Source organism: Tiliqua scincoides, chromosome 1 (genome assembly GCF_035046505.1).
Source record: "Tiliqua scincoides isolate rTilSci1 chromosome 1, rTilSci1.hap2, whole genome shotgun sequence".
Taxonomy (NCBI): Eukaryota; Metazoa; Chordata; class Lepidosauria; order Squamata; family Scincidae; genus Tiliqua; species Tiliqua scincoides.
This window is the reverse complement of record NC_089821.1, coordinates 140,992,930-141,101,123: the sequence shown is the minus strand read 5'-3', so window position 1 is coordinate 141,101,123 and position 108,194 is coordinate 140,992,930. Positions and strand designations below refer to the sequence as shown.

The 108,194-nt window shown below is 43.4% G+C and overlaps 3 protein-coding genes and 1 pseudogene across 5 annotated transcripts; 1 reads left to right on the top strand and 3 right to left on the bottom strand.

The window, feature by feature from the left end:
* The first annotated feature begins 9,650 nt into the window (after positions 1-9,650).
* On the top strand, positions 9,651-27,428 carry RAB1A (RAB1A, member RAS oncogene family). The gene is made up of 6 exons (XM_066639889.1): positions 9,651-9,925; positions 20,867-20,939; positions 21,787-21,882; positions 24,055-24,150; positions 24,701-24,832; positions 25,381-27,428. Exons 1-6 carry the CDS (start codon positions 9,903-9,905, stop codon positions 25,576-25,578), a joined length of 618 nt encoding a protein of 205 aa, XP_066495986.1. The 5' UTR covers positions 9,651-9,902; the 3' UTR covers positions 25,579-27,428.
* A 1,475-nt stretch (positions 27,429-28,903) lies between these two features.
* On the bottom strand, positions 28,904-48,316 carry CEP68 (centrosomal protein 68). 3 transcript variants are annotated; one of them, XM_066639836.1, is made up of 7 exons: positions 48,235-48,316; positions 39,948-40,386; positions 36,918-38,360; positions 34,630-34,752; positions 33,042-33,138; positions 31,270-31,430; positions 28,904-29,268 (listed from the first exon to the last, which is right to left on the bottom strand). In XM_066639836.1, exons 2-7 carry the CDS (start codon positions 40,335-40,337, stop codon positions 29,221-29,223), a joined length of 2,262 nt encoding a protein of 753 aa, XP_066495933.1. In that variant the 5' UTR covers positions 40,338-40,386; positions 48,235-48,316; the 3' UTR covers positions 28,904-29,220. The 3 variants fall into 3 exon arrangements, with proteins under 3 accessions (XP_066495933.1, XP_066495941.1, XP_066495948.1); XM_066639844.1 differs by lacking the exon at positions 34,630-34,752; XM_066639851.1 differs by lacking the exons at positions 28,904-29,268; positions 31,270-31,430; positions 33,042-33,138 and having other exon boundaries at positions 34,675-34,755.
* Positions 48,317-63,425: 15,109 nt separating this feature from the next.
* On the bottom strand, positions 63,426-95,093 carry SLC1A4 (solute carrier family 1 member 4). The gene is made up of 8 exons (XM_066639791.1): positions 94,444-95,093; positions 84,905-84,947; positions 82,304-82,366; positions 74,644-74,810; positions 71,946-72,179; positions 71,194-71,388; positions 70,536-70,670; positions 63,426-69,488 (listed from the first exon to the last, which is right to left on the bottom strand). The coding sequence occupies exons 1-8, from the start codon at positions 94,977-94,979 to the stop codon at positions 69,248-69,250; spliced, it is 1,614 nt and encodes a 537-aa protein (XP_066495888.1). The 5' UTR covers positions 94,980-95,093; the 3' UTR covers positions 63,426-69,247.
* Positions 75,246-75,361, bottom strand: LOC136638341 (5S ribosomal RNA; annotated as a pseudogene).
* Positions 95,094-108,194: the final 13,101 nt, after the last annotated feature.

Below are 108,194 nucleotides of genomic sequence, written 5' to 3'. Positions count from 1 at the left end.
ACTTTTGAAAACTCACTACAGAATTTTCCTAAGATGGTTCAAAGAGAATTCTAGTCATTGCTGAAGGTCAGAAACAAACACAACTCTGGGCCTCAAATGCGAATCCTACCTCAGAAAATCAGGATGAACTCTGCCATAGGCATGAAGCTTCAAGGGAGGAGGGGATTCATAAGATGATCAGATTCTGGTGTGGTAATTGGTAATTCTCCACAATACTCTTCACTGTGGAAGAAACCAAAGGGAGATACCACACATGTAGTAGCTTTTTTTGCTTGTTTTCCTTGCATGTTGTGCTTAATCTATGGTTCCCTGCCAGGGTTTTCTTTAAGGTGTAATTCTCCTTTCTATCATATATTAATTAAAAATAAGTGTGTGTGTAGACACCACAGTTTCACTTGCAGGAATAAATAAAAGCTAGCTCTAGGAAAACCCATTTTAATGAAACCAAACCACTTTGGGATATGCAGGGCGGACACATGCAGAATTGTATTATTGATGGTACTCCTGCAACTGCTTTACAGCAGTTATATGTTGCTTACTTCACAGAAGTTACACAAACCTGTGCAAATCTGACCTTTGGAATTAGTGCTGGCAGTCCTGCCACTCTGGAAACAGGCAACTGCAATAGTAGGCAAAGCTTCTGGGTAGTTTGTAGCTCAAAGTACAGTGGATTTGTAATCATGGCTTAGCACAGAGACAGTTGTTGGAGAAGCATGTGCATCACAAAGGTAGCCATGACATCATCTCCATCTTTAAATGATGATAATATGCACAAGTTAGATTTGTTAGACAGATTCCAATGATTCTGAGTTCAGGAAATGGGTCTCACTGCCCAGCTCCTTTTTTGCATTGTCAGTGTTCATACATGGAAACCAGGAGCCAGCAGTGAAAGCCACTGACATGTCCATGTAGTTGCAGTGGCCATACATAAACACCATCAACAGGTCAAATGCATTCCTGAGTTCTAAGCTGTGACACAGAAATAGAAAGTCCCTTATGCATCCTTATTGGGAATCCAGCCTCACAAGTGTAAGAAAAATGGTTAAAGAAAGGGATTACAATGTTATAAACTAGTAAAAAGTAGATATCTTTCTCTTGGAAAACTGCAAAGTCAGAAAACCTGTGTAAGGGAGGGTAATTGATCAATACAGACTTAAACTCTCCTCTTCAGCCCCTCCCAGTTGACAATTGTTGATAGTTATGCAAATAAATGGTCAGGGGAGGGTTCCATGTCATGCATGTCAAAAGAGGAAAGAGTGCCAAGCAAATCTGACACAAAAACCCTGGACTTCTGAAGGGCAGACTTCTCTCAAATGAGGAGACTACAGTAGACAGAAAGAAGTTGAAATGGAAGATAAAAAGAGTCCAGTCTCTTTTTGTGCTTGGAGGCTGTTTAAAACAATGGTAATAGAGGCCCAGCAGAAGTGTATACTGCAAAGGAAGAAGGGCTCCACTCAGTCCAGAAGGGTGCCTGCATGGCTAACGAGCTAAGTTAGACAGGCTGTAAAGGGCAACGAAGCTTCCTTCTGTAAAAGGAAGTCTTGTTCTAATGAGGAGAATAAAAGGAACATAAACAGTGGAAAAGAAATGTAAGAAGATGATCCTGGAGGCCAAGAAAGACTTTGAGGAAAGCATGGCCAGCAACATTAAGGGGAATAATAAACGCTTCAAATGTTAAAAGTAGGAAACCTGCCAGAGAAGTGGTTGGCCCTCTGGATGGTGAGGGAGGGAAAGGGGAGATAAAAGGAGACTTGGAAATGGCAGATAAATTAAATGAGTTCTTTGCATCCTCACAACAGCAGACGTCAGGCAGATACCACTGCCCAAATGGCCCCTTCTGCCTAAGGAACTAACAGCCCAATCCTATCCACACTTTCCTGGGAGTAAGCCCCATTGATGAGACTTACTTCTGAGTAGACATGCATAGGATTGGGCTGTAAGTCAGATAGAGAATAAAAGAGAAGATGTTTCAGACCTAATTGACAAAGATCAATAAGTCATTGGGCCAAGATGTGCATTACACTTTCTTACATTGAGCATCTACCATTTTACTATCCATTCTCCCAGTTTGGAGAGATCCTTCTGGAGCTCTTCACAATCTCTGCTGGTCTTCACCAGTCAGAAAAGTTTAGTGTCACCTGCAAACTTGGCCACCTTTGCTACTTATCACTGTCTCTGGGTCATTTAAGAACAGGTTGAAAAGCACTAGTTCTAGGACAGATCCTTGGGGCACACCACTATTCACCTCCATTGTGAAAATTGCCCAGGGACACCCACTCTGTGTTTCCTGGTCCTCAACCAGTTCCTAATCTAGGAGAGGACCTGCCCTCTTACTTCCCAATTGTGGAGTTTTTGCAGCAGCCTTTGATGAAGGACTGTGTCAAATGCCTTCTCAAAATCCAGATATGCAATATCCACAAGTTCTCCTGCATCCAAATACCTGAAATTGGCCAAATACCATCTATTGGGTCCTGACCTAAACACTGCTGTAGAGCTTACTTCCAAGAAAAGCTTTAAACGATTGCTAAGTAACTTTGAAATTCAGAAGGTGAAGGGTAAATGTTATATGTTCTGGGAATGCCCCCAAATCATCATCTCTTGGAAATTAATACTATATAACATTAAAGAAATGGCTGGATACAGGATTCTGTTAGACAACTTGCTTTTTCATTTAGCTATTTGGGAGACTTGATGACAGATTATTTCAAAATGGCTGCTGCACAGGATAGAAAAAGGCCAGAAATTCTTTACTCATACTGTAGGGTATAATCTCTATGATTAAAGTAACTATATGCATGCTAGAGAAAGGAGACAAATGCAAATTATGGTTTTTTTGAAGAAAAAAAAGGCTTTGTGATGTTTTGGACCTATAATTGTTTTTGTTGTTGTTACCAAATAATGGATAATATGGATTTTTTTCATTATTAATATCTCATAAGAAAATAAGAGGAGCCCTGCTGGATCACAGTGGCCCACCAGATGCCTCAGGGAGCACACAAGACAACAAGATACTGTATTCTTTTGCCATGGACAATGTCTTCAGTCTGAGTGGCAGACTTTTCCCATCAAAGGTGCTTTGGGGGCAAACAACAAATCATGATCCTAAACAATTTAGCCAGAAGGCTCAAGCTTTTCAGGGTGAAACAGCTGACAAGTGCCATCCCTCTCATTTTGTATCAAGAGGAGTACTTGCTAGGTTGAAAGTGAAATCTTCAGAATTGTACTAGATCCAGTGGGTAAAAACTGTACAGGTGTGCCTGTACAGGTATTCATGGGGGTTCTGTTCCAGAAACCCTTGCAGTTACATGAAACTGCGGATACCAGGGAATGCCTTTCCTGGAGGCGAGGGGAAGGTTTTCCCAAGCCCAGTAGAGGCCGCGCACATTCACTGGCAGCCTCTAGGGCTTCCCTGGGCTTCTTAATGCCTTATAAACTTATTTAAAACGTCACTTCCAGTTTTTCAGAAAAATACAGAAGTGACGGTTTTTTGACTTGAAGAGTCCGTTTCAGCCCAGCAGACACCACCAGCAGATGTGCGTGGCCTTTGCTGGACTCAGAAGACCCTCCGGAGGTGAGGGGAATAGAACTCTCCTTGCCTTCAGAGGGCGTGTTGGGGGGCACAGAATGGGCCGCAGACCCAATCCGCGGATAAGTGAAACCACTGATATATGGGATCTGTGGATAAGGGGACCCCCTGGAATTCTGGTTGAACATCAGGAAGAAATTCTTGACAATAAGGCAGTTCAGCAGTGGAACAGATTGCCAAAGGAGGTGGTGGATTCTCCCTCACTGGAAATCTAGCAAAAGCTCAACAGACACCTGATGAAAATGCTCTAGGACAATTTCCTGCTATAGGTTGTGGGCTGGACTAGATGACCTTGAAGGTCTTTTCCAATTCTATGATTTTATGAGACTATGATTCTATCAGGTGAAAAGCATTATGCAAGGTGCTGTACCACTTCTAATTTGGCAGGCACCTGTTCCTGCACAAAATAAGTTTTGGCACAGAAGGGGGGGGGAATTTGCTGGACAAAAGCCTAGCATGAAATGAAAAGATACCCCAAAGGATACCCTTAGCAATTATCCTTAGATCTGCTTCCCATATTGTGCTGGGTGCTGACAAAAGCTGGAAAAAGGTAGGTGGGGGCTGCTGATATGGCCCAAGAGCTGCTAGTTGGCTGTTTTCCAGATAGCTCTGTGACCTAGTGCCTGGAGTGGTGTTATATGCAGAAAATTGCCTACAGATAGGGCAAGGATAAGAATACATTGACATTTTAGGTTGTAATCACAGCTTGCCACCTCAGTGGAAATATGGGCTGTTGATAATTATGCACTGTCTTTGTCATTTGGACACTGCTTTTGTTCTTTACAAGCAGCAGACCTTTGGTCAACAACCATTTCTTCCACCAGTAACTGTTTTGGAACATCTCTGGAGGTTTAACATGAGAGTGGAGTGTGAACTGCCTGAACATTATAATTACAGTCACAATAGTATAAATCCTTTTGCACCTCTTCTTACACTGATTTATTTAAGGAACAAGGAGACTGCGTCCAATGCATATTACTGCTTTTGGTGGGTCTGATTATTTTGGTTAGTTGAAAAAGTCCAAGACCAAAAAAGACCTCTTCAATATGCATTTCTGAGTATACTTTACATGACTGTTTGCATTTGACCAATTTCTCCAAGTATGTAAACCTTGTCAGTACCTCTCATCACACAGTCCGCATCATCGGTGGTGCACACAAAAACCCCTTCTCCAAAACAAGGAAGTGTTCTTGAGACTGCTGTGAGTTATTAACTGAACAGTTAACTGTGGTCTCAATTCAGGACCCAATCCGATCCAATGTTCCAGCACTGGTGCTGCTGTGCCAATGGGGTATGCACTGCTTCCTGTGATGGGAAGGCAGTCACAGAGGCCTCCTCAAGGTATAGGAACATTTGTTCCCTTACCTTGGAACCGCAATGAGGCTGCACTGGTGCTGGAAAGTTGGATAGGCTTGGGCCCTCAGCCAATTGGGACAAAGGGTGCAATCTTATGCACATTTACCTGGGAGTAAATCCTCTTGAACTCAGTGGCTTACATGAGTGATCATGTGTTGCAGTGGGATGTATATTCTAAATGAGGCGGTCCAACTTCTTGCAGCGGGGGGGGGCAAATGACCCTGGCATGACCCCCCAACTGTGCTGACCTGGAAGTAATTGGTGGTGATATGATGATGTCACAGCCTATTAATTCCGTGTTCTGAGCCCCCAAAGTCATACAGCAGGCTCAGGCTTCAAGCAATGGAGGTTGGTGCAGTGATGCTTTTCATTCTCCCTGCTGCACTGACCTGGCTTCTCCTTCTCCAAAGGAGAAGCTGAAAAGGCATGACAGAGAGGAATCTTGCTATCTCCCTAGCAAGGTTTAATCTGCTGCCGTCCATGGTCACAGAGGGGAGGTATAGTAAGATCCCCTATGGATTCAATTTGGCAATCGAGGCCAAATTGAAACCATCTAACATATCTTGTTTTACTGTCCCCGTTATGCTACTTCCCGTTCTTTTTGGAATGGTTGATACTTAATAGAGATGGGTTTTCTGATCTAGAGAATTTGAAATTTTTTCTCAGTGATTGTACAATTGATATAATGGAGATAATGTCTAAATTCTTAGTTTCAGTGTCCTCCAAGTACACCTAGTCTATCTGCTAACAGCCCAATGCTATTCCCACTTACCTGGGAGTAAGCCCCCTTGACTCTAATGGGACTTACTTCTGAGTAGACTGGCATAGGATTGGACTGCAAGCCTACTACAGATAATGTTTCATACCCTATTTTATTCTATCAGTTTCTGTTTTTATACTATCCTGTGTCCATCTATGTTTTCTCTTGTAGCTGGCTATTGCCACATGTATTACTTATGTATGCCAATAAAGGTGATTGGATTGGATTGGATTGATTTTTTAAAAAAGCCACTGAGGAGGGAGGAGGCAGTGGGGGCCTGCAGTGGGGCTTTGAGGGGCTTCCAAAAAGGGCCTCACAGGCTGCATGTTGCCAACAGGCTGCGTGTTGGACCACCATGTTCTAATCTAAATTAATAGGACAAGTTAGTCATACTTGCAATGAGCTTGAGTCACATTAGTTTGCAGAGAGACTTCGGTTTCCCTTAACTTTAATGAGAGAAGGGCCACTAACATTTATCAATGCTATTGTTCAATTTGAAAAATAAGAATCTGAAGGAAAACAACTATTATGCTTGTAGTGAATGCAAAGGCTGACGTAATACTGAATTAAAACAGTATAATTATGACAGGTGTGACATAAACCTAAACTACAATCTAGGGCGCAATCCTATTCCCTTATGTCAGTGCTTTCCAGCACTGGCATAGCGGTGCCAATGGGACATGTGCTGCATCCTGCAGTTGGGTGTCACTCATGGAGGCCTCCTCAGAGTAAAGGAATGTTTGTTCTCTTACCTTGGAGCTGCATTGCCTTTATGTCAGTGCTGGAAAGCACTGACATAAGGGAATAGGATTGCGCCCTAAAACTTTAAACTGAATAGCAGTCTTCACAGCCCTTCATAGTCTCTTATCCAATGACAATTTCTCCAAAACTAGGAATGGGCTAGTAGTAGGTTGACAGACCAACTTGAACTCTGCAGGCAAATTTTGGACAAAACAGACACATCTGATCTCCACTCTCAGCTTATTTAAGAATGTTAGTAGGAAGGGGACAAGACGTTTTCTAGTATCTACCTCACTTTTGCCCACCAAGTGGACCTCCAAGTGATGCTGGGTTGCATAATATATAATGACCTCAGGATTTATGGAACTGTATGCTTTGTGCCAGAAGGAAACATTTCACACTAGGGCCCATTTCTGCACTGATGAATTCTTGAACATTTCAGTAGAAAGCATTTGTATTATAAGACAATGGGTGGTAACACACAGAAGGAGAGTTAGTGGCAGCAGTGCTCTGAAATGCTGTCCAACCACCAGTGGAACATCCTGCCTCTAGTTATGGCAGATTCAGATGTTCCAGATGACAACATCACAATTCTAGTTGGGAAAACCTCTTCCTAGCCACAACACCTGAATAAAAATAACTCACTGTTAAAAATATATCTTCTTTGTTGGGGTAACTGCTCCATACATCCTGGGTCCAACCCCTTCCTCTCTCATTACTGCTGGTGTGCATGACTCCAGCCTGACATTAAAAAGGCAACACTCTCCAGCTCAGCTGGGTCTAGATCAGGCATGTCAAATTCATTTCATACAGTGGGCCAAATAACATTCATGATGCCTGTTGACAGCCAGAAGTGATGTCAGTAGGTTGGAAGTGATGTCATTAAATGGCTCATAACCAGAAATAAGCACTTTCTCTTCACTTAGGGCCCAGTCCTATCCAACTCTCCAGCACTGGTGCAGCTGCAATTCAGCCGCAACATAAGGGGAAAAAAAAATCCCCTTACTTTGAGGAGGCCTCTGTGACCATCTTCCCAGCAAAGGATGCAGCACACGCCACATCAGCACGGCTGCACCGGCACAGGAAAATTGGATAGGATTGGGCCCTTAGAGACTCATTAACTACAAATGACAGAAGAGAAAATATGCAAGTCTTGATCATATTTCAAGATATGGAGAGCCCAAATGTCACGTAAGCTGCCCTTTCAGCAGTGACTTTCAGCAGTGCTGCCCTTTCAGCAACTGAGAGCAGAGTGACAAGATTTCATAACCACAAAAGAGGACAAGGCACCCCAAAATGTAGGACATCCAAGAAAAAAGTAGGACATAATAAAAGCTAAAAACATTCATATTGATTTCTTGTGGTTAATTTAAACACTATATTACTTATTATTAAATTTAAAACAATATTACATATAATTTATTAATTACAAGAAGGCTCTGTGGTGCCTGCTAACAGAGAAAAGGAGGACATTTAGACCCAAATCCTAACCAACTTTCCAGCACTGGCATAGCAGAGTCAGTGGGACGTGTGCTGCATCCTGCAGTTGGGTATCACTCATGGAGGCCTCCTCAGGGTAAGGGAATGTTTGTTCCCTTCCCTCAGAGCTGCATTGCCCTTATGTTGGGGCTGGAAAGTGGGTTAGGATTGTGCCCGTAAGTTCTTTTCCAGGACACAAGGCAAAAAGGGAGGACGTGTCCTAGAAAAAGAAGGCATCTGGTCACCCTGACTGAGAGCCCGAGGGCCAGATAAAGAGCTTCCATGGGCTGCATCCAGCCGCCGGGCCTAATGTTTGCTACCTCTGGTCTAGATTATAGCAAGTGTCCCATTTTGGTGTCTTCCACTTCTGGCTAGAAAGAGCAGAACAGGAATCAAGGAGAAGATGCGTGGCGCCCTTTTCTTACCTAAATGACACTCAGCAGATGGTCTCCCTGCTAGAAATTTGGCAGAGGGATGGAAATTCAGCAGGTGCTGCCCAAAGGATTTGCTGCTTGCCTGCCTCCTTTGCCTGGTTCCCTTTTTTGGCCCCGCACTCCTTCTCCCCCCTTAACCCTTTCTTCCTTCCCTCCTGCCCCACTTGATGTGTTGACAACACTCTTGTCCTCCTCAAACCCTCCCAGTGGTTGCCATGAGAACATAAGAAGAGCCCCGCTGGACCAGGCCAAAGGCCCATCTAGTCCAGCTTCCTGTATCTCACAGCGGCCCCACCAAATGCCCCAGGGAGCACACCAGATAACAAGAGACCTCATCCTGGTGCCCTTCCTTGCATCTGACATAGCCCATTTCTAAAATCAGGAGGTTGCACATACACATCATGGCTTGCAACCCGTGATGGATTTTTCCTCCAGAAATTTGTCCAATCCCCTTTTAAAGGCATCCAGGCGAGATGCTGTCACCACATACTGTGGCAAGGAGTTCCACAGACCAACCACACACTGAGTAAAGAAATACTTTCTTTTGTCTGTCCTAACTCTCCCAACACTCAATTTTGGTGGATGTCCCCTGGTTGTGGTGTTGTGTGAGAGGGTAAAGAGCATCTGTCCAGCCACTCTATCCTTCCTGTGCATCCTGTGGCAAGGGGTTCCACAGGTTAACTACATGCTGTGACTGAGCCCCTCCCCCCCACCCACTGCCATAAAGTGTCAGCAGGGAACAGGTGGCTTAGGGGGTGCAAAGAGCACACCCCCTGCCCCTGGAGCCCAAGGAGGGAGTGTGCTGCAATCCTGAGCCCTGGTGGCAGAAAGACCCCCTCCGCAGACCGATGTGATCCAGTCCAGGTTTTCAATACACCGTCTCAAAACGGAGCAGCATCTCTCCCAGTTCCAGTTCCAAGTCCTTCCCAATCGCCCCGCCCACTCGGCGACAGGGCCCGCCCTCCCCACCTCTCGGCCCCGCCCTCTCCTTTCCACCCGTCCGGTGAGGTCAACGGCTCCCTCGAGCTGCCACGTTTCCCTGCTGACGTCACCCGGCCGGCTGAACTCGTCAGCCAATCCGCTCCGCGCGTGTCAAAGTTGAGTCAGCCGGGAAGCAGGAGAGAAAGGGTGGCGAGTGCGCAGGCGTCAAGCGCGTGGCGGGCGTTGCCGGGAAACCGAGTTTTTCTGTGGGCTGAGCGCTCCGCGGCGGGCCGAAGGGTGCCGCGGTAGCGCGGAACTCGCTTTCCCAGCGTCCCTTGCGGGAGCGCCGTCCCCCTCCCCGCCTCCATGTAAGCCCCGGCCCTGGGCTGGAGGCTGGTCTGTTTCCTGGTTCGGGGCTGGCAGCCATTTTGGGTTCGAAGCGCCAGGGTGACGACCGCGGCCTGTGTGGGGAGGAGCGCAGCCGGGAGGGGCGGGAGAGTGGTCGCCGGGGCCTCCTTCCGTCGCTCGCGAAGCCTGAGCCGAAGAGCTGCCGCCGCCGGTGGGCTGATCGCCGCCTGCTCCCCGGAGCAAGCTCGTCCTCCACAGGCCGTGGGGCCCCGCTGACATGTCCAGCATGAATCCCGAGTAGTGAGTAGGGCGGCGTTGGGGGGTCCCGGTGGGGGGCAGCGGGCGAGGAGAGCCGTGGCGTGTGGGGCGGGCGGGAGGCTGAGGCGCTGCTCGCTCCGACTTCCTCGCCTCGGTGCGAGTGGGGTGGCCGGGGCTGCGCAGCCGAGGGAGACAGGGAGGAAGAGCTCTGGTTGCTGCTCGGGAGAGGCTTCTGTGGGGGACCGTGGGGGGCTTGGCGTGGGTCGCTGTGGGGCCTACAGGGGACCCTCAAGGGGCACTGCTGGAGTGCTACGGGTGGCGCCTTGTTGCTTGGCGCTCTATGCAGTGGGCACAGTCCAGCTGTGCCTTCCCTGGAGGGAGGTGCAGCTGCACCTCCCTGTAGCCCAGGCTTTCAGTAGCCGACCAGGCAAGGGGCTGAAGCCCTTTGGGTGATAGGTTTGCCGAACGCTGCTGTTAGTGTTGCCTTGAACTTCCGAAGCACAGTCGTAGTGGGGCTGTGGTGCTCAGTCGTGCTGAGGCTTTTGCTTGTCTTCCTCCTTCTGCTAGACTTGGGTTGCTGTGCAGAGTGCAGGAAAGTATCTCTGCTTCTGACTTTGCACTTCTAACTTCCTTTATCCAAGTTAGTCCGCGGAACTCCTTGCCACAGGATATGATGGCACCTGGCCTGGATGCATTTAAAAGGGGATTGGACCAATTTCTGGAGGATAAGTCCATCGCAGGTTGCAAGCTGTGATGGGTATGTGCAACCTCCTGACTTTAGGAGTAGGCTGTATCTGAGTGCCTGATGGCACCAGAATGCAGGTCTCTTGCTGTCTTGTGTGGTCCCTGAGGCACCCACTGGGCCACTGTGGGATACAGGAAGCTGGACTAGATGGGTCTTTGGCCAGATCCAGTGGGGCTCTTACGTAACTTTGGGTTAAGCCTCCCTCCAAAGAATTGAGGTCATGAGTCCCCTCAACTCTAACAACCTTGTGAGATAGGCTAAAAGATAGACTAACCCAGGTTGTACAGTGAGTGCTGTGTCTGAATGGGAGTTTGAACTCTGGTCTAAGCTGATAATGCTCTAGCCACTGTACTATGCATGCTCTCAGTTGTAACTCAGTATTTTCATTTTAACAATTCTATTGACCATCTTTTTGCATATCCTACAGCTTTGACAATAATCTCTCTCTGTTCAGTTATTGAACTTCCTGAACTACTGTTTCTGTTGACAATTCCTCCTCTTTCTTGCATACTTCCTGGGACAGTTGTCCATCTGTCCATCTCTTTCCACAGCCTGTAGCATGTGCTTTTATTCTCCACTACAAGTCGCATCCCAATGTCTTCTGGTCTTGGTTTCCTGCATATAAACCAATCTGCAATTACACTTCTCATTTATCTTTTCTCTTGCAACTGCTCTGTTAATCTCTCTGCCCATGTGTGCTCCATCTGTTTCTCATTCCCCCTTGTTTTCCAAGTTTCATGGCACTGTTACATATGGGTTTCCCTTTCCCAGCAGTTCACATCAGTAAAGCAGTCAGATGTAGATGGGCTGACTGGCAAAACCAATCCTAATTCAACAATGTCCTTCTGAATCTAGGGAAAGGAGATGCAGTGTAGATGTAGTCACGCAGGCATTTGCGGATGCCCACTCCTAATGAGCTGTTCCCACAAAGAAGTGAGAAAGGACCATCAACAGTAGAACTTCCTTAGAGGGCTCAGTTGATCCTCTCACCTGCCTTACAGCAACCTTGTATGGTAGTTCAGTATTCCCATTTTCCACAGGAGGGTATATATTTGTGGAAGTGTAATAAGTGTTCAAACCAAAACTTAAAGTTGAAACTTCCTGGGTATAAGCTTATGTGCTTAGCCATTACATTATACTCCTGTACTTTCACGGCTTTTGCTGTCTTCAGAAGACACTGAGAACCGGAGCTGGTAAAGACAAATGAAGGGAGAAATGAGGAAACCACTAATACTGTCCCTAGGGAGTCTGATTACAAATGGCAATAGTCGCAGATGGGGAGTGAGCAGATTTCATGACATGTCATGAAAAGTTAATGATACTTTTTTCCTCTGCACTGAGAAGCAATTTGGTATATAGCAGGCTGTCTTTGCAAAGTTTCTTCTGGACTGCTGAGGCAGAACACATGAGCTATTTCCCAGTTAATCCTGCCATTCTGTACCAAAGCTTATGAAGCTTATTTTGTCTCCCAAAATACTAAACTGTAAAGGATAAAGCAAAGTTTAGCCTCATTGTGACTGTTTTAACTCTGACTTTCCAGTCAACTGCTATTGACTGCTTAACAGGGATCACTTAGCTACTGGTCATGTGTTCACCACATGACCCTTACAGAGTGCTTTCTGAGCTTATGTTGATTTTGCAATGTTACTGCATTGCAGTGAATGCTTATAAGACAACGTGTGTTTAACCATTTGGCAAATATTAAGAATGAAGAATGGTGATTTTTGAACCCTGCTAGTTGAGCATAGAGGCACCTTTAAAAAAAAAGGTAGATCTCTTATACAGTATTTAGTAGGGGGAGAGCAACTATCCCTGTTCAATGCAGTATGTCTTCTAGTGGTTGTTTGCTGGTATTTCTACTACTTCTTTTTTAGATTATGAACACTTTCAGGGCAGGGAACCATTTGTTTCTGCTTTGTTGAAGAATAGCACATAAATATTTGTATCAGTAATTATGATTATTATCAGTAATTCTTTTGCTCTCCCTTTTTGAGTTACTCTCCTTAAGAACAGTATTGTCTGCTATGATCTTATTCTGTTGTCCCTTGGCAACAGTGACACTTGGGTGTAATCTAATTATGAGTTTTACTGTGGGGGGTGGGGTAGAATGTGGGAAACAAGATTAAGAGTAAACTTGTATTTGTTCCTGGCAAAGTGAAAATCTTAAGTTGGGTGCTGCATCCATATTTTGTCTTAAATATATTTTTGTTAAAACTGCAGTTTGTGATAAGCAAGATAAGTTACAGAAACTTTCTGAATATATCCAAATAAAATTGAGCAACATTGGTTTGTGGAAACTTTCTTTTAAGTATGCTAATTATAATAGATAATTTGACTGAAATCATGCTTTGGCTTTCTGATGACTAGCAAGAAATTCTTTAGGTACATCCTCTTCATCAACAACCTTTAATGGCATCACACAGAATAAATAAATACTTTAGGTACATCCACTAGAACAATTACCATTTTAGAGAGGAACACTGTAGACACTTTTTGAGGAGTCTAATCTACAGTCTTTAAAAATTACTATGGCCCTCTTGCCTAATCTGCCAAATTCAATCTACCAGGATAGCTATGGTGAGGAAATTGGGGGTAGGTGGTTAAGTAGTGGAGAAAAGCCTTGGAGCAGATTAGTGAATTGAGTAAATGACCCAGGTTGCAGTTGCATTTCTCAGGTAGAGTTAATGGGTGCTGATTAATCTCCTTGAATGTAATGTCATGTCATTTAAAAGTGTTTAACTTTGGCCAGATTTGCTTCCTGTAGTTTGTGGGACCAAGCTGTAACCTGCAGGACAGTTAGGTGGTTTGTGACAGCATGCTAAAGTGATGGTTAACACTGCTCTTTACCACTGTTTTAGAAACTAGAGGCAGGAGCTCAAGTGATTCACTTTTAGCAGTGAATGGGTGAAGTCCTGCATATTCAGACAGCACTGCTAAGGCAAGCAACAAATGCTGGCTCTTACAACCCCTGATATGGTTTATAAACCTTAACTGGCATAGTGCATTAAAATCCTCTTTTTTTAAGTAGCCAGACTAGGAAGTTGGCAGAGAATATATACTAAGTAACTGGTTCAGTTGCTGAAAGTGCCTGTCTTAATCTGATATTTCTTAATATGATTGCTTCATATGCTGGCTCTGTAATAGTCCATGTATGTAATACAGTCAGCTTACATCTTACAGACTTTGCTTGCATGAATTCAAGTACATGTCCTTGGGAAACAGTTTAAATAGTGCAGGTGATTCCACCTGCCATTCTACTTACTAAATATGTGCACCAGAGTGAGCCTGAAACTGAGAATGAAGCTGCTGTTCCCTCAGCTGGTCTCAGTTTGTTCTGCTTTGTGTAGTTTTTTAAAAGCATAGTACATATTTTTCAACTGTAAAAGATTTTCAGGGTGATTTTGAGTAAACACAATTTTGGCTTTAGGAACTGACTTTTGGAACGTAACCTTCTTATAAGATGTAGGCTGACTGTAACTACAGTGTTCCTTAGTAGAATAAGGGCGCAATCCTAACCAACTTTCCAGCACTGGCATAGCTGTGCCAGTGGGGCATGTGCTGCATCCTGCAGTTGGGGAGCAGTCACGGAGGTCTCCTCAAGATAGGGCAATGTTTGTTCCCTTACCTCAAAGTTGCATTGCCCTTATGTCAGTGCTGGAAAGTTGGTTAGGATTGCAACCTAAATGGCTGAAATACATTAAGCTTTTCCTGGCATACCTGAAGATTTGGGAAGATCAGTGACATCTTTTACTTTTCTCTGAATAGCATCCTCTATACCAAATCAACCTTGTTTTAGAACTTGTTCACTGTGTAGCCCATTTAAGCTGCTGTGCAAGATATAAAGCACTCCTAAATATGGAAAACCAATTGCAGAGTTCTTTAAGCACTTGCCATGGGCCTGAATTCAGTGTGACAGAGTAATGTTTGCAAATGGTCAGGCTTCTACCTGTATTAATAGCACTATTACTGTGCATAGCATTTGTTTGATTTAATTGCCTGAAAGTAGGTAACAATTTAAACATTTTACATAGGAGAAGCAGAGGGTGGGGAGGTGTCTGATGTAAATCCACCCGCAACATAAAATATACAAAAGTATTTCCCTAATATGATTCGAATTAAATACTCCTGAAGAGGAAGCTTTATTGTAACTGTCTATTGAACAATAATGTACTGTAATGTGACTTGTTTTCATCTGGGGCTCTGCAAGCCACAGGGGCCCATACAATTAAAAAATAAATATAAATTTAAAGTTCTGTGCATATTTATCTGGGCTTTCCCAAGTGTATTCTTGCTTGGAAAAAATGTAAGTTCATAGCATGGAGAGGTCCTGCTTCATGCTCTTTTATGTTGTCCAAACTTGAGTATCTTAATGTTGGGGTATTTTAAGTTGTCATGCTTTTGAGCTCTGGATTATATTGGAAAAAACATTTTAGGGCTCTTGAACAGATTGTTTTTAGATAATATTAGTGATCATCCTTTCTATTCTCTCTGTAAGGGAGAATTATCTTCTCTGTAAGAGGAGACCATTCTCTCTATAAGGGAGGGCACCAGGATGCAGGTCTCTTGATGTCTTGTGTGCTCCCTGGGACATTTGGTGGGCTGCTGTGAGATACAGGAAACTGGACTGGATGGGCCTTTGGCCTGATCCAGTGGGGCTCTTCTTATGTTCTTATTCCTTGGAGTCTTAATTGACGTACAGTACCAAGTAGTTAGTAGCACCCAAGATACTGAGCATTCAAGATACTGGGGTTGTACCTTTTAGAAACCTAGCAGTTTTTGCTGCAGCCCAGCTTGTTAACTGTTCTAAGAAGATCTGGGCATTATAGTAGGTGTTTGTTTCTAATATTGGTATTAAGACATGCAGATAAACACTTCTAAAAGTATACCTTAATAGCACCTGTTTGAGTCAGTCATAATAGATGCCTGTAGTCCATATTAAAACTGTATCTTTTCTACTGATGAATGCATTCAAATTGAGCAATGGATTATACATCTCCTAGTACAATAAGTAGTTCTAAAATAGCAAAATAACTATATACAGACTGTAAAGCATATTGATGCTGTTTTCAGTGATCTTAATGAGGGTGTGGCACAGAACCATTGGCACAGACCTGTTGACCAACAAGTTATTTTATTTTTTCAGATTTTTACCACCTTATTTTTAAAATGTTAATTCTACTCAAATAGGATTTACTTCTAATTTAGAACTTAATTCAAATAATGGGTTTAGGAGTGGGGTGTTCCATATATAAATATATTACTTAATTGATCAAGATTTACTTTTGTCTGTTCTAGGGGATTTATGGTTGACTGAAGCAAAATGGCTGGCAGTGCACACTGCCTGGCAGGTGTAAAATTCTGAACAGTTTTTCATAGCATTACCATGACTTGTCTGGGTGTTCTAGGCCATTTCAGAGAAGACCTTGGGAGTTGGTGTGTACGTGCAGACCAGCTATAGAAGCTTTATGTATGTGTATGAGGTTGATAGAGTGAGACTCAATTTTTCAGGCACTCCTATCCTTGTGACCTCTGTCCGTGCTCATATGACAGTGTCCTTGTGGAAAAGGGAACCTAATGTTGACTACAGGCTTATTCATGTGCTTGAAAGTAACTGAGGATGCAATCCTAACTTGTCTTGGAACAGGGAGGACGGCTGGCCTGTGCTGTATCCAGCGCAAGGTAGGTGTTTATTGGAGTGCAGCTCTGGGATAGGGGACTTTTTACCCCTTACCCCATGTCGTCCACACCAGCCACCTCCATGGGGCTACTCTGATTTACACCAGCAAATTTGCTAATGCAAACGTGTAAGGCCAGTTGGGTGGGAATGGGGGAAGTGGCTTGAAGTACAGGTGCTGGACCTGGTCTGCCACTTGCCCTCTCCAACACTGCCTCAGCTGATGCAGACAGTTGGGGCATGTCGAGGCTGGTGTGCATCCTCATGCTGGCCTAGCTGACTTCCAAGATGGAATATGTTTGCAACACCCAGAAGGCAGCACAAGCGACTTGAACCAGCTTAAGTGCTGGTTTGAATTTGTGCTGCCTGTGTGATACTGGTAGCACCTTCTTTTCTAGCCTTCAGGAAATGATAGGAGGGAAAGATGGCTTGACTATTTTTCTCCATCACAGATCTTCACAATGTTTTATTTGCAGCATATAACATGCTAGGTTAGTAGTATACATGAAAACACTTGAATCTTCAAATATATCAGTGGTTTCTCACTAGAGATGTGAACCTATTGTTCCTTGAACTCTGAAAGAAATGCCCCTCAAAGCAAAACTTCTGTGGATGGAAAATACAGTATATCAGTTTCTCAACCTGTGGGTCGCAGAACTGCATTGAACCCTGTGGAAAGTGAAACTGAGCCACATCATGCATTTAATTCCGAGTAGATGAACATGCCTTGGTCCATTGTGAAGGGCAGGCTGAAAGAAATCCAATGCCACCAGAATGGTCCCAATCTGATGAATGCAGTCTCTAGGAAACACTTGAGAAGGAAGTCCCTCCCACCAAGTTCAAGAATGTATTGAGCCCTATGGGAAGCAAAACCATGCTACATGGTTGCATTCACACATGAGTAAGCAAACATGCTTGGCTCGTGTGGAAGGTCTGACAAAGGGAAGTGCAAGGCTATCAGAATGGTCCCAATCCAGTGAATGTGGAGCTCAACAACTGCTCCAGAAGGCAGCCCCTCCGTAGTAAGCTAAAAAGTCTTGAGCTGGTAAGACATTTTTCTCTTCTAATCTTGTAAAGCTAGGTGGGTCCTGATGGTGTGTAATTTTAAAAAGTGGATTCCTGTGCTAAGAGGTTTGGGAACCACTGCTTGATTGGAAAAGTTGCCTTTTCCAGTTTCCTCTCCCCCTCTTCCTCCTCCAAGGTAGTGGAGCTTCATTGTGTCTCTGCCTCATTCTAGGGTTTCTTGCTATTCAGAGGGAAGTTTTGAATCTCAATCCAGCCCAAACAAAAAACATGTTGTATTTAAAATTACGAGTTTTGTCCCAAATCACATTGAACTTAAATTGAACTGAGCACTGGGTAGGGCTAAAAACTTTACTTAGTGTGTGTGTGTGGGGAGGGGGGTGTTGAGGTTATTGCAGGCAGGCTTCAGAAAGAATTCACTTGAAACAGGGCTGGCTTCCCCTTCTCATCTCCCCTTATTTGTTCTGCTTTAAATATTTATAATTCATTTTAATTTTATAGCCTACCTGTCAAGGGGAAAAGGCACAATTTCAGTACTTGCATGGGCACCTTCAGTACTTGCTGCATTCTCAGAAAAGCACTTCCTGCTTCCTGATGCCACTGCTGGCCATGACATCACTTCCAATGGGCCCCGGACAGATTGTCATTCTAAAAAGTGGGACCTGGTGCTAAAAGTTTGAGAATGACTGCTGTATATAGTATTTTTATTGTCTTGCTAACCAGATGATCCCAAGTAAGAAAAGCATACTTTGCTGTTCACTTGCAATGGGATGGCTGGAGGGAAGGAGTAGAAGTGTTGCTGGAAGGCAGGCAGTACTCCACAGGAGCTTGAATGTCAGTATTGTTCCTCCCTTAACTAGAAATGAACTGGGTGTGTTAAGTTCAAAGTATATGCACAAAATCATTTGCATCAGAACTCAAGTACAACTAGATTTTATTCTTTGTTGAATACTGTGTGAGCAAAACAAATCTGTTTCATTAGTATCTAATTTATTCTAGGGCACGCATGGGTGGGAACAGAGAACTATGCAGGGAACTCAAGTCTTGTTTCCTGACAGCTGGAAACCCTATTGAGTCCAGGTCTGAGGATTTCATCAGACATTGTCCACATTTTAAAGTATATTTTGCAGCCCTTGGAATGTTGAATTCTGTCATTTATACTTAGTTTACTCTGTGCCTCTTCAAATGGCGGTATACTGTACCTACAGTGCTGGCTAGACAGGCTGCATATAGAATTTGTAAATCCTGCATGTAAAGTTGTGCTCTGTATTTCTACTCCCAGACCCTCAATTAACAGTGCCGCTCCCTTGATTAAAGACATGGGCACCATGTTGCCCAACTCTTCCCTTGCATTTGCATTTCATGGTTGGAAACAGTCTGTTGACATCTTGTATGCTACATTCTGAATAATGGTTGTGTGTGACCTTAAGAAGCCTCTACACTGATTTCAGTCCTTAGGAGTTGATAGCTAATGAGCAAGCTTCTGAAATGCTTTGTTCACTTACCTGAACACTTTATTCAGTATTCAGTGACCTCTCCTCATCTGTACTTCCTTACTCATCTTTCTTTATCTACTTCAAATCTGCAGGCAGATCAAAATTAAGAGGGCCTGAATGAGGACTTTCTATGCAGGAACGTCCCTGCATAGTTCACTATCCTTCACCCATTACCAGAAAAATATTAGCAACTTGCAGAAAATATAGTGGTGTAGTCTGCCACCTTGACAACCATGCAATATCTGCCTAGCTGTCATTGGTAGTCCACCCCACAGCATTAGATGGTGAATCAACATTAGTGACTTGGACATTGTTTACTCTAATTTTTGGCTTTTGGAAGTGTGTCGCCTCAACTTTGTTGGTTACATGTTCATGTTACCAAATTTATCTTCTGTGAGGGCCTGTAGTCAGTCACTATGATGGACCTCTTCCCATGCAGTGGGTGGGACAGCACCCCAGGTGGTAGGCGTGGTGATGCACCGTTGCTCTGCCCCACTGGTTTTTTAGCTATAACTTTTGATAGAATCAAGAATTCAATGTGTTTCATTGCGTTCTGCATGAAATTATGCATTGAATGTTATAACATGATGGTATTATTCAAAAATACCAATATTTTATAAATTTTGACCTGTAGTAGTGTCACCTGGTGCAGCCTTCAATGCCACTGCTGGCAGTTACCTGGATGTGAAATTGGGCTATCTCAACTCTATCTTCAGTAATAGAATGTGTGTAAACCTTGGACTTCTGGACATGAATGACAGAAATGGGGTGGCAAGAGAATATAGATATGTAATGGTAATTCTATACTACTAAAGGTTGGGGGAAAGGTTTATAGGAAATCTTGTCATGCTAAGAGATGAGAACAAGTTATGCTTATGCCTCAAATGTAGTTTCAATATCATGGCTACCATTAAAACCCATGTTCATGAAACCCATGTTTCAGTTGTACAACTTTGAAGACAGCTTTCAAATCCAGAAGAGAGTGTAATAGTAAAACTGTTTTAATTCTGTTGCTGCTGCTGCTTCCTGATTAAACAGTTAAAAATAAGTTGTGGTATTTGCCCAGGGGACCTCCTTGAGAAGCATATTCTAAAGATGCGAAAACCCTCTCTAGCTGTCACCTGCCTATTTTGTCTGCAGGGGCACCTGGAGAAGGGCCACAGATGTTGAGTAGATTCATGTACAGGCAAGCAGTCCTTAAGATTATTTGAAGTGTGCTGAAATGGATGGAAGTCAGTGAAGTTGTGTTGATACTGGCAGGATGAACCAGTCATTTAGCATTCTAGTAGCTATATTCTGAATGAGTTGTATTTTCCAGATCTACAAGGGCAGCACTGTGGTAGTCTAATCTGAATGTTTAGACTCGGCATGACTGTCATTAGAAGACAAGACTGATTCTAACAGCAACATAAAGCTGTACGCAGACTTGATCCTCTTGAGGGAATGCCACTTCCCTGGTACCACTTAACAACAGTATTTCAGCTTACCTAGGTTGAGCTTCAGTTTAATGGCATTCAGAAACTGCTAGAATAGATTATTAGCAAGGTACTGATGGCATGACTTGGCAGGTAAACAATATGGGAAACAAATTAGGATCCTGAACCCTGCAGAACTCTATTGTACAAATGCTATGGATCACACACCAATAGTCCCCACCACTTTCTGGAATACAGCAACTTACTGGAATAGGCCAACCAGGTAGGAATCTGATAACTAGAGTGCAGTACTACCAATTCCACCCTGAATAGCCAGATGGGAAGGATAGTTATGGAAGGACTAGGATCTTCCACAGTTCTCAACACTCATAAAACTATGCTTCTCAGGAAGGCATGGAGACATGCACCTTTAACTTTTACAATTGTGTACTCTTTACTTCAGGTGTAAGTGTTGTTTGTATGGACTCCCACATACATTCTATCTTGCCTTTCTCTGGATAAGGGCAGCCAAGGTGGCTCAAAGGGGTTAACTTATTTCTGTTCTCAGTATCAATAGAGCAAAACTCATAGTATAGCAGAAAATTCTAATTATGGTTTTTCTCTTTGTAGTGACTATTTATTCAAGCTTCTTCTGATTGGAGACTCTGGTGTTGGGAAATCTTGCCTTCTGCTTCGGTTTGCAGTAAGTTCCCATGTGTTTTGAACTGAACTTTCTGTTAATGATTGACCACCTTAAGAATTGATCCTAGTGCAGTAATTGAGGCTTCTGGAACTTTTTGTTGTGTTTTAAGATTTTGCAAAATACCTGTCTACAGTTCTTAAATGTTTTTCTTGCAAGTACACTAAGATGTAGTTATCCATCACAAAACTAAGAATATACTCCTTGACGCATGTTCACCTAGCAAGCATGCTGAAGCTGAATACATTGTCCTGGAACTGGTGGCATGCAGAATACAACTAGCTGTATAATAATGTATCAATTTGCATCATTGGAGTTGGTAGCTGTCAGGTTTTATGGTATTCAGTAGATAATTTTTGCTCCAATAGCTTAGTGCTGAGCTGTGGTAGCTTGAAATGTATTATGTGGTATTGTCAGTGTAAATGTAGGTCATATAAATCACAAGATCAGCTCCTTATGTTCGAGTGTTTTAGACACTTGCAGCCTAATTCCATGCATGTTTATTTGGAAAGTCTTGTGGGGTTTAACAAGCACTACTTCCCCAAGCAGTTAATGATTTTAAGGCTTCCTTGCTTAGTTACAACTCTTATCAGATAGCATTTCAGAAACGTAGTTGACCATGCCTTGAGTTTGTCTACCTTAATATAATTATTGCAGAACAAGGGTGGCACTTCTCTGAACTTGGTTATGGGGTACCTACCAACATAGCTCTGTCCAGTTTAGTAGGAATCCTACCTGTACTGGTGTTACCATTGGAGCAGAGGCTGATGTAGTGCTTTTATTCTTAGACCTAGTTTACCTTTGTTTCTATAAAACCTGTTGACTCTAATGGTAAATGTTTTCTTCCTAGGATGATACGTACACAGAAAGCTATATCAGCACAATCGGTGTGGACTTTAAAATCCGAACTATAGAGTTAGATGGAAAAACAATCAAGCTGCAGATAGTAAGTATCCTTTGCCTTGCTTTGTGCATCTTGTCCATTCCTAATGGGCAGCTTGGCTAAATGTGGCAGTATAAAACATGGTGACTTGGATGTAGGAACTGAATGAATGATCTATTCGTTTCTTGCTGCTATTATATGGCTGGCTTGGTGGGAATGGTGTCCATAGACCCATAGTTAGCACAAGATTCTGGTTGGAGTTTTGTTGCTGAAATAAAAGTACCTTTGGCAAGACACTAACTTCCTTTGTGTTTCAAATGTACTCGTAGTTGAATTGGCTTTCAGATTGATTTGGAAATTGTTTGATAAGTAGTGGTAAACAAAAACCTGCTTTTGTCTAAAGGGCAAGTAGATCTTATGAGAGTTGAATAAAAGAATAGGAAATTTTGCAAAGAGCCCACAGCAAACACTGGCAGACTGTTCCAGGGAAGATTTTCATTTCAGCACACTTGTCTGCCTGCTGTTTTTACTTGATGCAAATTGTGTGTGCTTATTAAGCAAGGCAGTATTTCTAAATTAAACCCTTGGCGAATTACCATTCTGGGAAATGGGGTACATCTTAATACAGTAAATACAAAAAGACTGCTGTAATGAGAGTTCAGTGTTTAGGGCCTGGGGAAAAGCAGTCTAGAAATCTTAACGTATTTCCTATTGGGGCTGACCCTTCTGAGTGCATGGTTCAGTTAACTTCTGGATAGCTGATCTGTTTTGTCTATTACTGCATCCAAACTCCCAGTTGTGCTTCCTGATACCTCATCACAGCAAGATAAGCTTGGAGAGATTTCCCCAGGGGTTTTCTAGAGTTGCTATCAGAGTTGGAAAAATTTCTTTTTCCAATCTGCTAGCATAATTTTTTTAAATACCTCTATTGAAATTTTAGGTGACCAAGCCTGACACTTGTCAACAACCAGTAAATGTGAATAAGCTTTTAGAATAGTATGTAATGAGGTGGGTATCTGTGTCAAAACAGGTATAGATTTCTGCATATAAAATGTTTATATCATTTTACTGTTGTATGATTAAGCTCAGTTGTGCTAGTTTCATGCATGCTAGATAACCCATTGTAGTGTGTTAATCATACAAAAACAGGCATTTGGTTCATCCAGAGTATGTCTTAACTGCAGGAATGAGACATACTGCTTACAGAAGCTATGAATTTCCTGGAGACTCAGAGCTCAATCCTATGCTTGTCTACTCAGAAATCCCATTGTAGTCAGTGGGATTACACAGTGGGAATGTAGTCATTCTATAAGATTGGTTGTAGAATCTTCCATTGAGGTCTTCTAAACAAATCTCTAGGTTTGTAAAAGCAAAAGGACACCAATTGAACTTAATAGGATATTAGAGTCGGTATGCAGTTTTAAACAGGGGGAGGCTGTTTGAAAACTATAGCCAGTAAGGACACTGGCTGGCTTTGAGTTGCTATGCTTCCTTGAGATACCTGTTTGTAGTGCACTGAATTGTTGCAGAACAGTGCAACCCAAACCCATTCGGAATTGGTACTTGAGTTCACATAGCTTCAGTTTCCTTCAGTAGTTCAAAAGCAAAAAGCCCTCAGATCTCATGTTGACATCCTAGTTTATGCTCCCTAACATTATTACTGCCATGTAAAATTCTATACATCTGAGTAGTACTGGAGATGTGAATGCTTTTGAGTGGCAGTAAGTAACCTCTGAACTACAAGAGGTGCTACTTGATAGAGTGTAGTAAAACTTGTACTTGCAGGATATGGTTACCCCCACTGTTAATGCTGGTAAATGGCAAATTCAGTGTTCCACACATTCATTTCCCAAACATGACAGTTTGTTTAAAGAAACTGACAGAAGGGCTAATGCTGTGGTAGTTGCCACTGAGAGTCGAACCCTTCTCTCTGGTAATTGTTTCCTGGAGTGGAATAGTGTGGATGGAAGGTCTTGTTGCAATTCTGGGCCCTGTTTTATCGCTCCTGCCTTAATTATGGTATTACCTTGCCATTTACTTCAGAATATGGATTCTGTTTTGTAACTTACGGCATATCATAGTATACCTGAACTTTTTGTTGTAAGCATTTTGAACTGCTTCATAAAACATCATTTGACTTGCTGGTTCATATAACATTAACTAGCATTGAGTAAATGGAATGAAATGAGCAGTGTATATCAGATACAATTTCTACATTTTCTTTTGTCTCTGTAGTGGGATACAGCAGGACAGGAAAGATTTCGGACAATCACGTCTAGTTACTACAGAGGAGCGCATGGCATCATCGTTGTGTATGATGTCACAGATCAGGTAACTGCCTATATGTTTGACATCTGAGTGTCTGAAAGCTGATGTGAGCAATTTGTGTGGGTAACTGTATACCTTGACCTGTTTGCGTAAAGGAGGCGTTGCCCTCTGCCTCCTACTCAGACTTCTCTCAAGCAGTCTTCCCATACTTCCTTCTAGATGACTGGTGAGCTGTCTCTTGTGGGATGAATAGCTCTTAAAGCAGAGTGATTTTTATACTTCTTGCTGTAATCCCACAAGTTGCTAGTTAATCCACAGAAAGCCACTGAGCTTTGGAAGTGAGGGGTATAAATGTGTTAAAACAAGAAGGAAAGTTCTGAACTAGAAAATCTTTCTAGTCTCTGAAGAAATGTCAGGACAGTGGTGCACAGTATTGCAACTCCTGATGTGCGTGCTTTGCTTTTGATCTAGACAGATTTAATCCCTCTCCACTTAAATGTTGGGCAAGCATTAAGTTGCCTGTGCTTTAAAGATTGGTTTGATCCCTTTCTGATGCAGATTGCCATGCACTGACTACAAAAAAGATTATTTAACATTCTTCTTTCTTTTTCAGGAGTCTTTCAATAATGTAAAACAGTGGCTGCAAGAAATAGATCGTTATGCCAGTGAAAATGTTAACAAGTTGTTGGTAGGGAACAAGTGTGATCTGACCACAAAGAAAGTAGTAGACTATACAACAGCAAAGGTATGTCAATTACAGTAACTTGTCTGACAGTTTAGCTGTAATAGTATTAGACTGGATGATGTACAAACAAGTTATTGTATATAACTCATCCAGAGTGATGGTGGTAGAGGTCCACAAACACTGCCTACTTCAGCTCCAGCTCTCCTTTCCAGATTGGAATTGGGGGGGGGGGAAGGATCAGATCATCCATGTAGTAGTGTTGGGCTTTGGAGATAAATAAGCTCCAGCCTCTTTCCATCTTGGAACTGGGGAGGGGAGAAGGAATGTTCTCCATAGTTGCACTTGTCTCTGTGCTTCCACAGTGCAGCTGCAGGGCTAATCCTTACCTCCATCTCAAAGGCTGGGAGAAACCTGTGCTTTTTCTTGTCACCCCTGCTAGAGGGAGATCCAACACTCAAGGGGAGCAGAAATGTTGGGCCTTTGGAAAGTGATGAGTTTTACTGTCAACTGCAATTGTTGCACACACTTCACCTGCTTTTGTAATGTGGTGAAATAGTTGTGTCACCCAAATGGAAACGGCTCCTAACAGCAATGTATTTTCCCTACAGGAATTTGCAGATTCTCTTGGAATTCCATTTTTGGAAACCAGTGCAAAGAATGCAACAAATGTAGAACAGTCTTTCATGACCATGGCTGCGGAGATTAAAAAACGGATGGGTCCTGGAGCTACAGCAGGTGGTGCAGAAAAGTCCAATGTCAAAATTCAGAGCACTCCAATCAAGCAGTCTAGTGGAGGATGCTGCTAAAACTTGCCTCCCCACTTGTTTCTCAACAATGAATTTGAAATCTGAACCCAACTGAAACAAACGCCTGAATTGTACTGTATGTAGCTGCACTACAACAGATTCTTATCGTCTCCACAAAGGTCAGAGATTGTAAATGGTCAATACTGACTTTTTTATTCCCCTGATTTCAATGAAGCTAACTTCATTTTCAGAAATATGTTAAACCTTTTGTGTGCTGGTTTATAAATGCGTGTAATCCTTGTTGCTTTTTCTTACACCAGACTGTTTTCTGTGTTCGGCTCAACTTGGAATATTTTTTGTTCTGATCATATTGGCATGTTTAGATGTCAGGTTTAGTCTTCTGAAGATGAAGTTTAGCCATTTTTGTATCCAACAGCATAACTGTGTCTGTCACTTTTCCATGCATAAAGTTCAGTAAGATGTTCTATGTAAGATCTGATTTGCTAGTTCCTTGTAGAGTTATAAATGGAAAGATTATACTCTGGCCTGGATTCACTGAACTGCATCAATTAGTTCCATATACCAAATAAGGTTTGAACTTGTGTTTTGAGCAGTACCTATGGCATAGCAAACCTTTTTGAACTAATGGAAGCTTTGTAAGCAGTTTGATTTGAAGGTGGCAAGTTGTCATTAAAGGAACATTGAAAATACCACTGGTCATGCCCAAGATCTTGGGAAATCATAAAGTAGCTCTTTGGATCCTGGCCACTGATTTTTCTTACTCTGCATATAATTTGTGGCTACAGAATATTGTAATTTGTTGCACAATATGTAACAAACCGAAGAAATGTTTAATAAATATTGTACTTATTGGAAGTAATATCAAACTGTATGGTGATAAGTATTTGTCTTAATTCTTATGGCTAGGGGAAAGGCTTGCATTGTGCCCCTAAATGTACCTTTTTATGTGCAGTAATGGCACTTTAGAACCTTTCCTAGACTATACCTGCCCTGCCCAGCGAATAACTAGCAAGTATGGCCTGAATGACTTAAGTCATAGTGTTTCTGGCATGTATGCTATACATGGAACACACAACTTAGCATTACATTGTTTATGGAACCATAATAACTCTAAATGTACCATTCTTCCCCTCCCATCCAAGTGTCTGAATCTTTCTAAATGAAGTCATTTGGAGATAAGTCTCTCTTGCTCTGTTATAGAAGAGGGAAAATACTATTTTCCTAACATATGAATGACTTCAAACTAACAAGGTGATGTTAAACTGATATGTCTTTTTTTTGAAATAATGTTACTTCCATTCTCTCACAATCAAATACTGCTGTCTTTTAATAAACTTAGTGCAATTTATTGGTTGGCTTGGTTGTGCACAAAGGCACTAGGAAGCTCATATGGTGAACTTGGTCATAAGGTAACTGACTAGAAGATTATGTAAAATTGCATGGGGAGGGAGCAACTGGAATACAAAATGTGAGTGTGAGCAGTAATGGTGGATGCAACTGACTGCTACAGTGAACACGTGTAGAACCTTTTGTACAGAAAAACTAATCCATTAGTGCCTGACATCTGGGTTTTAAAAGTTACCAACTTGATTAGATTGCAATCTCTTCTTTTACAGAAGACATTCAAAATTGCCTTTAAGATTTATTTTTTTGCAAGAGCATACCCAGATGTGACTGCAAAAATGCCACTTAGATATATTGAGGCAAGTGTATTAGCAAATCACTAAACCTGAAATCCCTCCCAGTCATGGGACAAACATTAGTGATTTGCATCCATAACTGGAATACATAGTACTTTAAGTCTTCATACTGTTGTCAGAAGATAAAAATTATTGAAACTTTGAACTTGCTCTCCTGAGAACTTCACAATAAAGTGTACTTCATAATGATGTGCTTAGTGGATCAATTTATAACACATTTTTAGGTACAGCAGTAGTTGTTTCTAAGAATTTGTCATTCTGAAACCATCCCATCTGGTTGTGAATCCATTTGAAACAACCATTTGCGCTCTAGGAGTCTTCTGAATTTCAGAAATGAAAGTATGTACTAGTTATCTCCTTATTCCTGTGTACATAGATATTTGCTTTCTGGTTAATGTAACTTTTGGTTAAATCAGATGAATCTCTAAACCACTTGCTGCTTGTCTGTATTGTACTTTCCTTCTTCCTGACTTATGAGGTCAATGCTGGCTCAGATCAGTTCTCATTGTATTCTAGAAAATTGCTGTCATGAAGGTCAAGACCTGAAATCATAAGCTTGCTAAGAATTAATGGTCCCTTCCATGGCAAAGGAAACTTCATGCTCAACCCCAGCAAACATACCTTTGTTTCCTCTTTGCTATAAACTAGTACTACAATTTCTAGGTCTGCCTATCCTTTGACTAATATTAAACTGCTACTTTCTACTAGTCTTGCAAAAGGCTTGCGGTGCTTTAGGAAGTTTTTTGTGTGTTGAGAGAATGTTACTTGGTGCTATGTTTAACAGATCACTGGTAATAAGTTGAAAGGTTTGCATTGTGTGTACTGTAATCTACATATGCCATATCTCTTGCAAGCTTAGAGTTCAGATGCATTGTATAGTCATAATTATTATGGGGAGGAGGTACTTAGCTGAAGTTAACAAAGTTGTGTTTCCTACTTGCTGAAATGCAAGCAAGCAGCTGGGCTAGTTTGCCACAGTTCGGCTCACTAGTTTTGGGCACAAGACTGGTTAAAACTGTTAAATCTTGCGTCCCTAGAGCAAAGCTTTGTTCATGCTCAGCTGTGAGTAATCAAACTGAAGTACTTGATATATTGAGCACTCTGGTAGAACACAATGCATGTTAAGTACAGACAGGTTTTTAATGTACATACTACCTTAAATCCAGCTGTTGCTTCTACTTAAGACTTTAGTCACATCTGACTATCAAAGTATTGTTTAGTAACTGCCTACACTGTCATGAATTAGTGAGGGGGAAGGGAAAAAGGTGATCCAGCTTGGGTAAAGTCCTGGCTGTAGCCTCTATTTACTACTTAAGCCTCCATCCAAACTATTTGCATGAATTTCTAATTGTTTGGCTCTAATGGGATTCTTAAACTCATTATTTCTAGTGGCAAAAATTATTCTTCATAGCTACTTTAAGTACAACATTCACCTGAAAGGAAGATGATTCTGAATGTAAGAAGGCCTTGGAGGAAAAAACCTCACCCTCCTAGGTAAATACAGTACTGCCTTGGGGGTGACTAAGCTATGTGTTGAAATATATTGCCTTCATGACCCTGTTTAATAAGCAGTAGCTTAGATTAACTAAGGCTGTCTAAGCACCATTGGAGGATATTCAGTTTTGCTTTGAGAAGGCATCAGATATTGATACTTATTTCTAGTATTTGTGAATAAGATTAAAATCTCATTTTATTTGAAATACTTTTCTACATGTGCCAAGTTAACAATGAAACCTAAAGATCAATTGGCACAAGGAATTGGCATTACACAACAGTTCAAATGAAACTGTAAAACAGCTAGCTGTCCCCCTTTGAGGCAGCTCATCAGTGAGCTACCTCACTTCAAGATCTGCAGAAGTTGTAGCCTCCATGCTCTTGCATTGGCTGGTGCCTGCTGAGTTTGAGCTTGGTGATACTCTAGCAGGTCATATCCTTGAACAATTTCTCCCAATGGTACAGCTTTCCTGTAGGAGTGGTCCATTCATTCCTCTAAAGACTGACTGACAAGTTCCACAGCTATAGGTGTTACCTGAAATAGAAAGCATGCACCTCAAGATAGTATACAAGGCAGTGATTCCTAAACTGTGTTGCTGCAACCCACTGCATCCTCCATACTGGTTGTGACCTAATGCTTGCTGTTGCACTGTGAACCATTACTGGGAGCCACCAGATACCAATTCTGGCTCCACAACCTCACTCCACTGGCCTCTGCCAGTCCCAGAATGCCTTGTGGAATACACTCCCACAAGCAGCCTCCAGTGTCTCTTAGTAATGGTTCATGATGCAACAGAGCACTAGATTGTGACCCATAGTTTGGGGTCATACTCGTAAAAAGGGCTGGCAGGCAGTCTTCCCCTACAAGTTTTGGCCAGACCTAATTAGCTTTGGCAAGGTGGTGGTGTCATGGGCCTCTTTACTTACAGTGCAGGTAAAGCTAACAGGCAACATACATTGCTTGGTTAAACCCCATACTTGAACACTATTCTAATTGCAATTTACTTACTTTTCTAGGGCCATACAGTTTCTCGCAATAGCACATGTAAAACACACCCTCATTTTCTCCTGTCTATTCCCCAGTAATCTCTTTAAGTCAGACTGGGCTCCTATTCATATAGAATGTGCAGGTGAGAAACAGAGCCCTACACTTCTAGGACATTGGTTTGTCACAGATGTCAGAAAGGTAATAGCAAGGCAGTTTGATTTAAATGGCTCTCTTCATTATAAGCTACATCTGAGTTCCAATTACTGCCTAATTTCATTTAGAATGATTGCAGGCAAGGAAAGTTCCTTCAGCCAAGTGAGGAACTGTTCTTCCTTTACATCACAACCAGTCTAGTTTGAAACTACCCAGCAAGCCATCATATGCAGTGGTAAGGTCTTGTTTTCCTTCACAGCTCTAATTCAAAACACTGTAGGATGAATGCAGCTTAGAAGCATGTAAAGAAATGACTGAGGGCTGCAATGGAGCCAGTTCTTTAAGTACTTCAAGGATGGTCTAAGAACTGCTTTGTATCTAGCATGTGGCCTCACACAGCCTAGCTCATCTCCATTTCTGGGCTATCATGTAGTACATAAAATAGCACTAATTTTTTTACAGTGTTCACCATATCTGTTAAAACCTGTCTAAGATTTGGGTTTCTCTGAGCAGTTCACTGCTGCTTTCATTTTCACATCTTTACCTGAGAGAATTGGTGCCTAATTTGAAATGAGATGGTGCTACCTATTTATTAAAATACAGGTGCAGGAAAGTTTGTATTAAGTTGGTTCTGTATTGGAAAGACAAACAGCAACAATGAAAAGAATACAAGTGACAAAAGGAGCGGCTCTCTGATACAGTCTAATTTGGTTTATCACCTTTGTCATTTGAGCCTGAAATTATCAAGTGTGTCCCCCTACATCTCAACTAACCTTATAGCACTGTGGAGCCTTACCAGTTAAATATCTTTTGCAGTCCTTCACATTAATACCCTAGAAGTTTGTACTGCAGCATACTGGAATGCAAATCATCCTTTCTACTTTGGTCATACAGTACATGACAATTAAGACAGGTTTTTAGATGAATCTTTGTCCATTGAATAAACCTATTGTGGTCTCAAATCCCTTTGTATCCTCCTTCAGAGTAAATGCACACTATGTAATTACAGATTCTTGACTCTACCTCAGTAAGAAGGGGTGTGTTTACCTAATGTTTCCCTTGAATTTTTTAAAACTGATTCTCTGGATAAAGTGAAGATGGCATAGCATTAATGGAGACTTTGCCAAGTGACACTATGAAAAGTTACAAATACAATTAGACTGAACTTGAAAAGTATTTAATGTTCACCTAAAAAACCCTTAGTTGTCTCTTACTTGAAAGCAAACAAAAATGCTGTTATGTTCTCTATGCTGCCCTACTCTTCTGTGTTACTATGACACTGACCACTATCTGAGCATAGGATGAATGGCCTTCAGTGCTATTACCCACTCAATGTCTCTAGCACCACTACAAGTTCTCATTCCTCCGCCAGTACACTCTTCTCATTTTGCTTACCCACTTCGATGACTCCACTTGGGCAGCTGTCTGAGCATCACACTTCTTCAAGCTGGTGCCAAGAGAATCCATAGCTGCTAGAATAGACTCATACAAGCGTTCAGCATGGCTTTCAAGCTCTTCTGACTGTTTTGCGATTAAACCCAGGGTGTTCTGTAAAACTAGCAAGCAACAGTTAATGTGCAAAAGCAGCAGGATACTGTCACGTATCACAGCACTTTTCCAAAGGCCTCAAGTTAAAATTACAGGAACCTTTCTGAAAAGTAGAAGGAAAAAGCTGCAAGTAACTAGCAGTGAGCTTCCCAGCAGCAATAAATACTATGCATGCTAGAAATGGAAATAGTCCTCTGCTTTCTAAGGAGGAATACCTCCATTCCTGAAGTGCTGTGGCCACCAGCAGAGCCCTGAAAGAGAGGTAAGCTTGCTCCTGAGTCTCTTCCACCAATCTAACCAACTCTTTCAACCTTACAGTCAAGGGAGCTCTCCAAGATAGGGGTTTAATGGATCTCTGTGAACACTGGAAATAATGCACTCTGTCCACTTAAATCAAGGGTTCATTATAGTGGTCCCCCTTACAGACATAGTAGGCAAGTTCAAAAGAGGCTGTATAGGAGAACTGAGAGGAAATACAGGTTACAGGCGAACCTTGCTTAGTGGCGTTCTGACCAGCAACAGCTTGCATATACAATGGCCACTGTTGGTTACTGTTCATCCCCCCCCCCCCCACAAGCCTTGTAGAGACATGATGCATCCATGTGCATCCATGTGCTCAGACTGGCCAGTTCAGGCAAAAACACATGACTTCCAGTTTCTTTGGAAACCAACAGTCACATCTTTTGGCCCAAAACAGGCATTCTGAGCCTCAAGAGGAGAGGGCAGCTTGCCATACCTTTCAAAGGGGTCACATAACATCAAGCCTCGCTGGTCCCTATCCCTGTTAAGCAATGCATGACTGTATACTTGCTAAAAGTGGAAACTGTCGTACCAGCAGTAGGAAACAGTCCAAATTGAGAGAAGTCCTACTTCTGTCATTAGTTGTGCATGAGTTTACACAAATCCCTGCTCAATTTTCAGTAAAGACAAATGGAAATAAATCCTAATGATATTGGAGCTAGATACCTTAGTAAGTAGAGGTGGTGGCAGAAGCTGGTCACTGGCTGAGGCCCCATGCTATCCTGCCAGGGTGCATGGGCTTGACATGATGGGGCCTAGTGCAGGACCTTTCACTAGGATCCCCAGCAAGCTGGTATTAGGTTTGACCTTAAGGACTATCTCCCACATATGTGCCATCATGTACACTGTGGACATCAGATCAAATTCTGCCCTGGGTGCTTTTTCCCTCAGGCATAATAGGCAGCCGCTAGGAATAGAGCCTCTTCAGTAGTGGAACACCCTTCATATGTTGGTTTGGTTGGTCAGCACCTTCTACTCCTTCAGGTGATCTCTAAAGACTTTTGGAAGCAAACATGTCTGCAATAGTGCTGAGAATATTTGGACTTTTGTTAATACTCCCTTTAATTCGTGTTTTTGGTTTGATACATTCAGGCCTCAGCATCCAGGGGGGTTCCATTATTGGCACCCCTGTGAATTCCAAAAACTGTGGGGAAACAAATCTGTGGTAGGCACATCCTGTACCCCACAGACACAACAAGAGGTGCCCTCTGGTCATGCCCGGAGGCTGTTCTGTGGTCTGGAGAGGCTGCAGGTGACTCTATGGCCTTTCTAACATCTTATTGTGCTTTGGGTTCCCTTTTACTGTAGTCTTTCCTTACTTGGTGAATTTGATGTCATACACTTAAGGAGCCTTTCGCCATTCTGTAACACACTCCCAGTCAGTGCTTGGTGGTCAGCTAAATTCTTTTTTAACTCCTGTGAAGAAATAAATAAGAACATAAGAACAGCCCCACTGGATCAGGCCATAGGCCCATTTAGTCCAGCTTCCCATATCTCACAGCGGCCCACCAAATGCCCCAGGGAGCACACCAGATAAGAAGAGACCTGCATCCTGGTGCCCTCCCTTGCATTGGCATTCTGACATAGCCCATTTCTAAAATCAGGAGTCTACACATACACATCATGGCTTGTAACCCATAATGGATTTTTCCTCCAGAAACTTGTCCAATCCCCTTTTAAAGGCATCCAGGCCAGATGCCGTCACCACATCCTGCGGCAAGGAGTTCCACAGACCGACCACACTCTTGAGTAAAGAAATATTTTCTTTTGTCTGTCCTAACCCTCCCAACACTCAATTTTAGTGGATGTCCCCTGGTTCTGATGTGAGAGTGTAAAGAGCATCTCTCTATCCACTTTATCCTTCCCATGCATAATTTTGTATGCCTCGATCATGTCCCCCCTCAGGCATCTCTTTTCTAGGCTGAAGAGGCCCAAACGCCGTAGCCTTTCCTCATAAGGAAGGTGCCCCAGCCCAGTAATCATCTTAGTTGCTCTTTTTTGCACCTTTTCCATTTCCACTATGTCCTTTTTGAGATGTGGCGACCAGAACTGGACACAATACTCCAGGTGTGGCCTTAACATCGATTTGTACAAAGGTATTATAATATTAGCCATTTTGTTCTCAATACCTTTTCTAATGATCTCAAGCAAAGAATTGGCCTTCTTTACTGCCATCACACATTGGGTCAACACTTTCATTGACCTGTCCACCACCACCCCAAGATCTCTCTCCTGATCTGTCACAGACAGCTCAGAACCCATTAGCCTATATGTGAAGCTTTGATTTTTTGCTCCAATGTGCATGACTGTACACTTACTTACATTGAAACACACCTGCCATTTTGCTGCCCATTCTGCCAGTTTAGAGAGATCCTTCTGGAGCTCCTCACAATCACGTCAAATTGTGATTAAAAATCATATCAAATGTGCTTTGATTTGGTGAGCTACAACATGCAAACATTTAAAGACTCATTAATGCCACTAGCTTTTTGCCTACAGTGTGTTCCAATGTTGTGATCTAGTTTGCTATACTGGTATAGTGCAGTTGATGGGTTTCTTTAAAAAGAAAATTATTCATTCCAATGAAGGAAAGCACATAAATTTGATTTTTTTTTAAATGTGCAGCTCTAAATGTACTTGTTAGTTTAAAAGCTTACATTCAAATTAAATTCCATTTTAAAATACATTAATACTTATATACCACCTTTCAACAAAATATTCTCAAGAGAAGTAGACAACCCAGGCCATGACCAATGCAATTCCTCCCAAATGCCCACAAAGGTGCTTGGGCCACTAGGTTATCCAATCCCAGTCTCTTGAATCCCCAACTACATCATTTCAAGAGAGCTTTGCATAGTATCTGCCATTCAAATTTATGGTCAAGGAAAAAAAGGAGGTGGTAGTTACCAGGTAGCTTTGTAATGACGCCTTAACGCTTTCAATATCTGGCTTGGGAGGAATCCAGTTATCTGTAACTTCTGCTACTTTATGCAGCCAACAAATGAGCTCTTCTAGCTGACAGCAAAATATCTACTTAGATGAATCACAAACACACATTCCATTAGTTACAGCAACTTCACTATTGTGCCCAACACCAGTTCCAGTACCTAGTTTGGATCTTCCTATTTGCTGGATATTTTTCCAGGTACAAATGGAAGGGCATACAACAAATTGAAAAGTATGTTGGCATGAAAGAATATTTAGATTTTATAAACTTAACTGCAAGATTGTCAGTAATTGTTATTCTAGTTGCAAAATGATAAGAAGGTTTATCAAGCATATCAGAAGGCTTAGGAGATACTTCATTGAATAAAATGCATGTTCTAACCTTCAGTAGACCTGTAGCCACAGAACCATTGAATTTGCTTTAGCTACTACTATATGAACTAACTTGCTGTTACTTTTAATACCATGAACAATAGCACTACTGATTTTTGTAAACTCATTCCAATTTAAGGAGTCAATACACTAAAACAGATGCAGAACATTTTCCGCAGCTATTCAATATATACTGGAGAGGATTTCAATTTGGTATCGACTAGATCAAGGCACCCCTTTGGATGGAATCAAAACATTCAATCCATCCAATCCATGCCGCTAAACCAGCAGTCACCCCCAGAATCACTGACAAAATATTTAACAAGATGCTTCAAAACAGCAGAATCAAGAGCTTAAAAAGCAGTAACATCACTCACTAGCAAGAACAGATCCAAGTTTCCAATACAATGGGACTGCTACAAATCCCTGCACAGAACTATTTTGATACCAGAAAAACAATAAAAGGAAGAAAAACTAAGGCTGATTCTCACTAAACAGAGGTAAAGGCCATAAACTAGAACTGCCTTCAAAATTCAGAAGTCAAGCATTCAGCAAATGTGCCATGGGAGAAGGTGAGAATGAGAATCCCTAGTAGCTGCCCAGAGTGAATTCATGTTTAGGGTTCAAGTAAAACCACAGAGACTACACAGGGGAGGAAAGCAAAAGAAGCTTTCTGCAATTCATATTGATTTCCAGATCATATAGAAAAGGATGCAGAAGACTCATCACGCCCATCTTGCTCTACTCTGCAAGACCCCAGACACAAAGCACAGTGGAATTTAGAATGTCCAGTGACCACTACAGAACCACTTTGCTGTTCCTGGTGCCTCTACTTATTTAAAAGGTTCATATTTAGAACCCTGGGAGTAAGGGTGGATTACAACACTTATAGGGCAAGCCTAGAAATGTCTAAGGAGGAAGTCCTACCAAGTTCAGTAGATTTGCTCCAAGATTAGTGTACAGCAGTGGTTCTCAAACTGGTGGGTCACGACCCACCAGTTCATGTAACGCTTCCCCCATCCCTTTAAGGGGCAGGGGAAGGGGAGGGAGGTGGAGGAGATGAGGGGGGTGCTTTGCACTTATTTCAAACCTGAGGTTTGGAACCTTCGCTAAAAGCGGATGCAAAGCACCTCCGTTTTGCAGGAGGTGCTTTGCGCCTGCTTTTAGCGCAGGTTCCAAACCTCAGGGAGTGTCAGCTGTATTTCTGACATGCTCATTTGATTCTTATCTAGCCCTTCCTCTAAGGAACTCAAGGTGATTTTATCCTTAAAACAGCCCTATGAGGTAAGTTATGCTATGAAACAGAGACTCACCCAAATTGACCCCAACAAGCTTTAAGGTCAAATGGGGATGCAAAATTGGGGACTCCGTAGTCCTAGTCACTAGACAACTACACACCAGCTTTAGAATAAAAACCTTTTTCTTGAAGGAAGATTCTGTTTTTGCAAAGGAGAGGGAGGCCCATTCTTGGCACCAGTTCTTTATCTTCAGCAGGCAAAGAGAGGTCTTTGTTACACAAAAATTGTCCACTTCCATAAAAAAATCATTTGATGATGCTCTTGCATTTCATGCTCTTTGCAAGAAGTGTTGAGAGCACCACTCATAACTGAAATACTTGTTTTGAAAAAATGGATGACGCTTTTTGGCACTACTTTGCAACTGACATTTGAAACAATATTAACAAATTCATTTAACATTTTTATATTTTAAAAGTTATTAAAACAAACGAGAGTCAAGCAAATATGCTGCTAAAGAATGTGAAGAACAGAAAACTCACTGTGGCCTCTTCCCAGAGCACTTTCAACCCAAGTACCCATAAAACTCAACAGGCATTTGAGAGGCTATTCAATATCTGAATTGAATTTGTTTTAGTTTACCTTAATACACTGTGCAAGAGAGTCTCTGTAATGGTCCTTTTCTTGAATGACATGATGGCTCTCATTTTCCAGAAACCCCAGGCATCGGGTTTCTACTGTATCGGTGCTAGCAGTCTCTTTCTGCATGCTTCCATGGTCCCTGAAGCCTTGATTACTCAAAAGATCTTCATTTTCTTGAGAGCTGCGTGCATGAGAAGAATCATAGTGCATGTCCCACTGGCTCTCATTACCACCACAGTCTCCATGAACCTCTGGCAGAAACAGTTCTCCATTCACATTGATGCATGGGCATCTGTCTTGCACACTGTCATGCCCAGGCTTTCTTAAGGTCAGTGACAGATCAGTCAGTTGCTGAGCCAATGTCTCCAACTCTTTGAGTCTGGGTGGCAAGGAGAGATATTCTTCGTCACTGGAACATACTTGTAAAGGCAGCACCTTTGTAGAGCGTATGAAGCTACTTGGGGTGCTGCTCTTTGTAGGAGCATCATGTCCCCTTGTGTTCCAGCCTCCTTCACCTATGTTGGTTGAATCAGAAAGACAAGTCCCAGTGTTCCTCGGAGACAAACTGTGCATCATCTCTCTAGACATGCCAGTGGAGGGGCTGCCATCTACAAAGGATACCTTCCCAACAGGTGAAAGTCTGCAGAGAGAAACTGGACCTGAACATTCTGGCTTTTTCAACAGGGGGGCTGAAAATCTCTGTGTACTCAGTATTCCTACAGCTGAATGCTCTTGTCCCTGCATACTCACAGACTTCAAGGTACTCTCAGGTGAAATGGAAAGGCTGTCAAGGTCAATCCCTGAGTCATGGACAGAAGAATTGTGCACAACACCCTTCAGATTCTTTGCAAGCTTGTATTTTGGCCTTAAAGGGTAAGTGTAATCAAGCAAGTCCTCATACTCTTTGTTAGGGTTCCAGTGTGGGGACTGACGGTCTGGCGATGGTGGCAAGGAATCAGGTATTGCACATGCCCAGTAATCAGCCTGAAAGGAGGACATTTTCCTTCCTTGTCCCACTAGTGAACCATTATCCACAGGTATTAGCTTGTGTGTTCTGAGCAGAGAGTTTTCCTCAGGATCAGATGAACTGGGCAGATACCAAGGGGCAGATGCCCCAGTAGCCAAAAAGCTTTTTGATCTTGTAATTTCCTGCTGTTCTTCTGTATCTTCTGGAGGTTGTAAGGAATTGCTAGTCTTAGGGAAGATGGACACTGAAGTATCAATACGTGTGGTTCTGTTTCCTGACAAGTGGTTTGGAGTGGATGAATAAGGGGTAAATGACATCCAGCTTGTATTACAGTCAGCGTCAAGATTGTGGAGGGATTTGGAGGTGGGGCTATAAAGGTTAGAGTCCATGGTTCTGTTTGGAAGAACCGCTGGGAGCTTGAGCAAACCCTGAAGTGGCTCTGTAGAATTTGAGCATACCGTTTTCAATTGTGAAAACTATTGGGAAGAGAAAGCAGACAAGTTTTTTTTGGTTAAAGAAGAAAAAGTGCATCCCAGTTTCATATTTAGCCGAAAATTCATATTAATGAGCAAATCTCAAACTGAGATCAAGCCTGCTTAGATTGCTTATACTTTGGGCAGCATTCACAGAAACATAAGTGAATAAGATTATACATTCTGTAGAAGTTCTTTAATTGTGCACTGTTCAAAGATGTTTTAAAGAGAATAAGAGGGAATCAATAATGTTGTTTACTTCCCCTCTCCACAAACAAAGAACATATTCTGTTAATGTGTTCCTTGGTCTCACTATTCACAAATATTACTTGTTATCAAACAATTACAAACTCTGGAATACACAGATTTTTTACAGATTCTGCAGAAGTAAAAAGCGTTCTTGCATGGTGCTGTACCACATCTAGATCAGCCATTTTCAACCACTGTGCTGTGGCACACTGGTGTGCCGCGAATGGTCCCAGGTGTGCTGCGGGAATTTGGGAGAGGGTCATTTATCAATAGGACCATTGGGGGATGTGAGCCTCCACTGACAGCACAGTGTGCCTTGTCAATTGTCAAAGAACTGATAGTGTGCCTTGACCATTTTAGTGCCTTGCCAGTGTGCCGTGAGATGAAAAAGGTTGAAAATCACTGATCTAGATACTAGTGAAAGAATGTCAAAACTAATAAACCCAATTTTGTCCAGCTCACAGGTGTACACATTTGATCCCTGGAACACTGGGCAGAAATGGTTTTAACATAAGAATTTCACTTATACGTTTTCACTTTTATGTTGAAAAATATAAACTCCTATTCTTTCGTCTTGTCAAATTGCATTGGTGTGAGAAGTATACCTGATGGACCTTAGGTCTTGTCCATTGTGGAGTAAGTCAGACCACATTACAGTATTTACAGAAGAAAGGAGAATTGTTCTTACAAGTTCTTCAGGGTAACTAAAGATTTACAGATCTGGAGTCCGCAAGAGCTCCATTGTCAATGGATAGCCTGAAGAATGATAACTCAGAAACATTCCCACTCATTTTTATGCAGGGCTGTGACACATGCCTAAATGGCAACCTTTCACATTTGGCTGCCCAAATCAATAAAAGAAAGCATGAATTTTTTTTTAAAAAGTCACAGTGGGCACCATCTAGAGCACTGCTGACTCTAGTGAAAGGCATCTTCCCCACTCTCCAAACTGAGAATCCCAGACTCATCAGAAGCTGCTGCTGAATGTAGGGTGATCTTTAACAGCACTATAATCTGCAGGTAGAGGAGAAGACAAGAGAACTGCTAATCAAAGCATCGCTCCACTTGACATTTCCAAATGTCCACCCTCACCTGCTGAGGGTTGGGGGACTTAACAATGACATGAGGGGGTCTCAGAGAGCTTCTATAAAGAGGAAGGTGATGTTTTGCACTAGCACACATTGTGCTTGCAGCACTCTGGATGCTACCCCATAGCTATGTGCTCTTACACATGCCTGGTATGTTAAATTTATAAATATATTCATTACAAAGCACAATAACACAACTCTTTAGGTATATTTTGGAAATACCACAAAATATGGATACCTAAAGTTTTCTCACCTGTGGTTTTTCAGAATGCAAGCCAGTGCTGCTAAAATGCTGAGGAACATCATGGCCATAAGTGGTCTTGCTAATTAGTGGTTGTCTCTCCACATACTTCGCCTTAGCTTTTATCTTGCAAAACCTGTCGGAAGGTATTAAAGACACTTTATGATATTTTTTAATCTTTTGAGATAGCGCAGGAACTGTGTGACCACTTCCCTCTACAACTACGGAGTCTTCATCCTTAGTTCCTTTGGACAAGGGCTCCTCATCATCTGCATCTGAGAGCTGGTGGACCTTGCTAGCTATGTCAGGATAGTCCAGCTCAGTGTAATTCCACCTACCATTGCACTTGGCCTTCACACTCAGTGGCACTTCAAAAGATGATTTTTCTACCTCTAAGGCCATGAATACAGGCTTCTCTCCCTTCAGTATACAAAACTTTATATCCTGTAATCTGAAATAAAAACAGCAGAAAATTATCATGATTATTCCTCGCATGTCTAACATGAGAATCTTATGCCTGTTCATTTGTAATCAAATCCTACTGGGGATGACTTCATGTCGGAGTTGGCCATATTGCCTCCCAGTTCCTCCCACCAGCAGCAACAGCCTCAACAAAGCCTTGTCCTGCTACCATAGCTCACTGTATCCTCTCAAGACAGGAAAGGCCCTGCTTCCTCTTCCTTTTAAGACAAAAGCTTTCAATAGCAGAGACCTCCAAAAGGAAGGGGAAGAATGCAAGGCAGAGACAATTGGAGAGGATATTTCAGATTAAACAAACATATGCTACACTTGCTGTTTACATGATCTCACAAAAGTGAAAGAATTCTTTAAAAATAAAAACAACATCTTTCAGTTGAACACAACATTTAAGGAGCCTACGAGTTCACTCATGAACCCAACCCATAGAAATTGTAAGATTACTTCCCTCAACTTTTGTACCACAAAAGAAGCACAAAACACTCTATGGTGGTACATATTGTGCTTGCTTACAACCTCTGTGCGCCCACACTTATCTGTCTTTCAGTTCCAATTCCCATCAACTGTTTGCCCTCTTCCACACGCAGAGGACCAACACATGAATGGGGCTTCCATCTCCACTCTTTCGCACTTTCTCCCCACAGATGCACACGATGTAACTAGGGCCAGTTTTTTCAGCCTGTTGCAGCTAAGCCATAGTTAGCCTGAGATGCCCTCAGTGTCTGACTGCTTGGGAGAACCCTGTATACTGTAGCTACCAAATTAAGAGAGAAGACAGATGCAGTACCCAAGAGAGTGAGACTGTACCGAAGGAAGAAAAACTGAGGGTACAAAGAAAAGGGGAGAAATGAGAGATGGGATAACAGAAAGGACTGTAATGGTACTGAACACTGTGAGGTAAGCAGAGCAAAAAGTGGGTATATGATGGGGATGCAGGGAAAAGGAAAAGGAAAAGGAAAAGGAAAAGGAAAAAAGCGCCTAAAGGATGAAGAGGGTGGAAAATTGGGTACAAAAACATGCAAGGTAGGAAACAAGCAGGGGGCAATGATGCTTAGAAATGAAGTGCAGAGAGGCATATGGGAATGGCAGCAGAAACAGATGTGCTACTCTTATGAAGGAACACCTCCCTTCCTCCCCCCCATACCAACAGAGAGAGAGCGCGCGCGCAGTGTTGGCCAAGACAAAGAATTACTAGAGCCAGTGCAACCAAAACTCATGCTTCTTGCTGTCACATAAGCTTATGGCTACTGGTTTCTTGTCATCCAAACACAAATAAGCCCAATGTCTGTAGAACAGAAAGCATTCAGGCTCGCGCATGCACACACTGAAGACAGACTGATGTATATAAAGCTACTTCCCACCATCTGACAGTGAGGCTACCACTCTATTTTTGTTCTTCAGCACTTCAGCTCCAAGAAAGTGACAGTAGCAGCTACATGATCAAAATCCATGTCACGTAACTCTAGACAGTTTGTTGCCATCATCTTAAGCAACCTTGTAAACAAACTAAGATCTCAGGAACAAGATAACATTACATAAAATCTCCATCTAATGATGGGTCAAGAGGAAGGGAGCATTTTTTTTTTTTTTGGTCCTTCAAAAAGTACCACCTCCCCTTTGCAGTGGATTTTTCAAGGACCAAATCACAAATATGTTTATGGGGTATTGCAGGAGTGGATGGACAGATGTGCCCTGTCCTAACATATAACTTCTGGCAGGAAATAAACTACCAGCACTGAATGGCAAGGCTGGGAGAGCGGATCTGGCTGCCTTTGCATGGGATCCCTCTCCTTCTCTCCTCCAACCTCAACAAGGGAGAGCAATGAGACAGTTGCCCTTAGCAAGGTCACTACACAGTCACATGTGATTGGTTAAAAGGTACTGTGACTTTATCCCAATGCATGGATCAAGGATCAAGAAGCAGTAGCTGTTTAATCAAAACAACATGGCATTAAAGCAGCCATGAAGAGCAGCTGTGACAAGACACGAAAGAGGTATGAGGTGGCCGAGTGGCCATTTTGCAGCTGCAAAACCACCAATGCCACAAAATCTTTCCTCCCTACCACGTAAGTTTTACAAATAGCCAGTGCATCACTATTTTAAAATATGTTCTTGAGTAGTTGTGTGTACCATCCATATACCATTGCGTGTACCATTCATTTCCCCCTAGGAATGAAATTAAAGACGGAGCCGGTATCCAAGGATATCCCTGTAGCCGGTATCCAAGGATTCAATTATCTGCGGATCTCCCCACCTCCCCATACCCATTACAAGTACCTCTTATTTTTGTAATCACGCTTGCAGTGCAAGTCTCTTCCTTTACAACCAGCCTGCATGCTACAGGGCTACTAACTCAAAGTAAGAAAAAAGCAGGAACTTCTGTTAACAGGAAACAGGAACACTGCACTGCGACTACAAAAATAAAAGGTACCTGTAACGGATGTGCAGGGGGGAAGACCTATTTATATAGCGTTCCCCTGTATCTGCAGCTTCCAATATCTGCGGGGGGGGGGGGGAAGCATTACAATAAACCATTTTTTCTGCTTGTTGGGTTTTACATCTCCCCCCCCCCCCTTACTGCTGCCCTCTTTTTTGGTGCTTATTCAAAATTGTACTGTGGAAGCGTAGTAGGGAAGGACAAGCACATTCCCACATTCCAGCAATTCTCTCTAAAACGCCATTAGGCCTACTGCTGTATAATCTGGCCTTGCTCACCAACAGTTTAATTCTGTCCTTGCCATATTTATGCACCACTTCAAACTGTTGTTCAAAAGAAGTGCTGAAAGTCTCCCAGTATAGCAGGTTACTTATTCAGGCAAGTGAATGTTTCGACCAAAGTATTTACATCAGGATCAAAAACACTGTGCATTAAACATCTTGTTAGTATTGTTAAGCAACAGGCAAGCATGGTAGTCACCAAGCACACTGAAATCCCAGTACGATAAAGCCGGGGTCTCCAAACTTTTCGGCCGAAGGGCCACATCAAATATCTGACATGGTGTCGAGGGCCGGGGGAAAAAAAAAATCTAAATTTTAAATAAATACATTAAAGATGGAACTTTGATGAATGACTGAAATGAATGAGTGAAGGGGCTCAAATGTCCAGGATTTCTCCAAGCACCAACACAGCCCAAGAAATAAAGCACACACACTTAAATGGACCCCCATTCCCCCACCCCACAAGTACAACTCTGGTTGTGTTTGGTCAACTGGGCCAGAGGCTCTCAGGGGATCAGAAACTGGCTGCGGGCCGGATGGAGGCTCTCGCACCTGGCCCCTGGGCCAGGGTTTGGAGACCCTTGCTATAAAGCATCAAAACAGGCAAATTAAAAGACTACATAAATTTTACAGTGCTACAAGAAGCATATGGTATAGTTCAGGCCCAAGAGATTGAAAGTGTCACCAGGAATCAGTAAATTGTAGCAATTCCCTTTGATGGCTAATCATCACGCCATGAGACAATATTGTGGCAAAATAACCACGTGAAAACTTGAGACTCTGTCACACACACACAAGTCACAAGACAACTGGCCCAAAGAGTATGTAGAAATAGGCTGAGCATGGAGACTCTTTCCAGATGGTTTTATTGCACAATAATTGAGCATCTGTTACTCCATTAGTCATAGAGATCTAGATATCCCAAAGGCAGCATTTCTGTTGAGAAGAAATGTCTGTGTCCTTAGTATGCAAACAGCAATGTCTTGTTGGTCAGATGCCCCTGCCTCCTAAGCACCAACACACATGTATGTGTAGTATCTGGTGCAGCAATGAGGGTCGGACTGAGAAGAATTAGATTCAAATCCTCACTCAGCCATGAAGCTCACTGGAGGACCATGGGCCCATCATCATCTCCTAGCCTGACCTGCCTTCCAGAGTCTTTGCAAGGCTAATATCATTGCCCTGAGCTACTTGGAGGAATGACAGACGAAAGTGTAACAAGGAGTTACCTGAAAGACTGCCTCCTTCCATTTATTCCAGCCCACCCACTCAGGTAAACTGAAGGGGCCCTTCTACAAGTGCCGCCTTTGTCCCAAGTGAGAGGGGTGGCAGTTTAGGGCAAGCTTTCTCTATGGTGGTGCCACAGCAGTGGAATGCCCTCCCAGGGGAACTGAGAACTGCTCCCTCTCTCATGGGCTTTTGGCGATAACTCAAAACATACCTGTTTCATCTGGCATTTGGCTGCTGAGCAGATATTTGTCCTCTGTACCTCTGTCATACTGTTGTGACCTGACAAGCTCCCTGGACTTACCTGTTCCCCATTGGCTCAATTAGTTTCTTTTTCCCTTAAACTTTGCTCTGTTTTGATATTCGTCTTTCACCATGTAATGTTAAAATTAATGTTCTACAGCTTTGTTTGATGTTTTTACTTCTTGTGACTCTGTACTTGACTATAAAGCTTTGCAAGCTGCCTTGGGCATTTGCTTCGACATGGGAAAGGCAGCGTATAAATTTCTTAAAATAAAATAAAAAACAAGAACCCAGATATCACTGGTGACAAGCAACTTAATACTTCCTCTCTGTTCCTATCATGTATGACTATTTGAAAACTATAATTTCTTTTAAGTTATATATTCAAACCGCACAACTGCTGAACTCTCTACACTGCACCATTTTAGTGCAGGATGCTCACATAGCTCAAAATCCACTTCAGGGAAACAAAGTAACCATTTATTTCTAGGTTTGTGCTCTCTTCCCAATTCCAGAGGTAGAGTATCTCTCTGTCTCCCTTCATTTGCATGTTTTAAGGTCTACCACTAAGCACACTGATTCATCCACTGAATCAGACCCAAAGCAAAAGTCAAGGTTTTGCCTGCCCTCCCCCCAAACTGCCCATGAAGTCCTCCACACTTTTCTAGATCACAATTTGAAGTGATTTGGAAACATGTACTAAAATCAGTCCTACGCACACTCTTTGTTCTGAATTAATCATTTTCCATTTACCAACACCTCCTGATCCAGAACTCACAAATCACTAATTACCCTTATCTCACTTTATTGCTTGGAACTGCCTCCCAGAACACCTACAGGATGCTTCCTCAATTGCTTCCTTCTTTCAGATCCCTTCTCAAAATTCACAACACCTGTGGCACTACACCCTAGTGTAACAGAAACAACTGCATATGCTTCCCCTGACTCCATCTCCTTCCTCCACTGTCTCCCTTGTGGCAATATCTAGACCGGCCATTTTCAGCCACTGTGCCGTTGCACACTGGTGTGCTGTGAATGGTTCCCAGGTGTGCCACAGGAATTTGGGAGAGGGTCATGCATTAGTAGGGCCAGTGGGGATACGAGTCCGCCATCAGCAGCATGGTGTGCCTTGTTAATTGTCAAAAAACTGATGGTGTGCCCTGACCATTTTAGTGCCTTGCCAGTGTGCCAGGGGATGAAAAAAGTTAAAAATCACTGATCTGGATTAGACTGATCAAGGCAGAGATCTGTCTTTTTACTCTATGTAAAGTACCAGACATGCTGATAGTGCTATATTCATTATTGTTATTATGGTGAGCGATCTTCAGAATATGTATAATGAAGAGTAGATATAAACTGAATTTAGCAATCATGGCTAAAAGCTGTTGATCTCCACTAAATCTATTTCATCTCTTTTTAAAGCCCATGAAGCTAGTGGCCAATAGCATATCTTATGACACTAAACAGCACAGATGCAGTATTTGATGTGTACTTTCTTTTGCCTTTCTTGAATCTAGTTCACTAGACTAGGTGATGCCTTCTTAAACCTTATGCCTCTATAAACTTTCATTTTAACCTTGCATTTTAAAAAAAGTAGACAGCACAAATTCCTCTCCAGGCCTGGCAAAAAAGATGGAGGAAGAACTAAATGGATTGACACAGCTTTATGATTTACAAGCCCATAAGGGAGCAAAATACCCAAAACAATTAAGGATCCTGCCCCCCCACCCCCACAGAGCCTACTGGGATCCACAACATAGCCTAGTTCAAACAGGCAACTGGAGCTGGGAGAAATATGACCGCTTCCTGTTCCCATTTCCTTTGTGCTTTAGCACCTTACTCCTCAAGAGTGCCAGCTCAGTTCCAATTGCTTTTAAGGGCACCCATTAAACACACAGCCTAAATTTAAGCATACCCCAGAACAACTTCCTACAAAGGTAACTGCTTTGATGTGATAATGTTCAGCTTCATTATTTTTTTAAAACATTCTCTGTTTTAACAGTCAAAATACAATTTCCCTGACAATGAAATTAGAACAAAATGACACAGTCCATACCAGATTCCACAGTTAGTGAATCTGGCTCTTTTCTTTATTGAATGGGTGCTAACTGAAAAATAAAATAGAACTATTTAGAACTTGCCTGTTTAAGATTTGTTTTTTTGATGCAGGAAGCTGAAGATGCTACGCTTACCACAACTGGCAGTCACAGATCTGTACAGACCTCAGCACAGCAGACAAAACACTGCAGCACAATGCAAGCCATATCTTTTGTTAATTGCAACTGACTTTTAAACAGGAGCAACTGAGCAGGCAATGGTATCCCCCCCCCCCAATCTTGGAAGACATTTGATTGCCATTAAAATCACTCAGATGATTAATCTCCTTGCACTTTAGAGGGAACTGCTGGGTGTTTAAGTTTAACCCTTTGCAGGAACAATAGTTTTTCAAAGCAAGGGAAACAAAAACCACCCTGAACAGGAGAACAACAAAGAGTTGTGGTACCTCAGAGAGTGAGTGTGGATGCATTTCATAAGAACACAAGAACAGCCCCACTGGATCAGGCCAAAGGCCCTTCTAGTACAGTTTCCTGTATCTCACAGTGGCCCACCATATGCCCCAGGGAGCACACAAGACAATAGACACAATCTGTGTCCGGGTGCCCTCCCCTGCATCTGGCAATCAGTGGCCTGCCTCTAAAACCAAGAGTTTGCACATACCTACTACAACTTGTAACCCATAATGAACTTTTCCTCCAGAAATTTCTCCAATCCCCTCTTAAAGGCATCCAGGCAAGATGCCCTCACTACTTCCTGTGGCAGAGTTCCACAAACTAATTACATGCAAACTAATTACATGCATTTCAGATGCATGAAATGCTAGCTTCAGTGGGCAGTATAGTGTATACTGCCTATACACTACTGTATACAACAACAACAACAGTATCTATATACCGCTTTTCTACAAAAAGTTCACAAAACAGTTTACAGAGAAAATCAAATATCTATCAAATCAAATATCTAATAGCGTATGCACTATACTGGATACGCACGATCACTATGCAGTTCCTATGGGGAACAAAAAGCAAGTGGTGATGCTCTTTCCAACCCTGCTGGGCTGTTTCTTAGAGCAGAGCGGTGCCCCTCCTCCACAGGACTCCTCCAGAGCTTCTGTAGCGGAGAAGGCCAGCCTTAGTTTGCACATGCAACAGTTGGAATGCTCGGCTTTGTCCCTGCACCCGAAGAGGGCCGCTCAACACACACGCATGCATGCAAAAGCTTACTTTCCAGTTCCTGCAAGACAGAGTTGCTTCCATGCAACCGAAGAGGGTCAGCACACACGGCACAATCCTAACCAGGTCTACTCAGAAGTAAGCCCTACTTTGTTCAAGGGGGCTTACTCTCAGGAAAGCGTGGGTTGCAGCCACAGACTCTACTGCCTGCAGCCCAGGGCTGCTTCAGCCACAGTGCGGTTCCCGTGTGCACTGGGCACAGGCACGCATCAAGCAAGCGGGGCGATGCTGCTCCCACCAGGGCAGTGGCCCCATTTCATGAGGCTGCACTGCAGCCAGTGCAGGCCTGAGGATGCCCCCCTCCTCCCTTTGCACAGCACTGACCAAGCGGAGCCTCTCCTTACCTGCCACCGGGGCTGAGCCGGCCCGGACAGCACCCGCAGCTCCCCAACCCCCCACCCTGCCGCTGGCCGCCCTCGTCCCTGGTCTCCGAACGTTGCAACAATAAAGACAACGTTCCCTTTCCCACCGAGAGTGCCCTCCCCGTCCAGGGCTGGCGCTTCCACCAATCAGCGTCCTCGGGGTTGCCATGGATAGGCTGAGAGCGGCCCGGGATCCAGAGTTCCAGCCAATCCCCGTCCGCCTGGGCTTGGTTTGCAGGGGTGGCGTTGGCTGCTGAACTTGCTTGGAATGTTGGCCCGGTGGTGCGGGGAGGGGGCAGGCGGAGGGCTTCTTGCTGGGGGGAGCTGAGCTGGGAGCGTGCTTTTGATCGCTTCTCTAAAGGGACCCCCCTGGAGATGTGAGTGGGGCCTGCACAGCCCCCTTCTCCCCCTGGCTGGTTTTGCATCGTGGACATAGGCCCAATCCTATGCATGTCTACTCAGAAGTAAGTCCCATTAGAGTCAATGGGGCTTACTCCCAGGAAAGTGTGGAGAGGATTGGGCTGTGATTCGGTGCAGAGTATCATTAAGAGCCCAACACTATGCATGTCTACTCAGAAGTAAGTCCCATTATAGTCAATGGGGCTTACTCCCTGGAAAGTGTGGATAGGCTTGTAGCCTAAGGCCCCAATCCGATCCAACTTTCCAGTGCTGATGCAGCCCCACAAACGTTCCCTTGCCTTGAGGAGGCCTCCATGACTGACCTCTCCACTGAAGGATGAAGCATACAACCTGTTGGAACAGTTGCATCAACATTGTAAAGTTGGATAGATCGGGACCCTGTGGGCCTGATCCTATCCTACTTTCCAGGTCTGGTGCAACCACAATGCAGCCCCATGGTAAGGGAACACATATTCCCATACCTTGAGAAGGCCCCACAGGATGCAGCACACACCCCACTGGCGCGACTGCACCAGCACTAGAAAATTGGATAGGATTGGCCCCTCTCAAGAGATAACAGAAATCTCTGTGACAACTTAGAGGAAGGCCTGAAGCAAACCCCACACTTTGGCCCTGGTAGCGTAATCTAAAAATGTTCACCTGAAAGCAATGTGGAGCAGCTTGATTTTTAATGCCGTTCGCTGTGAACTAAGTTTCCAGATGTCCTTTAGATCACAAGACAGGCTTGGGGACTTATCGTGCTCAGACAAAAGGCTACAGCCCATTTGCAGCTGCCAAGAAGTCTTTCTGATGAAACAAAATCACAGACATGCACACACAAACCTGTGACATCAGACTTGGGGTCCTATCAGACTGACTGAGCAAAAGTTGCTCAGTTTACTGTCTGTCCATCTGTCAACATTTGGGATATGCCCCAGAAGGTATCTTGAATGAGGATTAAGTTTGCATCTCATTCTGCATGGAATCCTCAGCTCCTCTTTCACAAGGCAAAAGTCAGCTAAGGTCACAGTTCAACAATAAAGTTGTGTGCTTAAACCCGTTGAGATCATTGTGCTTAAGCACTCAACTCTCTGAAGGATTGTTTTGTGGATGATTGGCACTCCAAATCACCCACAATCCATATGTTCAGGACTTCTGATCCACTGTTAAGTTCCATGGATGAGCAAGAGCTGCACAAGTAGATACATCTATTATCATATTCAGCAGTGATAATAGATAATAAATACTGGTGCTTCTTTGAGATACGTTGTCCTCCATTATAGCCTACCTGAACCCCTTTTTTGTATTCTGGAAGTGGGATGTATTCGGATTGTATACCATGGCGTTAAAAAGCTTGTTGCATTATACAAGAAGGCTTCTGGAGGTACCTTTTAGTGACACATGTTCGGTGGGACAGGGAGAAAAAGTTCATTTCAACATCATTATTATTGGTAGTACTAATAATTTTTAATATAGTGTTACCACATGGACTCCGTTGCACATGTATACACTCATCAATGTGCACTCCAGGTCAGTTCTATGAAAGAAAAAAAAAACCCATGTGGAAAAAAGCCAACACAAGAATTGCCCACAGGAGAAAAATGCCCTAACTCTTACCCTAACCTTAATCCTAAATCTGACCAATCCCCTTTTAAAGACATCTAGGCCAGGTGCCAACACAACATCCTGGGACAAGGAGTTCCACAGATTAATTAGACCATGAGTAAAGAAATATTTCTTTTTGTTTGTTCTTACCTGCAACATAGAGGACTTAGCAGGCAGTAAAATGGAACTAATTGTTGCTGTGGGACAGGTGAAGGTAAGAAGAGGAACACATGGCCAAACCTTTTTGGCCACTATGCCAAAAGTACACTGACACCAGCATGACATCCGGTATATCCTAAGCCCATCCAAGTGATGTTATACCAGCACATTATAGGTACAATGTCAGTGGGCACAATCCTAACCAGGTCTACTTAGAAGTAAATCCTATTGTGTTCAATGGGACTTACTTCCTGGAAAGTGAGGTTAGGATTGCAGCCAGTATGTCATCCAAGGAGCCCTCACTGCATCCTCCCAGCATGCAGGGTGGCACATGGAAATTGATATTGATATTTATTATTAACACCCCATGCCAAACCCCCATATGACTTCCCCCAGTGGTTTCATGTAAATGTTTAAAGGAATGGGGATGCCCATTCTGTGGGACACCAGTGACCACATTGCCAAGCAGGAGTTCCCCAGCACCACCTTCTAAAATTTTCCTTCAGGAAGGACTGAGGTCAGAGCAAAACTGTGTTTCCTAGGGTGATCCCAGCCCATTGATTCTGAAGGATACCATAAGAACAGCCCCACTGGATCAGGCCATAGGCCCATCTAGTCCAGCTTCCTGTATCTCACAGCAGCCCACCAAATGCCCCAGGGAGCACACAAGACAACAAGAGATCTACATCCCAGTGCCCTCCCTTGCATCTGGCATTCTGACATAGCCCATTTCTAAAATCAGGAGGTTGCACACACACATCATGGCTTGTAACCCGTAATGGATTTTTCCTCCAAAAATGTGTCCAATCCCCTTTTAAAGGCATCTAGGCCAGATGCCATCACCACATCCTGTGGCAATGAGTTCCACTGACAATGGTCAGTGGTATCAGAATTACATAAGAGGTCCACACTGGCATGGGGGGGGGCAAAACACTAAGTTTCTTCAGGTGCCTGGACACAGGTGTAAAGACACCCTTCCTCCAAGCCAGTGCAACTGCAAAAGAAAAAGCTTTTGCAGACTCACTGGCTCTGAAGGCAAGGAGGCAGGGCCACTTTACACCAGCACCCAGACACCTGAAGAGACTTAGCATTTTGTCCCCCCCTCCAGGAACACCAGTGGAGGTTCAGCACCTGGTATTCATCCTGCCCATTTTCTGGTACAGCTCATTCACTAGAGTTACCAAAGCAGTTCCTGTCCCAAAACTGAGCTGCAAACCAAACTGAAAAGTGTCCAGATAATTAGCTTCATCCAGATATCACTGGAGCGGCAGTCAAGTGCATTGCCTAAGAATGGAAATTGGAAACTGGGTCTCTTACTTTTTGTCACGGTTGATTAAAACCCATTTTTGCCTGGTTCAGACGTACACATTTGGTCTCTCTTGTGTATATGCAACATAGGGCAGAAATGGCTTAAACCTTCCCCTGCCTGGTTTTCCTCCATGACTCCCCCCCCCCCCCCCGCCCAGCAATTTTTTTCCTCTGGCTGTCTCTCAGCATAAGTCCAGTGTGGAGGGGAAGTCCTGGTAAGATATTGTGGAACCACATCAGGGATCGGGAAAGAGTTAGGCAGCCCCCTCCTCCTAATCATTTATGCTCCACAAATTTCCCCATCCTCTGCATTACTGTCCATGTTTGCCCAGGTAATGATTCATTCTGTCCCAGAGGGAAAAAATAAAATTGCACTTCTCCTGTCCAGCCACAAGGTGGGAATCTTATTCCACTCTTTTTAGCTGCATTAATAATCCTTAAATAAACAGTACTGGGCTGTAGAGGTAACTTGAGTTGCTCTGTTGTTATTGCAGACTGGTTACTCTGGTACCTCTGTGTTCTCCAACATTTATTTGCCTGTCTTCAAGCTAGGGCAGCACAGCCGCTAACGTTCAGATGTAAATACAAGGTATATATCCTGGAAAGTTGGTTCTGTCAATTAATGTGGATGTTTGTTCGTCCAGATGAACAGTAGGTGGGCACAGCTAGAAAATACTGAACTGATCCATTATGAACGTTATTCAGGAGGCACAGTAGTCTCACTATTCTGTAACACAGCCATTTTCAACCACTGTGCCGTGGCACACTGGTGTGCCACTAATGGTCTGCAGGTGTGCTGTGGGAGTTTGCGGTAGAGTCATTTATTAATAGGGCCATTGGGGATGTGAGCCCCCCACCAACAGCATGGTGTGCCTTGTCCATTGTCAAAAAACTGATAGTGTGCCTTGACAATTTTAGTCCCTTGTCAGTGTGCCGTGAGACGAAAAAGCTTGAAAATCACTGCTGTAATAGTTAAGAGAAAAAGTCCCCATAACAAACGCAGGCTTTTTGCCCCTCATAAACAAGGCTTTTATACTCTTGTTGGTATACTTCAGTCTCGGAAGACTATGGTTTCGCACTCTGAATAGTGTTCTGGAACAGAGTGTCCTCTCCAGTGCGTGAAGCCTGGGTAAAGTAGATGGATGGATGGGGAGAGCAATGGAGGGAAGGACAGATGGATGGGGAGAAGGAAGGAGGGAGGGAAGATGGATAAGAACATAAGAACAGCCCCACTGGATCAGGCCATAGGCCCATCTAGTCCAGCTTCCTGTATCTCACAGCGGCCCACCAAATGCCCCAGGGAGCACACCAGATAACAAGAGACCTCATCCTGGTGCCCTCCCCTACATCTGGCATAGCCCATTTCTAGAATCAGGAGGTTGTACATGCACATCATGGCTTGTAACCCGTAATGGATTTTTCCTCCAGAAACTTGTCCAATCCCCTTTTAAAGGCATCCAGGCCAGATGCTGTCACCACATCCTGTGGCAAGAAATTCCACAGACCGACCACACGCTGAGTAAAGAAATATTTTCTTTTGTCTGTCCCAACCCTCCCAACACTCAATTTTAGTGGATGTCCCCTGGTTCTGGTGTTATGTGAGAGTGTAAAGAGCATCTCTCTATCCACTTTATCCTTCCCATGCATAATTTGTTATGTCTCAATCATGTCCCCCCTCAGGCGTCTCTTTTCTAGGCTGAAGAGGCCCAAACGCCGTAGCCTTTCCTCATAAGGAAGATGCCCCAGCCCAGTAATCATCTTAGTTGCTCTCTTTTGCACCTTTTCCATTTCCACTATGTCTTTCTTGAGATGCGGCGACCAGAACTGGACACAATACTCCAGGTGTGGCCTTACCATCAATTTGTACAACGGCATTATAATATTAGCTGTTTACTTCTCAATACCTTTCCTAATGGTCCCAAGCATAGAATTGACCTTCTTCACTGCTGCCGCACATTGGGTGGACACTTTCATCGACCTGTTCACCACTACCCCAAGATCTCTCTCCTGATCTGTCACAGACAGCTCAGAACCCATTAGCCTATACTGTATGTGAAGTTTTTATTTTTTGCCCCAATGTGCATGACTTTACACTTACTTACATTGAAGCGCATCTGCCATTTTGCTGCCCATTCTGCCAGTCTGGAGAGATCCTTCTGGAGCTCCTCACAATCACTTCTGGCCTTCACCACTCGGAAAAGTTTGGTGTCGTCGGCAAATTTAGCCACCTCACTGCTCAACCCTGTCTCCAGGTCATTTATGAAGAGGTTGAAAAGCACCGGTCCCAGGACAGATCCTTGGGGCACACCGCTTTTCACCTCTCTCCATTGTGAAAATTGCCCATTGACACCCACTCTCTGCTTCCTGGCCTCCAACCAGTTCTCAATCCACGAGAGGACCTGTCCTCTAATTGGGGAGAGGGATGGAGGGCTGGATGAGCGAGTCATGCCAGTGGCTGAGCCGCATCCCAGCCCAAACCGGCGGAGCTGCGCGTGGTGCCCGCTTCGCTGGGCAGCTGCGAGGGTGAACGTCGCCTGCTGAGCAACCAGGGAGCAGGTCTCGCCCTGCTGCCCCTTCTGGGACTGGGGGTGGCCGGGGGGCAAAAGGGGCAGCGCGCGCGCCTCGGGGTCCCGGAGCTCGGCGGCTCTTGCCCGGGAGCCCGCTGGGCGAGCCCGCGGACCTGGCGGAGGGCGGGGCTGGAGCGCCGCGTGACGCCACAGAGGGGAGAAGAGGCGGCGGAGCAGCGCGCCTTCGGGGGCGGCGCGTTGGCGCAGCGGGTGTGTCCGCGGCGGGGATGCGGCCCGTGGCTCGGCCATGAGTTCGCCTCCGCCGGGGAGCCGGGGCCGCCTGGTGGGCGCCCAGACGGAGCGCGCGGACGCTCCCGGGGGCGGGCCAGGCAAGAGCGCGGGGCGAGCCGGGCTCGCGGCCGGCGCCGCCCGGGGAGACTGCGGGCTCGCCCAGCGGGCTCCCGGGCAAGAGCCGCCGAGCTCCGGGACCCCGAGGCGCGCGCGCTGCCCCTTTTGCCCCCCGGTCACCCCCAGTCCCAGAAGGGGCAGCAGGGCGAGACCTGCTCCCTGGCTGCTCCGCAGGAGACGTTCACCCTCGCAGCTGCCCAGCGAAGCGGGCACCACGCGCAGCTCCGGCGGGTTGGGCTGGGATGCGGTTCAGCCACTGGCATGACTCGCTCATCCAGCCCTCCACCCCTCTCCCCATCCATCCATCCTTGCTTCCCTCCCTCCATCCCTCTCCCCGTCCATCCATCCTTCCTTCCCACCATCCCTCTCCCCATCCATCCATCCATCCATCCTTCCCTCCCTTCTCCCCATCCATCCATCCCTCCCTCCATCCCTCTCCCCATCCATCCATGTACTTTACCCAGGCTTTGCGCACTGGAGAGGACACTCTGTTCCAGAACACTATTCAGAGCACGAAACCATAGTCTTCCGAGACTGAAGGATGCCAACAAGAGTATAAAAGCCTTGTTTATGAGGGGCAAAAAGCCTGCGTTTGTTATGGGGACTTTTTCTCTTAACTATTACAGCAGTGATTTTCAAGCTTTTTCGTCTCACGGCACACTGACAAGGGACTAAAATTGTCAAGGCACACTATCAGTTTTTTGACAATGGACAAGGCACACCATGCTGTTGGTGGGGGGCTCACAGGTGACAGTCTCCTGCCACCTCTTGGAAGCAGACGGAGTTGTACCAACTCCAACACTTACAAGGCATTGGGAGGCCCAGAGAAGTCCTCCAGAAGTGAAACTAAGTGACTTTTTCACTCTAGGGCTCAGTCTGAGCCCATTAGAGGCCACAGATGGACTTTCACAGCCTCTACTGTGCTCAGTGGACCCTCTAGAGACGAAGGGGTGTAGAGCTCCCCTCACCTCTGGAGGTGGTGCATGCAGATGGGGCCATGGACCCTATCCACACATAACTGAATCCACTGACACCCCCCCCCATTGGTACAGGATTGCAGCCTGAGTTAACCAATTAGAATTCATAGATTAGAATTCATATGAAATGAGCTTGAAATGTGTGTGTACTAACTAGGGCTGAGAAATTAGAGCTAGGACTGAGTCAAGTAGTTCATGATCCACTTTTCTAGGTTGAAAGGTGGTTTTGGTTCACTCTCAAATTATCATCCCTCTGTAATCTGGATCCTTTTTATCTTGACACAAGATACAATGTTCATTTGTCCTGGTTTCTTTTATCCCTGAGATTTGTTCCCTTTTAGATATTAAGAGAAATCAGAGCAATTTATTTCATTTTTAAAGCTCCTTTTGCAAAAAGCAAAAGGTCTGTTCTTATAAGCACTTCCTGTCTTGAAAGAGAAAATTAGTGTTCTAAGAACAAAACTGCTTTATAAATCGTTAGACCTTTGGTAATGCTTTCTTTTGATAAAACAAACTTGCAGGAAGGAAGTGAGAACAAAATTAAATCCATTTTATTATGTTTATTTTCAAATCTACAAAGTGTATATGGGTTCTTGTACTCCTTAATTACAGGCAATTATGATTTTGAAAAAGCGAACTGTGGAATTGCCTAGCAAAAGAACAATCAAAGTCATATATTTCCATCACCATAAAAGTGTGGTGCTTTAGGTTGAAATTCTATCCACACTCACCTGGAGTAAGCCCTTCTGACTATCATGGGACTTGCTTCTGAGTAGACCTGCATAGGTTTGGGCTTTCAGGCAGCTAACAGGTTGAATCTGGCCCTAAAGCATTTCACCTGAACAAAGTAGGGTAAAATGTTTGGTAATGGTTACACTATTTTCATAAGCATTAAGCTGTCTTCATGTTGCAAGGAGTCTAGATTATTTCAGACTTCAGTGTTGCATTTGTGATCTTCTCGACAAGATGTATTCAAGTCAAAAACACTGTTTACATGTTTAAGGAATGCAGTGCTTGCACAGATGTTTTATAAAAGTGTGAAGGCCTTCTTGCTATGGCATTTAATTGCTAGCCCTGGAACTACTGGCTTGACTACTGTGGCTTTAACCACAGTTACAGAGATAGATCTGCTATCATTGCATCCAGCTTGGTCCTTAACCACACCAAACCCAGAATTCTCCACTAAAATACTGTATGCATTATTATCATGCTTCCAACTATGGTAATCACAATTACCTGGATAAAAGAATGCCTCTCTTATAATGCATTAAGAAATAGACAAAACAAATGATTCATTAGGTCTAAAATGAATTTTATTTCAGATTCAGAAAAATAGTAAATTAAATAACAAATGATTGTTTGGGAGTGAGAAAGCTCATGTATGTCAACTTGACTTAATTCACTAGACTGCCCTCCCTAGCCCAGGTCAAGCAGGGGAGCAAACTCCTTACATTTAAAGGCGCAATACACAAATAGCATCATAACATCAACTCCACAGTCACATATCTATATATCATACTATTGTCTTTATACTCAGTCACACATGCACACATAGTCCATCTCCATAGTGACCAGGACTTTATGGAGCTACATGGACAAATTATACATAAGAATATTTCTTTCAAAGAGAGTCACATGAGAAAGAAAAACTTCAGAAAGTGGAGTGGTTATCTGTGGAGTCAACAAGGGTTTTTGGTCTATAATGCTGCACCTTTGAATTGTTCTTTTTCACAAGTATACATTTATGTTCCTTTGAAATGTATCAGAACATAATAGGTCTGGTACAACATGGCAACATTTGTTGAAAGAATAAGAGCCCAATCCTATCCAACTTTCCAGCACTGATGCAGCTGCAACGCAGCCCCAAACGTTCCCTTACATTGAGGAGGCCTCCATGACTGTCCCCACCCACCACTGCAGGATGCAGTGCGTGATCCACTGGCATGGTTCCATCAGTGCTGGAAAATTGGATAGGACTGGGCCCTTAGTCAATATAGTTGTTTTCTGACTTGGCCCTCATTCAACTAACTCCAGCTAATGTCTATGAAAAACGGCAGAAATGTCAGTGAAGAAAGGAGTTTATCGCCAATGAAAAATTTCCTAATTCATGCTTTTGTGATACTGGCCTACATAATTGTTAATACTAGAAGATGCCGCTTCCCAGAGTGCATAGTAATAATACAGAAAGAAACTAAAACAGAGGCTTGAGAGCAGAATGGATCAGAGGTGAGCAGGCCAAAGCACCTTAGGTGTAATAAGGCAGGTGGTGTCATAGGTCCTATTCTGAATCATAGACTTGTCAGAATGTTGCCCCCTCATCATGTAGACTCTGTTTTGTTCGAAAGACTGAGCTTTGTAGTTTTGCAGCAGTTCATTTTCAGTGTCACTTAAATTCCACCTGTCTTTTAGTACAGTGCATGGTACAAAAAGACAGAATGCCATACTACTATAACATTTCAGGGTGCAACATTTTATTTCCTGTAAGACTTACAACCCAATCTTAACCTGTGTTGGAACAGGCAGGCCGGCTGACCTGCGCCATGGAGGCCGGATTTGGCCTCTGGAGGCTGGCATACGTCTGTATGCCGGCCCAGTCTCCATTGCAGACATGTCTTATGATTGCAACACCCCTGGGCCAGCACAAGGGACTGGCACCAGCCTAACCTTAATATAAGACAATGCCATAGAAGAATAGAAAGCTACAGTGTTCATAGAAAATGGTTTAAAGGTACGGAATGCAGGTACGGAATGCAGAGCCAGAATTTCTCCTAGAGAGAAGTAGTTGAGTTCTGAAATGAAATGCTTTGAATTGATATTATTTATGCGGGGGTTGACTGAGTGTTTCTTAGCTAATTTGGTGTGGCCAATGGCCATGGAGACATTGCTTAGATCTTAGTGAGAAAGGCCACAATCCAAACCGTGCCTTGGGCAGGTGCAAGTCCCTTGCGCTGACCCAGGAGGGTTGCAAATGTGCTATAAGGCATGTTTGCGCCTCCTCAAGAGCTTGCTCTTTAAGAGCAAGGCATGTTTGCCATCTCCTCAAGAGACGGATGCACACTGGCCCATAGAGGCTGAATCCAGCCTCCACGCTAACTTCAAAGCTCTGCTGATGCAGGGGTCTGGGGTCTGGGGGGGAGGCGGGAGAGAGGTGTTCTGTGGCGGGAGGAATGCAGGTGGAGGGTGGTCTAGTGGGTGGGTGGGGAGCAGGAGGCGGAGCTGGGACCCAGCAGATATGCCAGATCCTAGCCCCTGTTCCTGAGCGGCGTGGAGTAACTGCAGGCCATTCTACTCTCTCAGACCTATGCCACCTCCAGATGTGGCACAAGTCCAAGGAAACCCATTGGGGCTACGGGGGCTTACCCAGGGGTAAGTGGAAGAGTTTCCCCTTAGCTCTGGTTGAGCCACTTTGGACCCCTATCTTGCGCTGGATACAGCAAGGGCCTCTTGGCCTGCCTGTTCCAGCACAAGATAGGATTGTGCTGCAAGTTGCCTATCACTTACTTCTCCTCTCAACGAGAGAGAGAGAGAGAGAGAGAGAGAGAGAGAGAGAGAGAGAGAGAGAGAGAGAGAGAGAGAGAGATTGACTGTTATTCTGAGGAGAGAGCTAAGACATTCAAAGAGGGTACCTGATACCACACTAACACTGACAGTCACATCTGTACACAGTAATCACCACCTGCAAATCCCTACCAGTCACAGTGCAAGAATGTTACATTTCCTTGGCCCATTCAAAGCCAGTATGGTTTTCCTGGAACTAACAACAGTCTCATTTCAGCAATTCTAATATGAAGTATCAGTTTGCCTGATTTTCAAATTACATGATCTGTCCCCACTTCCCACTCAAGAGCGGCTTCCACACATCCATCCATCCATCAGGCTTTAAATGAATAGCTTGTTTAAAATATGAGCCTGTGTTCTCATAGCATTTAGATCCAGCCTTTTTTCTCAATGTGTGGCTTTGGAAATTCATTTAGCCCAGGATGTACCTTAGTTCTCCTGACTGATAAGAAATTTTTGTAACTAAGTAATAGCTCCCATGCATCAACAAAGAGGTTCACATAGCAACAGAATAATCCCTTTTGAAATGGAACTCTAAAATCTAATGCATATCAGATCTAATATCCCTAAGAAGCTTTTACTTTCAGATGTAAAGCATTTTAAAATGAACTTTATCAGTTCATGTACGTAAATACGCGTATGTACGCATTCATAAATCCAGCTTGCCTTCTGTTTACTCCTGCATCAACATGGAACACCTGCTCAGAGCAAACTACTATGCTCCCCAAGAGGACTACAAAAAAATCAGCAAATCAGAAGCACAAATTTCTCTGTACTGTAAATGCTAACTATGGGCACAATCCTAACCAGTTCTACTCAGAAGTAAGTCCTATTTTGTTCAATGGGACTTAGGAAAGTGTGGTTAGGATTGCAGCCTATGTTTTCTCTATTTGGCACATATTTTACAGCAATACTCAAGGCACAAATTATGACCAGGAACCACCAGGAGCCATTGTGCAACATCCCATTTGAAACTATAGGGGGTTTCCAAACTACGATTTGTGACAGGGCATTAAAGTCTGCTATTCAGAGAAGTACAAGAAAAAAAATTTTTAAATCCCCACTGGGCATGTACAAACTCTTGTGTTTAAAGTAGCTCTTTAGATCCCTGCATATGCAAATTCACCACCTTTTCCTAATGTGGCTACAGCAGAAATGCAAATCACAATATTTGCACAATGCTATGTGAATCTGCCAATACACAGTTGTTTCTGAACACTTAAAATCAATAATACTTTGTACAAACAAACTATTTTAGAAACATGTATGCATCTGTAAAAGAAGACAGAGGACAGAATGGGCACAGTATCTAGCAGTTAGCAGCTGGCACCTGCTTCCCTACTCCTCTTTCATCATTTAAATAAGACAAATTGGGAAAGGTAGATTGCTGCCACTGCCCCAGTCTGGGAAGCCAGACAGAATGCACCTTAAAGACAAGCTATCTGACCTGGAGAAGCACAGTGTGTCAGATACGTATATAGATTAAACCTTCAGGGATATGATAGAGGTGTCCCAATCCTGAGCTGACAGCTCCACTGCTGCCATAACTGTGGGTAGAAATACCCACTCCCATATAATATAGTAATGGGGACATGCTATCCCCTTCCTGATCAAAATGCTCAGGATGATCTTCATTTGGACAGAAAAATCACGGCAGCATCCAAAGAAGACAGTGCTGTAACAACCAGTTCCATTACCATCATACTGAGTAAATACTTGTTCAGGCCATGACAAAGACCGAAAATTTCTAGATACACTAAAATATTGTGTCCTAGATCTTGAACACAACCAGAGGGATGATGAACCCTAGACTTAATCCTATGTGGCACTCAGGCTCTAGTATGAGATACAAATTTTACTGAATGATAATGGACAATGACCTGGTGCTACCCCATTCAACATATGTGTAATTGGAAAGTTTCCAAGGAGATTAAACACAGAGTTGCCACTTATGATTTCAAAAGCGGGGGCTTCTCAAAAATAAAGGCCTAGTAAATAGAAGCAGAACAGGAAAGTCAAGAGGGTCAAATCTCTCCATATGCATGGAGATTATTTAAAACTACAATAACATGGTTGGCAACCTTCAGTCTCGAAAGACTATGGTATAAGCCTACAGCACCCAGTATTCCCAGGCGGTCTCCCATCCAAGTACTAACCAGGCCTGACCCTGCTTAGCTTCCAAGATCAGAACAGATCAGGCATGTGCAGGGTAACAGTTGCTGTCAAACTACAATAACAGAAGCTCACTTAGAATATGCACCACTAAGTAAGAAAGGCACCCCCAAGTCCAGAAGGATGTCAGAATGGCTTATGAGTGGAGACAAGGAAGCTATAAAATGCCAGAAAACTCTCTTTAGGAAATGGAAGTCTTATCCAAATGAGGAGAAGAAAAACAAACTCTGGAACGAGAAATGCAATCTGGCAATAAGGGATGCAAAAGAGAGACTATGAGGAGTGCATGGTTAAACACATTAATTAAAACTAAATACATAAAAAGCAAAAAACCTGCCAGGGAGGATGTTAGAGTGTTAAGTAATAAGGAAATACAAGGCAAGATGCACAGATTGCAGAGAAGTGGAATGAATTCTTTTGGTCCATCTTCACTACATACATTTCTGGAAACAAAAATCCTAACTCACTAAACTTCTAGAGTCCTTTGAGAGTCAATAGGCATGTGGCTAGAGCTGATTGAGCAGATATTTTGAAAGTCCAAATATGCAACATTTTTGACAAAGTCCTTCAACAAAGGTTCTTGCATAAAAAGCATTCATTGAAATAAAAAGACCTTTTATGGATTAATAACTGATTAAAGAACAGGAAGCAGAAATGAACAAGCACTTTTCACAGTGGAGGAAGGTAAGAAGTGGAGTTTCCCAAGAATCTGTATTGGGACTGATGGGTTTTAGACGTATTCATAAATGGCCTGGAGTTGGGGTAAAAGCAAGGTGATCGAGTTTGTAGAGGATGCCAAACTAATCAAGGAGTTAAAAACCAAAGCAAATTGTGAAGCATTCCAAAAGGATGTATCTAAACTGGGTGAGTGGACAACATAATGGCAAACTCATTTCAATGTCAGTTAAAGTTACATACATTGAGGCAGCGGCATAGCTAATGATTGTGTAGTCCAGTGCCAAGCTCAAAATGTTGCCGCAGCAGTGATGTCACAACCGGAAGTGACGTCATGCCCGGGCTTTTTAAAAAGTGAAAATTGGAAGGAACCCACCTCCTCCCCCCAGCAGCTCACCACCCACTTGCTCTGCTGCCTTCCCCCAGTCAGTCACATAGCTAAGGCATTTTCTGCTACCTGGGGCCAAAAAAGATCTGTAGCCCCTCCAACAGACAAAAACAAATTTAATTAAGTAAATACATAAAAAGTGTGCCTCTGTACTGACACTGTACTGGAGTGAAGAGGGATGGTTATTCTCCCCCTGGCACCACATGAAAAGTGCCTTTTTACCCAGTTAGCAGGGGTAACTGTATTATGATACATGGAAATGTGAGCTGACTCATACAAACACCTTATTGGTTTCATGCTGTATCATAATAACATGTTGTTGCAACATGTTAATATTATATTAACATGTCATTGGCTCTTAGAACAATCAGTCTCATAGGTCAGTTTTGAGTTAAGAAAATCCACTTTTTGTTCCATAAGGCAGGTTTGTTTTCATTTTCTGGTTAATTGGCCATAACTTTTGTTAGAATACAGATATTCCAATGCAGTTTGATTCATTGCATTCTGTATTAAATTACCTTTCCAATGATATATAACATGATGGTATTATTCATACATACCAAGATTTTCACCATTTTGGTCACCACTGTCAAGCTCAGCTTGTTGCCCCCCTAAAGCTTGATATCCAGTGCAGCTGCTACCCCTGCACCTCCTCAGCTATGCCACTGCATGGAGGCCAAAACAAAACCTCAACTTCACATATACACTTAGGGGGCCTGAGCTGCCTGAGACAAGGTGGGAAAAAGATCTTGAGATCATGCTGAATAGCTTGATGAAGCATCAACTCAATGCAAAAGCAACTGTGCAGAAATCAAATTCCATGCCAGGTGTTATTAGGAAAGAAAGAATAAGACTACTAATATGGTCTGTGGAATTCCTTGCCACAAGACATGGTGATGGCCACTAGCTTGGATGGCTTTAAAAGGGAATTGGAAAAATTCATGGATAATTTTGAGTGAGCTTCTGAATGAACCCTTTGAGTGAACCCTTCTGAGTGAGCTGAGACCAGGCAGGTGAAACTGTAGGAAGACATTTATTTAAAAGGCAGTACAATATATCAGGGCAATGTAAGAGAAAAATATGACACAGGTTGTCTTATAGTGGGAGACAGAAAAGGGGGAAGCAGGTTGGTAAGGATGCTAAAAGGCAAGTGAAAAATAAGCCAAAACCTGACACGTCTTACTGGGTATTTTTCTGGATCCTACTTACTCACATGTAACTTTGGTTCTGGTCCTGGCATCCAAACTTGCAGCAAGGCGAGCAAGCAAACCTAACATGAAGCATTGGGTACCTCTGATGTCAGGCAAATCGAAAAGGGGATGCATGACCCTCCTTTATATAACCTGTGAGTATTAACAGGGATTACTTGTGGGATTGATTACCTGTGGGGTCAACTGGGTCACTTGAATTTCCCACTTTGGGAGAGCAGCTGGGCTTCACAATCCAGTGAGCTGGCTTAAAGCCTTTGTTTACTAGTCAGTTGAGAAAGATGAAGATACTAACATAATAAACAACAACATAACAGGGGTTACTGAATCTAGATAACTCAACAGCCCCTTCAGAATGTTGAAGCATCATAGAAGCTTGACATGACAGAAAGGTCCAGACAGGTAAAGACTATGCCTCAAAGAGGGTGAATGTAGGGATTTTCACCATGGCATCAAATCAGGGCAAATTCAAATAATGCATTGACATGACAGAATTCACAAATTTTACTACGAACTGTTTTCTGCAGCTCTCATGAGATTCAATCAACGCAGTACCTAATAAGAGGCAAGAAAATGAATCTTCTGTGACTGAACCATGTACTCTATAGCATCACACAGAAATTAAAATCATCCTATGACAGGTGCAGTTCACCACAAGAAAAACTCACTCCCCTTCTTTAATCAGGTTACTTAATGCCACTGAAAATCAATGGACATGCACCTGTTTTAGGTGCGTCAGACATCTGAAGACAGCTTGGACTATCTGTGCAAAAAGCACCTGTGTTTGTTGTTTTTTGGGTTATAGAGGACATGTGTTGCACAATGTACCCAGTGTTGGGGGTAGGAAGGAAATGATAACACTGAATTTTATCATTTCCAGGGTACAGGGATTGCCTGGAAGATAAAGAGAAATTATTAGCTGCCAAAAATATGTGTCTGTACCATTACTTGCTGCATGTTGTCTTGATTTTTCCTCCAAGACAAAGACAGAGATGGAAACTGTCATTAATAAAGCATTTGCTACAAGTACTATGTGATAAAGTAGGTTTCCCACTACTGCTGCCCAAATAAAAGAGCAAAGTATAGACTTTCTTTCATTAATTACACTGGTGCTGACCCAAGGTTTGAATTGGACTACTTAGAAAAATATTCCCCTCTTTAACTTCTCCTCTCAAATCACTGCAATTAAGAGGCTGAACTACCCATGAAAGCATGTAAAGCTAGACTCACTTGAAAGCCAAAATCCCAAAAGACTTTTATCTTCTCAACAATGACTATACTCTGGAACAGCCTGGCTTCACCATCTGAGAGATTTGGGAGGATAGCTCTCTATTCAAACTCCTCCTTAGTACTGACTCACAATACTGTATTTGTCAGATAACTTCAGTTCCCAATAGCTGCGTAGATCACCTTTCTAGCGAGAGCATTTTAACAGTATTTCCTCACAGCACATTGTAGATATTAATGGCAGGTTTTGTTCCGTGGTAGCTGCACTTATGCAACTGGCTACTGGGGAGTTTTGCAGTGAACTAACTAATTTCCCTCACCCTATATGCAAGAAATTTTGCAGTAATCATACATACATATTTGCCTGGTGTACAACAAACTGTTACCATGAACAACAGAGAGTGTTTGAAAAAGGTATGTGACACTAAACACGTGGTTGACACTCAGAAGGGAGCTGAGGGTAGCTGTGTCCTATCAGCATGTGTCTGAATTCTCACTGAAGTGGTTAACCTGTGTCTGGTCAATGCCACTTCAGACTGCAGCTGGGGGCTCTCATGACTGAATACTCATCTCTAGGAAAAATCTGTCCCTTCCCTGAAAACTGGTATGTCAAGAAGTCTAGGCTAGATGCCCCTACAGTCCAAACAGTTCGCAATTTGTGTGAGAATTGGGTCCACTGAGTGCCAGGATGGTGTAGTAGTTTAGAGTTGGACTTGGACTTGGAAAATCCAGGCTCAAAATATCACTCAGCCATGTAGCTTCCTGGATGACCTTGGGTTAGTCACTAGGTCTCAGTCTCACCTAACTCACAGAGTTGATGTGAACACAGAAGAAGGGAAGGAACTACATACACGATCCTAAGCTTCTTGGAGGACAGGCCATAGAAAAATAAAAGTAACAAATATTAAACATCTTTCTTTTTCACTGTACTTTTATAACAGGTGCACTTTTCTCTCCCCCCCCCCCCAACTAACAACAACTTGAGATCAAGGAAACAGTTTAAGCTACCCATATCTCAGCTCTGACCCAATTTGGAATGGGGGCCAGGAAGCTTCTTTTCTTTAAAAAGAAAAAAAAAGTCAGGGCATCTAATCACAGATTTTCCACATGGTTTGGCTGTTACTGTCTGCAGAAGAAAGATTATCCAATCTGTTCTTGCAAAAGCCACTACTGTGAAATAACTGGTTCAGAAACTGGGACATTTCTGGGAAAACCAGTGAACTTAAAAGTTGCTTCTGATAGAATTAATTAGGACCGTCTGGAAAGATGCTTTTCTCAACTTCTGAACTGTGGTTACAATTTAAAGAAAATTGGGATCTGAACATTTCTTGCTCAAAGAATCAATTGCGAAATCAATTGAGGGCATTTGCAAATAATTGTTTTCGGAATTAACTGTTTCCTGAAAGCTCACACACGTGACTTTCGAACACTAACTGAAAGTTAACTTGTGCCCACCAAACCAGGCCATAAACATGGAAAACTGCATTGTTTTTCTCTGCAAGAAGTTTATGTGAGAGAATAGCCAAAACAGGCAACTGGAAAGACTCCAGTCTGTGAGAATGTACCCCTATCTTTCCTGACAATGTGTTCTCAACAAATTAAGCAAGCAATGAATGCAATTCTATGACTTAATGATTATCTAACTGAAAGACAGTGGGATTATTTACAGATTGTATCACTGCTTCAAAAGAGAACCTGGCAGTTTGTGTTGGCAGTAGTAGAAAAAGGATGGGCTTAACTATCTGAGCTGCCAAATCTACAACAGCACTTTTGTCAGTTAGCATGTGGACCTTTTGCTACAGGACCTGGTGAGAGCACTTTTTTAAAAAAGCATACTTTACAAAACACAAGAAGCCAGTGCTGCTGAGAAAGGTACAACATAATCAGTATTATGATGTTCCCACATAGCAAAGAGGGAGGCAACGTTTCAGTACAGTATAATGTTTACCAAGGGCTTCATCTGAAGGGCTTCCCACTGTGTTTGGCAAAGCAGGTTAGTTTCAATAGACACCGATTATTTCTCGCCAAAAGCAGATATGAAAATGGCCAGTGTTTGTGACAGGAACATATTTACCAAAACTATTTGACATATTTACCCTTTCTTGAACCAGCTCACAGTGCAGAATCTATGTGACGGTCCCTGGGCTAAGATCATGATCCAGAAACCCTGAAAGCAGGATAATTGAACCCGCCTGATAGTTCTCACTTCCTTCCTCCAAAACAGAAAATAGGATGTATTTAATACAACCTGAGCAGGATGTGGGCAGGCACAGCCCTGACTCCTGAATCAGGCTTTAGTCTTAGAAAGTGTACATTTCCACCTACTGAAGAGGGAAGAGCATATTTAGAAATTTGGTGGTCAGAGGGAACTTTCAATGGCATGATCTCTGGCAATTTGCGGTAAGAAGAAGAAGAAAAGGGAAATATCTGGGTGAAATATCTATCTGGAGGTTATGTCATACTGCTGAACTGCACATTTAGCGTGTGTGTGTTTTTTTAAACCAAGCTCTACAACTAGGATCTTCAACTTGGGGAGGGACAAGTTCTATTTCTGCAAGCAATGGTTTCTGCAGGAACCATCATTGTCACCAGAGAAGCTGGTGCTTCATTCTATACCCTCCTTCCCAAACCATGCTTCTTTTGAATGGCCAGCCACATCTTGCCACCTCTCTAGATATTCAGAAAATCAGTAGGAGTCAATAATCTATTCAGAAATCTATTGCATGATTGAAGACTGCAGCTAACAGGTGCAGAATATACCCTTGTGCTAAATGTAGCTTACTCCTCTACAAATAATTAACTTTTAGAACATAATGATTTAAATATCTGGCAATATAAATGTCTATACATTGTTTGAAGAAAAAGAATTTCTTTGATCTGGATTCTTAAAACAAGAGAGCTAAAATTATAAAGATTTGGGCTTACATTATAAATATGCATCAGTAATAGGTGGGAGAAGAGTGGTGGGGCATTCTCTTTTTCACACAAGGTTTAGAGCAGCTCTTGCTTCAATCAGCTATGTCATGCTAATGCAACCTGTAAGAATAGTTGAGAATGTGCATTCACATTACAAATGTCTCTCACATGTACAACCAATCACATGTTAACATAAAGAGATGAGAGAGGCACAAAAGTAATGTGTCTTGTGTGAACACAATCTTAGAAGCTGTCACAATGATATTGACATGGCAACTGTTGCACAATTATAGAGAAGAGTTGAGTTTCTTGCCACTTATTTGGATCCCCTAAACTTTCTTTTAACATGCCCAATTAACACACACAGATAGCTTAGGGATGAAAGAAATAGAAATAAAAGTGTACTTTTTAAACTGGAGAAATTGCCATTACCCTTGCATATCTAGCATACATTGGTTTCATTCTACAGCAGGGATGTCCAAAGTTTTTGGCAGGAGGGCCATATCATCTCTCTGACACTGTGTCAGGGACAGGGCGAAAAAAGAATTAATTTACATTTCAAATTTGAATAAATTTACATAAGTTTACATAAATTAATATACTAGAGGTGGAACTTATATGAATGAATGAAGGTCTTGCAATAGCTCAAGGCCTATAAAAGGCCTTGCACAAAGCAAGGCTGGCTTTTTCTTTGCTGCTGCAGCTGCATCACAGACATGAAAGAGCAAGCAGTGGAGGGAGCCCTCATCCCACAGCCAATGTGAGAGGTCAAACAGTTGCCCTTATGCTGAGAGCAGTTGCATCAAGCCAGTGCGGGCTCCAGCAAGTTACTGGAGGGCCAGAAGCTCACTGGAGACAGGCGTGTCCCTGAGGGCCGCATTGGGAGTCCTTGAGAGCCCAGGGGCGGGGTTTGGGCACCCCTGTTCTACAGTCCCAATAAATCTAATTTTTCCTGTTTCTCTAGCTACAACTAAAAGAAACAGCAATGAGAACTAGCCAATTATACCCCACAGTTCACAGCTTTTTAAGATAATCAAGATAATCTGCCTTTCATGTGGAGGGCTTCTTTTACAATATAATGAAGCAGACTTGATACAATAACTGAATTTGTCTTCCTGTATAACTCAAGGTAACTAGGTGACCTCATTAGTACCTTCTGACTTTGAAAAGCAACCCTGCACAGTAGGTCTTTAACATTATTTCAACAAAAGAAGGACTGCTGAAATTACTTTCATTCACAGAATCACGTGTGTTGCATATTTTGCACACATATAAATATGAAACATTTCTCAAAAAAGAAAAACAACCACACACTTGCTCTCTCTTTTGCACACACCAAGCAGTCTTGCAACTGGCTGCAACTCGGTTCCATACCACTGAAACAGAGAAAGGGACACCCCTGCTCAATTCCACATGACGGCACAGTCTGTCCTAAATTAAGTTGTCTCCAAAATGCAGTAGTGTATCTCCAAGACCTTGTCTTCTTATTCACAGAACTGACTCTTTAGATTCTATATCTACAGTGCTAGACAATGGAGTGGTGATGGATTGGTCCTTGTGTGTTACCAGAGGTGATGTCTCTTCTTCAGCCTTGCTGTTTGGAATGGCTTCTACATGGACTTCCTTTAGTTCTGACTCTTTTGCCTTCATTTCTTTTTGATTCAGATAGTGAAGGATCCCTGCTCCAAACGCATCCCCTTCTACATTCACAGCTGTGGTGGTCCGGTCCCTGGTAAAGAGGGAAAGCACACAAGTATGCTTAACGTGATGTGCTTCATACAAACACATTACAGAAAATGTAGGGCCACAGCAGCAGCAAAGGGTTAAAAACTTCCCCCCAATACAAACTGTGGTCTTGGTCTAGATCAGAACCCTCACTGCTCCTATAGAGAAAATAAAGTCAAGAATGTCAAGGTCAATGACGCATCTATGATAATGCGTAACTTGGTTCTCTGAAGAGTGACAAAAACAGCTGAATTCCTTTTAAAAACAGCTGAATTCTCTTATTCCTATAGCTAGCAAGAAGAAACAAGGTAGTTGTGATAGTAAGTGCAAAGTGCAAAGGCAGCACTCAGGTATTTAAATGTAGAACAGTCTAAGCCGACAATCCTATACACACTTTCTTCAGAGTAAGCCTCATTGAATACAACTGAACTTACTTCTGAGTAGACATGCATAGGATTGTGCTGTCAATCATGTAAACAGGAGGTGGTGAAATAACTGTTTTTAGAAAGGTACACCAATGAAAATGATTCTCTCATGGCTTTGTTTCCTGCAGCCCTTGTTCACAAGTGTTCTCTCTCAACCAGTATCACTTCCTGTAAGGAGGCCTCGCTTCCAGAGAAAAACATTCTGGGAAGTTATGCCACAGACAGGAGGAAGGTTTGGTTCCCCTCACACAGGTGTCCTGTCTGCTGTTAAAATCAAATCCCTCAAACACTAATTTTTCTACATGATTGGGGAGTTCTATATTTAAATATTTTAAATAATATTTAAATATGGAACTACTGCAGGGCCATCAAATCTGGTTTGGCCTCAAATGAGGCTTCTGTTGAATTGACCTCATATACAGACTTAACCATATTGCACTTTTGCACCTTTGACTAGCTTGGTGGGAAGCTAGGAAATGGAGGATTATTGCACACTGGCTTGCTTGTCAGTGAAGAAAGAAGGAATTTGGGGGAAGGGGGAAAAAAGCGTGGCTTGCAAACTATGCTCCCCCCCCCCCAACATTTGATTGCAAAAACATATGGTGGTGCAGACGTTTGTTACTTACACAATCCAGTCCACTGCCAATATAAGGGAGATATCATTGGTGGGAAGTCCAATGGCTTCCAAGATAATTGCTATCGTTAAAACTCCTCCAGCTGGAATTCCGGCTGCTCCGACACTGGATGCCGTAGCAGTTACACTGTGAATGTGAAAAAATATGGGTTACTGTGGTGCTGGAGTTACACTCATCATCACCACGTGATGATCATCACTGCCACGTTACCCAGGGTAAGGGGAATCAATTTCCCATGCCCCAGGTTGTGACACAGTCAGCCCCAAACCTGCACTGCATACAGTGCGGGCCAGCTGGCCTGCCTGTTCCAGCACAGGATGGGATGGGGCTGTTAATTATATGTCTAGGTGCTGCTTTCTTTTAGAGGACCAATGAAAATATTATCAAACTTACTGCCAATTTTAGCACTTATTTGCAACAGCAAAATATGCTGCTTGATCATTTGAAGAAGAAAAAAGCCACAATTATTTGCAGAGCCTCTGGGAAGAATGTGTTTTTAAAATAGTTGTCTAACCAAAGTACAAAAGAGAAAGCTGAAAGACAGAAAATAGTTATTTGCCCAGATAGGTGCGCCATCGATGTGCAGAAAGGCGTTTAGACTTCATTTGGCTATCGTAGATAGCTAATTTGAATTGCATACAAAACTTACAGAATTGTAAATATATGTCCAGCGTTGAGATCAAAGTTGTTCAGCTGAGCAATAAAAACAGCAGCCATGCACTGGAAAATAGCAGCTCCATCCATGTTCACAGTAGCACCAATAGGCAGAATAAACCTGCTAATTCTCTTGTCTACTCCGTTGTTTTCTTCAATGCACTTGATCATCGTTGGAAGAGTGGCTGAACTAGATACAGTCAAGGAAGAAGATAATCATGTCTGATAACTTTCTCTGTAAACCCAAATACCAGCAAACTAGCAGCCAGATCTCTCTGTTATTTTAAAATCGTATCATGCAGCATTTCAGGTACATGCTGTTCAAAAAAAGTTACAGCACTAAAAAGGAGTACTACATTTTCCAGATCCAAAAGATACATCCAAGTCTTATTTCAATGCAGTATTTGTCTTGGAGGCAAAAAGCAGACAACTTGCAACGCCTGACCAACACACGCAATTCGAAACAGTAAAGACATCTTGAACTTATCCTACAGTTGCGGTGCTAATACTAGCCATTCAAGATCTTAGCCCCCGTGCTCTCACATGTATTAGAGAATTCAGATAAGGACCACCCACAGACATTCTAAAAGCCTACTTCATTCTAATAGTGAAATTGGATTCTCATAAGAGTCACTTGTCTTGCAAGAACTATGACTAACTGGGGAGGTCATTCGCCCCTAGAACTACTACTCTGATTTAGCAGAATGCTATTCACATTTCAAAAACAAAAAACAAACATCAACCAACCTGGAACAAGTAGCAAAGGCTGTTGTAAGTGGTGTAATAAGTCCTAACAGAAAAACGAAGGGGTTTTTGCGCGTGAATGCAAAATAAATAAGTGGCAAAACTATCCCTCCATGGATGATGTGGCCCAATATTGAAGCAAATATATATTTTCCAAGGCTTGTCACCAGCAGGACGATATCTTCCATTTCCACAATCTTGCTTCCAACAAGAAACATAATGCCAAGAGGTACATACCTGCATAGAAGTTGGTATTAAAAAGTAGTAAGTTCTTTAAAATGGCACATGCAACACTAGACCAAAGTATTGGAGCACTGTTTGCTATGCACACCAAGTCTTCAGGGATAGAATTTTAAAATGGCAAAGATCTGTATTTTGATCAATATAATTTTTTCCATCACTTATGACTCATTACACACTACTCTACCATTTCTAGAACCTATGCATAAAAACAAACAACAAACAATCATTGTTTTTTAAAATATATCTCATAGGTCATGTGCTTCAGTTCTGGAATGCATAACCAGTGCCATTTAAAAAAACGGTGAGCTCAAGCTATCACCACCCCCACTACCAAATCTAACGTACAAGAGATAAAATACTTGTACTGGTGTCACATACGGGTTTGACAAACGAGAGTCATGTTGAATACAGTGGGCCCTCCTTATCCGCGGGTTTGGCACCTGCAGATTTGACTCAACTCAGGTGCCATCCCTGCAGCTGGAGGGCCTCAAGGACATAAGAATGTAAGAAGAGTCCCACTGGATCAGGTCAAAGGCCCATCTAGTCCAGCATTCTGTATCTCACAGTGGCCCATCAGATGCCTCAGGGAGCACACAAGAAAACAAGAGACTCGCAACTCTGGTTGTGTCCAGGAGGTGTTTTGCAGTGCAGGGGAGACTGGAGCAGATCCCCCACGGATACCAAGGAGCCACCCTATAAACATGTGGTGGGGAAATATTTTTCAAATATTGTGAGGCCCAGGACATACTGAAGAGAACATATTGTCCAATGTTTAGAAAGGAAACATGCTTTGAGCATAGTATCTAAGGCTGCAATCTTATAACACCTTCCTGGGAGTCAGCCCCATTGATCACAGTGGGACCTACATCTCAAAAGATATGCCTAAGACTGTGTTGTGCCAGTATTTTTGTTTTGTTTTGAACTTGTTTGACCCCTTAGTTTAGGGCAAAGTGGGCTTTGCAAATTTTTAACTATGATTTCAAGGGACATGCTTAATACCCGAAAATTAGAGAAGCAGTAGCAAGAATTTCTGTTCACTGCAGAGTCAAAGCAAAAAGTATGTCCATAATCCACAAATAGGAGGATTATAACAGTGACAGATTTACTTATTTGGCTTAGTAATGAGCCAGAGACTAAAAACCATCACCTATTTATACAATATCACAAGAATTACACTTGGGAGTAAAAACCTTAAGCTGTTCTAATATAAATTCTTAATGACCAGGCACTAATGTACAGGTCAGCTTATAGGGTCATACAATTCGTTGAATTTGTTCCACTGCTTAGGGGCCCATTTCTTTTCAAATAACAATTATAAGATTCCCATGCTGAGTTCAGTGGGAGAGTACAGAACACTGAAGCCCAAGGCATCTCTCAGCTGTGATGGATAGAATTTTTCATACTTCTCCAGGAAAGATACCTCGTGAATCTGCAACACTATAAGTAACCTCCTAAGTACGACTAGCCATATTATCCATACTGAACTAGCCACTGTCCACACAGGACAAGAGAGAAAGGACAGACAGGTTTTGATGTCTTCTCAATAGCAATTTTGTAGACCACAGCTTCTGGATCCTGCTGAAGAATGTGTAAGCCATGTAGGATCCACAACTCCATCTCTGGGCACCCTGGATCCTGTTTCACTTGGAATATGAAAGTCATTAAACCCCTTCAACCTACAAAGTGAGATCTCAGGAACCTCACCACCAGCTCTCCAGCTAATGCCACTGCCATAGCTATAGAGTTATCTGAATAACATGGACATTAGGCAAGAGAGAAGAATAAGGGCAGTCCATTAAAAAGGCTTCAGAACAGAAGGAAATCACATGCAACAAAGACAGCTCATGAAGAAGATGAAAGCATTCACAGGATAAGTAGCATGTAGGCACCCTTCCAAAATTTATGAATTCAGATAAGGACTGCTATTGTCAGCAGTGTGGTTTCCACTTTGCCTTCTTAGCCAAGAAGATTGACAGCATTCTTTTTTTAAGAGCAAGCACAGGAAGGTTATCGGCTGACATCTAAACTTATGAAAATTGATGCAGTGACACAATAAAGGGTTAAGTGTGCATAGTGTGCAAACTTTGCACCATACCCATTGCACTGCTACAGCCTCCAGACACCACTCGGGTGTGGAGGTGTTGCACCACAAATTCTAGAGCAATATCAGGATCCAATCTACATTTTCACATGCCAGAATAAATATAATAGTCCTTTATACGCCTCTGTTACTCTGTCGTAGTGTGTAAGCATTAGGACCTCAAACTAAGTCAACAGAGAGCTGGCATAAGAACTGTATATACAACTTTTAGACTGGTTCAGATTTCGTATCAGCAAATCTGAAAATGTGCATACATATTCACACACATGCATGCAGATATCTCTGTTCTCCTGTAATGGGGTGAATTTCAGCAAGCATTCACAACTTTCGGGAAGCCATTTTCTCTGGAACACTCACCACATAATCCAAGATACTAAGACCATGGTTGCCTCATTGAAGGAATTAAAGAAACGAATCAGTTCTTCCCCTTCAGGGCCAAGCTTTTTCAAGGCTACTCCCAAAACCAAAGCAAAGAGGACAAGCCCCAGGATATTCATGCCTTCAATCTCAGTTCCAATAGGGACCTGCGAATTATAAAAAGAAAAAACATAAGATCAACTGTCTTACTGAAGAGCTACATCTGTATGAAGTCAGATCATTCAGATGGCTTTGATTTCTTTTTCTTTTGGCAGGGTCAGAATGGATGAAAACAACCTCCAAAAAGATTGTAAAAATATTGGGATAACTTTTCTCTTGATATAAAAAGATTTTTTCAGGAGAGTGTCCAGAACGAAGAGGTTGATTTGGCAATGGTGTGCCACACATGGTCCACAGGTGTGCCATGGGAGTTTGGGAGAGGGTCATACATTAGGGGACATAAGCCCCCAGCCAGCAGTGAGGTGTCCCTTGTCAACTGTCAAAAAACCGATGGTGTACCTTGACATTTAGCACCTTCTCAGTGTGCCATGAGATGAAACATGGTTGGTTGGCAACCTTCAGTCTCGAAAGACTATGATATAAGCCTACAGCACCCGGTACTCCCAAGCGGTCTCCCATCCAAGTACTAACCAGGCCTGACCCTGCTTAGCTTCCGAGATCAGACGAGATCGGGCATGTGCAGGGTAACATTCAAGGAACATGAAAAAGGTTAAGAATTCCTAGTATAGAGCCATAAAGCCAAAGCAATTCAAGTCTCACCAGCAGACATGCCCCAAGAACACACTTCCTACTATAATGAGTGATAACGAAAGCTGCTTCAGGAACACCATTTTTTGCCATTTTTTCTCAATGCAACTACTAATGGCTCCGGGCCCAATCCCATCCAATTTTCCAGTGCCAGGGCAGTTGTGCCAATGAGGACAGCACTGCTTCCTGTGGTGGAGAGGCAGTCATGGAGGCCTCCTCAAGATATGGGAACATTTGTTCCCTTACCTCGGGGCTGCACTGTGGCTGCACCAGTGCTGGAATGTTGGATAGAATTGGGCCCTCCTTCTACTATAATGCTATACACACTATGTAGAAAAAAACTACACTAAACTCAACAAGGGGCTTACTTTTGAATAAACATTCTTATAATTGGGTCATACATTTTTTTTTTTGAGGTGAAAGTAACAAGCCACAATAATAACGAAGCATTGCAGTAATGCGATGGAAGAAAAAGGCTAACAGATTGCATCTTAATTGGCATTTTCAAGTAAGACTGTGAGAAATGTAGAGCAACTTCATCATGTTTCAGATGTAATTTAACAAATTGGGTAAGTAAAAGGATCAAAAGGAGCTTGAGCTGCTCCTATAATGATAGCATGCATGACAGACATGGCCACCTTGAAGAGATTTCCTTGTCTTCAAGTTTGGTGTAATAGCAAAACAGCAAGAGCCCACAAACATGGCAGGTCTTCATAGACAGTTATTTGTGGCCACCCCCACAACACTCCTCTCCCCCACCTTCTCTAGCACATTGAGATAGATCTCAGGACCCAATCATTTCCAATTTTCCAGTGCCGGTGCAACCATGCCAATGAGGCAATGCACTGCATCCTGTGGTGGGGAGGCAATCACAGAGGACTCCTCACAGTAAGGGAAAATTATTCCCTTACCTTGAAGCTGCATTGTGACTGTACTGGTGCTGGAAAGTTGGATAGAATTGGGCCCTCAGTTGCTCACTTTGCTGCAGACGAGATAGAAGCTTTGCATGAAGCTTTGCTGCAGCTTCTGCCTCCCCAGCCCCATATGAAGTAAGAAGCTGATCCCCAAGCCTCACCTGTCTTCTGGAACTCACCTTGCTCAGTGCTTTGGAGACCGGAAAGATTCTTGGATCAGCCAAGGGTCTCCAACGCAGCATTAAGCGACAGGCTGCCCTCTCATTCAATCCTCTGCACACAGCAGAGAACAGAAGGAACCCATCTCTCATGCACAAAATGAGAGACCTGTCTTACTTTCGGGTATTCTAGACTACTTAGAAAATTCGGAAGGAAGGCAGGGTATCTCAGTTCATGATAATTCACAAAGCATATTGCCAGGAAGGAGTTCTGTTGTTGTGATCTAAGCACTACATTTGTGGAACCCTCCAAGGTAGGCTGACTTTTTATAAAGTTTGATAAAACTACAGTCATTTTAGCCAACCATTTCCCCCTTTAATGAGGGGGTAGCCGAGGCAAGTGGTGGCACTTCTACCCTCTCTTGCCCCCAATACTCTGCCATCAGAGATGACCACCTCAATTCATCTCATTACAAGGCCAGTGCTGCTTGAGACAGATCTTAACTTTTTCTAAGAGACACTCAGAAAAAGTTAAGATCTGTCTCAACGCAGATCCACAATTTAAAACTAGTTGATTCATGTAAAAAAAAAAAATTATTGGAAAACTATTCAACAGCAAGAGCCAGCCAGATCTTAGGCTCAGAAATATCATGTTTCTAGGTTACAAAAAACACCAGGAGGTATAAAATAAGAGAAGGCTTTCACATTGTTAAGACTCCAAAAGGCACAGACAAATCTTATGAGAGAAAACAAAAACATGGGAGGATGTCTCAAACTGTGGGTGTGTTCTCATCTGATCAGTCCAATTCAATAATACTACTGTTGCCCTGTGGAGCCTGGAGTTTTCACTAATGGTATCCAAACCAATTGTAATGCTAAGCAGCACCCTGATTTCTGTGTTGCCACTTATTTAAATACATTTCTTTTCTTCCCCTCTCCACACAAGGATTAGAAGTCTGTAGCATTAGCAATCTTTGAAAATGAAATGCCTTACGTGCAAACTGCATGTGGTGAACTGCATCTGGCCGGGATGCCTTTAAAAGGGGATTGGACAAGTTTCTGAAGAAAAAATCCATTCTGGGTTACAAGCTATGATGTGTATGTGCAACCTCCTGATTTTAGAAATGGGCTATGTCAGATGCAAGGGAGGGCACCAGGATGCAGGTCTCTTGTTATCTGGTGTGCTCCCTGGGGTATTTGGTGGGCCACTGTGAGATACAGGAAGCTGGACTAGATGGGCCTATGGCCTGATCCAGTGGGGCTGTTCTTATGTTCTTATGTACATGTTTCTGTATGTTGCAACTGTAGGCACATGAAGAAAACCTGGCAGGGTTTGAGACCTGTGTTTGCAAGATAATCATAGATCAGGAACACTGGTGGGGGTAAAAGCTGCAGGGTAATGAAGAAACTGTTAGACACTCCCTCCAATGTCCAGTAGTGGTCTTGGCAACTGTGATGCCTGGGGGCATGCTTGGAGGTGCCCCTTTCTAAGTCCTCAGGAAACTGAAAACCAGAAGTGTTTTCAGGCCCTCCAAAGGTCTTAGAAGGCCTTCTGAGGGCTGGGAAGGCCACATGCTGCCTCCCCACCCCTCAGAATACCTCTGGGGAGTGGCAAAAGGTGTGGGCAGCCCTTGAGGTGAGGTGGCAGTGGTGCCCCACCAACTGTGCTGCCTATGAATTCCTCCCCCCCCCATATTTTGCAGCATAGACTTCCTGACATACAGCTGCTGCATATCATCATGTAGAGTTCCACTCCCCACGTTACCAAGAAAAAGAACATGCAGTGTTTTGAAAAGTTCTTACACTCTTGCTGTTATCTGAAGTATAGGAAAATATAGAAACTTTATCCAGAATCTCAATACAGTAGTTGCATCAGGAACGCTCACAAATGTGGGCAAGTCAAATAGAATGTTGGCCTTTTCTTTTTTTCTTTGAACAGCAAGCACTCTTACCATATTATAAACTTATTTGGAAGTCTCAAAAGTGCTTTGCCATGCAACACAAAGTGCTGCTGTTCAAGAAACACAAAAGTGGCCTTGGGCACATGGAGCTAGCTGGGTGTTCTTTGAACACAATCCTTTGACCCTAACATGTTGATTTTAATTTACTCAATATTGGTTCACCTCCAAGAATCTCTCAGCTGACATTTTTTCCAGAACAGAGATATTAATGGACATTCTGAAAAGGTCTCTAATATTCAAAAGTATCCAAGCAGTGGGTGACAGATTTAATCTTGAAGAAAATTTACACACTGCAGTTACTTGTGTTACCTAATTACCTGTCTTGGACCCCCTTCTTTCCTTCCAAAGTAACCTGTAACAGCCATCAATACAGGACAGAGGGAGGGGATGCAGAATAAAGACAGGCCAAGTATGAACTTAGGGGAGATGCTCCAGACTAACTGCCTTGCAAATTCTATAATTAACAGACCCCCTTCCTTTTCGCTGACGAGGTAACCAAAGTGCTTAATGTCACAAAATTCCCCTGCTGACAGCTAACAAAACCCCACACGCCAGACAATATGTAACCTCATAGCTGAAAATAGCCATAGCAAAACATGTTTGCACAGAAAAACCGAAACCAGGATACTTCCCTGTTGGAAGGTGGGGGGCAAAAGCCATGAGGAGGACAGTGAAGAAGGGCGGGAGAGCGAGGGTATGAGGAGGCCAGTGGAATGTTACCAGGGAAGGTTAACACCCTTTTTGGGGGGACTGTGTTTTGAATGACAACTGAAATGTATAAAAGGAGGGTCCCACCCTTTTGACATGGCCTTTGAATCTGAGTGTGCAAACTCTCAAAGGTCACAGACATGTCTGTTGAACAATAAAAAAAACCTTCGTTGTCTTCCACCTTCAGTGTCTTGCTCATTGGGCTCAGCGGCACTGGACAGAATCCACCCTGTCTACCGAACTGGCGCTGCCCTTCTGGGCAGGGGTACGACACTTGCATACGCATAAATTCTGCAGAGGTTGAATTAATACTTTATTTAAGTACTGACAATGGGTCAGTCATCTGAATAAAAACAAGCAAGTTAATTACCAGGAGTGCACCCAAATCTATTGGTCTGTATCCAAAGTTTATAGCAACTGAATATCCTAATATACCTACAACTGACCAAGTTACAGTAACACCTTTGACAACACTGAAGATCTTCTCATTGGATGCTGAGCTAAAGGAGTTGGGAGCTGGTTAGCCCTAGCCTACACAGAATGGAGTGCTCCCATTGGCTACAATGGCTGTCAATCAACCTGGGATGAGGAATGCTGCACCAAAACACCACTAAAGGAGGCAGCTCTATCAGAGGTATGATTGTATTTCTTGTTGAAGGTGTAAACACAGGCAGACTACCCAGTACAGTGCGACATGATATCTGCTGGGATTCTTTATCATTTTGTAACTGTACAGCAATTAATTCAAAGTGGTTATAACTAAATAGTCACAGTGCTGGGCTGCAAACACTTTGAAAAGGCGTTAGAATATATTCAATTAACCTCTCCACTCATTTGGGAGGTGGGGAGAAAAGCAATAAAATCAGGATTCTTTTTTTAACTAAGGAGGAGCTCCTCTTGGGGATGCCATATACTGTATTATTACTCCTTTTCTGTGTGTGATTATGCAGGAAAAAATGCCTTTTTGTGCAGCCCCCTTTGGAAGCATGTAGTACTTTTGCTTATGTTCATGTCAGTATAACTGCAGTGTTTCATTCCAGATACAGAGACTTTTGTGAGCCAGGTTCAGTAAGGTACAATACCTGATTAGCCAAGTAGCATCAGCTGGGCCAACCATATCACAAGGATCTTATTTAGGGCAGCATTTTAGTTGCAGGACCTGACTATATGTGACTTTTTCTTCCTTATACCGTTTTGGGGCATGGATTTTTGCTGATGAGCCACAGTAAATGGTCAAGGAACAAAACACCCAGAGCTTTTTTTCTAATGGAACGCGGGGGGATGGAGTTCCGGCACCTTTTTTGCAGGGGCCCCTCCCCTTCGGAGGCATTGGGGGGGAGCAAAACAGAGGCATTCACTGGGTGGGTGCTGGGGGGTGCAGGGTGGGCGTGCGCCTGGCCCCTGCCTGACCGCACAACAACCCCCTCCTGCCCCCATCTCCAAACTCTCGCCTGAGCCCAGCCCGCCTCCCCTCCCCTGCGTTCTGCTTCCCCGCGCAGCTTCCAAGCTGGTGGAGGGCGCGGGGGACACGTGCTGATGCCGAGGAGGAGGACGGCCAGCCAGCCAGCCAGGGAGATGGGCTGCGGCACCCACAGAACGCCCAGGTACTGGCTTGGCGAAGGAGGAGGGAAAGGAAGCTGGCTGGTGCAGCCCCCGTGCCAATCCGCAGCACGAGCCTAGGCATGTCTACTCAGAAGTAAGTCTCATTGTGCTCAATGGGTTTGCTCCTGGGAAAGGGTGCATAGCCTTGCAGCCTGAGAGCCCAAGCCTATGCATGTCTACTCAGAAGTAAGTTCCATTGTGTTCAATGGGGCTTACTCCCAGGGAAAGTGTCATAGCCTTGCAACCTGAGTAGACAGGCAGAAGAAGGGCTCTGAGGCTGCAGTCCTCTCCACACTTTCCTGGGAGGGAGCCCCACTGCCTCTAGTGGGACTGACTTCTGAGTAGACAGCCATAGGCTCTGAGGCTGCAGTCCTCTCCACACCTTCCTGGGAGGGAGCCCCATTGACTCTAATGGGACTGACTTCTGAGTAGACAGGCACAGGATTGGGCCCTGAGGCTGCCATCCTATCCACAGTAAGCCCCATTCACTAAAATGGACTTCTGAGTAGACATGCATAGATTTGGGTTCTTAGGCTGCAATCCTAGGCACTTTCCTGGGAGTAAGCTCCATTGACTAGAATGAGACTTACTTCAGAGTAGACATACCTAGGATTGGGCTCTTAATCCTGGCAGAGATATATATCTGCACCTGTTTTCACATGCTAAGGGCAGGTGAAAAGGGATTCTACGTGTGTACAACGTGCTGTCCAGCCTTGCCAGAGATCCTCCTCATCCTTCCCCCACAAGCATGCCCTCCGCCAGCCAGCGTTTGCAGCTCCTCTCCAGCAATGCACAGCAGCTACTCAGGGCAGCAGAGAACATATAATTGCATGCCAAGCACCTTCCCAAAGACACAGAGTATTCTGATAACTGAATTAAACCATATTTAATCGCTAGTTTGCAAACGTAGCTGTTTCTATGTGCACCTAAGGACCCCTCTCGTGTAAGAATTCCTTTTTTGTTCTTACTCCCACAGTTGCTTATAGTAATTTTACTACATGGAACTCATGTAAACCATTTTCCGGAATCCATTCACTGCTTCCTCTCCTCGAAGTAGTGCCACACTACATACTACACGCTACAAGTGCACCTGTACAGTATTTTTCCCGTGTGTAGAAAAAGTAGCTAGGGGGAAGGGGATGTGGAGATTGACAGCCCAATCCTTTGCATGTCTACTCAGAAGTAAGTTCATCTTTAGGGGGGAAGCACATAAAAAATATTTTATTTCTCCAATAAAAATGGTTTATAAATAAATAAATAAATAAATAAATAAATAAATAAATGATTAACAAGTTGTGAGTTCCTGCACCTTTTTTCTTACCAAAAAAGCACTGAAAACACCCAATGACACAATTCAGCACAGCAGGGACAATTCAGCACAAGGGCTTCAAAACAGCAGAGAAGTTGCCCAAGTGTTTCTCCCCTGCATTGTTTTATAATCGGTTTGTCTAAATATTCCCTGAAAGAGCCTTAATAAAAATTATGCATATTGTAAAGACAGCAAACACTTGCATGCAAAGGACAAGATTACAACAAAACTCTTGCCTACCTTTTCAGAGGTAACATTTCCAGTGCTTGCATTTTTAATTATTATTTTATAACTCGTGGCATACTGTTAAAAAAAAAAAGAGCATTTTGATTAATATTTGCTATACCATTACATAACAAACTTATGTATGCTCCATATAAAGCCTAAAGAGGACTTCTTTAACAAAGGGAAAACCTATGTGGGGCATTTTGGTAGGAAGAAGCAGACATTCTCATTCAGTACTTCCACTGGGATCCATGATCCACAGGGTAATGAGCTGAGACCATATACTGGTTGGAATCTTGCCCATCTACACAAGACAGGAGAAGAGCCAGACATCACCCTGTCAAAATGTGACACAGGGCCCAATCCTATCCAACTTTCCAGCAGTGGTTTTACCACAATGCAGCCCTGAGGTAAAGGAACAAATGTTCCTATACCTTGAGGATGCCTCTGACTGCCTCCCCACCACAGGATGCAGTGCATACCCCATTGGCACGGCTACACTGCCCCTGGTAAATGGGATAGGATTGGGCCCAAAGTTGGCACTAGGTTTTCCCATACCCTATGTGCAGCTTTAAAAAAAAGCCACTCTACACATCTAGAGGATGTGCACCTTCAGCCATAGAAGGCAAAGGTTTGCATAATGTTCTACGGCCAAAAATTTGGATGTATCAGCCACACTCATGAACACAGATAGCTGACAGCATGTAAAGTATATTTACAATTGTGACTTTAACAGGAAGAAACTCCCATTAAACTCAGTGGGACTTACTTCCAAGCACATATATTTAAGATCAGGCTGTTTTAACCCATTTTAAGTCCTCTAAGCTGATGCAAAGGATTGCACCTTGTAAAGTTTTTCTTTAAAAAAAAATTGTTGTTCACTCTACACATCACTTTTCATTTTTATGAGGGCATCTATGCAAAACCAAGCAAGCCAGCATGAACAATATCTGAGAAGTTCAAGAAACTTGTGGTTTTTATCAGGATACATTTTAGAGAGTACAAAAAGTTTGCTGCAAACACACTTTTTACAGGGCTTAAATACTCTGCATCAGACCCAGTTATCTAAATGGTAGTATGCATGTTTGCCAATCAAAAGAAAGTCAGGGGGTGAGAGTTGTAAGAAATTGAATACATAGACTACGGATTGGCTTTTGGGGCAGCTAATGGCAGGCAGTGTCTACAAAGAATACTCAAATTTGTACCATTAATCTAGAAAAGGAAAACAAAACTAGGTCTAGAAGCAAAGCACAGAGTTCCTTCACTACCCCTGGAAACAGATGGCAGCTACATCACTGGGATTAAGGACTAGTTAATCGGATTTTGAAATCAAGGAGTTGGCATGGACATGGGATTCAGGACAAACTCTGGAAGGTGTACGAATTGGCAGTGAGGGCTTTCTTCAGCCAGAAGTCACTAAGGGCACAATCCTAATGCAGAGCAATGCAGCTCTGAGGTAAGGGAACAAGCATTCCCTGACTTTGAGGAGGCCTCCGTGAGTGACACCCAACTGCAGGATGCAGCACATGTCCCATTGGCACCGCTATGCCAGTACTGGAAAATACTGACACAAGGGGTTAGGATTGAGCCCCAAGTCACTCAGGGTTTGTTTTTCTCTTACCATTCAAGTCTTAGGACTCTTGCTTTACATTGCCTTTAGGATAGTTTATTGCCTTTAGTTTCTTACACAAAGGTTACATTTTTCAGCATGTCATGGGGAAACCCAATCTGCTCATCTCTCTACTTACTCAATAGTATCAACAATTCTGCTGCAAGTTATTAAAAATTTCAGACACTAGCTAAAGAAAGTAGTTTCTTCAAGATGCTTCACATTAGATAGTATGCAAAAAAGAAACTATAGGCAAGCCAGAATTCTTTGATTGACTTCAATAAGTCAACTAGTCAACTCCTAGTTACCCCAATTTAGCATGTTCAACAAAATCATGGACTTTCATTAAACACTGGAAAATTAAGGTCTACTATATGCCAGAACTATGCTATGGACCAGGGGTGTCCAAACTTTTTGGCAGGAGGGTCACATAATCTCTCTGATACTGTGTTGGGGGCTGGGAATAAAATTTGAATAAATTTACATAAATGAATATATTAGAGATGGAACTTATATGAATGAATGAAGGTCTTACAGTAGCTCAAGGCCTGTAAAAGGCCTTGCACAAAGCAAGGCCAGTGTTTCCTTCACTGCCTCTGCAGCATCACAGATGTCAAACAGCAAGCAGCCCTCATCCCACAGCTCATGGAAGAGGTCGAACTGTCACCCTCATGCTGAGAAGAGTTGCATCGGGCCATCACGGGCCCCAGCAGGTCTCCAGAGGTTCATTGAAGACTGGGAGCTCCCCGCAGGCCAAATTGGGAATCCCCAAGGGCCACAAGTGGCCCTCGGGCCGGGGTTGGGTACCCCTGCTATGGACTAAATTTTGTGATGATTTACATAGGAATGTAAACAGTAACAGGTAATTGACAACTTCGATGATAACCCACTGTATACACTATTATGAGTGAATGAAAATATCTGCTACGCAGAATCCCTTTTCAGAAAATCAGGCTCTTTTTGTCAAGTGCTCCAGAAATCTCAGTCTGAAAAGAAAAATACATTACCGATCGAAAGGCTGCAACAATGAGATTTGATGGAAACAAGTTTCTGCAAAGAAAACAAGAAAAAAGATTACAATTTAATAGCAGCTTATAGGCTTTGTAATTTAAGTTTCCATTTGATCAATGGCTGGGAGTCGGCTTAAAACATTAATTCACCATTAAAAAGGCACAACATCATATAATCACTTTTGGAGCAACATTGTGAGGCTTGTGCAGCCATACATGCCATTATCATACATGATGATATTTCATGCTGTGTGCTAATGCATAACACTACTTACAGCACAATCTAAGCATGTCTACTCAGAAGTAAGTCCTACAGATCTCAATGAGACTTACTCCCAGGTAACGCTGTATAGGATTACAACCTGGATAGTAAACACCAAGTAAAAATGCACATTATGAATTTAAGTTTAATCTTACTTTATGTGCAGACAGGAAAAAGTGGCCATAAATGGGTACACAGTGTGTGTGTGTGTGTGTGTGTGTGTGTGTGTGTTACCATCGATAATAATAACAAATAAGAGAAATAAAAGAGAAGGCTAAATAAAACTGAAACAAAAATTTAAATATAGTATGTGGTTCATGCATCTAGCCATGAGATTACAAGTGGGTCTGTTGGAGAACAACAATTCTCGTTCTTTGGCTAATACTGAATACATTTTATTGATTTATTTATTTTTACTCTGTCCTTTAAGCAAAGCTTCCCAGAGTGGCTAACAAAGTAAATAAATTCACATGCATGGCTGAGAGCTCTTATTTTCCACTCCAGTTTTCCACTCTGAAGAATATTTGAATATTTATTGGAAATATTATCTCTGTATTTTTGAAGAACACAGAGCTTGTGTAAAAGGTGGTTACAGTGAGGAGTTCTCCAATGGCTCTCTACATTTAAAGTGTACGTTCTCTCTACTGACTTATTCCTAATCCTCGAGAAGATTAGGAAAAATGTTGCAAAACATCCTTCAGAGAATTACAGAGGTCAACTCAACTTCCTGGTCAACTACCAGGAACAAATTAGCCCTGGGGTCAAATTATACCCACAGAAAACAGGTAGAATTAGGAAATGCCCCTGTGAGCTGAAGGAAAGGGAATGGCATGTCTATACAGTACTGTCAGGTTGAAGTACAAAGATTTCACAGATGATCACAATTTAGCCTAAGAGGGAGAATGAGGACAAGGGACAGGAAAACTCCAAAAAGAGATTTTTGCATGGAAAGGACATCAGTCCACTTCCAAATATGCCTTGAATCTGTTGGTTTGCCTTGAACCATGAGGTCAAAAATGTAATGTACATAGATCTGGTTCTTGAATTTTGGCTCTGGAAGAGCAAAAAGGCCCTTTTTGCCATGAAAGCAAGCCCAAGCTTGAGGACACACATTTCCAATAAACACCCATGCCTTCAGATCAGTCCATGCAAGCCAGATCATACTGCACAACCAACAGAGCCTGTGCATCCAGCAGTATAGCTGAGGAAGGGAACAGTTAGTATTGCAGGCACTGCAACATGCCCTGTAAGCTGCCCCTCCGACTCACCGTCAAAGCCATTCTGGGCATTGATGGCAAAGCGCAGGTGCTCGCTGAACAAAACAGCATCTCCTGTGTGCTGCCATCACTGCCCAGAATGGCTCCAACAGTGAGTGGGAGGGCGTGTTTTTGCCCCCCCCCTCTAACTACGCCATGGTGCACATCACAGAAAAGGTACCCAAAAGAACCAGAGATTACAATGCATTGGCGGAAATACAATAAGTTTGTAGGATCTACTGCAGTAAAGAGAAAGTGAACCAGAAAGATTGATGTGACAAAAGGAGAGCCACAATCTTCACCCCGTGACAAACTGGTCTTCTCTGATCAGCTCACACTGTATTAACTTTCCCACAGTCATGAGGCCATGGCAAAGTACACAGCCAGCTAGAGAACTGCTTCTGTCAGCCTTTCTGGGCCTTTCTATTGTTCTTCCACCAGCAACCTAGAAATGAAGGGAAATACTTCTAAAAATCTGAAAGACATTCTTTTAAATTTCACAGTGTGGATGTGAGTGTGTGTATTTTGCACATTCTGATTCGGAATGAATGTATTCTGAATAAAATATTCTGAACAAAACATAATCATTCATATTCTGAATGAATGTATTTTGCCAACATATTGCAGACAAGTTCAGTAAGGCCATGCTTTAGGCCTTCCGAAAGCACAAAAACTTGGGATTGCATATACTTCCCCTGCTCCCTTGCAGCCTAACCACGCTTGTAGAAAGCTAATTCAGCAAAGTACAGTTCACAGTTGATCTTACTTTAGACACATATAACATCAAGATATACTAGCATATATCCACAGACACCGGTGCAACAAAGGTCCCACCAGCACACGGCTGGACGTCACAGATGCCAGTACAAATGTTGCCAGTTTGTTGTTTTGTCACCTTTTTGTCACCTTCCAAAACATGCACATCCTCTCCTAGCTCCATCTTGGTTCCAAAGCTGACAGTCCCAAGAGTCAGCCAGACCTTTGTGGTCCCAGAGGGGGTGAGGTATGGTTCTCACTAATTAACAGCATGCTAATAATAAAAATAATAACAACAATAACAACAACAACAACTCGGTATTTATATACTGCCTTTCTGGTTTTCCGTTTTGACGTGCACGTTGGGGGAAGAATACCAGGCAAATCTCTAACAAAAACCCTTGACTTCCGACGGGCGGACTTCCCTCAAATGAGGAGGCTGGTTAGAAGGAGGTTGAAAGGGAGGGTAAAAAGAGTCCAATCTCTCCAGAGTGCATGGAGGCTGCTTAAAACAACAGTAATAGAGGCCCAGCAGAGGTGTATACCGCAAAGAAAGAAGGGTTCCACTAAATCCAGGAGGGTGCCCGCATGGCTAACCAGCCAAGTTAGAGAGGCTGTGAAGGGCAAGGAAGCTTCCTTCCGTAAATGGAAGTCTTGCCCTAATGAGGAGAATAAAAAGGAACATAAACTGTGGCAAAAGAAATGTAAGAAGGTGATATGGGAGGCCAAGAGAGACTATGAGGAACACATGGCCAGCAACATTAAGGGGAATAATAAAAGCTTCTTCAAATATGTTAGAAGCAGGAAACCCGCCAGAGAAGCGGCTGGCCCTCTGGATGGTGAGGGAGGGAAAGGGGAGATAAAAGGAGACTTAGAGATGGCAGAGAAATTAAATGAGTTCTTTGCATCTGTCTTCATGGCAGAAGACCTCGGGCAGATACCGCTGCCCGAACGGCCCCTCCTAACCGAGGAGTTAAGTCAGATAGAGGTTAAAAGAGAAGATGTTTCAGACCTCATTGATAAATTAAAGATCAATAAGTCACCGGGCCCTGATGGCATCCACCCAAGGGTTATTAAGGAATTGAAGAATGAAGTTGCAGATCTCTTGACTAAGGTATGCAACTTGTCCCTCAAAACGGCCACAGTGCCAGAAGATTGGAGGATAGCAAATGTCACGCCTATTTTTAAAAAGGGAAAGAGGGGGGACCCGGGAAACTATAGGCCGGTCAGCCTAACAACCATACCGGGTAAGATGGTGGAATGCCTCATCAAAGATAGGATCTCAAAACACACAGACGAACAGGCCTTGCTGAGGGAGAATCAGCATGGCTTCTGTAAGGGTAAGTCTTGCCTCACGAACCTTATAGAATTCTTTGAAAAGGTCAACAGGCATGTGGATGTGGGAGAACCCGTGGACATTATATATCTGGACTTTCAGAAGGCGTTTGACACGGTCCCTCACCAAAGGCTACTGAAAAAACTCCACAGTCAGGGAATTAGAGGACAGGTCCTCTCGTGGATTGAGAACTGGTTGGAGGCCAGGAAGCAGAGAGTGGGTGTCAATGGGCAATTTTCACAATGGAGAGAGGTGAAAAGCGGTGTGCCCCAAGGATCTGTCCTGGGACCGGTGCTTTTCAACCTCTTCATAAATGACCTGGAGACAGGGTTGAGCAGTGAAGTGGCTAAGTTTGCAGACGACACCAAACTTTTCCGAGTGGTAAAGACCAGAAGTGATTGTGAGGAGCTCCAGAAGGATCTCTCCAGACTGGCAGAATGGGCAGCAAAATGGCAGATGCGCTTCAATGTCAGTAAGTTTAAAGTCATGCACATTGGGGCAAAAAATCAAAACTTTAGATATAGGCTGATGGGTTCTGAGCTGTCTGTGACAGATCAGGAGAGAGATCTTGGGGTGGTGGTGGACAGGTCGATGAAAGTGTCGACCCAATGTGCGGCGGCAGTGAAGAAGGCCAATTCTATGCTTGGGATCATTAGGAAGGGTATTGAGAACAAAACGGCTAGTATTATAATGCTGTTGTACAAATCGATGGTAAGGCCACACCTGGAGTATTGTGTCCAGTTCTGGTCGCCGCATCTCAAAAAAGACATAGTGGAAATGGAAAAGGTGCAAAAGAGAGCGACTAAGATGATTACGGGGCTGGGGCACCTTCCTTATGAGGAAAGGCTATGGCGTTTGGGCCTCTTCAGCCTAGAAAAGAGACGCTTGAGGGGGGACATGATTGAGACATACAAAATTATGCAGGGAATGGACAGAGTGGATAGGGAGATGCTCTTTACACTCTCACATAATACCAGAACCAGGGGACATCCACTAAAATTGAGTGTTGGGCAGGTTAGGACAGACAAAAGAAAATATTTCTTTACTCAGCGTGTGGTCGGTCTGTGGAACTCCTTGCCACAGGATGTGGTGCTGGCGTCTAGCCTAGACGCCTTTAAAAGGGGATTGGACAAGTTTCTGGAGGAAAAATCCATTATGGGGTACAAGCCATGATGTGTATGCGCAACCTCCTGATTTTAGGAATGGGTTAAGTCAGAATGCCAGATGTAGGGGAGGGCACCAGGATGAGGTCTCTTGTTATCTGGTGTGCTCCCTGGGGCATTTGGTGGGCCGCTGTGAGATACAGGAAGCTGGACTAGATGGGCCTATGGCCTGATCCAGTGGGGCTGTTCTTATGTTCTTATGGTCATCAAATTACTCCTCTGACTTTATTCAAGGCGGTTTACTTAGGCAGGCGTTTCTAAATCCCTCAAGCGGATTTTTACAATCATAGAGGTTCTGTCTTTCAAGAACCAACCACATTTCAGAATGGATCTTCCTGGTTTGGTCTCACTTCTGGCCTCCAGTTCTCCCACGCAGGCTGACAAGCAGCTTCGTCTCTCACATGGAGGGCAGCCAAGACGCTTCTTTCTCACACCAAGAGCAGGTGGAATCACTCAGCTCGGCTTGTCAGCTGCTTCAAGGTCTCGCCATTCTCAACCGTTCAGGGAGCTGCCGGTGTCCTCGAACTGGTGACCTTCTGATGTTATCTTCGGGCTAAGGGAGGCTCTACCCTCTAGACCAGAACTCCTGCCCTGACATAAGGGCAATTGGTCAGAATGGGAAGCTGTAGGACAGTGGGACATCTGTTTGTCACCTTCTAAGGTCTTGCAAATTTGGGCTCCCCATCTTGGCATTTATTATTATTAGTGGTGGTGGTGGTGGTGGTGGTGGTACCACAGCCACCAGATTTTTGGACTGGGATTTCTGGGTGCTTATTTTTTCTTACTCTACCCTTGAGTTTAAGAATTGGTGAAATACCCCTGTATAATCTTTGATGTTCCTAGTGTGCGACTTGTGGCACTTGTTCAAATGTTATCGTAAGGAGGTCTCTGTGTCTGCCCCTCCCACTGCAGGATGCAGCGTGCACCCTGTTGGTTATGGATACCTGGATGGATTGGGCCCCGGTAGCCCAATTGTAAGCCTGGAAGCACCCAGAGAATGCCCGGGCGAAGAGGGAGGTTAGGATACAGCGGCAGATTCTGCTGCTATCTCCAACTCCATTTTGGGCCTGAGCCTTCCCTTCCTCCACCTTCCTTCCACCCTGTTTTGCCCACTCTTGTCTCCCCATTGCCTCAAAAATACTCATCGACAGCTGGTGCTGGAAGGGCATGGCCAGTTGTCCATGCAGTGCTGAGGCCCAGCAACAACGGCCCCTCCTTTCTGGGTGGATATGCCTTACAGCACATTTGCAACATCCAGTGCTGGCACTGGAGGTCGGCGCTGGTGCTAGGTTCGTTTAAGACTGGGCCCCCAATTTTCTGTTTTAAAATTTGAGAAATGTGTTATTTAGGTACTCAGTGTCTTGTCTGGTTTGACATAACTTTCTCAAGACTCATGTGCTTCATAAGGCTTATCAAATAGTACTTTATTGGGAAAGAAAGACATTATTTCCTGTCTTAGCGCTCAAAGTTCAAACAGAAATTTGAAGAAAGTTTTTGTTGTGTATGCGTTGTCATCAATTTGTGTGTGTTGACTCTTGCTCATTTTACAAAGTGGTCAGTGTCCACTTGGGAAGAAAAAAAAAGGAAAATGTGGGGATGCTTATTACGCATTTAAGAACTAGGCAAAGAACAACCATGGCTGCTCATCACAAAGGAACATGTCATACGCAAACTTGTGCAGTGACACATCGCACAAAGCACACACAGAAACAGGTTAAGGTAGCTTAATGGAAAGATCCTTGTGGGTACGAGATGGTCAAGTTTTTGGATGTGAGAATACATTTCTTTCCTACCTGGTTTCTAGAATTTGTAGATACAGGAACAAACAAAATATGATTTCATATATAAGAAAGGGGCCTTTACCTTGGCACGTTGTAACGTGACCCCCTCTAATGACTTACATGGCAGATTTAGAAATGCCTCCTAGGAAGATCGTTTATGTAGCTGCAATTTAGGTGAAGTAGAAACATCCACACACTGGATGTTGCACTGTCCCAGATGGCAAGTACTAAGACAGCAATTTCTCTCTCCCTTGCTCTATGCTAAAACAGGGCATTCTGAGAAAGCTATAATTCAATTCCTTCTAGCAGGTGATGTAGAGCATACAACCCTCTCAGTCGCACAGTTCCTAAATTTGAGTAATTTGAATCGAGCCAAGCTTTCTGTAGCAAGTAATCACTGAGTACATTACATCTTTGGCAGTATCTGCAGAGTAACTGATAGTTTTGTTTTTTTTAAATAATACATGTTTGTATGTAAAACGTATTGTACATTTGTATCTGTGTGTACACGTAGGTGTGCACATATACATATATTTGTGTATTACTTAGGTTTATATTCTCTCTACGGTTTCCGTACAGTCTTCACCTACCAAATGTTTATGCCTAATAAAGGTTGACTTGACTTGATATAAGAAAGGATGCTAAAGCTTAAAACTCATGATGATGCCATTGACAGACTTCTTTCTTCTACAAATACTGTAGTGCTTTTGTCTTTCATGTGCAGAGGGTTTTTACCAGACATTTATACAGTGTTACCAACTGTTTCACAACCTACTGATTTTGATTAAATGACTAGTTGTGTATATTAAATGTCTACAAAAAAAAAGTCTGAAGAAAGATAGCAAAAATGAAAAATTCTCTGAGGATACTTTTAGTATGGATGGCTCTACAAGTGATGACACAGATCAGGAAATATGGGGACATAGTCCTACCAGACAATAGGACTGGGCCCTAAAATAGCTACAGGAGGTTTAATCAGGATCCGTTGCAAGGGGCTTACTGGTATATGTGGAGGTGGCATTCAACCTTTGTGCCACGGCCCCTACAAAAATTCCCCCCCACCTCAAAACTGCTATAAACCCCAAGAGGAAAACTTCCAACAGTATATTTGGTGTTTACTACCAGTATGGCCTCATGACAAACTGTGCAAACATGGCTATTTGTTGTTAGTGTGCATATACCCTAATGAATCTATAGAAACTATTTTAGTGTGATGACTGAATATTAAGCAAACAAGGAAAACAGCTAAGGAGATGCAGATTTGATCATTAATCTGGATGGTAAACCCACAGAAGCTCCAGGTAAAAGTAGCATATAGATATTTTGAAAATAAAATAAAACATAACAACTGTTGCAACAAAGTCCTGGGGCACCTTAAAGGCTAACAGATTTATTGAGATATAAGTTTTCATGAACCAAATGGACCACCTCAGATAAATTATTATCCTCAGTTGGCAAAGATTCATACACATTTTATACAGAAAGAAAAATGAAACACATAAAGATGTTTCTACCCTAAGTTCAAATGTACAGTGACCAAACAGATAAGTACAGATAAGTACAATGACCAAATATGAATGATCACTGTATACATTTGAACTTTGGACAAAATGTCACAGATTGTACCTCTTGTACTTCATGGCCTTTCAGTCCCTATGTTTACATTTTCTCTTTACACTTGTATGTGGCATGCATACACAGGCTGCCAACTGAAGTTACGCATCATACATCTGATGGAGAGAGTTCCAATCCATTAAAGCTCATGCCACAATAAATCTGCTACCACAGAATTCTGTGCTGTTTTTGTTGCAACAGACTGTCACAGCTACCCACTGGAGTTATTATTATAACTAATGCTTCTACCATCACCCTCTTCTGTTGGCCACAATGGGTTTTTCACAAAAGTCATGTTTGAAATCTTAAAAGAGTTTGATCCTGCAGAATCCTTTTGTTTTGATCTTCTGATGGTGCTGAGCATGCATTTGCATGCAGATGAGGATTTTTAATAAAACTCTAGTAAATGCACATGGGTCAGAGATAATACACTGGCCAACATCCTAGAATTAAGCTCTTAAAACCTTATTCAATTGTCTCATTCATAATTGGCAATAAGAATTCACAATTGTCCAATTCTTACAATGCAAGCCAATGCATGTCTACACAGAAGCAAGCCCCACTGAGTTCAATGGGACTTACTCTCAAATAAGTGTGCTTTGGATTGCAATCTTAATTGGACTGCAACGAAAGTCAATTTCGGAATACAATTTGTATACAATTTGAAATGTCAATTTCGGAATACAATACAGCTTATCAGTTGCAATAGTCTTGCACAGAGCCTTGCTAATGGAGCTAAGAAGCACCTCTAAATGGTTAGTCTCTTATATTTAGAAGGGGGAGAGCAACTTCCCTATTCATCCCAGCAGGTCATCTTTTCCAGTGATGTTTGCTGGTGTCTATTTTGTGCCTTTTAAAAATCATTTTAGATTGTGAGCTCTCTGAGACAACCTCGTCACTGATTTTGGGCACAATCCTAACCAGGTCTACTCAGAAGTAAGTCCTATTTTGTTCAATGGGGCTTACTCTCAGGAAAGTGTGGTTAGGATTGCAGCCTTTGCCACATAAACTGCTTTGTGAACTCTTTTTGTCGAAAAGCACTATATATGTATTTTTTGATAACGATGATGATGATGATGACCTACTGTATTGATGTTTGACTTTAAAGAAGCCGATCAGACAGTCAAGGCTTGCAGTCAATGCCTGTGCCATTTTATCTCTCTCGTGGTTCAGGGTTTGGGAGGGAGGAGAGACATTAGGCATACCCGGAGTTCCAAAAGAGTCACATCTGGCTGAAAGCTTTGGAGGCACCTGCCATGCACCCTTCCCTCCGAGCAGGGAAGACAAGCGTCAGGACGCGCTTGGCACTCCCCGCCCGCCTGCGGTGTCAGCCTTCCCGGACAGACACCCCAGTGAGAGCTCCCTTACCGTGCCAGGTCCAGGAAAGAGTCGACGGTCTCCTTGCTGGTGGTCACGTCGTCCAAGCCCAGGGCGTTGGAATTGAGCGCCCCCGCGCCGACGCCGGGCTTGATGATGAAGCCCAGGGCGATGGCGAGGGCGGCTGCCATCAGGGTGGTGACCAAGAAGTAGGCGAGGGCGATGCCGCCCAGCTTGCCCAGGGAGCGCGTGTCCAGGCTGGCGGCTCCGGAGACGAGGCTGCACACCACCAGCGGCAGGATGATCATCTTGAGCATGCGGAGCAGCATCTCCCCCGGGAAGGCCAGGTAGGCGACCTGGGCGGGCGTCAGGTGCATGCCCCGCACCGCCGCGCCCATGCCCACGCCCAGGAGCACCCCGGACACGGTCAGGATCACGATGCAGTTCCTCCGCAGGAAGCGCCCGCAGCTGCGCGGCTGGAAGAGCTGCAGGCGGGGCCGCCGCGGCGCCTCGTCGCCTTTGGCCTCCAAGCCGGACACCACCGTCGGCTCCAGGTAGCCGTTCTGGCTCTCGCTGGGCTTCTCCATGCCGGCGGCTCAGCTGTGGTCGAAGGAGAGAGAGAGGCTTCCCAGCAGGGAGCCCGAGGAAGCCCCCAGCCCCCGCGGGCCTTCTTCGGGACCTGGGCGAAGAGCGAGCCCGCAGCCGCCTGTGCGCCCTCGGTGCGCCTCGCACCTTTTACGCACAGAGCTCTCCGCTGGCCGGCGAAAGCCGCTCGCTGCCCGTGCGCACAACCACTCCCCCCACCCAATCGGGATGATGCAAGGCGAAGGCAGTCTGGACTCAGACCGGCTGCCTCCCCCGTCCCCTCGGACGGCTCCTCCCGCTCGAGCCCCCCCTTCAATGGGAACGCTGACTGAGCCGCTCCTCCGCAGCTCATTGGACTGTCCGCGGGGATTCACACGGGCGCTCAGCGAAGGGGCCGACTGGGGAAGGCCAAATCAGGCTCGTGGGGGGGAGCAGCCCTTGCGCCAGGCAGGGGCTTTCATTTGCCGGCAGTCCGCTTTGCCCGGAGCAGGAGGGGGAATCCACCGCAGGGGATGCCATTGGAGCCTTATTTTAGGCGCATCCTCCTCTCTCCTCCCCTTTTGTCCATACTTGGTGACAAGGCAGCAGGTGACAGGCAAGGCGCAGCTCGCGTCATGTTCTATCTCGGCGGCCCAGGGAGGTGGGAGAATGCCGGCTGGCTGTGGAATGGACTGTGCCACTTCACACTGCAGAAGGGGGGGTGTTGGGGGGGAAAGCTGCCCCTGGGAACTGTTGCAACATTATCAGGGGCAACATTATCAGAACTCAGTTACAGTCCAAGCCCATGCATGTCTACTCAGAAGTAAGTCCCATTAGAGCCAGTGGGGCTTACTCCCAGGAAAGTGTAGCTAGGAGTGCAGCCTTAGAGCCTAATCCCATGCATGTCTACCCAGAAGTAAGCCCCCTTATAGTCAGTGGGGCTTGCTCCCAGGAAAGTGTGGCTGGGATTGCAGCCTGGGAGCCTAATCCTGTGCATGTCTACCCAGAAGTAAGTCCCCTTAGAGTAAGTGGGGCTTCCTCCCAGGAAAGTGTGGCTAAGGCCAGCCAGGGTGTCATAGCCACAAAAGAGGATTAGGTACCCCAAAATGTAGGGCATCCAAGAAAAATGTAGGACCTGAGAAAATTAAAAACTACAAACACTCATATATGGATTTCATGTGATTAAACACTATCAGCCCAATCCTAATCATGTCTACTCAATTAGTCAATGGGACTTACTCCCAGGAAAGTGTGGATAGGATTGGGCTGTATATTAATCATTAAGTTTAAATTATATGTAATAAATTACACGTCATGTAGTTTTATTGCATATAATTTATTACTTACAAGAAGGCTATGAGCTGCCTGCTCACAGGGAAAAGGAGGACGTTTAAGTTCTTTTCCAGGACACAAGGCTAAAAATGAGGACATGTCCTGGAAAAAGTGGACGTCTTGTCACCCTGAGGCCAGCCTGTCGCCTGCCTCCCTTTTTGGGAGGTAATGGTTCCCTTTTTCTGGGCAGTTTTAAATAGAATCAATTAAGAAATTTGGTTCCCTGCCTGTGATCTGAAATGGTGCAGTCCCTTCTAATAACCCAGCATTCTATCACCTCACCCTATTGCACGTGTACGCCAGGTCGATGGATGCCCACATGCCGTGGACAGGCATACCCTACAATGAGATGGGCTGTTGGTATTGGTCAGCATAGGAGTGAAGCCCCAGCACCTCAGGAAGGCCCCAACAGCTCCAGCTCCAGACAAGCTGCCACTGAGGAGTCCCAAGGCTAAAAGGGAGGGCTCTCTGAGAAGTCCGTGCCCTGTGGTGCTGTCACCTGTGGCAGCAACAGCAGCCCTACCTCTTTCCCCACTTCTGTCCAAACCAGGGCAACAAGTTCAATGTAGCCACCTCTGCTCTCTACAGCAGCAGAGACTGTGTTCAGCACTCCTGAAGCAGTGGACAAGTTAGTGGAGCTGGCTGCTTTGTGGGTGGCAGGGCCTCTGAGAGAAATTTTATCAAGGGATACCAAGTTTCTTTTGGACCCCTTCCAAAAGGGGGGTAGCAGTGGCAGAATGAAGGCAAAACAGGCAGGAATAATGGCAAAAAGTGCCAACAGCCGGAATAGTCTTTGGAGCCCAGGTCTACCAGTCTTCCCAGTGCAGAGCAGGCAGGTCTACCTGCCCGCCTGGCGTTGGCAGCTAGATATGGAAAATCAAACACACTCCTTCGTTATAAAAAGAGGTTTTATAATAAAATCCCACTCTCAACCTCACCACAAGAAGCACATTTTGGTTTGGGAATAGCACAAAGAGACAAATGGTTATCGTTTAAGAATATATTGGATTTTAACCAAGGTCAATGTATGTTGAAGTCTAGAGAAGAATTGATTGCAGAGGGTTTTGACTGCCAATGGTTTATGTATCTACAATTATTAGAAAGATTTAAAACTGATAAAAAATCATATGGCTTTGAAGAGGGAGAGTCAATATTGGAGAAACAACTAAGATCAGATGAGCAAGTAATATCTAAAATATATAAATTGCTTTTGAAATTTGAAACAGAAGATGAACAGGTCAAAGAATGCATGATCCAGTGGGCGAAAAATGTGGGCCATGAACTCTCAATGGACAGATGGGAGAAACGATGGATAAAACAGATAAAATTTACTCTGAATGTTAACATTAAGGAAAACATATATAAGATTATTTATCGATGGTACGTGACACCAAGTAAACTAGCCAAACTGTATGAAAGTATGTCCAATAGTTGTTGGAAATGCAAGGAACAAGAGGGAACCTTTTACCACATGTGGTGGACATGTTCAAAAGGAAAAAAGTATTGGTTACAAATTCATGCACAGATACAGCTGATCTTAAAAACAAATGTACAGTTGAAGCCAGAAGTATTTTTATTAGGTATGACAGATGAATATGTGGAAAGAAAAAGTGAAGTTTTATTTTTGTACATGATAAGCGCTGCCAGAATACTCTATGCTCAATATGGTGGACAAAACTTATGAACTTTGCAGAGATGGACAAACTCACAACTTTGCTTAAAGAGAACTCAACAAAAAACTTCTTGAAAAATTGGAAACCAATTATTGACTTTTTGAAACAGAGAGAAAATAATAATTTAATGTATTATGGATTTGAAGATTAGTTTTAAAGGATTAAATCAGCGGTATTCAAACTGAGGCGTCGCGACGCCCCAGCCTGTGGGTCCTGGCCTCTGCCCCCTTAAGGGGCGGGGGCAGCCAGGAGACTGGGGAAGGCAGCAGCGCGATCCGCAGGATCATACCGCTCAGGGGGCTGCAGGGGCTTGGGTGCATTTGCCCAAGCCTCATGCAGCCTCCCAGGGGTGCGGAGAGCCCTGCACAACCTTCGGCAGGGCTCCCCAGGTCAGGCAAAGGGAAGGCGGAGCGAAAACCAGAAGCGGAGCACGATTGCTCCGCTTTCCCTTCTGACGGGGCTGCAGAGACTGGGGTGCACCCTCCGGTCCCTGCAGCAGCCGTCCCTGTGTGCGGGGAGCCCTGTCACTCCCCAGGGTGCGTCAACCAGGGCAGAGTGCCCCCTGCTCCCACTTGCTACACTACAGCTCTGAGGAGCTGATTTTCATGTGGAAAAATTATATGCTTATGCCATTATACATGTTCAAAGACATTTGGACTGTTGTAACATTAATTCTCCCTCCCATAGAATTCTTTTCTAGAATGATGGCTGTTCTTAGTTTTTATAATTGGATGGTGACAACCCTTTTCCACTGTACCTTGCACTGGCTGTTTCACTGCAAGATTCCTGTCCATGAAAAGTACAACTTTCCACAATAAGTGGACATTGTGAATAAGGATTCCAAGCTCAGTGATACATGTTAAAATAAGGTTGCAAAGTTAAGCATGCAAGGGCACTGTCAGTTGTGCTCCTCATAGTTGTCGCTTTTGCAAGTTCACACACGGAATTGCAATATTCCTTCCATGCTGCAGTAGGTAAAGCAAGTTTTAGGGCACTGGCATTGTGTAGATCCTGTCCACACAGAGAAGGTTGTTACTGCTCAGCCACTATTATTTAAAAAAAATGCATTTTCTGCATTAAGAAATGTAAGAATTTAAGCATGGAAAAAATACAAGTGAGAAATAGATGACAATATCATGTGACACACACACACATTAAGTAAAGAGTAAGACTCCATTCGTATCCACACTTTCATGGGAGTTATTCCCATAGAACAGGGGTGCCCAAACCCCGGCCCTGGGGCCACTTGCGGCCCTTGAGGCCTCTCAATGCGGCCCTCAGGGAGCCCCCAGTCTCTAATGAGTCTCTGCCCTCCGGAGAATTGTTGGAGCCCACACTGGCCCAACACAACTGCTCTCAGCATGAGGGTGACTGTTTGACCTCTCACTTGAGCTGTGGGGTGAGGGCTCCCTCCACTGCTTGCTGTTTCAAGTCTGTGAGGCAGCAGTGGCAGCAAAGGAAAGGCCAGCCTTGCTTTTTGCAAGCCCTTTTATAGGCCTTGAGCTGTAGCAAGACCTTCGCTCATTCATATAAGTTCATCTTTAATATATTCATTCATGTAAACTTATGTAAATTTATTCAAATTTTAAATGTAAATTAATTCTTTTTTTCCCCGGCCCCTAACACAGTGTCAGAGAGACAATGTGGCCCTTCTGCCAAAAACATTGGACACCCCTGCCATAGAACACAATAAGACTTACTTCTGAGTAGACATGCATAGGATTGAGCAGTGAGTAAACAATGTGTAAGAATCCCAGGCTAAACACCCTGTGTGGAACTAACTTGGGATTAAGTTCCATTGAACTCTGGGGGGGGGATCTTACTTCTGAGTAAAATTGTGCTGTAAGTCACTGAGCCTCATTTTAATTCGTGCCTGCCCTAATTATATTATAAAGCATCTCCAGAGTTCTGTTACATAAAGATTTGTATTTAGCATTTTCTAATTGTTTGTCCCCTATTGTGTGTTATTTAATTTTTATCATAATTCCACATGCTTCTCTGTGTTTTCCCCAAATGCTCTGAATCTGGTTAAGTTCCCACACCTTGTGGAAACATATTTTGAAAAACGCAGCCTTGCTTTCAAATACTTTCAGATAGCTGAGCAGATATCACTTTATTACCCAAACATCATGTGCAAACTTGGCAGGACACACTGGCTGATCTAAGTGAATATTTAATTTCCTGAAAGTCACAGTGTTCCTACCAGCATGGAAATAAAAATTATATAAAAAGAGAGAAAAAAATATATAGTTGAATAAAAAGTATTAACCTTGTACAGAAACCCCCCACCACAGCTAGTTTCTGGTGGGATATACATTCTATCTGTGAAAATATTGTGTGTGTAATTAATATTTTCAACGCCCTAGATGAGGTAGCTTCATCTTGCAGAATTCTCATAACTGCTGCCAGTGTTGCTTCACATAACCCACCAGTCACATGTACAACTTTGCTTCCCGCAAGCAGACTGTGAACACAGTGTTGGCCAGCTGAATTCATTGCAGCCTGCCCATTCATTCAGCAATCATAAGCCACACATGCTTGTTGAAAGTAGTCAGTGGCCAAATGGTAAACCAGATGGAGTACATAATGGAGGGCTTGGATTGGTAACCATGCTCCAATTTTCATGGAGGCTCTTAGACAGCCAATGGGAACTTTTTATTCTTGCCAAGCAGCAGTTAGGGGAGGAAGGACTGCGTCAAGACTGGTATGGGGAAGGGTTAAAGTATCCTTCCTATCACTGAGGTCCCAATCCAGTTTGGGCACCTTGCTGCCTCTAGTTTTGAAAGAAATACTGAACCTGGCATTGCTAATAATGGGCTTAATCTATTGCTAATAATTATCTATTGCTAATAATGGGCTTAATCTAGTTTGGTCATCAGTCGCTTCGAACATGTTGAGTTCGAAGGGACTCAACAAGGAAGCCCATGCAGGCTACTGGAATGGGAGAGTTATGTGGACTTCCATAAAAGCCCCTCAGTTTCTTCTTGATTTAGCACAAGCATTAAAAGACACTGTCTTACCATTTTCCTCTCTGGTGCTAGCAAGCGATATAATAATCTCAGAGAATATTAGAGCTTTTTAAGGGGGACACACAAAGCAATACATTTACTAGTAGATTTAATAGCGGTGGTGTGGGGGTTCTGTTGCGCAAGCCACTATGAACATCTCCCTTTTGGAAGTGGAAAAGAAGTATGCAAATCTTCTAAAAAAAAGACAGAAATAAACTGTTAAATGCAGGAGGAACCGTTTTTGTAAACAGCATGCAGAAAAAAGAATGAAGAGCAAACACATAACTGCTTCTCCATGGCTATGCGGCAGACATACTGGAAAATGTCCACAGTACAGTGATACCCATGTGAGGTGGCATGAAGGCTGCAGCACTGTGTCAGAGTAACCGGTGAGATATTTCAAAACTGGACAATGGACAAAATGTTACATCAGCCCTGGGGTCATGATGTCTCCCGCATGCTACCTGCCACAGTCACTGTGAGTTCAAAGAAAAATCAATTCTAATTTAAATAAAAAACACAATTTTTTTAAATAGATGATTTATGGCATTTATGGATTCACTCATGCTCATAAAAAGGATGAAAATGGTAAATTAACAGCACAATCCTATATATGTCTACTCAGAAGTAGCACTAAATTCAATTATTTTGGAATAAAGCATAAATATAATGAGAAATGCTTTCTCTTGTTCTTTTCACTGTTAACCATATGGGTGTCTGCTGGTCTCTTCAGCATTTTTCAACCATGTCTCTACAGGTACACACCACAGAGCAGAGAAGAGAACTTACAGCCTGTGCCTGCACTGTATGTGGGAATGAGTACAAGACCTTCAAGTGTTCATGCTACACAAAACAAGTCTTGGACAAAAATGTCTGGATTTTGGAATAGTCCAGATTTTGGATGTCTCGATAATGGGAAGTCTACCATCTACCAAAAGCACATTTACAGCACTCTCCGTGTAGGGACCATCGGCACTGAGCGGTTTAAGATTGGATTGTTACTCCCCACAGTAAGTGGGGCTATGCAGGTAGATTATCCATGATCCAGACATCTAAAATCTGAACTATTCTGAAATCCAGACATTTTTGTCCAAGTGTCACATGTTTGGAAAATGTCACAGAAGGACAGGGTGGTAAAATTTGTCCTGCAGCCTATGTGTCCCATGTGTTTTTTCCAGTCTCAAGACAGCTTGGGATGGAAGACAGTGGCCCCCACTGATCTTTTCCTGTTGAATGCAAGGTTGACATATGCTCCAATCAGTCCTATTTACCAGGATCAGGAACAATTTTCTGTAGCAATGTTTCTGTCACATCACTATCCCTATTTTGCCCTTTGTATACATTTTGGAGGTGTCTTTTAAAATGCTTGCAGCACTCTGCAAGGCCACGGTGATCCATGCCACGGTGACATCGAGGTTAGATTACTGTAACGCGCTTTATGTGGGGCTGCCCCTGAAGACGGTCCGGAAACTGCAATTAGTGCAGAATGCGGCGGCCCATGTGGTCACTGGAGCTAGGCGGTTTGACTCTGTCAGCCCACTTCTCCAGAGGCTACATTGGCTGCCCATTTGTTTCCAGGCCCAATTCAAGGTGCTGGTTTTGAACTTTAAAGCCCTATACTGCTCTGAGCCAGGGTATCTTAGAGACTGCCTACATCAGCACAATCCGGCTCATCCTTTTAGGACTTAGGTCATCAGAGAAGGCCTTTTTACAAGTGCCGCCGCCTAAGGAGGTACGTGGGGCAGCGGCAAGAAATAGGGCCTTCTCAGTAGCGGCACCAATGTTGACTTGAGAATGGCTCCCTCTCTTGAGACTTTTCGGCGAGGCCTGAAGACCCTTCTGTTTAAACAAGCCTTCTGAGTTCTCGGCCTCTTTAACATCTTTTAGTATTTTTTACAGGCCTGATTCCTCTATGATCTGCTGCTTTATGCTCTTTTTATCTGACTACTATTTTTATTGTATCTGTTAATGTGTTTTTAATATGTTTTTTATCTGTTGGTTAAATTATGTTTTTAATCTGTTTTTAACATGTAAGCCGCCCTGGGTCCCTTTTAGGGAGAAGGGCGGGATATAAATATTATTATTAACATTATTATTATTAATATTATTATTATAACATTATTATTATTATTATTATTATTATTATTATTATTATTATTATTATTATTAAAGGCCAACAGATTGACTCTTTGTTGTTGTTTTAGCTGCAACAAAGCTGTCCCTCTGGGGCTTTAAGTGTTTCAAGTGTTCTTGCCTCTAATGGTTTTTCCTCAGTCCCTGCAGCCATTCTTAGAAGTTTAATCTCCGAGTGATGGGTGGGTATCTTTTATCTCTAATGCACATTCACATGAGGCACATGTTTTGAGGCACTATCTTGGAACAAGGGCTGTTCACATCCAAAGACTGTGCTTTTCTTTTCTGCAGCTGTTCTGTATTTAATAAAATTTTTAATCAGCTTCATTCAGAAGGCAACACTGGGGTGTAGTATTGTACAACACCCTGAACACCTTGTATTGCACAGCCTGATGTTACATGAGCTGCAGCTGGTGACGCTCCTTTTGAATGGTTGATAGTACATAAGCAAGTTATGGATTTTCTATGTCTGATAAAAAAAAGGGCAACCACTCAGTTTGGTTTTAATAAGACCAAGACTGGCCATTGCAGAGACAATGAATATCGCAAGGGTCGCCAAACTTGCTTAACGTAAGAACCACGTACAATAAACTTCAGAAGTTTGAGAGCCATAGTATTTAAGAAGCGTTAAAATTCTTAAAGATATTTACTCACTATGAACATTATGTTTTAATCCAGTGGACTATCAGCTTATACCCAGTAAATAATTATAAAGCTTGGGGGGGGGGAATCATTTACCTTTTCTGTTAATTGTGATGCCAAAAGGAGCTCAGCCAACATTTTTCCAATATATTTCCATTATATGTCGAAGAGCAGTATGTGGCTCATGAGCTATGGTTTGGCCACCCTAGAATGTAGCATAGCCTACAACCAGCAGAGGAGAAGTGTAGTGGGTGTGCAATGTGTAATGATGAGGGTCAGGCCTCCAACAGTCATCACTGGCATTGTAATATTCCCTAGGTCATGAAAACAGTCCTGGAGACAAGATAATTACTAAACAACTGTACTTATTAACTGAGATGCAGTAACTAGTTAGCGACATTTACAGAGCTCAATTAGGTTCATGTTCTGTTCAGCTTCTTTTCAATTTTTAGACACGAAGCTTAAATCTAACAAATAGTTAGAGGCTCTCTGGAAGTTGGCCCCAAAGCAACAGTAAAGCTGCAAGAAAAACAGTGTTATAAGTTGTGATGATTGTTGAGCTCCTCTTGCTCCCTTCTCCTATTCATGTGTTCCCCTTAAGCAAAGCCTCAGTGTAAAGTCCAACAGGCTTCCCTGAGATACTTTAAAATAAATGCCATTCCAGAAGTACCACATGGCCAAATAGAGAGGTACAACCAACTCAGCCAACCAACTCAGCGTGTGGTTGGTCTGTAGAACTCCTTGCTACAGGATGTGGTGATGGCATCTGGCCTGGACGCCTTTAAAAGGGGATTGGACAAGTTTCTGGAGGAAAAATCCATTATGGGATACAAGCCATGATGTGTATGCACAACCTCCTGATTTTAGAAATGGGCTATGTCAGAAGGCCAGATGTAAGGGAGGGCACCAGGATGAGGTCTCTTGTTATCTGGTGTGCTCCCTGGGGCATTTGGTGGGCCCCAGGGAGATACAGGAAGCTGGACTAGATGGGCCTATGGCCTGATCCAGTGGCGCTGTTCTTATGTTCTTACGTTCTTAGGTAGTTTGTGAATTCTTTGTCTTCATCATCTGATTCCAAGAACAACAGCCCCCAGCCAGCCTACCTGCTGGGACTGGCACAAGCTAGCTCATTGGGCATCCAAGCCCACCCACTCACAGCCCCATCTACCTCACCACTGCCCAGCAGTCCACAGGACCACTGAACAGTGGAGCTCCAGTGCTCTACCAGTGCTATCCCAGTGCCAGCCAGCGCTGGGCTAGCACTAGCACTCCACGGATGCTAGGGCCCGCAAATGTGCCTTACAGCATGTTTAGGATTGGGCCCTAAATCCCCCATCCTACACAATTTTTGTTTAAATAACCTCATTTTATGCTTTAACTCCTCACCTTTCTGGTGTTGGTTGAACCATGGCGTTCCTGAAGGGGGGAGCAATGCAGTAAGTTTCTTCAGGTGCTGGGATGCCTTTGTAAAATGCAGTCCCTCCCCCTTCGCTTACAAGACATTCAGGAAAGCGAGAGCAAAGCGGAGGAGAAGCCTCCATTTTCTTTCACAGCCGCAACTGGCTCAGAAGCTAAGGGGGTGCTTTACATGGTTGTCCCAGCACCTGTAGAAAGTTACTTTTTTGTCTTCCCTCCAGGAATGCTAGTGGGCTGAACTAGCCTGAGTCTTGCACAAGTCCTTCTGGATCCCAGATGCAAGGGAAGGCACAAGGATGCAGGTCTCTTGCTATCTAGTGTGCTCCCTGGGGCATTTGGTGGGCCACTGTGAGATACAGGAAGCTGGACTAGATGGGCCTATGGCCTGATCCAGCAGGGCTGTTCTTATGTTCTTATCCCTGCTACATACTAGGTTTGGGGAGAATTCTTCATGTAATTGAAAGGAAGGCTTCCAAGGATCTGTCACTCTCTCTCTCTCTCACTCTCTGCCTGGTTTTATCCTCATGATCGTAACCAAGTCTTCCAATTGTGACCCTGGCACAGGGGTTGTGTGGGGGAAAGGAGGCAGGTCTGACACCAGACCCCCTCTCCCCCAATCACCACACATTGGAGTGCCTCTATTTTAATCTGTAAAGGCTGATTGACAGCAAGGCACAGTATCATTAAGGATGAGGTGCTTCTGTTCATGGCAATACTGACACATGTGGATAAGCCCATGAGACTTTTGAAATGGCTTAAGTGCTTTCCAGAAGTGAAGTTTAGAAGGACGTTGTTTACTTTTTGTCAATCTGGATGTCCTGACTTCAACCCTGTGAATACTGGCTGGATGAGAAAGGATTGAGTACCTTGAACAGCTGTCCTCAAATTAGGACTCTGCAAAGGAATTAGAAACAAAACCTCTGCCATGTATACCCCCCCCCCACTCTCTTCCTGATCCCTTTGGTTTTTTTAATGGCACAAGGACAGTCGTGTTAAAGCTGTAAGAGATGCAGGGTATAGCCAGAGTTGTTGTCTAAAAAACTAGGAAAATTTCTGTTGTATAAGAGAGAGGCACAAAACTGGAGTACATTGAAAGCTCTTGCAGAGCTCTTAGAAAAATAACCCTTTATTAGTACGTACTACAAAAGCCTTTCATTGCTATGAATTGAGAAGGCAAGGGGGCATGGTGAAGCCAAGCCAAGCCAAGTCAATACAACCGGAAGGTTTAAGGCGATTGTAAACGCCTTGGCAGTGGTCATTCTGGCCACACAGCAATTCCAGCCTCATTTAGTGAGTTTTAAATGGAAAACTTTAGCGAGATGTGTCACTGGAGTTTACTGGCGATTTATGGACAAGACTAGGTTTGGGAAATGTGAGCAAACCATGAGATGAAAATTGTTTTATCTTTAAACTGGATAGGGTGATGTTGGGGAAAAACAAAGAAAAAAAACACTAGGAAACAGATTTTAAGGAAGGAATCCACTTCGTTGTTTAAGTTTGCATGGGCACAAGGGATGGAATAGAGCGAGGAAATGTGTTCTGGAAGCTCTTAAATATCCATCTCCCCATTTACTTCTTATTTTACTTCTATTTAGCTCTTATTTAGATCTTAAATACCCCCATTTACTTCTTATTTTACTTTTGCCTTCTCTGCTAGCTCACATGTGTGTGAAAAGGCCTTGGAGGCTAGCCAACTATGGGCCCAATCCTATCCAATTGTCCAGCACCGGTGCAGTAGAAATGCAGTCCCAAGGTAAAGGAACAAATGTTCCCATACCTTAAGGAGGCCTCTGTGACTGCTGCCCACCACAAGATGCAGTGCATGCCTTATTGGCATGGCTGCACCGGCACTGGAAAATTGGATTAGGCCCAATTGGGCCCAAAGGCTACAATCCTATTCACACTTTCCTAGGAGTAAGGCCCATTGACTCTAATGGGACTTACTTCTGAGTAGATGTGCATAGGATTGGGCCCTATATCTTCACAACCACAAAAGTTTCTAAAAAATGGTGGGTTCTCATTTCATTCCATCTCTGATTTCACTCCAGATAGCAACACCTGTTGTTTGTTAAAGAATCCATAACTGAGAAATATAATCCTTTGATGAATAAATTAAAAAAATTAATAATGAAGTATTTTAACTTTTGCAATACAACAAACAGGTTACTTGAATCTTGGCCTGTTCCCCAACATCAGAGAAGGGTTCATCAGGGTATGCAGAAATGGGACAACTTTGCTAAGAGATATTTGTGACACCAGCACCCAGCAGGTATTGGGTATCTGTCTCTGGTTGACGAGATTGTGCCTGCACCCTCCTGAGCCAAGAGTAGATCAGAACAACCTTATGCTCCCTGGTATGTTCCTTTGCTCCTTGCTTCCTGTATTCAGTTCAGAGAAATCACTACATTGGGACATTTTCTTATAAGTACATTTACTGACAAGGAACACATCCAGTCTGTCACTTCACACAGCAGGTTGGATCCTTTCCTTCAGGGCCTCTGAGAGGAATTTTATCAGGGGGTACAAAATTTCTTTTGAGCCCCTTCCCAAAGGTGTGGAGGGCAAAACGGGGGGGGGGAGGGTGGTGACAGCTGGAATAGTCATTAGATTCCAGGTCTACTGGATTTCCCGATGCAGAGCCCAGGTCTATCTGCCCATGTGGCATCAGCAGCTTGATACAGTAATATGGAAAACTAAACACATGCCTAAGTCTCTCTAAAAAATTTTAAATATATAAAGTCATTGCAAAAAAAAAAAATTAGCATCATTGTATTTTGGCTCACACTTGAATGGAAAGTGTCCTATACAGACCAAAACTTGCTTCTGCAGCAGCTGCGGTCCCACAGCTGCTGCCTGAGCTCCTATACACTCCTTCTGGTAAGCGGATCCACAAGCAAAGAGCTACTGTAGCAGGCCAGTTTCCTCTCAGATTTGACACTGTGTTAAGGAGTGCTATGTAGGAGTGTCAAGGAGTGACCTGATGCCATCCCTGTTGGATGCCAATGCAGAGAAGGACCAGTCTGCCAGCAAACAT

Excerpts from the sequence above, each read along its gene's own strand:
- RAB1A (XM_066639889.1), top strand. The coding sequence starts at position 9,903 with ATGTCCAGCATGAATCCCGAGTA. Across the intron at positions 9,926-20,866 it reads TCCAGCATGAATCCCGAGTA|TGACTATTTATTCAAGCTTC; the intron begins GTGAGTAGGGCG and ends TTCTCTTTGTAG. Across the intron at positions 24,833-25,380 it reads TAGACTATACAACAGCAAAG|GAATTTGCAGATTCTCTTGG; the intron begins GTATGTCAATTA and ends TTTTCCCTACAG.
- CEP68 (XM_066639836.1), bottom strand. The coding sequence starts at position 40,337 with ATGGCCTTAGAGGTAGAAAAATCATCTTTTGAAGTGCCACTGAGTGTG. Across the intron at positions 33,139-34,629 it reads CGTCATTACAAAGCTACCTG|GAGTTAAAAAAGAATTTAGC; the intron begins GTAACTACCACC and ends ATTTCTTCACAG. Across the intron at positions 31,431-33,041 it reads TATGACATCAAATTCACCAA|TTTTACAGAACACCCTGGGT; the intron begins GTAAGGAAAGAC and ends GTTGCTTGCTAG.
- SLC1A4 (XM_066639791.1), bottom strand. The coding sequence starts at position 94,979 with ATGGAGAAGCCCAGCGAGAGCCAGAACGGCTACCTGGAGCCGACGGTG. Across the intron at positions 84,948-94,443 it reads TCTTTCCTGGACCTGGCACG|AAACTTGTTTCCATCAAATC; the intron begins GTAAGGGAGCTC and ends TTTTCTTTGCAG. Across the intron at positions 69,489-70,535 it reads TTGGCAGTGGACTGGATTGT|GGACCGGACCACCACAGCTG; the intron begins GTAAGTAACAAA and ends CCTCTTTACCAG.